The sequence below is a fragment of the Oncorhynchus masou genome, chromosome 1 (genome assembly GCF_036934945.1).
Source record: "Oncorhynchus masou masou isolate Uvic2021 chromosome 1, UVic_Omas_1.1, whole genome shotgun sequence".
NCBI classification, from domain to species: domain Eukaryota; kingdom Metazoa; phylum Chordata; class Actinopteri; order Salmoniformes; family Salmonidae; genus Oncorhynchus; species Oncorhynchus masou.
The window spans coordinates 66,580,130-66,724,308 of record NC_088212.1 but is presented as its reverse complement, the minus strand read 5'-3'; the positions used below and the strand labels follow the sequence as shown (position 1 = coordinate 66,724,308).

At 43.1% G+C, this 144,179-nt stretch overlaps 1 protein-coding gene across 1 annotated transcript; it reads right to left on the bottom strand.

Moving 5' to 3' along the window:
- Positions 1-40,088: 40,088 nt before the first annotated feature.
- LOC135548408 (polypeptide N-acetylgalactosaminyltransferase 18-like) lies at positions 40,089-121,939 on the bottom strand. Its single transcript, XM_064977994.1, has 11 exons — positions 121,308-121,939; positions 80,310-80,505; positions 79,394-79,560; positions 69,729-69,912; positions 67,133-67,330; positions 66,499-66,613; positions 59,264-59,449; positions 56,259-56,396; positions 54,154-54,249; positions 44,636-44,800; positions 40,089-40,792 (listed from the first exon to the last, which is right to left on the bottom strand). Exons 1-11 carry the CDS (start codon positions 121,543-121,545, stop codon positions 40,646-40,648), a joined length of 1,830 nt encoding a protein of 609 aa, XP_064834066.1. The 5' UTR covers positions 121,546-121,939; the 3' UTR covers positions 40,089-40,645.
- Between the last annotated feature and the right edge of the window lie 22,240 nt (positions 121,940-144,179).

Genomic DNA, 144,179 nt, shown 5'->3' with positions numbered 1-144,179 from the left:
TATTCTCTCAACCAGCTTCATGAGATAGTCTCCTGACAGTGGCGGTTCTAGCTTGCATGGCACCCTGGGCGACCCCCCCCCCCCCGCCCACATATAATTCTAAAATATATACAAAAATAAGACTCATAAATGTCAAAAAGAAATAACATAGACAAATACAAACAAATTGTAGTATATAAATACAAATACTTTTAAAAATATTATTACACTATTGATAACAGAAGACAAAAAAAAAATGCACACAAATAAAACTAAATTGCACAGATCCTAAATCACACAAATATACAAATAGAATAACACATGTATACAGAAGAGAAGAACCTGATTATTACACTATTGCACTTCAAACAAGAAACACACAACCTAAATTGCACAACTGCCATCTAAACCCTGACCTTTCTTGCCTTCCTTGATGCAAAGTCATCAATTACATCATCATAAGAAATCTGCCCAGCAGGGTCATGGTCTTCGATGGCAAGTCAGGCAAGTTCTTCAGTTCCTGTGAAAGCTCTCTGTCATCCAAGTCTGAGTGTTCTTTATAGTGCAGTGTCATACTAAAAGCCTAACATTGTTTTGTCACCTCCTCATTTGAGAGACATTGGAAGGTTGATAGCACTTCAAACTTCTCTCCCACATTTTCCAATGCGGACAATCTTTCCTGATGGGCTGTTTGTGCAGTCATAAAGCCTGCTGGCCTGTAGTTGCTGAGACCTTCTCTCTGAGAAGACTGACTGCAACATCCACATGCATACTGGGAGACGGCATCAGCTTGCTCACATGTTGGATCTGGCTCCAGATGTCATACCACATGACTGTACAGGTGCTGAAGCAGTATGATCCCACCTCCCCTGACAAGGACTGGGTCTCAATCTTTGTCACATGGTCTTTAGTCTGATCCTTCACCTCAATCAGTGCCTCTCTCACCCCTGCTGCCTGATCCCTCAGTGGCTCGACACTCTTAACTTTACATCTTCAAAGACATGTCCACATGTTTTTTCTGGATGGCCCATCGCTGTGTGGAACCTGAGAACAAGGTGTACAGTTTGTGTAAAATGCCAAAGTAACCTGTGGCATCGACAGAACTTTTAGCAGCATCAGCCACAACCAGGTTCAATGGGTGGACCTCACATGGCACAAATAGAGCTCTTGGATTCCTTCCCAGGAGTCTGGCTTGGACACCTTTGTTTTTGCCATTCATGTTGGCCCCGTTATCATAAGACTGTCCTCTGCAGCCCTCAAAATGAATTTTTCTAATCTTTTGAGAATCAGGGATGCCAAATGTTGGCCTGTTGACTCCTCTGCCTCCAGAAACCCCATCAAATGTTCCTTTATGTGGTGCTCCTTCTTCAGTGACACAATCCTAGTAAAACTGGCAGCTGTTTGGTGCGGCTGACATCTGAGGTGCAATCCAGAATGATAGAGAAGAATTTTGCCAGCTTGATGTCACTCACCATTATTGAAATGACCTGGATACTCAACAAATCAATGAGTTAATTCTGTATTTGGTGGCCAAGGTAGCTGGTGGTGTGACTTGAGGTCCCTTTTTGGACACGGTTAAGGTGCTCTTTCACGACTGAATCAAATTGTGCCACCAGTTAAACCTCTTTGAGGAAATGTCCATTTGATGGAGAGTAAAGTGTTTCTGTGTGTTCCCTTAGTGCAGATTTCTAATTGCCATAGACTGCACAATAGCAGTCAGACATGTCAACACCACTCTCCATCTTATCCTTTCAGCCTCAATAAGTGCCATCTCATGCTTATCAATTTTGTCCCATTTTTAATCCTCATTGCCAGTTCTTTTCATGTTTTCATGCAGTTTTGATGTCCTGTGAAGTCAGCAAAGAACTTGCATGTTTCCAGTCTGTCAGTCCTGAGCTTGCTAAATTAATTTTCTTCTTAGAAAATAGTTTGCAGCAGAAGCAGAAGAGGCTGTTGTTTCTTTCAGAATACACCAATCAGCTTCTAGGGATTTTTTCACCACTCACCAAGGTCTTCCTGAAATATGGGTGGTGGCAACTTCTTCCATCACTCTCATTCCTTGGGAAAACAAAGTTAGGTGGTACCTCACCTGGTCCTCTGCAAACTAGTTGTGTCTGAAGGCCAGTCAGCAGGGTCTGTAGACAGTGGTTCATCCTCAGCAGCAGGGTCTGTAGACAGTGGTTCATCCTCAGCAGCAGGGTCTGTAGACAGTGATTCATCCTCAGCAGCAGGGTCTGTAGACAGTGATTCATCCTCAGCAGCAGGGTCTGTAGACAGTGGTTCATCCTCAGCAGCAGGGTCTGTAGACAGTGGTTCATCCTCAGCAGCAGGGTCTGTAGACAGGGGTTCATCCTCAGCAGCAGGGTCTGTAGACAGGGGTTCATCCTCAGCAGCAGGGTCTGTAGACACTGGTTCATCCTCAGCAGCAGGGTCTGTAGACAGTGGTTCATCCTCAGCAGCAGGGTCTGTAGACAGTGATTCATCCTCAGCAGCAGGGTCTGTAGACAGTGGTTCATCCTCAGCAGCAGCGTCTGTAGACAGGGGTTCATCCTCAGCAGCAGGGTCTGTAGACAGTGATTCATCCTCAGCAGCAGGGTCTGTAGACAGGGGTTCATCCTCAGCAGCAGGGTCTGTAGACAGGGGTTCATCCTCAGCAGCAGGGTCAGTAGACAGTGATTCATCCTCAGCAGCAGGGTCTGTAGACTGGTTAATTCTCAGCAGCAGGGTCTGAAGACAGTGGTTCATCCTCAGCAGCAGGGTCTGTAGACTGGTTCATCCTCAGCAGCAGGGTCTGTAGACTGGTTCATCCTCAGCAGCAGGGTCTGTAGACTGGTTCAACCTCAGCAGCAGGGTCTGTAGACAGCGGTTCATCCTCAGCAGCAGGGTCTGTAGACACTGGTTCATCCTCAGCAGCAGGGTCTGTAGACAGTGGTTCATCCTCAGCAGCAGGGTCTGTAGACAGCGGTTCATCCTCAGCAGCAGGGTCTGTAGACAGTGATTCATCCTCAGCAGCAGGGTCTGTAGACAGTGATTCATCCTCAGCAGCAGGGTCTGTAGACAGTGGTTCATCCTCAGCAGCAGGGTCTGTAGACAGGGGTTCATCCTCAGCAGTAGGGTCTGTAGACAGTGACTCATCCTCAGCAGCAGGGTCTGTAGACAGGGGTTCATCCTCAGCAGCAGGGTCTGTAGACAGTGGTTCATCCTCAGCAGCAGGGTCTGTAGACAGTGGTTCATCCTCAGCAGCAGGGTCTGTAGACTGGTTCATTCTCAGCAGCAAGGTCTGTAGACAGTGGTTCATCCTCAGCAGCAGGGTCTGTAGACAGTGGTTCATCCTCAGCAGCAGGGTCTGTAGACAGGGGTTCATCCTCAGCAGCAGGGTCTGTAGACAGTGGTTCATCCTCAGCAGCAGGGTCTGTAGACTGGTTCATCCTCAGCAGCAGGGTCTGTAGACTGGTTCATCCTCAGCAGCAGGGTCTGTAGACAGTGGTTCATCCTCAGCTGCAGGGTCTGTAGACAGTGGTTCATCCTCAGCAGCAGGGTCTGTAGACAGTGGTTCATCCTCAGCAGCAGGGTCTGTAGACTGGTTCATCCTCAGCAGCAGGGTCTGCAGACAGTGATTCATCCTCAGCAGCAGGGTCTGCAGACAGTGATTCATCCTCAGCAGCAGGGTCTGTAGACAGTGGTTCATCCTCAGCAGCAGGGTCTGTAGACAGTGATTCATCCTCAGCAGCAGGGTTTGTAGACAGTGGTTCATCCTCAGCAGCAGCGTCTGTAGACAGGGGTTCATCCTCAGCAGCAGGGTCTGTAGACAGTGATTCATCCTCAGCAGCAGGGTCTGTAGACTGGTTAATTCTCAGCAGCAGGGTCTGTAGACAGTGGTTCATCCTCAGCAGCAGGGTCTGTAGACAGTGGTTCATCCTCAGCAGCAGGGTCTGTAGACAGTGGTTCATCCTCAGCAGCAGGGTCTGTAGACTGGTTCATCCTCAGCAGCAGGGTATGTAGACTGGTTCATCCTCAGCAGCAGGGTATGTAGACTGGTTCATCCTCAGCAGCAGGGTCTGTAGACAGGGGTTCATCCTCAGCAGCAGGGTCTGTAGACAGTGGTTCATCCTCAGCAGCAGGGTCTGTAGACAGTGGTTCATCCTCAGCAGCAGGGTCTGTAGACTGGTTCATTCTCAGCAGCAAGGTCTGTAGACAGTGGTTCATCCTCAGCAGCAGGGTCTGTAGACAGTGGTTCATCCTCAGCAGCAGGGTCTGTAGACAGGGGTTCATCCTCAGCAGCAGGGTCTGTAGACAGTGGTTCATCCTCAGCAGCAGGGTCTGTAGACTGGTTCATCCTCAGCAGCAGGGTCTGTAGACTGGTTCATCCTCAGCAGCAGGGTCTGTAGACAGTGGTTCATCCTCAGCTGCAGGGTCTGTAGACAGTGGTTCATCCTCAGCAGCAGGGTCTGTAGACAGTGGTTCATCCTCAGCAGCAGGGTCTGTAGACTGGTTCATCCTCAGCAGCAGGGTCTGCAGACAGTGATTCATCCTCAGCAGCAGGGTCTGCAGACAGTGATTCATCCTCAGCAGCAGGGTCTGTAGACAGTGGTTCATCCTCAGCAGCAGGGTCTGTAGACAGTGATTCATCCTCAGCAGCAGGGTTTGTAGACAGTGGTTCATCCTCAGCAGCAGCGTCTGTAGACAGGGGTTCATCCTCAGCAGCAGGGTCTGTAGACAGTGATTCATCCTCAGCAGCAGGGTCTGTAGACTGGTTAATTCTCAGCAGCAGGGTCTGTAGACAGTGGTTCATCCTCAGCAGCAGGGTCTGTAGACAGTGGTTCATCCTCAGCAGCAGGGTCTGTAGACAGTGGTTCATCCTCAGCAGCAGGGTCTGTAGACTGGTTCATCCTCAGCAGCAGGGTATGTAGACTGGTTCATCCTCAGCAGCAGGGTCTGTAGACAGCGGTTCATCCTCAGCAGCAGGGTCTGTAGACAGTGGTTCATCCTCAGCAGCCGGGTCTGTAGACTGGTTCATCCTCAGCAGCAGGGTCTGTAGACAGTGGTTCATCCTCAGCAGCAGGGTCTGTAGACCGTGGTTCATCCTCAGCAGCAGGGTCTGTAGACAGTGATTCATCCTCAGCAGCAGGGTCTGTAGACAGTGGTTCATCCTCAGCAGCAGGGTCTGTAGACAGTGGTTCATCCTCAGCAGTAGGGTCTGTAGACAGTGATTCATCCTCAGCAGCAGGGTCTGTAGACAGGGGTTCATCCTCAGCAGCAGGGTCTGTAGACAGTGGTTCATCCTCAGCAGCAGGGTCTGTAGACAGTGGTTCATCCTCAGCAGCAGGGTCTGTAGACTGGTTAATTCTCAGCAGCAAGGTCTGTAGACAGTGGTTCATCCTCAGCAGCAGGGTCTGTAGACAGTGGTTCATCCTCAGCAGCAGGGTCTGTAGACAGTGGTTCACCCTCAGCAGCAGGGTCTGTATACAGTGGTTCATCCTCAGCAGCAGGGTCTGTATACAGTGGTTCATCCTCAGCAGCAGGGTCTGTAGACAGGGGTTCATCCTCAACAGCAGGGTCTGTAGACAGTGGTTCATCCTCAGCAGCAGGGTCTGTAGACAGTGGTTCATCCTCAGCAGCAGGGTCTGTAGACAGTGGTTCATCCTCAGCAGCAGGGTCTGTAGACTGGTTAATTCTCAGCAGCAAGGTCTGTAGACAGTGGTTCATCCTCAGCAGCAGGGTCTGTAGACAGTGGTTCATCCTCAGCAGCAGGGTCTGTAGACAGTGGTTCACCCTCAGCAGCAGGGTCTGTATACAGTGGTTCATCCTCAGCAGCAGGGTCTGTATACAGTGGTTCATCCTCAGCAGCAGGGTCTGTAGACAGGGGTTCATCCTCAACAGCAGGGTCTGTAGACAGTGGTTCATCCTCAGCAGCAGGGTCTGTAGACAGTGGTTCATCCTCAGCAGCAGGGTCTGTAGACTGGTTCATCCTCAGCAGCAGGGTCTGTAGACAGTGGTTCATCCTCAGCAGCAGGGTCTGTAGACAGTGGTTCATCCTCAGCAGCAGGGTCTGTAGACAGTGATTCATCCTCAGCAGCAGGGTCTGTAGACAGTGGTTCATCCTCAGCAGCAGGGTCTGTACACAGGGGTTCATCCTCAGCAGTAGGGTCTGTAGACAGTGATTCATCCTCAGCAGCAGGGTCTGTAGACAGGGGTTCATCCTCAGCAGCAGGGTCTGTAGACAGTGGTTCATCCTCAGCAGCAGGGTCTGTAGACAGGGGTTCATCCTCAGCAGCAGGGTCTGTAGACTGGTTAATTCTCAGCAGCAGGGTCTGTAGACAGTGGTTCATCCTCAGCAGCAGGGTCTGTAGACAGTGGTTCATCCTCAGCAGCAGGGTCTGTAGACTGGTTCATCCTCAGCAGCAGGGTCTGTAGACTGGTTCATCCTCAGCAGCAGGGTCTGTAGACAGTGGTTCATCCTCAGCAGCAGGGTCTGTAGACAGTGATTCATCCTCAGCAGCAGGGTCTGTAGACAGTGGTTCATCCTCAGCAGCAGGGTCTGTAGACAGTGGTTCATCCTCAGCAGCAGGGTCTGTAGACAGTGATTCATCCTCAGCAGCAGGGTCTGTAGACAGGGGTTCATCCTCAGCAGCAGGGTCTGTAGACAGTGGTTCATCCTCAGCAGCAGGGTCTGTAGACAGTGGTTCATCCTCAGCAGCAGGGTCTGTAGACTGGTTCATCCTCAGCAGCAGGGTCTGTAGACAGTGGTTCATCCTCAGCAGCAGGGTCTGTAGACAGTGGTTCATCCTCAGCAGCAGGGTCTGTAGACTGGTTCATCCTCAGCAGCAGGGTCTGTAGACAGTGATTCATCCTCAGCAGCAGGGTCTGTAGACAGTGGTTCATCCTCAGCAGCAGGGTCTGTAGACAGTGGTTCATCCTCAGCAGCAGGGTCTGTATACAGTGGTTCATCCTCAGCAGCAGGGTCTGTAGACAGTGGTTCATCCTCAGCAGCAGGGTCTGTAGACAGTGATTCATCCTCAGCAGCAGGGTCTGTAGACAGTGGTTCATCCTCAGCAGCAGGGTCTGTAGACAGTGGTTCACCCTCAGCAGCAGGGTCTGTATACAGTGGTTCATCCTCAGCAGCAGGGTCTGTATACAGTGGTTCATCCTCAGCAGCAGGGTCTGTAGACAGGGTTCATCCTCAGCAGCAGGGTCTGTAGACAGTGGTTCATCCTCAGCAGCAGGGTCTGTAGACAGTGGTTCATCCTCAGCAGCAGGGTCTGTAGACTGGTTCATCCTCAGCAGCAGGGTCTGTAGACAGTGGTTCATCCTCAGCAGGAGGGTCTGTAGACTGGTTCATCCTCAGCAGCAGGGTCTGTAGACAGTGGTTCATCCTCAGCAGCAGGGTCTGTAGACAGTGGTTCATCCTCAGCAGCAGGGTCTGTAGACAGTGATTCATCCTCAGCAGCAGGGTCTGTAGACAGGGGTTCATCCTCAGCAGCAGGGTCTGTAGACAGTGGTTCATCCTCAGCAGCAGGGTCTGTAGACAGTGGTTCATCCTCAGCAGCAGGGTCTGTAGACTGGTTCATCCTCAGCAGCAGGGTCTGTAGACAGTGGTTCATCCTCAGCAGCAGGGTCTGTAGACAGGGGTTCATCCTCAGCAGCAGGGTCTGTAGACAGTGGTTCATCCTCAGCAGCAGGGTCTGTAGACTGGTTAATTCTCAGCAGCAGGGTCTGTAGACAGTGGTTCATCCTCAGCAGCAGGGTCTGTAGACAGTGATTCATCCTCAGCAGCAGGGTCTGTAGACAGTGGTTCATCCTCAGCGGCAGGGTCTGTAGACAGTGGTTCATCCTCAGCAGCAGGGTCTGTAGACAGTGGTTCATCCTCAGCAGCAGGGTCTGTAGACAGTGATTCATCCTCAGCAGCAGGGTCTGTAGACAGTGATTCATCCTCAGCAGCAGGGTCTGTAGACAGTGGTTCATCCTCAGCAGCAGGGTCTGTAGACAGTGGTTCATCCTCAGCAGCATTGTCTGTATACAGTGGTTCATCCTCAGCAGCAGGGTCTGTAGACAGTGGTTCATCCTCAGCAGCAGGGTCTGTAGACAGTGATTCATCCTCAGCAGCAGGGTCTGTAGACAGTGGTTCATCCTCAGCAGCAGGGTCTGTAGACATTGGTTCACACTCAGCAGCAGGGTCTGTATACAGTGGTTCATCCTCAGCAGCAGGGTCTGTATACAGTGGTTCATCCTCAGCAGCAGGGTCTGTAGACAGGGGTTCATCCTCAGCAGCAGGGTCTGTAGACAGTGGTTCATCCTCAGCAGCAGGGTCTGTAGACAGTGGTTCTTCCTCAGCAGCAGGGTCTGTAGACTGGTTCATCCTCAGCAGCAGGGTCTGTAGACAGTGGTTCATCCTCAGCAGGAGGGTCTGTAGACTGGTTCATCCTCAGCAGCAGGGTCTGTAGACAGTGGTTCATCCTCAGCAGCAGGGTCTGTAGACAGGGGTTCATCCTCAGCAGCAGGGTCTGTAGACAGTGGTTCATCCTCAGCAGCAGGGTCTGTAGACTGGTTAATTCTCAGCAGCAGGGTCTGTAAACAGTGGTTCATCCTCAGCAGCAGGGTCTGTAGACAGTGATTCATCCTCAGCAGCAGGGTCTGTAGACAGTGGTTCATCCTCAGCGGCAGGGTCTGTAGACAGTGGTTCATCCTCAGCGGCAGGGTCTGTAGACAGTGGTTCATCCTCAGCAGCAGGGTCTGTAGACAGTGGTTCATCCTCAGCAGCAGGGTCTGTACACAGTGATTCATCCTCAGCAGCAGGGTCTGCAGACAGTGGTTCATCCTCGGCAGCAGGGTCTGTAGACAGGGGTTCATCCTCAGCAGCAGGGTCTGTAGACAGTGATTCATCCTCAGCAGCAGGGTCTGTAGACAGTGGTTCATCCTCAGCAGCAGGGTCTGTAGACAGTGGTTCATCCTCAGCAGCAGGGTCTGTAGACAGTGATTCATCCTCAGCAGCAGGGTCTGTAGACATTGGTTCATCCTCAGCAGCAGGGTCTGTAGACAGTGGTTCATCCTCAGCAGCAGGGTCTGTAGACAGTGGTTCATCCTCAGCAGCAGGGTCTGTAGACAGTGATTCATCCTCAGCAGCAGGGTCTGTAGACAGTGGTTCATCCTCAGCAGCAGGGTCTGTAGACAGTGGTTCATCCTCAGCAGCAGGGTCTGTAGACAGTGATTCATCCTCAGCAGCAGGGTCTGTAGACAGGGGTTCATCCTCAGCAGCAGGGTCTGTAGACAATGGTTCATCCTCAGCAGCAGGGTCTGTAGACAGGGGTTCATCCTCAGCAGCAGGGTCTGTAGACAGTGGTTCATCCTCAGCAGCAGGGTCTGTAGACAGTGGTTCATCCTCGGCAGCAAGGTCTGTAGACAGTGATTCATCCTCAGCAGCAGGGTCTGTAGACATTGGTTCATCCTCAGCAGCAGGGTCTGTAGACAGGGGTTCATCCTCAGCAGCAGGGTCTGTAGACATTGGTTCATCCTCAGCAGCAGGGTCTGTAGACAGTGGTTCATCCTCAGCATCTGGATTTAGTGGGGATGCTGCTACAGGCATTTCTGATGGAGAGCACGCGGGCATTCGTTTACACACGTTATTCACAGCATTTATAGAGGGGGATTATCCCACGTACACACCCAGTAATAATAAAATCATCATTGTTACCTACAATATGGAAACTTAGAACTTTGCAAAAGGGAAATCATTTATTTTGTTTATGTTTATGTTATGTTACAAACACACCTGAAGAATCCTGCTGGGGAGAAGTGGAAGCAAATGGGTCTTCATCTTCATCCTCAGGCTCAGACAACATTTGTGAAGAGGCCTGTGTGGCTGAGGAGGTGATGGCTCCTCATCCTGAGGCTCCGAGATCATTTCTGAAGAGGCCTGTGTGGCTGAGGAGGTGATGGCTCCTCATCCTGAGGCTCCGAGATCATTTCTGAAGAGGCCTGTGTGGCTGAGGAGGTGATGGCTCCTCATCCTGAGGCTCCGAGATCATTTGTGGAGACACCTGTGTGGCTGAGGAGGTGATGGCTCCTCATCCTGAGGCTCCGAGATCATTTCTGAAGAGGCCTGTGTGGCTGAGGAGGTGATGGCTCCTCATCCTGAGGCTCCGAGATCATTTCTGAAGAGGCCTGTGTGGCTGAGGAGGTGATGGCTCCTCATCCTGAGGCTCCGAGATCATTTCTGAAGAGGCCTGTGTGGCTGAGGAGGTGATGGCTCCTCATCCTGAGGCTCCGAGATCATTTCTGAAGAGGCCTGTGTGGCTGAGGAGGTGATGGCTCCTCATCCTGAGGCTCCGAGATCATTTCTGAAGAGGCCTGTGTGGCTGAGGAGGTGATGGCTCCTCATCCTGAGGCTCCGAGATCATTTCTGAAGAGGCCTGTGTGGCTGAGGAGGTGATGGCTCCTCATCCTGAGGCTCCGAGATCATTTCTGAAGAGGCCTGTGTGGCTGAGGAGGTGATGGCTCCTCATCCTGAGGCTCCGAGATCATTTGTGGAGACACCTGTGTGGCTGAGGAGGTGATGGCTCCTCATCCTGAGGCTCCGAGATCATTTCTGAAGAGGCCTGTATTGCTGAGGAGGTAGATGGCGCCTCGTCCTGGTCAGTGCCAGAGGGTGCTCCAAAATATTTAATTAGTACCCCTGAATTTGCATTGAAATACAGTATATGAGTCTGACACTCTAAATACATTTGTTGCACAATTAAATATACATGTCATTATGCACAATTGATCAAACTTTCAGAATTGGAACCAAAGGAACCATACAACCCCCTGGACTAATTCTAGGCATAAGACACCCCAAAAGACTCAATATATCCCAAAAGATACAAAATATCAGCATAAGATAGACATATTTTAAGTTAGCCTACAGCATTGGAAATTCCCCTTACTGAGCTTAGGACCTAGACAATACAATCACAGAAAACCTTTATGATGTCACCTCAATGAAAGTTAACCAAATCAATAATGTGCTAGTTAGGTTGTAATCGTTTTGCTGCAGGCTACACACATCATCATGATGAAACTGTGTGAAATCATATCCAACGTTATGTACGCTAGTTGGACAGAAAATGAAATATTGTTGCCCTATGTGTAATAGCATAGCAAGCAACATAGCAACATAGGCTAACAAACACAACTGTTATATTAGCCTATTTCATGCATACCTTAATCTTTTGCGCGTTTCTCCTCTTCTTCTTTCCTCTTTTTCCTAAACTGGGCACCTGATGGCTTAGACCTTTTCTTATCCACTTGTGTTGATTTGGCACTCGAGCATCAATACATTACCGATCCCCCAACACTGTCAACCAGGAGTCAATACTAAACCAATTCACCTTGGTGGTGTGCAGACTGGTTTTATATTATTCTTAACAATTTCACACAAACTGGAAAAAAATGCAAACAATATGTCTGTGAAACTATATATTCACAGAATTCTGAATTAATTGTGGTTTATTTGGTAGCATTTCGTAGTGTGACTGATTTTACTAATTTCATTAGTACTGTACAAAGTTAGAGGTGAGCTATTTGATAGATTCCCCCGCTCCCCCTACCTCGGGCATCCAGTGGGGAGACCTGAGGTCAACCTACCCCCGCCCCCTTACCTATCTCGTACTTCTGAATGGGAGCTTCCCAGGCAGTACCCTGCCAAGCTCACAAACTAGAATCAGGGTGCCCACTCCGACCCACAGTCCCACACGGTGACATGATATAATTGACATGGCGTGCAAATGAGCTATAGAAAAGTGATCGCACAAATGTCACCATTCCAACAACAAAATGGTGTGACTGCCCATACCTAAATCAGCCACTGTCTCCTGGAATGCATTTCAATTAACAGGTGTGCCTTGGTAAAAGTTAAAGCGTTTGAGCCAATCATTTGTGTTGTGACAAGGAAAGGATGGTATAGAGAAGATAGCCCTATTTGGCAAAAGACCGAGTCCATTTTTTGTCAAGAACCGATCAAATAAGCAAAGAGAAACGACAGTCCATCATCACTTTAGGGCATGAAGGTCAGTCAATACGGAAAATGTCAAGAACTTTGAAGGTTTCTTCAAATGCAGTCACAAAAACCATCAAGAGCTATGATGAAACTGGCTCTCATGAGGACCGCCACAGGAAAGGAAGACCCAGAGTTACCTCTGCTGCAGAGGATAAGTTCATTAGAGTTACCAGCCTCAGAAATTGCTTCACGGAGTTCAAGTAACAGACACATCTTAACATCAACTGTTCAGAGGAGACTGCGTGAATCAGGCCTTCATGGTCGAATTGCTGCAAAGAAACCACTACTAAATGACATCAATAAGAAGAAGAATCTTGATGGAGCCAAGAAACACAAGCAACTGACATTAGACCGGTGGAAATTTGTCCTTTGGTCTGGAGTCTAAATTTGAGATTTTGGGTTCCAACCTCCGTGTCTTTGTGAGACGCAGAGTAGGTGAACGGATGATCTCCACATGTGTGGTTTCCACCGTGAAGCATGGAGGAGTAGGTGTGATGTGTGGGGAGGCTTTGCTAGTAAATTCAAGGCACACTTAACCAGCATGGCTACCACAACATTCTGCAACAATATGCCATTCCATCTGGTTTGTGCTGAGTGTGACTATATTTTGTTTTTCAACAGGACACTGACCCAACACACCTCCAGGCTGTGTAAAGGCTATTTGACCAAGAAGGAGAGTGATGGAGTGCTGCATCAGATAACCTGGCCTCCGCAATCACCCGACCTCAACCCACTTGAGATGGTTTGGGATGAGTTGGACCACAGAGTGAAGGAAAACAAGTGTTCAGCATATGTGGGAACTCCTTCATGACTGTTGGAAAAGCATTCCAGGTGAAGCTGGCTGAGAGAATTCCAAGTGTGTGCAAAGATGTCAAGGCAAAGGGTGGTTATTTTGAAGAATCTAAAATCTAAAATATTTTTTAATTTGTTTAACACTTTTTTGTTTACTACTGTCACGCCTTGGTCTTAGTATTTTGTGTTTTAGTTAATTAGTTGGTCAGGCCAGGGTGTGACATGGGTTTATGTTATTGTGTTGTCGTATTGGTTTTTTTGTAGGCATTGGGATTGTGGTTGATTAGGGGTGTGTTTAGTTTAGGTTTGGCTGCCTGAGGCGGTTCTCAATCAGAGTCAGGTGATTCTTGTTGTCTCTGATGGGGAACCATATTTAGGTAGCCTGGGTTTCACTGTGTATTTCGTGGGTGATTGTTCCTGTCTCTGTGTAGTTTCACCAGATAGGCTCGGTCACTTTGGATTTTCTTTTTTTCTTGTTTTGGAAGAGAAGAGAACGAGCGCCATTCTCCTTGCGGAGATGGTGCTAAATACATCAACACGTTCGGTCCCTGGGATTGGGCTGGCCAACACAATTCGTTTTGCTTGGAAGGACAAGGAGTTAGAGCCTTTAGGATGGGAATCTTTTGGAAGGATAATATTGATGGGGATTCTAAAGCTGACGTGAAGGACGTGTTTTGTTTCCAAGGCAACTCGTTGGAGGGAGCATACGACGTGGCGCTATATACAGAAGAAAAACACGATGATATCCTGAGAAGGGCAAGAGCAGTGGGAGGTGAGAGGCCGATGTGCCACTACGAAATAACAAGCCTGGCGAAGATTAACTTTAGGGTTGTAACTGTCAACATTTACAACCCTTACGTTAAGGACGAAGAGGTGAGGGAAAGTGCCAGAGGCGTCAATAAATAAGGGATGTTGGCCAATTAAGCAACATTTACATGTCCTTAAAAATAGCCTTTCTAATATTACACAATGATGTGTAGCATATGCTAAACTTAATAGCCAATATTTTTTGAGGGGGTGGGGGTTAAACTACTTTCCTACTGTTCATCTCACGGTTAAGCTGTCAGAGATTAGAGTACTAAATGTATCAGGGCATTGCATGCAAAGGCTTAGGTGTCCACCGAATGCACTCTATATAAAGAAAGAGAAGCTCAGCCTAACCCCAGAGAGATAGAGATATACAGGTGGCATGCTATGGCATTGACATGCACTTCTTTATGTCAGAGGACTACTGCGTCTGCTATACAGATATAGACGTACAGAGGGAGGGTAATTCTTACATTTTCGATTTGAATATTTTGTATGAATATGAGCATTATATTGTTAGATTATAGGAATCACTCTGGTAGGCCTGAAACAGCCTTCCTCACCTCAAGTTCAACTGTCATAGTCAACTGTTGCACTGCCTTCACATCATCGCATTGCTACTGTAGCTGTGCCACTAGAGATCCTGGGTTCGAGTCCAGGATCTGTCGCAGCCTGCTGCGACCGGGAGACCCATCGGGTCAGGCGAGGGTTTGGCCAGCATGGATGTTCTTGTCCCATTGCGCACTAGCAACTCCTGTGGCGGGCCGGGCGCAGTGCACGTTAGCACGGTAGTCAGGTGCACAGTGTTTCCTCTGACACATTGGTGCAGCTGGCTTCTGGGTTAAGCGGGCATTGTGTCAAGAAGCAGTGCGGCTTGGTTGGGTTGTGTTTCGGAGGACGCACGGCTCTCGACCTTCGCCTCTCCCGAGTCCATGCAGGAATTGCAGCGATGGGACAAGATTGTAACTACCAATTGGATATCACAAAGTTGGGGAGAAAAAGAGCAAAAAAAATATAAATAAAAAAAAATCATAGGCCTGCAATAGCTAAAGCTTAATAATAGCCAAACCATACCAAACCTTCACAAAAGTTTCTAAACTATATTTGGGTAATATCAAAAATAAGTCAGGCCATTGTTTATAGGGAAAATACGAGCAGAAGAGCAAATGTAAACCAGGGTAAAAGCACACTACCCTACCCAGTGCCCCCCAAAAACCACACAACCCTCCGCAAAGCAAAAACCTAAGTACATTTTACAACCCTCCCCAGTAAATTTGAATATGTCCCTTAGAATTACCTTTGACAGTGATTACAGCTGTGAGTCTTTCTTGGTTAGTCTCTAAGAGCTTTGCACACCTGGATTGTACAATATTTGCACATTGTTATTTAAAACATTTATCTATTTCAGTCAAATTGGTTGCTGATCATTGGTTGTTGAACATTCAATGTCATCCTGTTTAAAAAAAAATAAATGTTAACCTTTCTTTGGTAAGCAACTCCAGTGTATATTTGGCCTTGCATTTTAGATTATTCTTTAGGTCATTTTAGGTCAATTTGTCTCCTAGTGTCAGTTGGAAAGCAGACTGAACCAGGTTTTCCTCTATGATTTTGCCTGTGCTTAGCTCAATTCCATTTATTTTTATCCTAAAAGACTCCCTAGTCCTTGCCGATGACAAGCATACCCATAACATGATGCAGCCATCAACATGCTTGAAAATATTAGAGTGGTACTCAGTCATGTGTTGTGTTGGATTTGCCTCAAACATAATGCTTTGTATTCAGGACATAAAGTTAATTTCTTTGCCAACTTTTTTGCAGTTTTACTTAAGTGCCTTATTGCAAACAGGATGCATGTTTTGGAATAATTTTATTCTGTACAGGCTTTCTTCTTTTCACTCTGTCATTTAGGATAGTATTGTGGAGTAACTACAAGGTTGTTGATCCATCCTCAGTTTTTTCCTATCACAGCCATTAAACACTGTAACTGTTTTAAAGTCACCATTGGCCTCATGGTGAAATCCCTGAGCGGTATCCTTCCTCCCTGGTAAATTAGTCAGGAAGGACACCTGTATCTTTGTAGTGACTGGGTGTATTGATACACCATCCAAATTGTAATTAATAACTTCACCATGCTCAAAGGAATATTCAATGTCTGCTTTTTTTTCTTCCATCTACTGATCGGTGCCCTTCTTTGCAAGGCCTTGAAAGCGGTTGAATCTGTGTTTGAAATTCACTGCTTGACTGAGCCACCTTACAGATCATTGTTTGTATGGGGTGCAGAGATGAGGTTGTCAAAAATCATGTTAAACACTATTATTATGCAGTGAGTGAGTTCATGCAACTTATTATGTGACTTGTTAAGCACATTCTTACTCCTGAACGTATTTAGGCTTGTCATAACAAAGGGATTAATACATATTGACTCAAGACATTTCAGCTTTTCAAATCCACTTTGACATTATGTGTAGGCCAGTGACACAAAATCTCAATTGAATACATTTTTAATTCAGGCCGTAACAAAACAAAATGTGGAAAAAGTCCAAGTCTGTGAACACTTTCTGAAGGCACTCTATTTCAGTAAGGGACTAAACCACTCAGGCTGAACTAATCTTGATGGGGACAGAAATTTTCCAACAGCGATGAGATTTCAGGCCAAGAAAGGCTTTTGTTCATTGCTCTCTTTCACTTTTCCTCCCTTTCTCTCTCTCACTTCTGAGTTGATGGTCTCATCCTCCATGGTCGCTTCCCCCAATTACAGAATATTAATCTACCACACTGTACAGATAAGAATCCTCAATACTGCTGATACCAGAATATACTCTGAATTGAAATAGCTTGCATTTCATTTTGAGTAATTTGATAAATCAGCATGTAACTATTCCCATACCATTACCCAAGACCACTTTCATAGGTCGGTTGCCCTGCCCAGTAATTGACTACCACCTAATACATCTCAAAAAGGGTACAATTAGAATGATTCCATAATCATTCAATCATTTTCTTTAAAAATATATTTTCTCACAATGTGCCGTTTCAATTTACTGAGCCAGAGTTAATGCTGGAATCCTTAATTGTGAAACTGCCATGTCTGTTTGGGATATTACAACAATAAAGAAGTTATTGCAAACAACAAACACAGTTTTTTCCCTCTCAGACATCTATTACAAGTGCAATAGAACAGCAGAATATGTACAGAGTTTTTAAAACGAGCTGTTCACTTCCATTAGGATGCTCCTCACCTCTGTTTAGTCAACATAACAATAACAAGTGCGCCTGAAGCGACCAGTGCCACTGTTTCCCCTTTTGTGGATCCCAGCTTTAAATAGTTATATATATATATTCAGTACTGATCATGACACACAGAGATTTACAATGTTGGGCACGCATGTTTATCAAGGTTATCTGAATGAGCTGAAGTTTATTCATCGTAATTATCCAGAATCAGTAAGCACTAAGACTACGTTGTTTCCCAATCTCTCTTCTGCATGAATTCACACAGCATCTCAAAGACTTGGCAAGCAGAACTGTCTCTCAAAACAAACTTTCTAATAATGTATTACATTTCCTAATTAGTCTATTTTGATCCCCTTCTCGTCTCAAAGATCAGAGTTTGAATTAGTAGGCAGGAGGACCCTCCGACCTTGCTGTAAAGGCACCACCTCAGATTGCAATGTTTGCCAAATACTCAGAGGAAAACTAAGCAATTTAGCTCGATTTCTTTTCCTTTTTATCCTAAAAGACTCTCTAGTCCTTGCCGATGACGAGCATACCCATAAGCTCTTTCGGTTAAACCTGATGTCCTCTGCCGTTTAATGACTGAAGTAAACACATCTTCAGTAATAAACTTGAGTTAATTAAATTGACATTTCATATCTAATATCAGTAATGAATTAATAGAAAAAGAACACTGTTTGACCCTACTCTCACCTTTCTGGATAATAAAGAGATATACAAATAAATAATTTGATGCTTTCTTGTTAATTCCTCCATTCCTTTCAATCATTCCTCGCTCTAATTCAGCAAAGTGACTACATCACTACAGGCAACCTGACCTGCCTCACATCATAAAAGTGAAGTCAAATTCAAAAATTTCTACCCCACAATACCAAACAACGACTGTAACTTCCTGATGATTCAAGAAGTTACAAAAACATAAAAACTCAATCAAGGGAAAGTCTGGTAAGACTACTTTCAGTTTGACGGAATTCATCTCAGGTAGAGCTATAATGAAATATACATATCAGAAATGTTTACTCCCCATACTATTCCTTTAAGGCTATGACAGCTCCGTGTCAAATGATTTCCTGTCATAATTAATTGGTTGAGTCATCAAGGCCAAACACAGCTTGAGTAATGGATAATCAAAGAGATGAGGAGGCTCTGACAATCAAATCAAACCCACATCTTCAGATACTGAGACGGTTCCACTCCCTGCCTGCTGGAAAAGGCTCCTTTGATGTTCACTGTGGTTGGGCTGTGCCGATCCAATATCCGGGAATGAGAAGTAGAGGAGAAGTTGCTTAATTATTTCCTTTAGTACCATAACTCACTGTCGAGCCAGGAGAGCTGAAGTTCCAGTCAAACATCACTTTGTGAGAAAAACATTCTAATAAATCACAGGTGGTGTTAACACAGAAGGTATGAGACTGAGAACACAAAGGCAATTGGTCTGCTGAATGTTCAGTGTCAACCTTTTCTAAACAGAGGAAGTAAAAAAAGGTTTGGTCAAGTACCCCTCGCTCTGTGTGGTGTTCCGTTGTCTCTGTACTCTGAGACTGTGATTACAGCTCCTGTCAGGCTGGGCCGGTGATATTCTTGAACTACAATGTCTATTTATCTCTTGCTTTTCAAAGTAATAAGTAAAACAAGGTAAAACAACCATGCAGGCAGTGTGAAACAAACAATTGTTGCCAACAGGGGCGCAACTGGGGACGGGGGAGACATGACCCCCACCCACATTCTGAAATTGTATTTTTGTCACCCCCCAGTTTTATCATTGCACTATGATACAAAAAGCTGCATCGGTGTGCTTTAGGACCATGAGGACGCCGCAGATCGGTCGGGTTTCATCCCTCTTGACTGAAGTTCTGTCTGAAGTGAATGAACAAGCTAGCTAGCGAGCACAGCCAGTTCAGCTCCAGCCTCTAGCTATCTGTCAGGTAGGAGTATCTAACAGCTGTTGTGTGTATGGAAATGTTTTGTAGACTTTGTCTGTCCCATTTCAACAGAAGTAAATTTACTTGGCTCTTTTTTGCCAGTTGATATACCATTAGAGCTAGCCAAAAGTTGGCTAACATTAGCTATTATTTATGCCTCAATAACACTCGACCTGAATCAAACGATGAAACCAGCAGCCAAATTATTGAAGACCGATATTCAGATGGTTTTTGACAGCGCAATGTGAGTTTTTGGGGGGTCGGTATAGCAATGTAATGTTATTGATCTGTCAGTTTCCCTAGCTAATTCCCTACTTTTCACACTGACATGGTCTAAACAGCTCTATAGGGTTCACTGTCATGGTGCACAGTTAGTACACAACACTATGCTCATCATGTCTTAGCAGGATCAGATGATGACAGGTATTCCCAGCCGGGTCAGACAGCCAGTGAAGACCAGTCTATGGAGCAGAATTTTGCAGTATATTATAACAATCAGTGAATGGATACAAAGTTCCATCTTGAGTTAATGGGTAAGCTACAGTCTGGAATCTGGGAATAATGGTCATTTCAATTGTTGAACCATTGATTCTATTCCTGGATAATATAATGTATAAATGTACACCAAAGTAATTTTTGTCATGCCTCATTTGAGAAGGATCAGATGCTGACAGGGATCTTAGCAGGGTCAGGCAACCAGGGAAGACCAGTCTGTGACGGCGCTGAGGTTAACTTTTGCAGCTGCAACACTTTATTCTCTCTGTGCAGAAAACACGGGAGAAGACAGAAGCTTCAAAGATTGAAACTATTTTAAGGCAGTCTGACAAACCTCTAAAGTTTCTAAACTGTATCAAGGGTTGATAGAGACTTTTACCAAGAACACAAAACATGTCAAATAAAAATGTAAAGAAGACCTGGTAGAAGCTATTAATGATGATGAATGGATGCAGATATGTTAGAATGCCCAGTCATGTTCATATAATCCAGACATACATTACTGCAGTTTAAGACAATCCATAGAACACACTATATGCTAGTGAAACTGAATATCATGCACACAGAAATGTTATTCCTCTGCTGGAGGTGTAAAACAGAAAAGGGACATATTTGCATGTTATGCTCTTGTGAAGGCTGGCTGAATTCTGGCAAAGGGTATGCTGTTTTATCTCAACATATCTATAGATTCTCCCTTCTCCCTGTATCTGTTTGTTTGGAAATGTTGATACTGGAGACTGTCATTAGTAAAAACTGTGTAACCTAGCATTTATAGCGGCTAAGAAATGCATTGCCATTAATTGGAGGGTTGATTATCCTCTCACAATGTCACAATGGATGGCAGAAATGGCAACATTCATAAGGTCTGGATGCCTTATATGGAATACTGTACGACAAAAATAGTCTGCATTGAAAACATGCCCACGTTAGGTGAGATACCTATTTAGGCAATCCCTAGCTGCTGGGCTCCTCAGTCGTGGCCCTGGTGGTCTGTCATGCTGTTGGTTGTCACTCTGGCCTTGGCCTAACACACCTGAAACCAATAATGAATGTTTCACTCAAAAAGATCCTAAAGCTGAGTGGGGTGTGTTGGGTTGGGGTGCTGTGGTGTGGTGGACCCGTTAGGGTGGGGTAGCCTAGTGGTTAGAGCTTTGGACTAGTAACTGAAAGGTTGCAAGATTGACTCCCTGAGCTGACAAGGTAAAACATCTGTTGTTCTGTCCCTGAACAAGGCATAACCCACTATTCCTAGGCTGTCATCGAAAATAAGAATTTGTTATTAACTGACTTGCCTAGTTAAATAAAGATAAAATAAATCAATAAAAAGGGTGCAGGATGGAGCATAAAATTATCTCTACAGTACTATTAGGTCTATGGTATGAATTACAGTGCCCTCTGTAGTTATTGGGACAGTGAAGGATCGAAATCAAAGAATGACTATGATGTTAAAGTGCAGACTGTCAGCTTTCATTTGAGGGTATTTTCATTCATATCGGGTGAACTGTTTAGAAATGACAGCACTTTTTGTGCATAGTCACCCCATTTTAGGGTAGCAAAAGTATTGGGACAAATTCACTTGTATGTGTATTAAAGTTCATACCACGCAATGACTGCATCAAGCTTGTGACTCTACACGTGTTCTATGCATTTACTGTTTATTTTGTTTCAGATTATTTTGTGCCCAATATAAATTAATAGTAAATAATGTTTAGTGTCATTTTGGAGTCACTTTTATTGTAAATGAACACTTCTACATTAAAGTGGACGCTACCATGATTACGGATAATCCCGAAAGATTAATAATGATGAGTGAGAAAGTTTGAGACGCACAAATATCATACCCCTAAGACATGATAACCTCTCACAAAATCAATAGCAGAGGGATGGGGGGTGGGAGTTTATAATGTGAGTTTACAATGGGGCGGCAGGTAGCCTAGTAGCTAGAGCGTTGGGCCAGTAACCGAAAGTTTGCTTGATCGAATCCCAGAGCTGACAAGGTAAAAATCTGTCATTCTGCCCCTGAACAAGGCAGTTAACCCCTGTTCCTAGGCCGCCATTGTAAATAAGAATGTGTTCTAAAATAGCTTCCAAATAGTCACACCAAAATGACCCCAAAATGGTCATATTAAATTGTGTAGAAATGCAGGAAATTAGCTTTAGATGCCTAAAAAATTCTGGGGGAGGACCACCAGAACCCCCGGACAGGATATGTCCCCCCCGACTTCTAAAACCAAAGTTGCACCCCTGGTTGCCAATATTGTTTGTCATTGATCAGAAATGATTTGTATCACAGTGAGACATTCACAAGATGCTGCTATTCAGCATTGTATTGAGCCTCACAACAACTATAAAAGTCAATCAGAGCAGTTGCAACACAAAGAAAACACTCCCGTGGCCACATGCCCACTATTATCACTGCAACCCCTCTATTGACCACCATCTCTGTCCTGTCAGAGAGCTTTCATCCTCATGTGAACTCTACCCAGCCATTCTCCTCTCCCTCGTTATCTGACTGCCACGGAGGTGTGACTATCACTGATGACTGATTGTCTTTTGGGGGCGAGTTGTCCTTCAGTCACATAGCAGCATCTAATCTAGTCCCTTTCAAATCTGCACTAGCAGTCAAGTGCATGCATATGTTTATTACATTAGATTGTTTACGATAGGCTGATCCACAGCTATAACGAACTGTATTTCTGGGTAAAATCAAACTCTCACCTTTCCGACTGTCTCATCAAGGACAAAGTCATTTTTATATTGTGATAGCTACTGACATGTACTCATTCTTGGAATCAGAATGCTACTCTCCCCTCCAACTGTATGTGCTTTCTATGTCAAAAGAAGGTACATTTTACATTTACATTTAACATTTAAGTCATTTAGCAGACGCTCTTATCCAGAGCGACTTACAAATTGGATATATGGGAAGATGCTCTGTTCCATGTCTTTATTGGTGGGGGGTTTACAAGTTGTTACTTTTTAACAACTGATTCCATTGAGGAAAACATATAGACTTGATGTCGGAAGTTTACGTACACCTTTGCCAAATACATTTAAACTCAGTTTTTCACAATTTATGACATTTAATCCGAGTAAAAATTCCCTGTCTTAGGTCAGTTAGGATCACCACTTTATTTTTAGAATGTGAAATGTCAGAATAATAGTAGAGAGAATGATTTATTTCAGCTTTTATTTCTTTCATCACATTCCCAGTGTGTCAGAAAATTACATACACTCAATTAGTATTTGGTAGCATTGCCTTTAAATTGTTTAACTTCGGTCAAACATTTTGGGTAGCCTTCCACAAGCTTCCCACAAAAAATTGGGTGAATTTTGTCCCATTCTCCCTGACAGAGCTGGTGTAACTGAGTCAGGTTTGTAGGCCTCCTTGTTCGCACACACTTTTTCAGTTAAGCGCACAAATATTCTATGGGATTGAGGTCAGAGCTTTGTGATGGCCACTCCAATGCCTTGACCTCGTTGTCCTTAAGCCATTTTGCCACAACTTTGGAAGTATGCTTGGCATCATTGTCTATTTGGAAGACCAATTTGCGACCAAGCTTTAAAACTTCTTATGGCTTAGATCCCGTTAACTTTTTATGGCTGCAGGGGCAGTATTGAGTAGCTTGGATGAAAAGGTGCCCATTGTAAACGACTAGCTCCTCAGTCTCAGTTGCTAATATATGCATAGTAGTATTAGTATTGGATAGAAAACACTCTAAAGTTTCCAAAACTGTCAAAATATTGTCTGTGATTATAACATAACTGATATTGCAGGCGAAACCCTGAGGAAAATCAAAACAGAAAGTGGCTTCTATTTTGAAAACTCCATGTTCCATAGCCTCCCTGCTGGATTTAAAGGGATATGAACCCGATTTATTTTCCTATCTCTTCCTCAAGATGTCAACAGTTTCAGGCTTTTATTTTGAAAAATGAGCCAGAACGATAAAATTGCGTCAAGTGGTCACATGAGTTTTGCTCGCGCAACAGAATTTGGATAGGTATTGCTTTTCCCTCTCCTACTGTGAAAGACATTTGCGGTTGATATATTATCGATTATATATTTTAAGGATTGATTCTAAAAAACTTTTGACATGTTTCTGTAGACATTATGGAAACAAATTTTCGTCTGCGTTGTCATGACCGCTCTTTCCTGTGGATATCTGAACATAACGCGACAAACAAACGTAGGTATTTTGGATCTAAAAAATAATCTTTATGGAACAAAAGGAACATTTGTTGTGTAACTGGGAGTCTCGTGAGTGAAAACATCTGAAGATCATCAAAGGTAAACGATTAATTTGATTGCTTTTCTGATTTTCGTGACCGAGCTACCTGATGCTAAGTGTACTTAATGTTTATCTTGCGATCGATAAATTTACACAAATGCTTGGATTGCTTTCGCTGTAAAGCATAATTAACAAAAGGCTAATCTGTGTTTTCCTATATTGCACTTGTGATTTCAAGAATATAAATATTTATAGTAATATTTATTGTATGTAGCGCTATGCTATTCAGCGGTTGTTGATGACACTTATCCCGATATCGGGATTGCAGCCATAACAAGTTAAAGGGATTGATGTGACAACAGCCAGTGAAAGTGCAGGGCGCCAAATTCAAAATAACAGCTACCTCATAATTCAAATTCCTCAAATATAAGTATTTTACACCATTTTAAAGATAAATGTGTTGTTAATCCCACCACAGTGTCCGATTTCAAAAAGGCTTTACAGCGAAAGCACACCAAACAATTATGTTAGGTCTGCACCTTTGTCACAGAAAAACACAGCCATTTTTCCAGCCAAAGAGAGGAGTCACAAAAAGCGGAAATAGAGATAAAATGAATCACTAACCTTTGATGATCTTCATCAGATGACACTCATAGGACTTCATGTTACACAATACATGTATGTTTTGTTCGATAAAGTGCATATTTTTATCCAAAAATCTCAGTTTACATTGGCGCATTACGTTCATTAATGTTTTGCTTCCAAAACATGCAGTGATTTTGCAGAGAACCACATCAATTTACAGTCATCATAAACTTTAATATAAGATACAAGAGTTATGCACAGAATTAGAGATATACTTCTCCTTAATGCAACCGCTGTGTCAGATTTCAATTTCTTTTTACGGAAAACATAAACCATGCAATAATCTGAGTACGGCGCTCAGACAAGAAATCAAGCCATACAGATATCCGCCATGTTGGAGTCAACAGAAGTCAGAAATAGCGTTGTAAATATTCACTTACCTTTGATGATCTTCATCAGCATGCAATCCCAGGAATCCCAGTTCCACAATAAATGTTTGATTTGTTCGATAAAGTCCATCATTTATGTCCAAATATCTCCTTTTGTTAGCGCGTTCAGTTCACAAATCCAAACTCGCGCAGGCAGGTCCAGGCGAAAGTTCAGAAGAAAAGTCATATTACAGTTCGTAGAAACATGTCAAACGATGTATAGAATCAATCTTTAGGATGTTTTTATCATAGATTTTCAATGGTGTTCCAACCGGAGAATTCCTTTGTCTTCAGAAATGCAATGGAACGCAAGCTAACTCACGTGAACGCGCATGACCAGCTCATGACACTCTGCCAGACCACTGACTCATTCAGCTCCCATTCCCCCCCCCTTCACAGTAGAAGCATAAAACAAGGTTCTAAAGACTATTGACATCTAGTGGAAGCCGTAGGAAGTGCAATATGACCCCATAGACACTGTATATTCGATAGGCAATGAGTTGAAAAACTACAAATCTCAGATTTCCCTCATCCTGGTTGGATTTTTCTCAGGTTTTTGATGCTGCCACCCCCGTGCCTCACGGTTGGGATGGTGTTCTTCAGCTTGCAAGCCACCCCCTTTTTCTTCCAAACATAACGATACTCATTATGGCCAAACAGTTCTATTTTTGTTTCATCAGACCAGAGGACATTTCTCTAAAAAGTACGATCTTTGTCCTCATGTGCAATTGCAAACCATAGTCTGGCTTTTATATGTCGGTTTCGGAGCAGTGGCTTCTTCCTTGCTTAGCGGCCTTTCAGGTTATGTCGATATAGGACTTGTTTTACTGTGGATATAGATACCTTTGAACCTGTACCCTCCAGCATCTGGGATTGATTTGCACTTTTCAAACCAAAATACGTTCATCTCTTGGAGACAGAATACGTCTCCTTCCTGAGCGGTATGACAGCTGCGTGGTCCTATGGTGTTTATACTTGCGTACTATTGTTTGTACAAATGAACGTAGTAGCTTCAGTTATTTGGAAATTGCTCTCAAGGATGAACCAGACTTGTGGAGGTCTACAACTTTTCTTTCTGAGGTCTTGGCTGATTTCTTTTGATTTCCCATGATGTCAAGCAAAGAGGCACTGAGTTTGAAGGTAAGACCTTGAAATACATCCGCAGGTACACCTTCAATTGACTCAAATGATGTCAATTAGCCTATCAGAAGATTCTAAAGCCATGACATCATTTTCTGGAATTTTCCAAGCTGTTTAAAGGCACAGTCAATTTAGTGTATGTAAACCACTGACCCACTGGAATTGTGATACAGTGAATTATAAGTGAAATAATCTGTCTGTAAACAATTGTTGGGAAAACGTCTTGTGTCATGCACAAAGTAGATGTCCTAACCGACTTGCCAAAACTATAGTTTTTTTGCAAGAAATTTGGGGAGTGGTTGGAAAACGAGTTTTAATGACTCCAACCTAAGCGTATGTAAACTTCCGACTTCAACTGCAGGCTTCTTTATGGAAGATTATGTGCATAAAACAGAATGCAAATGAATTAGTATCCCCTCCAAGTAGATACCAGAACAATCAGAGCAATGGTTGCCAAGGGACCATAGATTGCTATCCAGCATAGCAGGCACCCAGGAGGCCAAGCTTGCTTGGTGCATCTAAACACTGGATACCAGTTTTCTGCGTTAGAGAGTTACATTGTATTTCAAATATTATTACGAGAAGCAGGAGTTCTTGGTTTTGGGTTTTTGTCATTGAATATTTGGAGAATCAGGATTGGGCGAAGACAGTGCTTAAACTGGTGCAGTGATTTTCAAGCCTGTGTGTGTCACGCCTTGGTCTTAGTATTTTGTGTTTTAGTTAATTAGTTGGTCAGGCCAGGGTGTGACATGGGTTTATGTTATTGTGTTGTCGTATTGGGGTTTTTGTAGGCATTGGGATTGTGGTTGATTAGGGGTGTGTTTAGTTTAGGTTTGGCTGCCTGAAGCGGTTCTCAATCAGAGTCAGGTGATTCTTGTTGTCTCTGATGGGGAACCGTATTTAGGTAGCCTGGGTTTCACTGTGTATTTCGTGGGTGATTGTTCCTGTCTCTGTGTAGTTTCACCAGATAGGCTATAATTAGGTTTCACGTTCCGTTTTGTTGTTATTTATTTATATCAGTTATTTCATGTACCGCGATTCATTCATTAAAAAACATGAGTAACCAACACGCTGCATTTCGTTCCGACTCTCTTTCGACAAACGAAGAACTCCGTTACAGAATCACCCACGACACACGGACCGAGCAGCGTGTTAACAGGCAGGAGCCACAGAAGAGGCAACAGAAGCAGCTTCAGTGGGAGAGGCTGCACCACTTGGAGAATTGGACATGGGAGGAAGAACTGGACGGAAAAGGACCTTGGGCTCAGCCTGGTGAATATCGCCGCCCCAAGGAGGAACTAGAGGCGGCTAAAGCGGAGACGCGCTGGTATGAGGAGGCAGCACGGCGACGTGGATGGAAGCCCGGGAATCAGCCCCAAAAATTTCTTGGGGGGGGCTTTCAGGGAGTATGGCTACGCCAGGTAGGAGACCTGCGCAAACTCCCTGTGCTTACCGGGGGGCTAGAGAGACCGGGCAGGCACCGTGTTATGCAGTGGTGCGCACGGTGTCCCCAGTGCGGGTACATAGCCAGGTGCGGTATATTTCAGCTCCGCGTATCGGCTGGGCTAAATTGAGCGTCGAGCCAAATGCCATGAAGCCGGCTCTATGGATCTGGTCCCCAGTGCGTCTCCTTGGACCGGCTTACATGGCACCAGCCTTGCGCTCGGTGTCTCCGGTTCGCCTACATAGCCCAGTGCGGGCTATTCCACCTCGCAGCACTGGCAGGGTGACCGAGAGTATTCAACCGGGTAAGGTTGGGCAGGCTCGGTGCTCAAGAGCTCCAGTGCGCCTGCACGGTCCGGTCTATCCAGTACCACCTCCACACCCCAGCCCTCGGTAGCAGCTCCCCGCACCAGGCTTCCTGTGCGTGTCCTCGGCCCAATACCACCAGTGCCAGCACCACGCATCAGGCCTACAGTGCGCTTCTCCTCTCCTGCGCTGTCGGAGCCTTTCTCCTCTCCTGCGCTGCCGGAACCTCCCGCCTGTTCAGCGCTTCTAGAGCCTTCCTCCTCTACAGCGCTGCTGGAGTCTCCTGTCTGTTCAGCGCTATCGGAGCCTTTCTCCTCTCCTGCGCTGCTGGAGCCTCCCGCCTGTTCAGCGCTTCTAGAGCCTTCCTCCTCTACAGCGCTGCCGGAGCCTCCTGCCTGTTCGTAGCAGCTAGAGCTGCCAGTCTGCATGGAGCTGCCAGTCTGCATGGAGCTGCCAGTCTGCATGGAGCTGCCAGTCTGCATGGAGCTGCCAGTCTGCAAGGAGCTGCCAGTCTGCATGGAGCAGCTAGAGCTGCCAGTCTGCATGGAGCAGCTAGAGCTGCCAGTCTGCATGGAGCAGCCAGAGCTGTCAGTCTGCTTGGAGCAGCCAGAGCTGCCAAGTCTGCAAGGAGATGCCAGTCTGCATGGAGCAGCCAGAGCTGTCAGTCTGCTTGGAGCAGCCAGAGCTGCCAGTCTGCATGGAGCTGCCAGTCTGCAAGGATCTGCCAGTCAGCCAGACTCTTCCAGATCTGCCAGTCAGCCAGACTCTTCCAGATCTGCCAGGCAGCCAGAATCTTCCAGATCTGCCAGGCAGCCAGAATCTTCCAGATCTGCCAGGCAGCCAGACTCTTCCAGATCTGCCAGTCAGCCAGACTCTTCCAGATCTGCCAGTCAGCCAGACTCTTCCAGATCTGCCAGTCAGCCAGACTCTTCCAGATCTGCCAGTCTGCTAGATCTGCCAGTCAGCCAGACTCTTCCAGATCTGCCAATCAACCAGACTCTTCCAGATCTGCCAGTCAGCCAGACTCTTCCAGATCCGCCAGTCAGCCAGACTCTTCCAGATCTGCCAGTCAGCCAGACTCTTCCAGATCCGCCAGTCAGCCAGACTCTTCCAGATCCGCCAGTCAGCCAGACTCTTCAAGATCTGCCAGTCAGCCAGACTCTTCCAGATCTGCCAGTCAACCAGACTCTTCCAGATCTGCCAGTCAACTAGACTCTTCCAGATCTGCCAGTCAACCAGAATCTTCCAGATCTGCTAGTCAACCAGACACTTCCAGATCTGCTAGTCAACCAGACTCTTCCAGATCTGCTAGTCAACCAGACTCTTCCAGATCCGCCAGTCAGCCAGGATCTGCCAGAACTGCCAGCCAGCCAGGATCTGCCGGATTCAACTGCCTGGCTGGGCTTCCTCTCAGTGCTGGGCTGCCCCTCAGTCCCGAGCTTCCCCTCAGTCCCGAGCTTCCCCTCAGTCCCGAGCTGCTTCAGTCCCGAGCTGCCCCTCAGTCCCGAGCTGCTCCTCAGTCACGAGCTGCTCCTCAGTTCAGTGGGGTTCTGGGTGAGGACTATTAGGCCATGGTTGGTGGCGAGGGTGGATTATCCCAGGACGCGAAGGGGAGGAACTATGACATTTATGGAGTGGGGTCCACGTCCCGAGCCGGAACCGCCACCATGGACAGACGCCCACCCGGACCCTCCCTATGGTTTTGAGGTGCGTCCGGGAGTCCGCACCTTAGGGGGGGGGTTCTGTCACGCCTTGGTCTTAGTATTTTGTGTTTTAGTTAATTAGTTGGTCAGGCCAGGGTGTGACATGGGTTTATGTTATTGTGTTGTCGTATTGGGGTTTTTGTAGGCATTGGGATTGTGGTTGATTAGGGGTGTGTTTAGTTTAGGTTTGGCTGCCTGAAGCGGTTCTCAATCAGAGTCAGGTGATTCTTGTTGTCTCTGATGGGGAACCGTATTTAGGTCGCCTGGGTTTCACTGTGTATTTCGTGGGTGATTGTTCCTGTCTCTGTATAGTTTCACCAGATAGGCTGTAATTAGGTTTCACGTTCCGTTTTGTTGTTATTTATTTATATCAGTTATTTCATGTACCGCGATTCATTCATTAAAAAACATGAGTAACCAACACGCTGCATTTCGGTCCGACTCTCTTTCGACAAACGAAGAACACCGTTACAGTGTGTGGATAATAAATGCTTCCCACTAAATGTCACAGCCACACAGCCAAGTCAAAGTTGGCTATATCGTAAAAATTCATGAAAACAAACATTTCCATTTTGACCATGATAAATACGGATGAAATTAGCGGAAGTAGGGGTTTGGCCGAGAGTTTGGGTTTGCGAGGGAGGAGACTTCGCTTCCTTCCTTAACACAAAGGTAATCCCAATTGTTAACGGCATTCCCCCCAGAAGTAAAACAGGAAATGACAAACTTTTGCGAGAGAATATTAGGTTAATTCTAATTCTCCTCTCATGTTTATATTTTCATGAACATGTTTCTCCCCCATGTTGCCTGAGTAATAAAGTTATCCCAATATTCCCTCATCTCACAATGCTGGGGTAACATAGACATCACTAGCTTAAATCCAATTATAATGAAGAATACACAGACTGTGTAATGGCAAATGTGTAAAAATAGTAATCTAGTGGCTAACTCCTGTCTCTAGTGGACATCAGCTGACATTTCAGGGATGGAATAAAGCAATTTCTGGGTAGATATGTTGAAATTCATATTCCCAATTCGATGTGGAAAACATTTGAGATTTTACCTAATTCCTTATCTAATGAAGTCAATTACAAATATGCACACTCTGATTCGGGCACCTTACTCACAGTCAGAGACATCTATAACACTTTAAACATGTATCCAGTTTGGTGAAGTACTATGTATGAGAAACAAGGCTTTAAGACAATTTTACCACCCCTCTTTCCTCTGGTTCAATTTGCTTTTCCCAGTTCCTATTGATTTTGTTTCCTCAAGATTGAGACTGATGGGCTCTAAAGTTACATTCAAATGAGATTCCAGAGGAGAAGTGTGGAAAGTTTTGCAGATTCATTCCCTGGGTGGCTTGTCTCTCACTTTCTTCTGAGCTCTGTGCAGTCACTGTATAATTAATTTTGCTCAGTGCGTTAGTCGCTAGGAAACAATTTACTGTGGCTTAGGCTTTTTTCAACAACAAATAAGTGACTTTTCTCTTGTCATTAAATATATGGTTTCAGATAGTATTTTGAGTGACGCCTGGATAATAAAATAATAATAAAAAAAACAATACATTGCAGTAGGGAACTAATGTTTTAAGCAAATGTGAATTGAAAAGGAAGCATATAATGACAAGGCTCATGCTGTTAAACTGAAGAAAAGTAGAGGAGTAGAGGAGTTAAGTGTTAAGAATTAAGAATTAAGTGTTAAAATACACTTTAGTCTACCCTAATATAGGACACTCTGTGCACTTAGTGATACTGTGTGTATGTACCTAACTCTACTCAAAAGAAAACCCCAGGCCTCCCGAGTGGCGCAGTGGTTAAGGGTGCTGTACTGCAGCCAGAGATTCTGGGATCGCGCCCAGGCTCTGTCGTAACCGGCCGCGACCGGGACGACTGTGGGGCGACACACAATTGGCCTAGCGTCGTCTGGGTTAGGGAGGGTCTGGCCAGTAGGGAAATCCTTGTCTCATTGTGCACCAGTGACTCCTGTGGTGGGCTGGGCGCAGTGTGCGCTAACCAAGGTTGCCAGGTGCACTGTGTTTCCTCCGACACATTGGTGCGGCTGGCTTTCGGGTTGGATGGCGCTGTGTTAAGAAGCAGTGCGGCTTGGTTGGGTTGTGTATCGGCGGACGCATGACTTTCAACCTTCGTCTCTCCCGAGGCCGTACGGGAGTTGTAGCGATGAGACAAGATAGCAGCTACTAAACAATTGGATACCATGAAATTGGGGAGAAAAAGGGCTAAAATGTAATTTAAAAAAAAAGAAAAATACAATTTAAAAAAAGAAAACCCCTGAGATGTGTCTGTTACAGTACCTTGATTATTACTCAACTCAAAACATTCCAAAAGTCACGCCCATATATCGCATATTAGAGTTCATTCAAGTACAACACACAGATTGTTTGACAGAATAAGACATTTTCAGATGTGGTGTTATGCTGTTGGAGTGGTATGTCACTGAGCTGTCAGCCCCCTGGCAGTGGCCTAATTCTCTGGGTGCTCCATTCCTGTAGACAGACAGGCGGTGTAGGAGGCAGACGCAGAGGGACCACCGTGTCTGTCTGCCTCTTCAAACAGCCACTTCATGCACACACACACACACACACACACACACACACACACTTTGTTTGTCAAGGCTGGTGATGCCTGTCACTATATCTATCTCAAAATACTAAAAAAGGCAAGGAAATAATCCTGGCCCATCCAAACGAGCTCTCTCATGAGATGTGGCAAGGGCACAATGTGCAGCTCAATACGTGGCTCAATGATCAATATGTTTGATATACTGCTGGAGCACTCAGAAAGTTGATAGTCTGACTTCATCAGGCTGTCACTGTGAGCACCACTCTGAATGACCTCACAGCACTTGGCCTGCACTTCATCCTTCCCTGACTGGCACTCCTTGTGTGGTCATTCCACAGTCCTAACTTCAAGGGCTTCCATTACTGTGTCTTAGCGCTGATATGAGCACATCGTCCCAAATTAATTACAGTAATGACTTCTTATTTTCTCCTCTCACTCTCGCTCTCCCCCGTCTTGTTCTTTCTGTCTCACACATTCTTTGTCTCTCTGGGTAGAGTGCTGGCATGGATCAATATTTTGTACTTGCACATTGGTGTGTGTGTGTGTGTGTGTGTGTGTGTGTGTGTGTGTGTGTGTGTGTGTGTGTGTGTGTGTGACCTTGCCCACTGTTGTGCAGTATCAAACACCCTCCTCTGCTTACAGTTTTCTCCTGACAGATATCATTAGCATATCAAACTATCTCAGCATCTGTCGCATCCCTTGTTCCGGCCAAGGAAACAACATCACAGCTGCTCAATGTGAATGCCTCTTGTTTCATGCTACTCAGGTCAAATGGTTTCAGTGGGGAAGGAGGAGTGAGAGGCATATTAAATCTATGCCTAGTGTTTGTATGGTTTGACCTAGAGACTCTAACTCTATTCTTCTACCCAACAAACTCAACACTAATATGATCAGCATGTCTGTAAATTAATGTTTATCCCTTAAATTATTGGTGTCTTTAACAGTATCAAACCATAAATCCTTTTCATGATCAATACAATTGCATTGTTAACCCTGAGTGCAGCAGTATATTTCCAATATATACTGTATGTTGAGTTTAGCGGAGGTAATAAAACACAATCTCACACACTGACAATCTCAATAGCTATTATATTGTATTGTATTTATTTGGCTAATTGTATTTATGGGTAACAATGGGCAACAAATAGTTTAAGACCTGAACCCTTTTTTGTCATATCAAAAGATATCATCTCCAGGCTTGTGGGCAATTTGCTCCCTGGGAAACTGCTAATCTGAAACAATGTGTCAGAGGGCAGGTTTGTCTGCAGGCAGCCTAATCAGTTCTGCAGCCAGGTTGCATTAGTGGGATGAGGAGGATAAAACCTGCACCGCAGAGGGTAATACTGCAGCATCTATGAGGCATGGAGCTTGTTATCACACATAGTTCTATCAGCATATTAATACAAAGGTAACGCTCCTTCCTCTATGCCCCAGTTTCCCCTATTGTGTTTTGTATCGCAGCCATCAGACAATCATCGAAAGTAAGGAGAAGGGATGAAAGAGAACCTGGGGTGATCACATGTGAAAATACACATATACAGTATACACTTACTCATACCACACACCTCCTGGCTCCTACTGAGGCATCTGTCTCTGTGGAAATGTTCATATTGTTTGACAATACAAACCACAATATGAATGTGATTAATGCTGTGGTGAGGTTTGGTCCTGTGTCTAGCATACAGAGTGAGCATGATTACTCAGGTTGCAATATCTGTCCAAGATGAAACCTAAATCAAATCATATCACACATACAGTACAAGGCAGACAATTTATATTGTGGGCCAAGTGTCTAACCTCTGTTTAAATCTTTTGGCGCCCGGTCTGGTCAGCCTCAGAAGGCCAGCCTAGTAGGAGGCCTCATTTAGTGTTGCCTTCTGTTTGTATCTATTCACCCCATGTCACTGTTATGTGATCCCTACTTGACACAAGCATGGGGATGTGCTGACAAATGTATTCCTGACATATCCCTGTTCATTTTCCAATTAAAGCAAACCTTAGCTCAGCTGTATGAAAACACTGCCCCAGTGATTGAGCTGACATGCCCCCCCCCCCCCACCACTGAGAACTGTCAGTCTTCTAATGGGGGGCTCGACCTCCCCTGTACTCTGAATGTATAAACTAATAGATTTATTCAAAGTTGCAGTGTATTGCTTTCAGTTATCATCTATCCATGATAAAGGCCTGTTTTTCATTCCCTCGTAAATTGCAGGTTGACGTCTTGTCCTGGAGGCAGAACTGAGCGATTTCCGCCAGATGGGCCAGCTGCTAAAATGTGCTTTTGTTCCTAATTTAAGGTTAGGGTTAGGCATTAGGGTTAGTAGAGTGGTTAAGGTTAGGGTTAGGTTTAAAATCAGATTTTATGACATTGTGGCTGTAGTGACCACTCTGCAGAACTGCTTCCAAAACAAGATTCATGATGAACGCTAAAAACGCTAACCTGTTCATAAACTAGGTTATGTCAAAGTGTCTCTAACTGTAAGGATTACAGCTCAAGTGAGAAGATTACTGATCATGCAAAAGCAGAGACGCAGATAAAGAAATAAATATTGTCATTGCATGAACTTTTACTTTAGAGGAAGATTAGTAGCCTACATAAAAGGTCAACCTTGCATATAAAGGAGAAGTTCATCTCTCATATGTAGATGATTTAATTACACTGACCGGTAAAGCGCACGGAAAACAAAGTTGAGCTGAGATGTTGATCAAAAAGTATATTAACTAAACTAGGAACGGCAGGGGAACAGAAAGCTTCTGGTCGTGCTTCTGTTTTTGCAGACTTCAAGGATGAGGTTCACATTAAAATCCTGACAATTCTAAATGACTCAGACATTTATAAATCATTGTGCAAACTAGGACTCTAAACCCAATATGTATCACCAGGAAGCACATTATGAGTTTCAATGCCATAAGCAATGTATTTTATGAAGCTGAGTCACAAGGTCATTCAGAAGTATTGATGGGTGTCCTACTGCAATATACAGAGGATTAGGGCTTATTGTATTGTGTGCACCGCCGAGAGAAGTTCACCACCAGGTGGTCATAAAATGGGTCTTTATCCCTGTAAAGTAAACACCATTGAAATATTGAACTGTAACTTGAAAGGTGCTGTTTGCCTAACAGGCAATCTATGATTAATTTTGAATATAAGTCAGCATATTTGATTGCACTTTTTAAGATCAAACATTTAGTACAGCACTAATATCTCAAGGTATTTTGCATGAAATATTCCTACACACTAATTGCAATTGATATTTGGTTGTGTTGAGAGGTTTTCTGAGCTGTGTGCATGTCTATTTATTTCAATAAAGATCCACTCACTCTTTATATTGCCTCCCAGGATAGTCTCTCCAAGTGATGAGCTCATGCTGAACAGAGAAACGCTGACTCTCCAAAAGGTTCTCTCTCCTCTCAGTATGTAATGAATTCATTTGCAGACTTGCTCCAAATCTGTCTGCTTCATGACGCCAAGATACCTGTGTAATTTTCAGCTTGATTTATTCACGCAGAGCTTAACAGAGGGTGTGGTTATATACAAGAGAAAAGTAATTTCACAACAGTCCACAGGAGGGTTTGGTGCAATTGGAGGGCTGGTATAATAACTATAGAAATGTATACAGTAAGACTTGGCAAAAGAACAAAAGCAAAACGCACTGGTATAAAAAGACGAGACAACTTTTATTTAGAGGATTGGAACTCTTTATTCAAACACCATTCCATTGGGCAATGGCACAATCCGTCACTGCAGGCGCCATCATACAACCAAATGTTCTTAGGCAGTAATTGAGGTGAACAGACATACTGTATATGCCTTGTGTTAATGTACACTGTCATCCAGCATACTGCTGTAATCCATAAGCATCAAGAAAGTGAGGCCCAGGAAATGAGCCTTATGATTTATCAAGGCTCCTTCTGCCTCTCTGTGAGGATCCAGAAGTTTGACAAATACAGAAAGCCGTACTATTCAGCTTCATTGCTCTATCTGGAGCAGAGAAGCGAACACCGACTGCTTCAATAACATGTATCGATCTACTGACAGTCCACCTGACATTTGCTTTGGAGGAGCTCTGAAGTTGCACTAGTGGATGTCCAATCGAAACGAGCACTGTGAAAACAGTGAGGAAATGGGAAAGGACTAAAAAAATACTTTCAGAGTAGTTTATGGATGAGTTGCATGGCTTGAATTCACTTCAGATATGGTTTGAGTTTGGTCTGAGATGTACAAGGGGCCTAACCTAAAAAAAGCTGATGGTACTGCATGCTATTGTGGTTGCCTTTTTAATACGTGAACCTCTGGAAAGCTATCCATCAGTGCACAGCACACCTCGTGAATGTTCTTTTTTCTCATGTCCCCTTTGTACCACACACAGACCACAATATATGTAAATATGTTTGTCAGTCAGTTCCTGTGCATAGTTCAAGGCATTCAAGGATAGTATTGAAATGCCAGAGAAGAATCTTGTATCAGCAGGACATGTAGATTTGTCGTGTTTGTATGTTCACCTCTGGTGTGACGTCTTGGGATCTGAAAATGTGACTTAAATTAAGCATCCTCAAAGAGACGGTGTGGATAAAATGCACTTTAGATTTGGAAAACAACAGGGACATTTTACTATGCAAGTCAGTTCAGAACAAATTCTTATTTTCAGAATAAAGTTTGACTGCTTGAACATGGGGTTATCTTGCCTTGTTCAGGGGCAGAATGACAGATTTGCACCTTGTCAGCTCGGGGATTCGATCTTGCAACCTTTTGGTTACTAGTCCAATGCTCTAACCACTAGGTTATGCTGCCGCCCCTATGTGTTGGATGTAGGTTCACACTAAACCAGTGTAAAGCTATCACTATAAATCGGTCTCTTTTACAGCTCAGCAGGCTTGAAATATATATGCAATATAGAGATGATAAATGACTTTACTTTGAGCAAGATTTAATTGAATTTTCAATTGAAAGTTGGCTCCCCATCGCCAGCCCCAGTTCCAATATGTCTCTCGTATCCCCTGGGCCCTCCTGCGGTGACTCTTCTGCTTCACTTAGCCACCTGTATCTTACCTGCAGGATCCACAACTGATAAACTCTCTCCTCCAGCGAGTCCTGTGGGACATTTATTCATTCTCAATTCAGACAAGGCGCCGACTCCCTCCATTTGCTACCCAAACCTTTTCTGATTCCCCCGATCACAGTGGGCTTGTTTTGTGCCAAGAATATATCTCTTCTCACACTTTTTTATTGCGTCTGTGTCAGAGGCAGCCGTAACTGCAAGTGTGCATGATTATCGCGGTGCGCTCTCTCATTGCCTTTCTCCCAAGAGGCAGAAACCTGAGTTATAAATGTGGGTAAGGGTAATGGGACCGTCTCACGCACACAGACCAAAGACACCACTGCTTTACTGGGTTAGGAATTCTAGATTTCTCAGAAAGCTCTGGTTTTCAGATGAAAAAAAAACAAAAAACAAGAAGCGATGCCATTCATAGAATCAAACCCAAATTTCAGATATTGGAAAAAATTTTCAGTTGTCAAAGCAAGATGGTCATTACTCAGTGACATATCCAGGAATGAAATCAGTATCTTTATGCAAAGTTTGTACAATGTCTGTAAAAAAATATACACTGCTCAAAAAAATAAAGGGAACACTTAAACAACACAATGTAACTCCAAGTCAATCACACGCAAGACACACCCAATAAAGGAGTGATAGGTGATAAGCAGGTGATAACCACTTCTCAGTTCCTATGCTTCCTGGCTGATGTTTTGGTCACTTTTGAATGCTGGCGGTGCATTCACTCTAGTGGTAGCATGCGACGGAGTCTACAACCCACACAAATGTCTCAGGTAGTGCAGCTCATCCAGGATGGCTCATCAATGCGAGCTGTGGCAAGAAGGTTTGCTGTGTCTGTCAGCGTAGTATCCAGAGCATGGAGGCGCTACCAGGAGACAGGCCAGTACATCAGGAGACCTGGAGGAGGACGTAGGAGGGCAACAACCCAGCAGCAGGACCGCTACCTCCGCCTTTGTGCAAGGAGGAGCAGGAGGAGCACTGCCAGAGCCCTGCAAAATTACCTCCAGCAGGCCACAAATGTGCATGTGTCTGCTCAAACGGCCAGAAACAGACTCCATGAGGGTGGTATGAGGGCCCGACGTCCACAGGTGGGGGTTGTGCTTACAGCCCAACACCGTGCAGGACGTTTGGCATTTGCCAGAGAATACCAAGATTTCCAAATTCGCCACTGGCGCCCTGTGCTCTTCACAGATAAAAGCAGGTTCACACTGAGCACATGTGACAGACGTGACAGTCTGGAGACGCCGTGGAGAACGTTCTGCGGCCTGCAACATCCTCCAGCATGACCGGTTTGGCGGTGGGTCAGTAATGGTGTGGGGTGGCATTTCTTTGGGGGGCCGCATAGCCCTCCATGTGCTCGCCAGAGGTACTCTGACTGCCATTAGGTACTGAGAAGAGATCCTCAGACCCCTCGTGAGACCATATGCTGGTACGGTTGGACCTGGATTCCTCCTAATGCAAGACAATGCTAGGCCTCATGTGGCTGGAGTGTGTCAGCAGTTCCTGCAAGGGGAAGGTATTGATGTTATGGACTGGCCCGCCCATTCCCCAGACCTGAATCCAATTGAGCACATCTGGGACATCATGTCTCACTCCATCCACCAACGCCACGTTGCACCACAGACTGTCCAGGAGTTGGCGAATGCTTTAGTCCAGGTCTGGGAGGAGATCCCTCAGGAGACCATTCGCCACCTCATCAGGAGCATGCCCAGGCGTTGTAGGGAGGTCATACAGGCATGTGGAGGCCACACACACTACTGAGCCTCATTTGGACTTGTTTTAAGGACATTACATCAAAGTTGGATCAGCCTGTAGTGTGGTTTTCCACTTTAATTTTGATTGTGACTCCAAATCCATACCTCCATGGGTTAATAATTAGATTTCCATTGATAATGTGTGTGATTTTGTTGTCAGCACATTCAACTATGTAAAGAAAAAAGTATTTAATAAGAATATCTCATTCAGATCTAGGATGTGTTATTTTTTTGAGCAGTGTATATAAAATGTGATACTATTTCTCATATGATGCACATGCTTTTTTAGGTATCTTAGAATCACTGTTACTGGGATCGATTGAACAAGTCCATGTTGTCATCATGTAATAAGTCACACTTACATTTCTCACGGTATGTGAATCCTAATGCTTTTACTGTCAGTCTAAAGAGGACATTTCAAAGCAAGTGCTCTCATCATTATGCTCATCTGAAAGGTTTTAAAGAAAGGTTTTAAAGGCCACCTACTCTATGCGTTAACAAGAAGAGCTCCGGTGTCATAAATAACTCAATGTCACACTGAGATTCAAAGATTTGAATATCTCACTGAACGTGAGATTTGTTTGAAGAGTTCACTGTATGTGGTTCTGCATTATTTTATGAATTTAGAGCAATACAACTACTGTGGCAAAATTTGAGTTGATGAATATGGTTTTCCACATGAGGTTTGTGCATATCAGCTCGCAACCTTTGGAAAATCAATTCCATTTTGAATTTGAGAACGCAAAAAAAATATTTTCCTGATTTAAATCTGTTGGCGAAGGAAGCTCTGATGAAAGTGGGTTTACATGTATATTTAATGGCACGCCTCCCCTGGCCCGGCATGAATGTGGATGTTAATGAGGACTGGCATGTTAAAAACGGAATGTGCCACTCCTCTCCTCCCCGGGTACACACAACAGTCAGAATAGAAAGGCTTCGACAGAAACAAGCCCTGATTCTAGACTGCTGTCTGCTTCTACTGATATCACTGTGAGAAACTGACAAGATGTAATTTCTCCAATATTCACCCTGTGTGTATAGTATGTATGTATGTATGTATGTATGTATGTGTGTGTATGTGTGTATGTATGTGTGTGTTCGCAAAATGCTTTTGATACATTATTGCACAAAACCATAAAAGAGTATACAGATGTAGGATGTTATTTTGAAAATAATCCTGCAGCAACAGGAAATGTGAATTATTATGTGGATCATTTTTCATTAGGGCAAATCAAGTGTGACATTTTAAAGTGGAAATGTGACACTGCAGAATACTTTTTAAACCTTGAATACACTACAAGTTCCTGCTGCTCAACAACAAAAGAGTGATCAAAGATCCTACATCTGTATGTGATCATTAATATAATTTGTGTAATCCGCATCCATTAAAAAAGTGAACATAATGATTCACTTCTGTATGTTGAGAGAGCTATAACCTTAAAGGCATGAGCGTAAGGGGAAAGACACACATTCATTTTGATTACAAGACATTTGCCTTGTGTCACATGGGACAGACGCACATACGGAACAGCTGGTGGCAGTTTACATGGAAAGGGCACTCAACATTGTACCATTGGAAAAAAAACACTGCAACACATTCATATAGCATCAGTACTTTTACTGGCATATATTATAAATATTTTGAATATTTACACTTAGAAAATAGTATATTATTTCCATATATATATATTTCAACATGTTGGCAATTCCCCAAAACTGTACAGCTTAATCGCATAATAAACTTATCCTACAAACCTGAGACACTAGAAGAAAAGAAAACAGCAGAGAACTTTTCGTAATGCTTGCTACACGGTAGCAGTTATTTACCAAGTACAACAATGAACATATAGAACCCAGTACAACCTTCAAGTCAACAGAAAACCAACTACACTCTTAACAAAATGTTTCATAACATTGTAGTATCTCATAATGCACAATATCAACCATCTATGGCTGATCCATAGGAGAAAGAAAATGTTTAACATTTATCATGTGATGTCAACTGGTGAACAAAAGACATCATGGTCCTCCAATGCCTGTCATTAACCATACACCATTCTCCTTTATCCACAATAGACAGTCCATAGGAGCAACAGAATAAGCACCCCACCCAGTCCAGTGTGCTGCAGTATATCCAGTGTTCTCTCAGAGGAGCCCATCATAGGGCACTGCCAGGCAGTGTGTTTGTGATGGACCATTTCTGTCCCGTGCATTTTTGAAGGGCCAGCTGGTACCCAAACTCGTTGTCATTGCTGGCCACCAGCTCAAGGCATCGCTTCGATTTCCTGTTCTGAATGGAACCTCCCTGAAAGGAAAAACAGGTAGATCAAATTACAGTGGGATGCGACAGCATCATTGGAGTGCATGTTGTTGATTGCTGTGTCACCTTAACCCCACAGTGCTATGAATTAATGGACGGGGTTGATGTGTATAGCTTAACAAGCACCCGCAGCTCTGTTTTGTACGGATTTCCCTTTGGCGCCAGCACTGGGGCCTTCCCAGATAGCATCAGCATGCTCATGAAGCAAGAACAACACTATCTGCCATTATACTCAGTAGCACTCAGTAGGAATGCCAAGATTATGTGATAACAGAAGAAGACAGCATTAGATGAGAAGAAAACATTTTCACACATCACCTGAGGAAAAAAAACCTTACACTTTTACACCTTCACTCAATCTTTGTCACCTAAGGAATCGTGTGCTTCGAAGTGTCTCTCCATCTCCTCTCTCTTTGCCATCTGTTAGAGCAGAGTCTCTCTCACATGTATTGAGGCCTTAAAGCTTTGGGTTGGACTCAACTGTTGGGACCAGTGCGATGGGAGTAACTGCACAGATCAGATAAATTCCCTATCTATGTGTAGCTTCAGGGCCTGGGATCAGAAAATCTCCCGTCACCTCTCAGTCAGGAAGAAGGATGACTCAAACTGGAAAGGCAACCGTTTTAAAATGGGCTTTCGTTTTGGTTCAAGATTAGATGCTCTAATAAGAAAGAGGCTAGGGCATGTTAAGGTTCAGAAATTTAGACCAATACACATCCTTAAGATTTGCACTTACCAATTAATAATTAAGAGGACATTTTATGAGGGATTAATATTTATACGCGGAGTCAACAACCACCTCTAAGCGATCTCATTGTCAACTTGTCATTAATGTTTTGTTGCACATACAGCATATTGAGGATTTGGTCAGGTTAATTTGAAAGTGAATTAATCAAAATGACAGAGTCTAGTTGATGTCACTCTGATTCAGGATATGATAGGTTTTCATTAGAATAGAATACTGTCTGTTTAGTTAAGAGTGCTTGTCAGGTCTTGCATGCCTAAAAGCTATGGAATTAAACAATTATCTGCTTGAGTGCATTCTGTCAAATACATGGGGGACGGATACAGTTTACATATTCACTAATAGTCTTTCATCAGTAATCAACATCTCCACATGTAGTACTGGTTATCAGATGTACAGTAGCATGAAATATAACATGGTGGATTCCATATGTTCAACCAAATGAAAAAAACATTAGCCATTAGATACACCTCATTGGCCACATGGTGCATATAGCCTGGAATGAGTCCAAGGAAAAACAACATTACCTGCAAATAAGATATGACAAAGAAAACAAATTGAGCTACACAATGCAGTAGAACCAAAAAGTCCCATATGAAAAATGTTGTGCATGTACATTTTTCTTATCATTGCTGCTGTATTTATTTCAGCTCATCAATTGTTAAGACTGTGTTTAGACATCTGAAGTTCTTACAAAATATAAAACAATAATAAATTCATTTTTCATTCTGTCATTATCATACTTTGCCAGAGGCACTTCCTGAAATATTTACGAGGTGTCTACCAAACTGCTAAAACACGTATTTATTTACAGAAAATATTCATAATTTCATCCTGATTCTACTCATATTTGCAAGATTACCATCTTGCAGCAGGAAGCCTGCCAAGTTACCCCAGGGCTTCGGCATAATGTTCTTGACCTGATGTTTTGGCTATACATGGCTAAATAGCAAATATTTTCTGAGGCAGTTGAATTCCAGTGAGTCACTGAACACTTCAGAACAATTTCACACAACAAATATCAGCATTACTCAGCCTTTCTCTATCTGGGAAGTCAACATCAAAAGATTTTAAACACCAATAACCATTATGACCTTCAGGGTGCTTAAAAAGCCTGCGTTCTCTCCGGGAGAGGCTGCATTACAATACAAGGCCGGAGGTTGAATTCTATACTGGCAGAGGACCAGTCCTGTTTGCTCCCTGTGCTTGATCCCGTGGGCTGCTGCAAAACCAACATATTGATTTGCTATAGAGAGTGAACCAGCGAGTCAGAATGATAATGGCCCTGGGTTCACAAGCAGGGGTGAAAGGTTAACCAACTCTCCTGTGTTCTTTCATCTAATTGATTATTTTTGAGTGAACAGTTTGGGAGTCTGTGTGTGCATGCGTTTGTGTGATGCATAAGGAGGACGTATTTACACTGGGTAGGCCAACATGAGAGGCAGAATATACACCATGTAGTAGAGAAGCACAAAGGATAGTAGAAAACAGAAGCACTTGTCATCGAGTCAGTGAAAGCACTGAGGATGAACAGAAAGCTAATTAGATGTGTTTAATCAGTGTGTTAAGACTGTCTCCCAAGCAGGGCCCTTTACACCTAAACCCTCTGTCTCCATACTTCTTCAGCCCACGCTGCAGCCACCTTAACTGCTGACAAAATCTTTACAAATACAAAAACACCCACTTCTTTTCTTATGCTTCCCAAGATACATCACAATTATTTCACTTGTTGAATTTCCACTATAAGCCTCTAAAGCGAAGAAAAGTCACACAATTGTCAGGCACATTCAACCACAGAAAGAGGCATTGATTGCTGCTCTTCTCCTCCTCTCCATCTCGTAGAATTTAAGCGTGGTAAGCTAGTATGGGAACATTCCTCCTCGCTACAGCACCGTACAACCCTATGCTTGAGTTGTATCGAATGCATCCTACTTCCTTGAGGTAAAACACATTTCACACTATGTCTAGCAGAAATGTGATCGATAATGCATGGTGTCTGACTCCATTCCTTCTTGAATTATACAATGCTAAACCAAGAAACCACCTACAGAAGAGTCAAGTAGATATGTGACACGTGAGACGAAGCATTTAAATCATTTTACGTCGCAGAGCTACCTATACGTCAGTGAAACCAGGTCGGTACATTCTAACGAAGAATTTGACAGTGCCATCAACAATGATCTCTCCAACATAATCAAAGAAAAATTGCATTAAGATGTAAAACTGTGCTGAGTAGCATTTCAATGAAAACCTTTGAACGGAACATACAACAGGATTTCCTTCTCAGTGAGTTCACAAGATATCACACTAATGTCAAAACTATAGGCGCAAATAGGTTGAATCCAATATTGACAATACCTTGACTTTTAGGCATTCAACCAATCCAGGCATTTGACATACAGTACATACTACTGTATAGTATGCTTTCAATGTCTCACTCCTTATAATTTTTTGGGGGGATAAGGTACAGAACCTACAAGTTTGTAACTTGTGTGGGCATCCACCCAAAATAAATAAGTGATCCACCAATGGAGAGAAAAAACATCTTTATCTGTAAACACAATTTCCAGAAGTTGAATTCAAGGTTAGCACCCCACTACTGAGTGGATATTTTGAGTGCATACATTATGACGACACTGAACATGATCAGAACGGTTTTAATTGCACCTTCAAAACTTCAGTACTCTTCAGGCCATGTTGATGTGGCCCTCATTACAGGCCACTGTGCTCAGTGAGTCAGTCCAATAATGAAGACAGAGAGAGTCATTATGATGTATTTACTGTTCACGTCTAAATGGTTTGGAGGAATGTGGAGAGGTCTATGGACCGTAAAACTCTTCTTCCTGTGACCAACCCAACCACACAGACCAACCCAACCACACTGAGCACAGAGCCATGGACTTCTGTGAATATTACACCCTAAAATGTACCCAAGATATCTACCTCCACTTGTGCCACATTTACTAATGATCCAACTCCCTTGCAACAAAGTATTAATTTAGATCATTGACCTGCCATTTTTGATCACTTGCTGGTCTATATTCAGTGAGCAGTCTGTTGGTCAGGTCTGTATGGTTTCTTACCTGAGTAAATAGCCAGTGGAGCTTCATGCGCTTGGCTGTGGCGTAGCTACACTCGATGAGGCGCGGTCGGCTGTTCACATCCACCAGGCACTTGTTGTCATCATCATCGATGGTGGGACTGAGCACCCCTACATGTAACTGCTGAGTGCTGGTGTAGTACACATTCTGGAATGACAAAAGAGACAGCACATACATAAGCTACTGAGAGCTGGAAGGCATTCAAGCATTTCACAAAATGTTGATTTGTTTTAGGCTTTTCACTCGGACTTACATCACCCATATGGCATGTCTATTCATGCAGCTAACCTCACTGGATTGGAGCACAGGGCAGGAAATCGCACAGTGTGGGAAATGGCTTATTGTTTATGGAGAGGAGCGCTCTCCATCAACAGTTCAAATCGACCAGCTAGCCCAAACACTTCTAATTACACTCTCTGATGCGGTCTTCCAGACCGTATTTTCCAACGGCACTTGAGTGCCCATATTTAGCCAACAGGCCGTAAAACACCAGTGGCAGGAAAAAGCATCTGTTTGAACTGAGCGGAGCAGCAGAGTTAGTTGTGTGTGCTACAGATGGCAGCTACATCTGTGCTCTGACTCCATCGCAGTTCATATGAGGGATGAGGAGGCTTGTCTGCACATGTGGGGTAGCAAGACATGTTGGGTAGCTAGAACCCTGGGAGAGGCGGGGGAATGTAACAGCTGGAGGGGAGGGAGGACATCACAGCTGGATAGGGGTGGGGATGAAGGTGGTAGGTAGCACAGGGTTACATGAGGAGGGGTTTACAGTTGTCATAAACACACTGTATGCCACCTTGAGAACTATCCCATCAATCTTACAGGTAGAATACATCTCTATAGAATGTCATGGCTGCCAAAGTTTTCGTATTTATTTTTGGGTAATACCAATTACCCCACCACCGACATTCTTTTAAAAAGCATACTCGGTCGTAGAATAAAAAATAAAAAGTGTTACCTCTTCCTAAGTCCGAGGGTGGTTTAAACCTTCCAGACTCAGGATGGTTATCAACCTGCCACCCAAGGCTTTTACTTGCCACATATAGTTAAATGCACTAAAGAGGAACAATGTGTACATATTGAAGATGCACATGCTCACCCCCAGAATCTTTTCACATGTCTATTGTCAAAGGATAAAGCTAAGAACATTAACAACACTATAATGATATGGAAGAAAATTAAACATTTTACAAGAACCAATATTACTCTCTAGAAACACAACCTTATGGAACAATTCTTGGATAGCTTTTCAGAATTCATCGAAAAATAGGCCCACATGGAAAACTAAAGGCAGAGAAACCGTAAATGACTTGGTAACATGAAATACATTTATTTTCATGACAGAATTTAAAAGTAATTTTGCACTGACAAATGTAGATAGTTTCAAATAATTCACCGCTTTATTGTCTACATTTTGATGCAAAACAGATCTTCGTTAGGTCAAACAGATTGAGTGCTGACAACCCTATCATCCAATACATTTGCATACGCAGGATCTGTAGTACACAGAGTGACTATGACAAATAAGCCGACTGTCTGGATGAGCTTTTCAGACAGCAGGGTTACCCAGAGGAATGGCTGCATGGTGCAAGGGATGATTAAAAAAGGACCCAGAATGACATCCTCACACCCAAACCACCCTGCCCCCCTTGACCAACGAGTTCAGAGTTTCCTTCAATACTCCCCACTTGGCAAACAGTTTGACCAGATCATAATAAAAACACTGGCACATCTTGAGCCCTGATTCACAACTTGAAAATAGGCTTTTTCGAACCCCCGCGGGTAGTCTTTCGACCCCTCCTCAACATCAGTCAAATGGTGGTGACGTCTGATCTTCCACCGGTGCCATGTAGCACCTTCCTAGACAATGTGCTGGACGGTAATTACAGATGTGGCCGATGTACCCAGTGTAACTTTACGAACAATGCAGAATGTTCAATCATATATCATGGCCAAGGCCATTAAGATTAAAGGCAACATTACGTGTTCCACCAAAAATGTGAAACAGGGATAGCAGAACACAACAGTAATATCAGGACTCTTGATCAGAGAAACACTGTGGCTGTGGATTTCATGGAGTGCTCTCTGCGATACATTGGTATCGAACATGTTAAAACTCTTAGGGGGGAGGGGGGGGGGATTGTGATAATCTATTACTATGAAGAGAATTGTATTGGATTCACTATTTGTCGGCCATGTCTCCTTGAGGTCTGAACCAAGAGTTATGTATTAGACCATTACTTAAATGAATATGTCACGTTGATTTGTTCTGGCATATTGGTCTCAACTTGGTCATTTTGTACATAGATTTTCTTGTAACTACTGATATTTAATTATTAGAGGTACACAAGTTGTTTTTGAAATAGGTCACTAATTATATCTATGGCCACTGCTCGTTCCGCGTGTAATGGTTAAACGCGCTGGTAACAGTTTCCAACGTAATCTCATTACTGTTGCCTAGGTTTGAACTTACATTTACATTTTACATTTAAGTCATTTAGCAGACGCTCTAACTTGGACCCTTTTGTATGTATATACTACTTTATGTACAGTACCTGTGTGATTAATTATGATGGACTATGCGCAAAAGTGAATTGAAATGGTTTCCACACCAACCTTGCATCATGTGCGTAAAGGTCATGTGAGGTGAAATGTGTATATTTTTGGATGTGAGCACTCAGTCTGTTTGACCTGACAAAGATCAGTTTTGGATCGAAACAGTCGAAGCGGTGAATTGGGAGCAGAAAGTGTGCGGGCCTTCAGGGTTTTTACTGGACGATTACTTTATCATCACTCATCTTCAAAAAATGTATACTGTCAACGTCGAAGTCAATCAATCTGCCATCTTTGACACAATGGAAAAAAAACAACGCATTTATTATTGAAATAGCATGGGTGACCAAGAAAAACGAATTGGTACAATTTAAAGCCATTTGGCAAACAATAATGCAGGTACTAGGGATGGAGGTATGGGCATGCGGATCTCGATAGAAAAGATGGCGCCATTGTTTGTGTGCGCCTGTAAGTTGATGATCGTATGTATAAGTTCGTAAAAAAAAAGTTTTTAAAAAGGGAAAATAACAAAAAAATGAAAACTATCATTCAGTCCCTCACCATCAGTGTGAGGTAAAGCAGGAAGAAAACGGCATCAGTAGTGGTGTGAAATGAAAACGGATTCTAAAAGGAGTAACAGCACTGTAACCCGACAACTATTCAACAGAGACATCTGAACAGATTTCTAACATTAATGAGTTCTTAAATTAGCCTGCTCTCGGGATGTGAAATTTGGTGTCATGTTTTCTCTGAAGTTATTTGTTAAGAAAAGTGTGCAAGGCATCTTGGAAAGATCAGCTCTGACTGTCTTTCTTGTAAGAGATCACAGGAGATTCCTCCAGAGTTTTCATTTGCAAACCAGCGTAAACATCAATACAGGTGCAATGAGTGTGAATGGTTTAACATGGAGATGTTGAAATAGGCAAGGATAATATTGGATGCAACTTTTAGCTTCACTTTCAAGGATTAGACCACTTTTTACTACACATCTGGCTAAAAGATTACTGTAGCTCTGTTGGCATAAATTTTATAGATAACGTTGACACCTTTTGGAAACAGAATATACTCTACAGGAATGACGGAGTCCATCCAAATCATCTTGGTGCTTGGACCCTGTCCTCCCATTTCAAGGCTGCGTTGAGACAATGATTTATCAGTGACCCAAGCCCTGCTTAAATAATCCCTACCATTGTGTTGCTGAGATGTCATAGTGCTGCTGCAAATGTACAGTTTCCCAAGAGAATTATCAGTCATAATGTAAGTAACCTAATTTATGTTCCTCTAACTCCCCTGAATGTCTCTGTCAATCGGACAGCAATTGTCAGCAGTAATCATGCGCTTCTGAAAATGGACTTATACTGTTAGCACTGATACGGTTTGCTCTAGTAGGAAGCCCACTGAGTAGTTCACCTGCACTATCAGCTCACATATAAATATCACTGTCATGTCTATCTCTGATAAACCTCCCAGTAAAGCAATAAAAACAATAACGCAACACAGAAAAGTGTTGAATAGCCCACATTACCATACTGTATGTAGCCAAAGAAACAAGGTTGATGAAATCAATACCTTGCTAGTAACAGATAACATTAATATACTGGCTCTCTCTGAAACTCACTTAGCTAATGTATGAAAGACTTTTAGAGAATGGCGTTGGAGGGGATGGCTGCCGTTTTACAGGCCATTAACCAACTGTGTTATTTTTTTTCACATTGTTTGAAACTTTCGTACATAATGTTGCTGCTACCATCTCTTATGACCAAAAAGAGCTTCAGATTATAAGAACAGCAATTACACAAACTGGACGAAGATTTTTTCTTTAATGAGTCCGAAGTGAAAGATACACTGTTTCTCCGAGACCAGGCCCAAATCCCAGTAATTTGCGTGATGAAAAGACGGAGGTACAAGGGGCGGTAAACGGGATGCCTTATGCGAATTTGTTAGTGAGTGGATAACCCACCTGTACCATCTGTTCTATTGGCCAAAGTGCAATCACTGGAGAATAAATTGGATGAGCTCCGTTCGAGACTATCCTACCAACGGGACATTGAAAACTGCAATATCTCATGTTTCACAGAGTCGAGGCTGAACGACAACAGGGATAATAATATACAGTTGGCTGGGTTTTCTGTGCATCGACAGGACAGAGCAACTACGTCCGGTAAGACTAGGGTTGGTGGTGTGTGTCTACTTGTCAATAACAGCTGGTGCACTGTGTTTAATATTATGGAAGTCTCGAGGTTTTGCTCGCCTGAGGTAGGGTACCTCATGATACCAAGAGAGTTTATCGATATTTTCCTAGCCGTCTATTTACCGCCACAAACTGATGCTGGTACTAAGACCGCACTCAAAGAGCTGTATAAGGCCATAGGCAAACAGAAAAATGCTCATTCAGAAGTGGCACTCCTAGTGGCTGGGACTTAAATGCAGGCAAACTTAAATCCGTTTTACCTAATATATAGAGGAAAAAAAACTGGAGTAAAGGTGGTCTTTTTTTCACCTCTACACACACAGACGCATACAAAACTCTCCCACACCCTTCATTTGTTAAAATCTGACCATAATTCTATCCTCCTGATTCCTGCTTACAAACTATTAGCAGGAAGTACCAGTGTCTTGCTCAATACAAAAGTGGATGCCACACTAAAGGACTGTTTTGCTGTGACAGACTGGAATAAGTTCCGGGATTCATCCAATGGCATTGAGGAGTACACCACCTCAGTCAACGGCTTCACCAATAAGTGTATCGATGACGTCATTCCCACAGTGACCATACATACAGTTGAAGTCGGAAGTTTACATACACCTTAGCCAAATACATTTAAACTCCGTTTTTCACAATTCCAGACATTTAATCCTAGTAAAATGTCCCTGTCTTAGGTCAGTCAGGACCAACACTTTATTTTAAGAATGTGAAATGTCAGAAAAATAGTACAGAGAATTATTTCTTTCATCACATTCCCAGTGGGTCAGAATTTTACATACATTCAATCAGTTGCATTGCCTTTAAATTGTTTAACTTAGGTCAAACGTTTCGGGTAGCCTTCCAAAAGCTTCCCACAATAAGTTGGATGAATTTTGGCCCATTCCTCCTGACAGAGCTGGTGTAACAGTCAGGTTTGTAGGCCTTCTTGCTCGCACACACCTTTTCAGTTCTGTCCACAAATATTCTATAGGATCGAGGTCAGGGCTTTGGGATGGCCACTCCAATAGCTTAACTTTGATAATCTTCAGCCATTTTGCCACAACTTTGGTAGTATAATTGGGGTCATTGTCCATTTGGAAGACCCATTCGCGACCAAGTTTTAACTTCCTCCCTGTCTCAATATATCCACAATTTCCCTCCTAATGATGCCATCTATTTTGTGAAGTGCACCAGTCCCTCCTGCAGCGAAGCAACCCCACAACATGATGCTGCCACCCCCCGTGCTTCACGGTTGGGATGGTGTTCTTCGGCTTGCAAGAATCCCCTATTTTCCTCCAAACATAACGATGGTCATTATGGCCAAAATGTTCTATTATTTTTGTTTCATCAGACCAGAGGACATTTTTCCAAAAAAGTGTGATCTTTGCCCCCATGTGCAGTTGCAAACTGCAGTCTGGCTTTTTTAATGGCGGTTTTGGAGCTGAGGCTTCTTCCTTGCTGAGTGGCCTTTCAGGTTATGTCGATATAGGACTCGTTTTACTGTGGATATAGATACTTCTGTACCTGTTTCCTCCAGCATCTTCACAAGGACCTTTGCTGTTGTTCTGGGATTGATTTGCACTTTTCGCACCCAAGTACGTTAATCTCTAGGAGACAGAACGCGTCTCCTTCCTGAGCGGTATGATGGCTGCATGGTCCCATGGTGTTTATACTTGTGTACTATTGTTTGTACAGATGAATGTGGTAGCTTCAGGCATTTGGAAATTGCTCCCAATGATGAACCAGACATGTGGAGGTCTACAATTTTATTTCTGAGGTCTTGGCTGATTTCTTTTGATCTTCCCATTATGTCAAGCAAAGAGGCACTGAGTTTGAAGGTAGGCCATGAAATACATCCACAAGTATACCTCCAATGGACTCAAATGATATCAATTAGCCTTTCAGAAGCTTCTAAAGCCATGAAATAATTTGCTGGAATTTTCCAAGCTGTTTAAAAGGCACAGTCAACTCAGTGTATGTACACTTCTGACCCACTGGAATTGTGATACAGTGAATTATAAGTGAAATAATCTGTCTGTAAACAATTGTTGGAAAGATTACTTGCACAAAGTAGACTTGCCTAACCGACTTGCCAAAACAATAGTTTGTTAACAAGACATTTGTGGAGTGGTCTAAAAACTAGTTTTAATGACTCCAACCTAAGTGTAGTGGTGTAATAATGTGCTGTATGATGTACTGTTTTTGTGTGATGCAAATGCTTTAATCTCGTTTGGATCCCATTGGCTCATGGCAAAAACTTTACCTTATTCAAAGAATTTGTTTTGTTGTTGTCCGTTTTAGTCAGTTACAAAACTACATTTAAGAAAAAGTACACCATGTCTAAAGATTACTTTTAAATATTGCCTGCTCCCTAGTGTTCTCACTACTTAGAAAAAGTACTCGCTACTTCTCAAGCCCCTTTTAAATGACGGTGCTAGCAGCCACTAGTGCTAGCTAGCTACTGTAGCTGGCTATCGACCGAAACATTAAGCTAGCCAAGAACAACACCACAAACAAATAGACTATACAGCTACAAGTAGTGAGTGGAATTAACAAGCAGACTGTACTTAACAAGTTAAATATCTTACCTGTGATTAAATGTTTTTTACACACATTGCTACGTGTAGCCTACTTGGACACCGCGTCCCTACATTTTCCACTCTCCCACACCGAATACCCTGAAGCCACAGGGCTCTTCTTGCAGGCTCCATTTCCCTACGTGGGAGAATTACGAACCGTAAATTGTGATTTTTGACCTGGCTACATATAAATTGAGCAATACAGCAGCTTTTCAGCATGTTTTGTTATTCATGTATAACAGAAAATAAATAAAAATAGATTACGAAGTTGCCTCTCTTACAATGGGGGTCAATAGAAAATAATGTGGTCGAGGGAAATTCCTTATTATTACGTGAATACCAACTGGGGATCATTAGAAAATACAAATTCTAGTCTGGTTAAGGATCACATAATCTCAGGGCATTGTTCTTAGCCCCTGGCTAGCTAACCACAGGCTAGTCTGGCCCTGGGCTAACTTAGCATGTGTTCACACAAGCATTTGTTAACCCTGGGCTAAGCTTGAGCACCGGGCTAAGGATTCACACTTGTATTCCAAAGCCCTGGGCTAACGGACAAACACAACATGCAACCAACATATCTATGACACGCGACCAATGTTATAAGCAATAAGACATTTATTAGCACATGATTTCCTCTTGCTTCTCGTTGATCATTTGATTTCCAACAGTGATGGTTTGTATAAACCTTGCCGTCTGCCTGTCTAACCTCGGAAACAATGTTTTAATTTTGAAATTCGATCTTGCCCCTGTAGGTCTACACAGAGAATGCTGTGCATGAACAAAAATCAATAACTTTTCTGATCCAGGCCAAATTATGCAACAATATTATTATCATGGATATATCAAATTAAATGTCATACAAAACATGTAAAAAGGCGAAGAAAATTAAGCATATGCTGCCTTTCCAGCTGTAGAGTTTGTAGCTTTAGTTGGCTATGTGAGAAGACAGCCTGCATAGCAACCATTCCTTAGGCATAGCAACCAAATATATATATATATATATATATATATATATATATATATATATATATATATATATATATATATATATATATATATATATATATATATATATATATATATATATATATATATATACATACATACACATTTTTCCCTCAGATGGAAGTTTGAAATATTATGAATTTACTAAATGATGTATAGAATGCATCAGAGGCATCATCACAAGAATATGTAAATTAAGTGACAGTGCAGGCATTGTTCTTGACCTTGTTTCATACTGCCTATTTTGGCTGGCTATTCTGGGGCTAGCCCCGAAAAGTCGATGCTAACCCTGCTCCGGAACAGGACCAGCTCCAGTTGGCCTGGGCTAAGGTTGGTGCTAGCCGACTTTAGTATGTGCAAGTATAAAACACTCACCCTGGCCTAAAAACTCCCTAAACCCAGGGCTAAAATCTCACCTTCTGCAAACTTGAGAGAAGTCAATTCAGAAACAATAGAACCAAAGCTCTAATAAGAAATGACTGCTGTGCATATTTATGGCATAAAAATATACAACTAGGTTGTCGTTGTAGAAAGTTATGAGTTTCAATTTTTGTTTTAACATTTACATAGTCCATGGTTTCTCAGTTTTCACAACATTATGGAAATTGTTAGAGGTGAGATAGTGCAGAGACAGCAGTTGTGCTGAAATAGGGCTGTATCATTCTGCCAGCCTGACCCAGATAGAAACATTGTCAGGGGATGCTCTCCATCTCAACAGCACTGTAGTGGCTTCCTGGAATTAACTGCTAATGCCTGTCTGGAGACCGGGATAGTATACCTTTTATAAACACTTTTGGATTATTTATTTATACTCTCTCTCTCTCTCAGATTGAATGAAGTTCAGATATAAAGCCCATGGTGGATGTGGGGGCCCTTAGCAGTGTGGTGAAAGGTAAGTGGAGTCCTGCTGGTCAGCTGGTAGATCACAGGTGCTGCCCTTACTAAGCCATAAAAGAGACCAGACACATGTTTCATACAATAATAGCTCTTTAAAAAAGGGACCAATCGTACTGTAGCAGAGTCGTGGACTGAATTTCACTGATAAGCCTTATGCAAGATAAGAAAGGGTCAAAAGGAGGGATAAAAAAGGCGGGCTATACACATGTGGAAGATTTGACACAGAGACAGATGTGATGATGTAATGATGTGGGCTGAAGAGGGCTCGAGGGGGATCTAACCTGAGGTGTCATCCCATGACAGAGATACAGGATGGGGACGTTGTCGGTGTCCGGCCCCTGGTCCAGACACAGGTCACTCTTCAGAGAGTTCTTCAGCTGAGGGAGGAAATGATCACAAAGGGAGTCATAATTTGATATGTCACTCAATCGGCTAGTTCAGGGAGAAGTTAGCTGTGTGACAGAGAATCGATGACACCTTGAAACGATTCAAATATTCCTGCCATCACAGCTCCCTATTCAATCAAACCAGAGAGCAGGTTTCCGGTATAACTTCAAAACACATGGAGGGAACTATTTTCTGTTCTTTGCAGAACAACATGACATAGAACATAAATGGAACTTGTAATCCAAACATGAAGCCTTGTGTTTGCACAGTTATTTCAATATGTAGCAGTATTTATTTTACAGATACAGTCAACAGGTTTTTGTGAGGCTAGGAGAGGTACTCTGGAGGCAGGGATTGGTGGCTGGGCGGATTAAGATGCGTTTGCCTTGCTCTCCGTGAGGACAGGATTAGGTACGGATATGACATTACAAGGACACAGTCAGAGACTGTGCCTGTCAACTCCCCACTGGCACAGGATATGTCTCATTCTGTCAGCTGATCATTAAAACGCCAGGCAGCACCTGGGATACTCGTCAGGGACTGAACATGATGGAATAAAGTGACAGACAACATCTAACCATTCCACGAAATGAAAAAACTATAACGTGCAAGGTTCATGCATGAGTGAATAAAACCTGGGGCTGCTTGTCAGTGTGGGGTGTTGCATGACCTTTGACCTCAAATGCTGTGCTGAACATAGTCTGCATTCTAGATAATGAATTCTCTGACAAAAATGATTGACAAGTTCATAAAATGCACCTAGCAAATGCAGAGTAATGAGGACATTCTATTTTTGAACCCACTTACTACTTGAATAAATTTTAATAAGGCTGACCTATTTTCCTCTCTGTGTCTTACTACCTTTCATAATAATATGGAAATACAGAGAAAGAAACCAACCATGAAATGAAGACCGTACTCCAATGAGACTACTTTTTGGGTGTGTCACTGTAGATTCAGGCATATTGCACTAATGCACTGTGGCTCCACAGAAATAAAGCTGTTTGTGTTGAACATGAATTGCTAATATATATATACTGCCAGCGTGCCCTCATGGCCAGAATACAAATTCAGAAACATTTGTCTAGCATTGCTGAGAATTCCACACAGGCAGATCTCTGTGAGAGGAGGTGACAAAACAAGCTCTGCTCACCAGCCCCACCACTGCACAACAATATGTGCATACTCAATGGTATAACCTTTGGGTGGTGGAACATTCTTGATACACACAGGAAACCTTTGAGCGTCAAAACCCAGCAGTGTTGCAGTTCTTGACACAAGCCGGTGAACATGGCACCTACTACCATACCCCGTTCAAAGGTACTTAAATATTTTGTCTTGCCCATTCATCCTCTGAATGGCATGCATACACAATCCATCTCAAGGCTTAAAAATCTTTATTTTACCTGTCTCATCCTGTTCATCTGCACTGATTGAAGTGGATTTAACACGTGACATCAATAATCACCTGGTCAGTCTATGTCATGGAAAGAGCAGGTGTTCTTAAATGTTTTGTATATTCAGTGTATGTGCATACTATACAATGGTTTGTCTCTTACTGTATGCATGTGGAAACAATAGACTCTACTCTATGTGCATACACAATGGAGAGATTCCTCTGAGTAGACTGGAAAAATAAAGCTTTAGCACTTGGGCAGGTCTGTGTACTGTATAATCTCCAGCAAGTCTTCTGTCTTCTCCCAGAGTCTGAGTTCCTGCACCTTTTCCACATCATGCCCACATTGCCCAAGCTTAAGTGTGCCAACCCTGGCAGTACACGCAAAGACTGAGGCTATGGTAGGCATGTCCACGTGTTTTAGAGCCAAGCTGCCACAGAAATGCATCTCTCTGTGAAATGAATGTATTCCTAACTGCAGTCATCCAAATCATAACTCAATGGATTATGATTATTTGTTCAGGCATGGACCGCATGGTTTTTTCTGTGGAGGCTTTACTTGACATAGCATCTCAATTTTTTTGCAGAGGGCATGTTGCTTACCACTCCATATGCAGTGGTGTCTGTGTACATCCTCATCTCTGGGTAGATGTTGACCAGGTACCATCGAAACGTCTTACACTGGAGCCTCTTCCTAAGGGCCTTCCTCTCAGAGATATCTCCAATGTCTATTCCTGAGTCCTACACACACAAACACAGAGATAAACAGTTTGACCTTGATTGCTGTAAAGATACAAATTCATAAAGATATCATGCATAGGAAAGATTATATGTGCCAAGCTTTTAGGTGAAAAGAGGAATCACATTCCCAGTTTCACTGATTTCAGAGAGGCAATGTGACATAACTCCTGCGAGCCTTTCATGTTCCTTGTATATAGAACCGCAGGACTCAGTGACTGACATCATTTAACATCATCTGCCATTTCCTCTGAGTCCTCACGCTACAACAGCCACTGGCCCAGCCTTCCTTCTGTAGCAAGCTGCCGCTCCTGTCCACTCTACCCCAATTATCTTAATTGCTGCCTCACTGACAAACTTAAAAGCTGAAGCAGACCTGATAGATCCAACATCAACTGCAATTGAGGAAACTTGCATCCTTCTGAGATACAATAAACGGACTAACGAGAGTCTAATAGACAAAACAGCAACAGCTGTGACTTGAAATGGAATAGGTTTCTAATACGTTTGGACATAATAAATTCATGAGGTTAATCCCGAGGCCAAATGTCCCTCCAAGCTTGTTGAGTAGAATAGCAGAACTCAGTGTATCGATATCAATTTAGAGTTTTGCCTGCTGATGCTCATCTATTTGAAAGGAGTTTTTACATAATTGTGAGTATTGAGTACAAATAGGAAAACTATAAAGCATCTAATCAACTCAGCCTTTGTTCAAAGAAACACCAGGCATCTCTGCTAATATTTATATATAGTTGTGTGTGTGTGTGTGTGTGTGTGTGTGGGACACACACACACACACACACACACGAAGTCGGAAGTCTACATACACCTAGGTGGCAGTCATTAAAACTTGTTTTTCAACCACTCCACAAATGTCTTGTTAACAAACTATAGTTATGGCAAGTTGGTTAGGACATCTACTTTGTGCATGACACAAGTCATTTTTCCAACAATTGTTTACAGACAGATTATTTCACTTATAATTCACTGTATCACAATTCCAGTGGGTCAGAAGCTTACATACAGTAAATTGACTGTGCCTATAAGTTAAACAGCTTGGAAAATTCCCGAAAATGATGTCATGGCTTTAGAAGCTTCTGATAGGCTAATTGACATCATTTGAGTCAATTGAAGTTGTACCTGTGAATGCATTTCAAGGCCTACCTTCAAACTCAGTGCCTCTTTGCTTGACATCATGGGAAAATCAAAAGAAATCAGCGAAGACCTCAGAATTTTTTTTGTAGAAGTCTGGTTCATCCTTGGTTGCAATTTCCAAATGCCTGAAGCTACCACGTTCATCTGTACAAACAACAGTACGCAAATACAAACACCATGGGACCACACAGCAGTCATACTGCTCAGGAAGGAGATACGTTCTGTCTCCTAGAGAAGAACGTATTTTGGTGCAAAAAGTGCAAATCACTCCCAGAACAGCAGCAAAGGACCTTGTGAAGTTGCTGGCGGAAATGGATACAAAAGTATCTATATCCACAGTAAAACGAGTCCTATATCGACATAGCCTGAAAGGCCACTCAGCAAGAAAGAAGGCACTGCTTCAAAACCGCCATAAAACTGCACATGGGGACAAATATTGTACTTTTTGGAGAAATGTCCTCTGGTCTGACAAAACAAAAATAATACTGTTTGGCCATAATGACCATTGTCGGAGGACAAATGGAGGCTTGCAAGCCGAAGAACACCATCCCAAACCTGAAGCAAGGGGGTGGCAGCATCATGTTGTGGAGGTGCTTTTGCTGCAGGACGGACTGGTGCACTTCACAAAATAGATGGCATTATGAGGTAGGGTAAATTATGTGGCTATATTGAAGCAACATCTCAAGACATCAGTCAGGAAGTTAAAGCTTGGTCACAAATGGGTCTTTCAAATGGACAATGACCCAAAGCATACTTCCAAAGTTGTGGCAAAATGGCTTAAGGACAACAAAGTCAAGGTATTAGAGTGGCCATCACAAAGCCCTGACCTCAATCCTATAGAAAATGTGTGGGCAGAACTGAAAAAGCATGCGAGAGCAAGGAGGCCTACAAACCTGACTCAGTTACACCAGCTCTGTCAGCAGGAATGGGTCAAAATTTAACTCATTGTGGGAAGCTTGTGGATGGCTACCCAAAACGTTTGACCCAAGTTAAACAATTTAAAGGCCATGCTACTAATTGAGTGTATGTAAACTTCTGACCCACTGGGAATGTGATGAAAGAAATAAAAGGTTAAATAAATAACTACTATTATTCCGACATTTCACATTCTCAAAATAAAGTGGTGATCCTAACTGACCTAAGAAAGGGAATTTTTACTAGGATTAAATGTCAGGAATTGGGAAACTGAGTTTAAATGTTTTTGGCTAAGGTTTATGTTAACTTCAACTTTATATACACACACGCCATATAAAATTGGGATCTACAAAAATAACTTTTGTAACAGTACTTTTCACAATACAGGTGTAGAATCTTCATTTGAGCCTGTTTGCTACAGCAGAAAAATAATCCTGCTGCAACAGAACATTTTAATTATGTAGATTATAATTAATGCACATTTCTTTTAGGGGCTGACACATTTTTCATAAGGGAAAATTAAGTCTGACATTTCAAAGTGGAATTTATAAACGTCAGAAGCCTTTTTAAACCTCAAATACTCTACAAGTTTCAAATGTCCTGCATTGTAGGAACGTTCTCCTGCAACAGGGTGATCAAATGAAGATCCTAAACCTGTACACTAACATATTACACTATACATCACTCTTTATTTACAAATCCCCACTAGCGAGACAACATTCCCACCCTGACCTATTTCCCACCCTCCATTAGACATGGTTCAGTAGCCCTGGTTCAGTTAGCAGCTGACAAACACTCACCTCCTGAGGGATGTTCCAGGCCATATACACATGGCTCTTAAACTCGTCCATCCAGACCTCCGCAACCCTCAGGGCGTTCCGTCTCACGTGAGACGTCAGGTCCTCAGTGTAGGGCTTGTGGGCACGCTCTATATGGGCAATACGGGCACAGGGCAGGACTTCCACACTGCCCCCACACTGCCACACCTGGTATTACACATAAAGACAGAGCAAAGCTTGGTTAATTATGTTGCCGGGCAGGAAAAGACCCAGAGCAGACCTAGAGCTCCAGAGGGTGCTCCAGTAGAAAGACAGATCATAAGCCTCTTACTCTGAGGCTGACAGGGCTCCATGTGCTCCACCTCTCCACTTGATTCAAAAAGCCTGTCAAATGCATCCAGGAAGAGGAGAACCTGGAGACTCCTTCATCCAGATAGTACTGTGAGGTGTTGAGGGTGCCAGAAGCCTCATCAAAAAGGAGCACCATGTCTTCACTGACATCTGACATGCTGTGTCTGACTTAGTGGTCTAACAGTTTTAATTGCTGATATGTGATGACATTTGGAGTCCCAGTGCCTTATGCTTAACGTCATGATTAATGGCTGCTAGGAGTGCGAGAGAGACAGCAAGAGCGAGGGGAAGAGAATGCGAGAGAGAGTGTTTGCGAATGAGAAAAAGGGAGAGGGAGAATTCAGTATGTCAGTAACAACATTCCTACAATATGGCCATATCTCCTGTTCTTTCCTAGACGTAGTGTAATGCTGTGATTCACTGTGTTGTGATACAACTTTCTGCTCTTTGTCCCCTGTGGCTCTGTGCTTTGCCTGTTTTTATCTCTGGCCCTGAAGAGCTCATAGCCTCTCGTCTCCTCTCGACTCCCTCCACAGCACAGCACTAACTGACATCTAACCGGGCTTCAACGGGATAACATTCCATCCTGAGAATTCCTGCACACCAACATTCATTCCACATCTCCTCTTATCAGGTCCTATGTGCAAACATGTACTTCAAAGCTCTGATGTTGTTCCAGAGTTCTGATAGATTTTCTGGAAAGGTAATGCTCATTCCATAATGTTATCATTTCCTACATTGCTGCCCACAGCACTGCATGAACTGGCATGGAGAGTAGATCGGCTCCCGCTGTCTGCGAGGAGTTTACCTTCCTATGTCTACTTATAGCACTCAGGGACAGCCACAGAAATCTCTAAGTCGTCTATCAGGAGATACGAAACAGGACACACACACACACACACACACACACACACACACACACACAGAGAAACAAGTGCACACAGAACACACAGTTACAGACCACTACAGTCAGACTACAGTGTTATAGGAGTTATACATCTCAATGACGCAAGTCATGTAATTGATGATGTCTGTGACTGCTGTGCTGTGATCTATTTCCAAGGACGAGGCACTCTGTCACTTTCTCTCACAGAGGCGTTCAGTCTTGCTTTCCAGAGTCACCTCCTCGCCTCTGTTTGCTGTGCTCATTTCTCCATGGCAAACTAACCAACTGGCAATGTCAACACCCACAGTCCCATTGCCCCATCTGGAGATTCTACTAAACAAAGTGAAGGTGCAAAACAGGCATCTGTGAAAAAGTCACGTACATGTATGTGGATAATATAATAATATATCCCATTTAGCAGACGCTTTTGTCCAAAGCGACTTACAAGTCGGCTGGGGCCACTACTTTTACATATGGGTGGCCCCAGCAGGAATCGAACCCACGACGCTTGGCGTTGCAAGCGCCGTGCTCTACCGACTGAGCCACACAGGACCTTTTCCCGACCTGAGTGAACTGGTGTAAATACACTACAGACAGAACACTTCATCCCTCTTTGATTGGAGAGGTGCAGTAAAGGTCCTCAAAAACTGCTCTCATCATCATTATCATCCTCTGATCTCTCAGCCCTTACGGCATTGTGCAGAGTATGGACACGCCAGATACAGAGAGATGATGACCTCAGACAGACAGATTACAGACACATGACCTCAGGTGAACCTTCAGGAAAACCATTTCACAACCCACTCATTCGCTCTCCTACATGTCAAGATTGCATTTCATGATACAGGAGCTGTGTATACTGTGTATACACAGAGGGTGTGTTATGACAGTTTTCCAGCCATTGGCTTATTGCGTCAACATTGTGAATAGGATGTTGAACGGAGCAGTTCACAACATACAGCGTGTGAGTGCCTTTGGAATCTATGGAATATTTCCTGCCTACAATAACTAATATAGTAAAACAGTCCAAAGCCTATGGGAACTTAACTTTTTGTTTTTACCTGATGTTCAGTAAATTACACATAGGCTACATTAATATTCATTCTGTGCAGTATGTGTTGATGTTCCTAAATGTGCAGGTGTTATTAAAGAATATGTATGCAAAGCCATACATTCTCAATGGGGTTGAATGGCGGGAACCCGGTTACCGGTGAATTATAATAAATAATTCATGTGAACAGCATGAAATGGAACTGTTAAATGATATGCAATGTCTAAACCTGCTTTCTCTACGGCCTCTGCATGGTAAATCAACACTCAGGGTGTGGACAGACAGGTCTACACGCATTGTGAGACACGCTATCATTTCAACACAACTTTTTTTCTTATGACAGGAAGGCCTACAGTTGCTGCTGCATAGTCTATGCTACAGCAATATAGAAACTGAATGCGTGTCTAATTTATACATCTCCACCAGGCTTCAAATCGCATCCAAAATATAGTAGCTAATTCTGTTAGATATATATATATATATATACACACACACATATATTTAATATATCTACAGTGCATCAGGAAAGTATTCAGACCCTTTGACTATTTACACATTTTGTTTAAGACAACCTTATTCTAAAATTGATAAACACAGGTTTTCCTCATTAATCTACCCACAATACCCCATAACGACAAAGTAAAAACAGGTTTTAGATTTTTTTTGCAAAGTAATAATAAAAACAACAAATACCCTAATTTACATAAGTATTCAGACCCTTTGCTATGAGACTTGAAATTGACCTCACATGCATGCTGTTTCCATTGATCATCCTTGAGATGCTTCTACAACTTGATTGGAGTCCACTGTAGTAAATTCAATTGATTGGACATGATTTGGAAAGGCACACGCCTGTCTGTATAAGGTCCCCCAGTTGAAAAGCCAAGGCATGAGGTCGAAGGAATTGTCCGTAAAGCTCCGAGACAGGATTGTGTCGAGGCACAGATCTGGGAAGGGCACCAAAAAATGTCTGCAGCATTGAAGGTCCCCAAGAACACAGTGGCCTCCATCCTTTTTAAATGGAAGAAGTTTGGAACCCCTAAGGGTCTTTCTAGAGCTGGCCACATGGCCAAACTGAGCAATTGGGGGAGAAGGGCCTTGGTCAGGGAGGGGACCAAGAACCCGATGGTCACGCTGACAGAGCTCCAGAATATCTCTGTTGGGAGAACCTTCAATAAGGACAACCATCTCCGCAGCACTCCACCAATCAGGTCTTTATGGAAGAATGGCCAGACGGAAGCCACATGACAGCCCGCTTGGAGTTTGCGAAAAGGGACCTAAAGAATCCCAGACCATGAGAAACAAGATTCCCTGGTCTGATGAAACCAAGATTGAACTCTTTGGCCTGAATACCAAGTGTCACATCTGGAGGAAACTTGGCACCATCCCTACGGTGAAGCATGGTGGTGGTAGCATTATGCTGTGGGGATGTTTTTCAGCAGCAGGGACTGGGAGACTAGTCGGGATCAAGGGAAAGATGAATGGAGTCAAAGTACAGATAGATCCTTGATGAAAACCTGCTCCAGAGCGAAGGTTCAGCTTCCAACAGGACAACAACCCTAAGCACACAGCCAAGACAACACAGGAGTGGCTTCAGGACAAGTCTCTGAATGTCCTTGAGTGGCCCAGCCAGAGCCCGGACTTGAACATCTCTGAAGAGACCTGAAAATAGCTGTGCAGTGACACTCCCCATCCAACCTGACAGAGCTTGAAAGGATCTGCAGAGAATAATAGGAGAAACTCCCCAAATACAGGTGTGCCAAGCTTGAAGCGTCATACCCAAGACGACTCGAGGCTGTAATCCCTGCCTAGGTGCATAAAGGGTCTGAATACTTATGAAAATGTGATATTTCAGTTTTATAATTTTTTTAAATTAGCAAACATTTCTAAAAATCTTTTTTTGCATTATGGAGTACTGTGTGTAGATTGATGAGGATTTAAAAAATTATTTTTTTTAGAAAAAAGCTGTAACCTAACAAAACGTGGAAAAAAATCAAGGGGTCTGAATACTTTCCGAAGATGTCATAGCCTACATCTTTGGGTAATACATTCAATGCAGTATTAGCCTTATATTTAGCTAATTAATGATGGGTCATGCATAATAAGCTTCTAACTTATAGTGTCCGTCTCTTGCGCGATACACACGTACCTGTGCTCGCTGGTCTCTCCTTAAAAAATGCTCCTTAGCTCTTGGAGTTCCATGCAGTAAAATCTAGACTAGAATAGTTTGCTGGATTAGCTTTTCTTATACCAATAGACTATTCAAAGAGGGACAAAAGCTCGTTTGCTGAATGTTAAATATAGCAGTCAGAAGAGTGAACACAATATGGCGGAAGTCAGAAGTCTTGCTTGTTTGTAGGTGACAAACATACTTTTTTTTTTTTTTTTTTTCCACCATAATTTGCAAATAAATTAATAAAAAATCCTATAATGTTATTTTCTGGATTTTTTTTCTCATTTTGTCTGTCATAGTTGAAGTGTACCTATGATGAAAATTACAGGCCTCATCTTTTTAAGTGGGAGAACTTGCACAATTGGTGGCTGACTAAATACTTTTTTGCCCCACTGTACAATTGATCATAAATACAGTGTAGACATTGTTATTGTTGTAAATGACTAGTGTAGCTGGAAACAGCAGATCATTTATGGAATATCTACATAAACATACATAGGACCATTATCAGCAACCATCACTCCCGTGTTCCAATGGCACGTTGTGTTAGCTTATCCAAGTTTATCATTTTAAAAGGCTAATTGATCATTAAAAAACCCTTTTGCAATTATGTTAGCACAGCTGAAAACTGTTGCTCTAATTAAAGAAGCAATAAAATTGCCCTTCTTTAGACAAGTTGAGTATCTGGAGCATCAGCATTTGTGCAGTGACAAAGAACTTTCTTCTGAAACTTGTCAGTCTATTCTTGTTCAGAGAAATGATGGCTATTCCATGCGAGAAATTGCCAAGAAACTGAACGGCACACTCATTTGTTTTTTTTTGGGGCATGGGCTCATTAAATGTCTTTAATGTAGGGCTCATAAAATTGATTTAATGGCTCAGGCTTGAATTCTCTGATCAAAGCTCTAATCAAATCCAGACATAGGCCAATTTATATACTTTATAATGCTTTTGAATGACACCCGGTTTTGACGGGAAAATCCAGGTTACCTGGGTGAAAAGTGATTTATGCTCAGGATTGAACATATGTAAAATATCAGTAAAATTTTAAACCCTAATTCTCACCATCTAGCACAACAAAGTACATTTCTGCTTTATTACCAAATTAAATTTGAGGGATTAACCTTCAGAAAAATAATTTAGATTTGGACGCCGTCTACAGCTGGGTTTTTCATCAGAAAGGACAGAAACATGTTGTACCCTTGAGCTCCTCTATTTCCATTCCCTAGCAACACATTCTGCAAGCTAAAGCAGCACACAGGGGACGATTACGTTAAGACTGACACATACAGTAAATAAATGAACACCATTCATTGTAAATGCCATTCATATGACATTTCATGATCCTTGTATATTTTCTTCCAGTGACAGAATGTGAACATGGTGCAGCTGTCATCCTGATACACACAGGACATCCCCCTACAGATTAAGCCCAAGCCTAGACCAGAGAGGTCACCTGCGCTGTGCAGCAGTGTTGGCCTTGTGTGTGAGTATCTCTGTGAATGTCCCTTGGCGCTGTTCTGCTGTCAGCCCGAATGTGTGTAGGCAGGTGGTCTGCAGGCAGGACCAATATGGTGCACGAGGCCGGCCCTGATGGAGCTCAGTGCGCTTGCTGATCTGGGATCAGTTCCAGGGAATCTATGGGCTCCAGTCCTGCAGCTCTCAATTCACTGCATCTCCTTCTGTCAGACCAATGCCTCCCATCAGTCCACACATCCAGGACACAGACAAGGGCTGCAAGCTACGCCACATTAACCCTCCATCCAAGGACCAGGGGTCACTTCCTATAGGACTCAGTCCAGATACACACCCCAGCCATTAAAACAGCACGGGGTTCAAGCAGCACATCTGGAGGCACAGATTTCCTTTGTCTTTATTTTTAGAGGTATTTACCTGAAATTATTCATCAACTGTTTGTACATAGCAGTATGCAGGACACTGATGTATTATGTAAGTGATAAAAATCACCAACATTTTCAGCAGAAAGCAATCAGCAGGGCCATTATCAAGCCCCAAATCTTAAAAGCATGTAATTTTTTGGAGGAAAATGACTTGTGGGACTAATCTCCCTCCTCTTTCCTGTCATTACAGAGGATGGATATTTCCCCACTTTGGCATCAACTCTCTCTCTCTCTCTCTCTCTACTGTCATCTAAAAGGTACAGCTGGAAGAAGACTGTTTGTCCCGTCTCTGGGTGTTATTGTTGGAGTTGATTGCCGTTTTCGTGGCTGTATGTGTACAGTGAGTATAGCAGGGTTATTATTAGACCTCCCTGGGGAAGTCGTGCCTCCTCTGGCCCATCTGCTCATTGTACTGCTGAGATCACGCCGAGTCTGCCTCGGAGACAGAGCTGAGGCAGGGGAATGGACCATCACTCACACGTACAGGGAATATACTTGACTGGAGGTTTGCTCGACAGTCTGGAAATATGACGTAAGATTAACACAAAGAAATATAACTGGCACAACCCAAAGCAGGCTTTGAAGTGTATAAAAGGTGTTGATTTAAATCTGACATTTTTCTTTGCTAGGGAATAAGGGGGCCTTTAAAGACTGAAATAGAAAACAATGTAAATGAGTTTGGGGTGGTATAACTCCTCCTAGTCCTCTTACTATACATTGTTAATGTGTTCTAATTACAGACCGCACAACGCTTTGAGCCAGAGGACACTTTACATAAAAAGGTAGGGCTGCCAAAAACAGTGTGGATTATTATTGTTGTTAATTCTCCAGGATCAGAGCCATTACCTAAATGAACAATGCCCTGTGCCTGCTGGATGTGGCGTTATTACTCACCCTGACGCCCAGCTCCACGTTCTCGCCCCCATACACCTCCATCCCCTCGTCAAGCAGGCCAATCTCCTCAAAGTACAGCCTGTCCACCACGAAGCAGCCAATCAGAGAAGGGCTCCTACACCATCACACATGGAATAGATACAACATGTATTTACATGTGTTAGTCGACCTACTGGATACTTTGCTGAACTAAAAAAAAAATAATAACTTGGAGGCATGAACAAATTAAATCAATCAATGTATATTTCAATGTGTTATATCCTGTTGTTGTCCTACAAGAGGAAATACGTGTTTTTACGCTTTCATGTGTCATCCTCTCGGTATCTTGTACTTAAATACTGTATTCTTTCATTTGTACAAATTGTTACCCCAAATAAAAATGTATATATCAAAATAATACTGTGTTCCCATTACTTACAGTATATTCTCATACACCTGGATACTTAATTGGCATGTATACTGTATGTATGCATTTGCCTTGTAAATCAGAAAACACATGCATGTTTTAACAGGTGTTATGAAACAACGCAACCATCGCAGTCTGCCTGCATACAGTCTGCCTGCATACAGAAGAGCTGAAAGAATCTATATTAATAAGTTAATAATATTTAATATTAATAATATTTCTACCTACCTAATTGGAGCACTGTTGTTGGCCTGGTGCCACCAGGACTTGGGTGGGTTGAGGTAGCGGCACCAGAGCTCCCAATCGAAGCCCTGAGCAGACAGTGGGTACTCTTCAATCTCAAACGTGTCGTATTTGATGTTATCAAACGACGGAGAGATTATGCGTGTTCTGTCCTCCTGAATTCTCATGAGAACAGGCTCAGCCCTTCAAACACATAGTAGAATGCAATTAAGTTTGAGTACATGAGAAGCTCAATTACCTACCCTACACATGCAAATGAGGACCATGTGCAATAAATAAAAACTCTGCAATTAACTTTCTGTAACAACCCGTAAAAAAGATCCAGGGTCCATTGTAACTAAGGGTCCAAAAATGTAAAATATAAAAATTTGTATTATTTTACTAGCACTGACTTTACTGATAACTACTTTAGAGGAAAAATGTATTTGCGATGACTGTAATATGTGGTTGTCTCACCCAGCTAGCGTAAGATGAATGCACTAATTATAAGTCGCTCTGGATAGGAGCGTGTGCTAAATTACTAAAATGTATATATGTAAAGTTTAAGCCACTGGGGAAAAAAAATGTGAGAATAGAGCATAGATGTGTTAATGATTCACTTCTCCAAATGAGCACAAAAAAACGATGCAAACAGTATACAATAGTTGTGCAATCATGCTCAGTAAAGGCTTGGATTAGCTACATACCAATAGTTACAAGTAGAGACAGGGTGGCAGGTAGCCTAGCGGTTATAGCATTGGGCCAGTAAACCAAAGGTTGCTGGTTCCAATAGTTGAGCCAAGAAAGTGAACAATCTGTTGATGTGCATTTGAGCAAGTCATTTATCCCTAGTTTGCTCCAGGGATGCTGTACTACTGTGGCTGGCCCTGTAAAACAACACATTTTACTGCACCCATCTAGTGTGTGACACTAAAAACAGATTAGTTTGTAGAAGCTGATTTGGAAAATGAATCGATTGTATTCTGAACAAACCATGTGCGTAGGCACACCTGCCAAATATTCAGACTGAAACAAGTGCACATCTACGTAAAAGCATTCCTGAGGGATGCCATTTGTGCTATGTAGGTTTAATACCGAATCAGCACAGATTAAAAACAGAAATATTTTGGATGCTGTTCAAACAGCCCTGACAGATTTGGGTCAGGCTGTTGAGACCACAATTCAACGGTATGAGAACTCTTGTCAGAGCAATGATCGTTGTACCCCAGGGAGGTATGTGTAGGGCCTACAGTAGGCCTCACACACTTCTTGCCACACTGTCATCATAGACATGTCATGCCACCACACTGGCAACTCTTAGCTATACCTCAGGAGGCAAAAGTAAAATGAAATGCATGCTCTTCAACCGATCGCTGCCCGCACCCGCCTGCCCGACTAGCATCACTACTCTGGACGGTTCCAGCTTAGAATATGTGGACAACTATAAATACCTAGGTGTCTGGCTAGACTGTAAACTCTCCTTCCAGACTCACATTAAGCATCTCCAATCCAAAATGAAATCTAGAATCAGCTTCCTATTTCGCAACAAAGCCGCCTCCACACACGGTGCCAAACATACCCTCATAAAACTGACCATCCTACCGATCCTTGACTTCGGCCATGTCATTTACAAAATAGCCTCCAACACTCTACTCAGCAAATTGGATGCAGTCTATCACAGTGCCATACGTTTTGTCACCAAAGCCCCATATACTACCCACCACTGCGACCTGTATGCTCTCGTTGGCTGGTCCTCGTTACATAGTCGTCGCCAAACCCACTGGCTTCAGGTCATCTATAAGACTTTGCTAGGTAAAGCTCTGCCTTATCTCAGCTCACTGGTCACCATAGCAACACCCACCCGTAGCACGCGCTCCAGCAGGTATATTTCACTGGTCATCCCCAAAGCCAACACCTGCTTTGGCCGCCTTCCCTTACAGTTCTCTGCTGCCAATGACTGGAACGAATTGCAAAAAATAATAATAATACAAAAAAATATTTCAAAAAAAAAGAAAAAAAGAAAAGAAAAAAATCACTGAAGTTGGAGACATATCTCCCTAACTAACTTTACGTGTCACAGCAGCTCACCGATCGCTGCAGCTGTACACAGCCCATCTGTAAATAGCCCAACCAACCACCTACCTACCTCATATTTGTTTCTGCTCTTTTGCCCACCAGTATTTCTTCTTGCACATCCTAATCTGCACAGACATCACTCCAGTGTAAATTGCTAAATTGTAAATATTTCAGCACTATTGGCCTATTTATTACCTTACTTCATTTCCATACACTGTATACAGATTTTTCTATTTTGTTATTGACTGTACGACTGTTTATCCCATGTGTAACTCTGTTGTTTTTGTTGCACTGGTTTGCTTCGTCTTGGTCTGGTCGCAGTTGCAAATGAGAACTTTTTCTCAACTGGCCTACCTGCTTAAATAAAGGTGATTATTTTTATTTTTGTATATAAAAGAAAATATTAGATCAAATGTGGCTTTGAGCATGGCCATAGAGTGCTGTAGCTGAGAACCCATATGCTTCACAAATCAGTGTAAGGAAGTGTGTTAATGTACTGTGTGTGTGTGTATGTCATGTGACTCACCAGCCTATGTTGAACTCCACGTGGGCGTCGAACAGGGCCACAACCGGAGCGGTGGCCGCCCTCCACCCACTCACCCTGGAGCGGATCAGACCCTCCTGTTTCTCATGGCGCACCACCTTGATGAAGCCGGGACGCTGGCTGTTGGTCTCAGACACAAAGTCCTGTAGCTTCTCCTTCAGCTCATCTAAAAAGGAGACACACAGACACAAGGCATGAATGCACGCAAACACACATGATTAGGCACACACACACGCAAACACACATATGCACACAAACCTTGAGTTTCCTCAATCTCTGCTGAGGTAAGTAAGAAAGGCTACTGGTGATACATAGCCTACACCATACCCAATAGACTCCATCTTATCCATCTTGGGGTATTTAAGGGTAGGGGGAGGCAGCCAAAAGCACTCATGCTCCACTGCTTTGATCACTAGACCAAAGAACTTGCCTCCAGTTGTAGGGCTCCATAGGGCTCGCTGTGCATGAGGGGATATTGCAATCCTGAAGAATCAAACCGCAATTCTATCAAAAGAGTGAAAGTAAAAGCAGGAATTGGGCACAGTTGGTGCTTTTGGCCTCAGTACAGTATTTAACTTTTCGACAAACCAAGAAGTCACTACATCATCAGTTCAACATTAGGCTTGAGTCACACAAACTGTAGGTTTATGGAAATGAATGGGCCTAAATAAAGATGGTGGCAGTGCCACGGCTTGGAAAGTGTTGCTATAGAGGTCAACCAAAGACTGTTTTTCTCTAACCCCTTACACTTATGGGCATTGGCCTATAGGGCTAAATTAAAATGTTTCTTACAGAAGAAACATTGAAAGCATACTGTATGCATAACCATGGTAGCAATTAAAAGGGAACAATTTGGAGATTATGGGGAAATTAGTGTTAGCCACTAAAGGTGAGGACACAACAGTTCACCTGACACAAGACTCAATCCAAACATTACACTGTTGATTTTATTTACTGGACTTTTTGCCGCATTTGTTAATAACAAAATCTGTAAATAGTCTGGATACATTCAGTAATATGATAAGAATATTCATAGGAAATTTGGGGTAGATGCAACATAATTACAAGGGTTTGAGTAAGAGGTCTATCTGGGGTCTCAAAATGGCCACACACACACACACACACACACACACCTCTCCAAAGTCTGCACAGTTCCTAAGTTATTTCAATGCACTTTTATGACTCAAAGAAGAGTCTTCAACTACAAGGTGCTTTTTATTGCTCTCCTAGATGTGCTGTTGAGGAACGAGAGCAAGCACACTTGTAGTTGTTTTGTTTGGAACACAGACCTGCATCCCCGCCATCACACAAATAGTGCTGTTGTTTACTCAATTCAAAAACAATCCATTACAAATCAGAAGCTGAGTTAGGGTGGGCATAATTTAAAAGCTTGTTCTATTGCCAGCATGACTAGCTAAATTATAAAATATGATCTTACAGTGTTAGGCTTTCACAAGGCAATTCAGAGAAGCAGATTGTCATTTGTGTGCGCATAGACTGGAGTCATAAGTGCATGACTCCATTCTGTGTAGTCTCTGGAAAAAAATGTATTCACAATACAACAAACATAGGCTCATTCTGTTTAGGACAGCCCAGTGTATAATACCATGGCATCTTGCAACTGATCATAAACCACTGTATATTACATGAGTTTTATGATATGGAAATGTGAAGTGCACATTTGGCTTGCTTGTATGACATCAAAGCAGTATTTATTATAATCCTCAATCTCATCTTTCAAAATACATTGAGTCCTCGTCATATGCACACAACATTTCCATCACTCAAACAAAAAAAGTTACAAAGAAGTTGCCCAATTAGCAGGAGTGGTGGAGGCAACTTGACCCTTTTCACACCATGACAGATTCTCTAGAGGTTGAGAGAATACCCTTGGCTATACTGTTTTTAATAATGTGAACTTGCAAACATTCTACATCTACCTTCAGAGGGAGCGCACAACGCTCACCCGACAGTTGCCCCTCTTGAAGCAAGGCAGTGTGAACAGAATTTCTTTGTTCAGCCCAACACTCCTAGAGCAATACTTCTGAAACAGCTAAAATGTATAGACATTTTCCTAATATTTGAGATTGATTTTATTGAGTTTTTTCTAACACCTGGATATGTTTATTTTTGAACCATTCCATTGTAGATTTTGCTTTATGTTTTGGATCATTGTCTTGTTGGAAGACAAATCTCCGTCCCAGTCTCAGGTCTTTTGCAGACTCCATCAGGTTTTCTTCCAGAATGGTCCTGTATTTGGCTCCATCCATCTTCCCATCAATTTTAACCATCTTCCCTGTCCCTGCTGAAGAAAAGCAGGCCCAAACCATGATGCTGCCACCACCATGTTTGACAGTGGGGATGGTGTGTTCAGGGTGATGAGCTGTGGTGCTTTTAGGCCAAACATAACGTTTTGCATTGTTGCCAAAAAGTTCAATTTTGCTTTCATCTGACCAGAGCACCTTCTTCCACATGTTTGGTGTGTCTCCCAGGTGGCTTGTGGCAAACTTTAAACAACACTTTTTATGGATATCTTTAAGAAATGGCTTTCTTCTTGCCACTCTTCCATAAAGGCCAGATTTGTGCAATATACGACTGATTGTTGTCCTATGGACAGAGTCTCCCACCTCAGCTGTAGATCTCTGCAGTTCATCCAGAGTGATCATGGGCCTCTTGGCTGCATCTCTGATTAGTCTTCTCCTTGTATGAGCTGAAAGTTTAGAGGGACGGCCAGGTCTTGGTAGATTTGCAGTGGTCTGATACTCCTTCCATTTCAATATTATCGCTTGCACAGTGCTCCTTGGGATGTTTAAAGCTTGGGAAATTTTTTTGTATCCAAATCCGGCTTTAAACTTCTTCACAACAGTATCTCAGACCTGCCTCGTGTGTTCCTTGTTCTTCAAGATGCTCTCTGTGCTTTTAACGGACCTCTGAGACTATCACAGTGCAGGTGCATTTATACGGAGACTTAATTACCCACAGGTGGATTGTATTGATCATCATTAGTCATTTAGGTCAACATTGGATCATTCAGAGATCCTCACTGAACTTCTGGAGAGAGTTTGCTGCACTGACAGTAAAGGTGCGGAATAATTTTGCACACCCAATTGTTCAGTTTTTGATTTGTTAAAAAAGTTTGAAATATCCAATAAATGTCGTTCCACTTCATGATTGTGTCCCACTTGTTGTTGATTCTTCACAAATAAATACAGTTTTATATCTTTATGTTTGAAACCTGAAATGTGGCAAAAGGTCGCAAAGTTCAAGGGGGCCGAATACTTTCGCAAGGCACTGTAGGAGCTCTCCTGTAGCATGAGGCAGCTTGATGTACAAGTAAACCCCTTGGACAGGACACTAGTCTATAGCAGGGCCTTACACCCAATCTACTTAATGGTGAGTGTCAAGCAGAGACACATTTTTTATTTAACTAGGCAAGTCAGTTAAGAACAAATTCTTATTTACAATGACAGCCTACCCCGGCCAAACCCGGACGATGGTGGGCCAATCATGTGCCGCACTATCGGACTCCCAATCAGGGCCGGATGTGATACAGCCTTGATTCGAACCCGGGACTATAGTGACGCCATCCATCCAGCCATCCATCCATCCATCGACAATTATGACTGAAAACGTGAGTATACTATATAAGCAAATTCACTGGGGAGTTGCGATGAGCTGTTTTATATGGACCCCATACCCACCACCCCAAAAAAGAAATGCATAGATATGCCTCATGATTTTCCAACTCTTGCGCAATTAATCTGCGCTTCATGCTTATCAACTACAGCCTAGAACAACACCAGCTGCAGATAGCCTAAATCTGGGCTGGTCAGGGGAAACGAAGCGGTAACGTCATATATATATATATATTTCAGGGGAATCATTGTAAATGAAACTGGGTCAGCAGTACAACAACTCAAAATGATCAGTACAAATTAAATACAAATAAAACCAAATTACAGAATCAACATTACAGCTTCAAACACAACAAATAAAATGATTTACATTCAATCCAAACAGCAATTCAACATTAAAGTCCTAAACTGCCCTGTGTCACACCCTGTTCTGTCCCACCTGTCTTTGTGCTCATCTCCACCCCCCTCCAGGTGTCACCAATCTTCCCCAGTGTATTTATACCTGTGTTCGCTGTCTGTTGCCAGTTTTGTGAAACCTACCAGCGTTTTCCCTCTTGCGCCTGGCTGTTCTCGTTCCTCTTTTCTAGTTTTTCCATGTTTTGATCATTTTGCCTACCCTGACCCTGCCTGCCATTCTGTACCTTGCCACACAACACTGGATTATTGACCCCTGCCTGCTGTGACCCTGAGACTGCCTGCCATTCTGGACCTTTTGCACCCTATCTGGATTACTGACCTCTGCCTGCCCTTGACCGGTCGTTTTGCAAGCCCCCTGTACTAGTAATATATTTTTGTTACTTCGACACTGTCTGCATCTGGGCCTTACCTGAAACGTGATACCATAGAGCCATTTTCCCACATGTAGACCAAATTATTTGCAAGATATTGATACAAATGAAGCCTGACTTAAGGTAGACCTACTGTACTTTTATATTCGTATGAGAGGGGGGGTAGTAGTCCTAAACTTTCACTTTTGATAGGCTAAAGTTACTTGATAAAGACATACTTTTACCAACTGTGCTTATGTCTTGAAGCTAAAATGCAATGTGTAGGGAAAGGGGATACCTAGTCAGCTGCACAACTGAATCGGAGAGGTGCAAGGGGGAGAGGGAGGGGGGGGGGGGAGTTGCCTTAACCAATGTCCACATCATCGGTGCCCGGGGGAGCTGTTTTTGCTGGGGGGTTAACTGCTTTGCTTTTTCCACCTTACCGGCTCGAGTTGAACCGGCAGCCTTTCGGTTACTGGCCCAACTTGACTGCACATGCTTGTGAACTGTTGCCTTATTCAAGAGTATAATGTGGTTTGGTTCCATTTTTCAAATGTGTAATCTTATTAATCAACATGTCAAGCCAAGACTCCAACTGAAGGAAACACAAGGTCAACCACCTGATATCAACTGACGTCAGCGGACAGATAGTTCCAGTGACCACGCAGGTGAAACAACTGAGGTACCACTGACTTAACCTGAAACATTACAATTCACTCTACAGGACAGGAAATCTTTACATTCAGAGTAATCACACATTGGGGAATAGCAGCCAATGAAATGCCAGCCAATCCAAAGGTTTCAGTCAATTACAAAGAATATTAAATACACTTTAATGAGCTGTGTTGTGTAAACTTCCAGAAAAATGCTGACAGTATGAAGATACTCTTCCAACGTGCCCTTGTTCAAGTCTCAGCGTTCTGCTGCATAATTATAAAGTCGAAAGATGTGGTAAATGACTCTGCACACCCCCACCAGGCACCTGCTTGGTTGCATCTGACGTGCTATCAGTCATCTCTCACAATGTACACCAGATGGTATGACTACAGGCCAGGAACAGAGGGACCCCTAAGCACTACAACTACTGTGCTGTGTATGGCTGGCAGCCATAATCCAATAATCACACATTTCACCATACTAAAACAGTCCACCTGGGAGTAATGACTTACTGTAAACACTAATGGATCCACAGAGAAAGGGACAGAAGGCCTCCCTGCCTACATTTTCTGGGTGGTTCCCTTTTCAGTCAGTACACTCATTACAACACAACGCTATGGGGATTGCGCTCCACCGAGATCGACTGAAGAACCTTTGAGAAAGCATTTGTAGCGTTCCAGCAAACTGGGAACATTCGGATGATAACATCCCAAAAGCATTAATTCAAAATGTTTTTGATGAAATATCCTTGGAATGTTCTCCTAACATTCACTAAAACATCGAACAACCACCACATATTCTCATTAGGTTTCCCGGTTATCCAGGTACTATTAGAATCTCACTGAATAAAAAAAGCACATGAGATCTCTACTAGACCTAAGATACATTTTTCAGCAAATATAATACATGAAACAGAATTTGAAAAAAAAGTACATGACTGAATTAGATTATTTTATAATACAATGGTACATTTAATTCTGATAACCACTCCAGCACCATGCAGTCCCAGTTCAGGTCAAGTAGATCGTGTTCTGAGAGAACCTTGTTTGCTGCCTTGAAGCACAACACCTTGCCCTTGAAATAGTTATTTTTGGCTGAGCGCACTAGCGTTTTGTTTATCCTTGAGCAAAATTTGTCCCTCATCGATCTTTAGGGAAAGTTCAATAGCCCAACTGGACGTGCTGTGAATGGTGGGGCTGTTCTATTTCAGAAAATGAGCGTTGGTTACAAGCTGCTAGATGTTTCACAAATTGCGTTAATGCTTTCAGAGTGGCACATATCAGTTCAGTGATGGAATGGGGAGTAGCTAAACGGCATTCTCTGTTCAGATCATTCCCTTTATCTGTCTCTTCAGGAAAGCAATTGGCACCTTAAGGGCACGTGCTGATGACGTTTCATCAGCCGCCTTAATTATTAATTGTATAAAACAAATGACTTAAGAGATTCAGATGTGTGTGAATTGAGAAAAAGAATGATGAAGTGTAATGGTTTCTAATGAATCATAATAAAGCACATGGAGTTAGACGTTCATTACACTGGGAACGGCTGATGACCAAGAATATCAATCTTTTATGACTGATACCCCAACTGAAGCTCCCTATGAAATCCTCATGTTTGAATGGAATGGGCACAGTCCTACAGTTAGTCATCAAGTGCAAATTGTTTTTCACATAGATTCAAAGTTCCTTTGATAAATATTCTGTTTTGTAAATTTGTGGAAAAAGCTAATGAATACAACTGCAGAATCATGGACATTATAGGTTGCTATAAAAGCAAATGCACAGTACAGATGTAGGATCTTAATTTGATCACCCTGTTGCAGGATACCTTTCCTTTAAAAGTGTTGAGGTTTAAAAGTCTTCTGAAGTTTGTAATTTCCACTTAGAAAAATCAAGTCTGAAATTTCGCTTACGAAAAATGTATTAACTCCTACAAAATATAAATTAATTACAATACACATCATAATTCACATTTCCTGTAGCTGCAGGATTATTTTCTTGCTGTAGCAAACTGGCTCAAATTAAGATCCTATGTCTGTATAAGAAGCATAATGAATAGGTGATGATATACAGTGAGCTCCAAAAGTATTGGGACTGACTGTTGTTGCTTTGGCTCTGTACTCTAGCACTTTGGATTTGAAATGATAAAATGACCGTGAGGTTCAAGTGCAGACTGTCAGCTTGTGTAGTAAGCTGATGACAATACCCTCAAATTAACCCGCAAATTAAAGCCGACACTTTAACCTTATAGTCATTGTATTATTTAAAATCCAAAGTGCTGGAGTACAGAGCCAAAACAACAACAACAAATTTGTCACTCTCCCAATACTTTTGGAACTCACTGTTAAGCCATTTCCTATATTCAAGTTGTGTCTTTCTAAATTGGGCACCGTTGAGGAGTTTATAATCCAGGGGGGATGGATCCAATCCTTGTTGTTGAGTCAAAGTTTCTGTATGTACTGTAGCTAAAAGCTGGGAGTTGGCGAGACACAGAGGCTGCCATCCATCACTCAAAATGAGCCTGGGTTGGAAACTCTGTCAGGGCTGTGAATGTAATACATGAACAAATCCTCGTCACTCCGCCCAGACCGACAGAGCTAGGGAAAGAGAAAAGAAAGCGCGAGAGAGAGAGAGAGAGAGAGTGTGAAAGAGAGAGAGGACTGATGTATGGAGTCTGAGAGAAGATGAGGAACCAGAGAACGACAGAGAGAGTAGATGGACATAGATGGATCCTCCTTCATGCTTCTTGCCCTGTGATATAAGGCCTTTCTCCCTGCAATGGAGAGTAGCTGGATAACAAGGCATGACACCCTCAATATTCTACTCTGTCTGTTAGGATGTACCTAAGGGGTTCTCATTGCCTGTTCGTAATGATAATCATTTAGAAACTCACTCTGTGATACAACCCTGTCAGATGACCTCATGCTAATTTGAATAGAGAAATACACAAGATCACAGGTTCAACTAAGGACTGACAACATTCCAAGCAATATAAGTTCTGCGGTTTACAATTATCCTTAAATACAGTAGTGTGTTGCTCAATGTTGAAACACTGAGGAGTCATTGGCAGCCAATCCAAATCCTTCCTCCAATCAGTCAGATGATTGGACACCTGTCAGAGTCCCTGTGGCATGGAGACATGTCTTCCTCAGGCAGGGTACATCATCCAATCAGCCAGGCAAATTGGCCCTTCTTCCCCTCAACGGTCACAGTGTCTCCTGCATGCTAATGCTGAGTGGAGGTGGAGGTGAACTCGCTCTGCAGACAGAGATTCCCATTATGATGCTCCTGGTGCTGGAGGACCGCAGCTAGATGGTGACCCCCTGAAACGGCCTCGGCAGCACCATGGGTCAACAGACTGACAACGTTTAGTAGAGATAAGATTAGAAATCATGACGATAATGATAAGGGTAAATCTATCAGAGTGAATCTGACAGAATGCCCTGGCAAACAGGTTGCAATGCCATTAGTAAAATGTCACAGCGTGACTAGCTTTCCTGAGGGACCTCAGGGGCGGCTCTCTGCCTCCCAATTACGTGATAAAATCAAAGACTCCATGGGACACGGTAATCCACTTGAGCTGAGAGAGGATGGCAACAACCTTTGGAATTTCACCTCACTTAGGGGGGAAACAGATGGCATCTCCATACAGGGGCACTCAGCCTATCCCCCATACCCAGGTAATAATGGACTGTCCCAGGAGGCTGTCAACTCGCAGAGGCAATACAGTGTGCCTCAGGTACCTATGGATTAGCAGAAGGGTGCAGGAGGTTGAGTGCACAGCAGGATAGAGAGGAGAAAAGAGACGAGGGAGAAAAGGAAAGAGAAAGAGGGATATCTTTATATTAGTTCTTATCCCAGCAGGGATAGTATGAGGTTCTTCTGGCTGACCCAACCCACTGACCCACCCAACAGCATTCTTTCCAATCAGCAGTCTGCACCAACTGATAGCTGGCATTATTGACTTTTAGTGATGTCGTCCTGCACAAACTCTACAACAGCAGGAGGTTTGCCTACATCTCACAGCTGGCTTCATCTTTAATCAGCCTTCCCCTCCACACCAGTCACAGGCCGCTCATCGATACGGCTGCACTGTTTAAAAGACTGCTTGTGGTGAGACTCCATATGATCAGCTGGTGTTTTAAACCAGGCAGTTTGAGACAGAGCTCAGAACCAGTGGACTCACACAGCTGGGAGGCCATAATACAATTCAAAATACTTAATTACCTCTGGATGGTAATCTACCATCAGGCAGATCTCCCTGCTTTTCCTGCTAATTAGTATTCTTTCACCTATCCTTTAAATCCAGTGAGCACAGCCCATAATTAAGGACATTAAAGAGCTAGATTAGAGATAGTCTACAGGAAACAAAGGGGTAATTACTAAAACTAGAAGATTCCCACAGAAACTGGAGACCAACAGAGCCAAGGCCCAGAGCGAAAGAAAAGTACCACTGCTCAAGTTCTCAAAGGAAAAGGCAAACAATCAAACAAAATATGGGCAAGTTACAGCTGCTTCAGACAAAACCACTTTGTTGCAATACACTTTCATCATGGGTCATTTCAGTTCTATAGTCTAATGATGCTCACCGTTGTCACTGTTGTCGTCAACCAGGATGATCTCTTTGAGGAGGTGGGAGGGGGTCCTGTGCATGGCAGAGTGGATGGAACGCAGGATGACGGACAAGGCCTCGTTCACAAAGATAAACACAATGCTAACTTGAGGGAGGTTAGATGGATACGTGATGTTTTTACACCTGGGGAGAAAACAGACCTATTGTGAGCAGAGTGTGGAAAGAAGGGACCTGATTTAGAGAAGTGGACATTCATAGCAATAACATTCTAGCTATATTAAAAAGATTTGTCTGTTTCTCAGACACTTCGGCAATTTGTAGTCTCAATGTTGAGGTGGCTGTTATGTTAATGTCCCTGGCAGACCTCCAAACGCAACAGCAGATGTGACAGCAACAATACAATGTGTTTTTCAGTTTGATCCAGATAAAAGCATCTGTGAAGCAAACAATGGGATAAGATGACACTTTTCACAATGTAACTTTATAGTGTGAGAACCACAGATAGACAGAGGGGGAGCGAGGGTCTTTTATGCTCCTACTGGGTAGACAAGAGTTGGTAATCATGGGAGATAAAATTGCACCTCGCTGTTTTGAAGTAACACTTTCCTCCCCTGTTGCCTGTCAAAACAGTGAAGGCTTGAGTCAAATGCAAAGGCATATTCTCAACATGAAAACCCACTAGGCAGCTTTTTTTATGCTCTCTACACAGTCAAACAAGTGGAGTCTCTAATGCGTGCTCTTCCGTATAGTCTGTATCCAAAACGATCACAACTAGTGTGTTATAGTAAGACCATAGTGAAATCAGACAGTCTGGATATGAAGGTCCTGTTAGCCCCTGGGCTACTGGTATGACTTGGATGGGGGACAGCAGAAGTTTAAGTGGGTGATATTCTCAGTGGTTCTCTGTGCTCTATTCAGTTAGCTCAGCGTACCCATCAGGTCTGAGGTCTGGGATGGCTCTGTCCAGGGAGAGGCGGTCGCTGAGGTAGCCGTTGTATCCGTAGTACTGGAACATCTTCAGGGCCACCCTGCGGCTGTCAGCGCTCAGCTCCTGACCCCAGTGGGCAAACAGGGACGAGTCAGAAAACGATTTGTCTCCTAGAACATCCTCTCCTTTCAGGGGGGTTTCTGTGGGAGCCAGAGAGAGAGAAAAATATATATAAATATTTGTATAAGCCAGCCACACATAGTCCCTGCCTGTTACTGAGGGTGAGAGGAACGCTTCAATAACAAGGTCAATGTAACTGCCCTTAGAACACTTAGAGCTCTTACATTAATAAATGAATTGATGTTACACTGCTTATGTCCACACAGCTATCACACCTTAGAAAGCAGTAACAATACTCATATCAATATACAGTTCGAATGTTGAGTAAATAATTGTATAGTATTACATTCGTATACAATGATAGAAAATAGACTGTATCCATTTATACAGCTTTTCAAGATAGATTTCCATGGTCACTGAGAAAGATGTAGTCAAGCATTGTGATGAGAGCCATCGCAGAACGCAGCCACGGGCTAGTGGTTTGTAAAAACCAAGACACATTTAACCAAGTCGACAAAAATGAAGGCTTCAGTGAGCGTGATAAAGTGAAACATTAAAGCTGTCAAACAGACTCGGTGTTGGTACGTGTGATTACAGTGTTTACTCCTGGAATCCAATTGAATTTAAATAGATCCTGCGTCTTCCTCTATGACTCTCACAGCCACACAGCGAGTGCCCCAGGGCTGTCATTTAATGCACTCATTCCTTTAAATCCCAGTGTGGAGGGATTCTACACTCTTAGAGTGAGGACAGAAGCATACATCTGAAAGCTCGGTAAAGCTGCAGTGTGATTTGAATGTGACATTGTTGTACAGCTCGATTACATTTATGATCGCTGTGGAAGACAAGGAAAAAAGAAGAAGACTCAATACCATTTGTGCAAATCTTTAATGTCGCGTCATCATAAATTACTTTAAAGGGGATCAGTGGAAAAGGTTGTTACGGTGGTTCAGTGTAGTGTGTCTATCTAGGAGCTTTCAATGGATCCAGAATGATCCTAGAGAAAACTGCAGAAAATCAAGCTGAAGAGCTGTAGGTTTTCAATCTGCTCATTTTGTTTTGGCGGCTGTGATGACCTTAAGCCTACAAGGTCTCCCATTTCTTGTCAAATACACATTTCACATGGTGTCCACAGTGGGGCTCAAGTTTAGCAGGAGGACAGTCTTTGTTTAAGGGGTTTAGCTAATACCTTGTAACACAGGGGAGGTAGGAATGTCACTGAGTAGTCATTGGTTTCTATACACAAAACAAGGCAGAGTGTGCACGGCCATTGTAACAGTAAGGGAGAGCAGCTCCAGAGGCACCGGTCAGGACACTGAGACTGAGGGGTCAGGGAGGTCCCTGGGCGGAATGAAAACCTGGTCTGTTAGATGTCGGCATGTGATAGGATGCACTACATGAAGAAAAACAAGGTAATTCATATGCAAATGTAACTATTATACAGTGTTTTCTTTCTTCAGAAACCTGGGTAACAACATACTGTAAGAAAGAAATGAGATAACCTGAAACCAAACAAAATGTCAAGGGGCCAATGAATCTAGATAGCCTCCAGCTATTTCCAGATGAACTCAGCAGGCTAAAATAATTGCTTTGACATGATTACATTTCCCCTAACATGAGGTCATTTTGTAAGAAAAAAAAATGGGGTGAGAATTAGACTTGAAACAACACTATGAGAATCTGTTTGATGACTGCATGACAATGAACCATTACCCTTTCACAGAAACCCACTGTTACTGGTTAAAACTAAAATTAAGCTTGACAGTGGGGGGGGGGACACTTCCATTTATTTTCCAGGTATCAAACCAAGAATAGATAAACATTAACAAGTAATGCTAAAGTTATACATCCAACAAATTCAGAAGGAAATATGTGTTTTTAATGAATTATCGGAAACTCAAAATAAACATAGCAGATGGTTGATTATTGTTTAACTCAGATTGAATGGTATACTTCCAGAGACAGAACACAGTACCTCCAATGGTCTGTCTATCTGTAGGTAAAGGTCTCTATCAGGAACACAGTGCTGCCTTATAAAATCAGTGCAGCATCTCTGCCCTTGCTAGCCTGCTATAGTGAAAGTATAGCATTTAATCGTATTACTTGAGACAGTGTGCAGAGCGGCATTGGACTTTCCTATGAAACAAACAACCTAGTTATTGGCTGCGTTTCAAACTCATAAAAGACACACCCCTCCTCCACTTACCCTGGCCTTATGCCCTTGGTGGAATCCCCGTGGCCATCTTTGCTGTCAGTCCAAACAATTAGCCAAGCAAGGGAAGTTGGCAACATATCATGTTGATGACACTGCTCGCGTTGCGTGTGCGAGCATTGCAAAATAAAATGTACACATACATGTTATTCAAATTATTGCACCCACACTGTTCGTGCGCCCCAGCGAGCATCTGCGTGGCCAGGCGCTAAAACAGAAATTGGTTCTATTTTTGATGCCCAACGCCTGCAGGTCCAGCCTCTCCCATATCCTCATTGGTTTTTAGGAGCATATACCCACGTGCCATCTCCTCATTGGTTTTCAGGAGAATATACCCACGTGGGTGATTGAAAGATTAACTTAGGAAAATACTCCAGTAGGTTGTAGTAATGCTGTAAAGTTGGTTGCCAACCCCCATATAAAGTCCAAAGAAGAAAAAGAAGCCTGAAGGAAGGAAGAGAAATGACAAAAAACTAATTTGGTTTACCGTTTTATCTGTGGATTAATTGTCAGAGAAGAGGACCTTGTGCATTTTAGCTAAAATAACACAATATTTCTATGCCAGGACAAATTAGCTAGCTAGCTAAATTGCCATAAATGTTTAATGCTTTTTGACCTTACCCAAAATCATATAATATAATATATAATATAACCATGTGTATGTGACAAATAAAATTTGATTTGATCATATAATTGGTTCAGAGTTTGTTTTGATATTTCAACCTGCGTGCCCTGATCCCTTCTGGTGTGGGTGAACAAAATCAACGTGCGTGCGATGGTGCACACACATGTCCGGTTTGGTCAGCATGTAAGCCCCTCAGCCCTAGTTTGAGATCAAGTGTGCGAGTGTACAATTCTGTTCACTCCAGGGCCAGAAACAGCCCATAATTCAATTTGCAATAATTGTACATTTGCTAAGTCTACCAAAACTTTTTTTTATTAAACAATCAACATACAAGTGTTAAGTAAAAAAATAAATTAAAAAAAGTTAGAAATCGCTACTAATGTACGATGGCAAAAAAACTTTGTAAAGGTAATGTTTATTTTTGGTTGCATGTTAGCTAGCGCATACAACTTTCCCTGCCATCAACAGTAATACATTGTAATTTTCGATTTACTTGATATCGTCGGATAGTGTTCGATGTCTGCGGATGCGTTGGCTTCTAGCCAAGATATGAAATGTAATCATAATTGACTGTAGCGCATACAAAGCACACACACACCAGCTACCGGTGGCTCCATTATGACTGAAAACACAACTGTGGGACGAACAAGTGACGAATTTCCAGGCGGTCCATTTAAAATTCATTAATTCTTCCCTCGCCCCTTCTGTCATTGGGTTATATACTACCGGTAAAAAGTTTTAGAACACCTACTCATTCAAGGGTTTTCCTTTATTTTTTTTAAACTATTTTCTACATTGTAGAATAATCGTGAAGACATCAAAATTATGAAATAACACATATGGAATCCTGTAGTAACCAAGTGTTAAACAAATAAAAATATATTTTAGATTCTTCAAGTAGCAACCCTTTGCCTTGATGACAGCTTTGCACACTTGGCATTATGTGCTGTTTCATAGTTTTGATGTCTTCACTACTTCTACAATGTAAAAAAATAGTACAAATAAATAAATAAAAAACCCTTGAATGAGTAGGTGTCCAAACTTTTGACCGGTAGTGTAAATATAAAGTTGACACACAGGCCAAGTTCCCATAGTCATTCATCCCTATGGGAAAGATCCGAGAACAGTAATGATGTGCGACCAAAGGTTGTGGTGCTGCACAAATCAGGAAATAGCTACAAGAAAACGGTTGAAAATGTCCACTATCAGGGCAATAATTAAGACGTTTAAAGCAATTGGAGATGTTAACAATCGGCCTGGAAGAGGACGTGTGTATATATTGACCCCACCCACAGTGAGGAGGATGGTTTGAGTTGCCAAAAAAATCTAAAAGGATCACAGCTGGAGAATTGCAGAAGTTAGTTGGGTCTTGGGGTCAGAAGGTCTCCAAAACTACAATCGGACTCTACCTACATAACCACAAGTTGTTTGGGAGGGTTGCCATAAAAAGCCTTTGCTGTCAAACAAACCCAAGCGCCTACAGTTTACCAAACGTTACCGGAACTTTCAATGGGCCCGGTTCTATGGTCAAATGAGACTAAAATAGAGCTTTTTGGAAATATTTCAAAAGTGAGAAAAATATTTGTTTTATGATAAGAATGTTTTGTCTTTCAATTATTTGACCAATTAAAAAGGATAGATTTTTTGTGAATATTTTGAATGAAAAGACCAAGAGGATAAAAAAAGGTTTTGCTATTATTTACCAAGAGTGCCAATATTAGTGGAGGGCACTATAATGCCTGGAGCTGTGTACCGTAAGTTAAACATGCAGCATTGAACATTTTGCTTGCTTTGATGAACAAGGGAATGCATCCATTCTTGATGGGAGAAGAACACTGTGATTAGGCTCAGACAGGGATGAAGTTCTAAAAGTCTGCCAATCCCAGCAAACATGCCTCCAGGCTCATTCATGTGACCACTTGTGTTGGTGATTAATTAGGCCTTCTGAGACGCTCTCCTCAGGAGTGATGCCTAGAGCCCCGGCTGGGTAAGGGGGTTGATGTTTTGCAGACAGGGTAACCTAGGCAACTTGCACTGGCTTAGTCTGGGCAGTGTGTCATCCCAAAGGCTCTTTTGTTGGGACAAGAACTCAGAAACCCCTAAAACATGTAGGCAGCCTCATGCCCATTGGACACATTAGAGGAACTCAACTACTGCATGCTCAGTGCGCTCTGACAAAAAAAAAGGTACAGTAATTCAGTGATGATCGCCTTGAAGACAAAAGATAGTGTTACTGAGTTTGACACTATGAACCAAGTCTGTGTAATGAGTTATAAATGAATGCATTCATATATTTCTAAACACTTATTGCTAGTCATGTTATCCCACTTTTTTTTACCCCTTTTTCTCCAATTTCGTGGTGTCCAATTGTTTAGTAGCTACTATCTTGTCTCATCGCTACAACTCCCGTACAGGCTCGGGAGAGACGAAGGTTGAAAGTCATGCGTCCTCCGATAAACAACCCAACCAAGCCGCACTGCTTCTTAACACAGCGCGCATCCAACCCGGAAGCCAGCCACACCAATGTGTCGGGGGAAACACCGTGCACCTGGCAACCTTGGTTAGTGCGCACTGCGCCCGGCCCGCCAGAGTCGCCGCTGGTGCGGGATGAGACAAGGATCCTGCCAAACCCGGACAACGCTAGGAAAATTGTGCATCGACCCACGGATCTCCCGGTGGCGGCCCCCACTTTCTGCTGACACATACAAGTCCCAATCACAGTTGAACAACTCATAGCACTCTGGCATCAAAACAAGACTTTAAAAAATGTGGAAGGCAGAAGAAATGTATATCTCAAAAACATGACACGAAGCAGATAAACTGATGTTTCAGTAGGAGAAGAAGAGGGAGAGTAGAAGGAAAGGAGGATGCATGTCAATACATGTCTAGCTATGGAATGCTGCGTTTTGATAGCATGTCGCACGATTTGCTAGCAACAACATTGAGGTACCAAGCGCATTCACACCGAGATGAGTAACACAAATGAGGAAAAAGTTGGTGGTTGTATTCAAAAGTTATTAAAAGCATGAATTTAAGCACACAGTGGAAGGACCACAGTTGTACAGGACAAACATAGGTACAAGTAAGCGTTTTCAGAATTTACATTTTAACAAGTATCGACTGATGGTGGCTCAATGTTGTTGACAGCAAATCGCGACCAGTTGTCAAACCCAACCCCGTCTCATTATAAGAGAACAGAGTTGAGCGTTCCTCAGCTAATACTGAGCAGTTCCATTTAAGTAGCCTACAACTGCAACTCCTGTCATAGGAAGAGAAACACCCTGCCGGTCTCTCGCTCCTGGCTTGTTTCTCTGTGGGTGAGAGTGTGTGTCTGTGTGTATGCGGTGGGTTCTGAAGGGCTCAGGAAGGGGGACCCAGCGGGGTTTTGCTTTAAACTGTGATGGCTCTGGTCCAGACACAGAGAGCAGCAACATAGACCCAGACCTTATCAGCAACAGCCCAGCCTGGTGAAGTGAGTCAGTCAGTGCGCTCCATTGTGTGTACATCGGGACAAGTCAGTTAGGGCCATGTGCTTACTGTGGCACATCCACAGAGGAGGAAGGCTGAGAGAAAACATGAGGGAAACAGGACACACAAAGTGCCTTTATTCCTGGTTCAGGAAGGCAAACAGCACAATATAGCAAAGGGATTATGGCAACGAGAGGAAGGTTTACAAAAGGAGGTCCACCGCAGAGGGAGACAAAGTTAGATACAGTGAACAGGTCTGTACGCTGCAGCAAAATGTGTTCCCTATGCTAACCTCCATGATAGAACACACAGAATCAACCCAGGGCGAACCGTACGGAGGGAGGATTTCTGCTGTATTATGGGAAAACAGGGATTTCAGAACAATAAGAGCTCCGCTCTTGCCTGCCGATCACTGTTCCCCTCAGTTGTTCAGTGAGATAAATGTCTTGTCTGGGGTATAATAGGCAATTAAGACTCAACAGCACTCATCTGTGCTGCTGTACCATGAGGCACCATATCAAACACTATCAGATGATATACATGATGATGGATTAAAGCTGCTCTCAAGCAGAGTGAGGGGAGGTCAGCAGAGACAGAGGGAAGAAAACACACTGAAGGTTTACATGAACCCTTTACAACCCAATTAAATAATTATTATATTTTAAAAGCTATCATATCAAGCCATCATTTTCAATTACATTTTCCCCACAAAACACTAACAGTATCCTATCTGATGAAATCACTATGATAAGAGTACTCTGAAGATGATGAAAAAGAGATAAAGTGAAGAAATCACATTACAACTCCCGGTGGCCTCGCATGGGGAACATATTTCAACCAGGAACCGTTTGTCTTTGACACCTTCAACGTGAGGCCCTGCACACAATGTAACTCACTGAGGCGAAGTTGTGTTGACAAAAACACTGTAAATCTTTACCTGTCGAGAAAAAAAAGAAGAAGGAAAATGTACACCCTCAGTACACACATTAGGCCCTCAAATTGCCCTTGTGTGTAACTTTATTACCCAGAAATCTGTCCGGTATGACGCATCACTGTGATAAACTCGCTCTCACTACACTAGAACTTAATAGGAATACGACTTTTGGATTATGATAAACGTTTTTCGCACATCAGATTTCAACAATAGCCGATGCCATAATTGGAGGATGTCTTCTCTCGAATGATCCATTAGTCATGTTTCTGCGATATTCCAACCTCGAGAAATTTGTAATTTAATGGAGGGCTTAGCGCATTTTCCCTATTTGTCTGCCTCTTTCGTCCAGGGTGCATTTTATTTCACCTTTATTTAACCAGGTAGGCAAGTTGAGAACAAGTTCTCATTTACAATTGCGACCTGGCCAAGATAAAGCAAAGCAGTTTGACACATACAACGACACAGGGTTACACATGGAGTAAAACAAACATACAGTCAATAATACAGTATAAACAAGTCTATATACGATGTGAGCAAATGAGGTGAGATAAGGGAGGTAAAGGCAAAAAAAGGTAAATACAATACAGCAAGTAAAACACTGGAATGGTAGATTTGCAATGGAAGAATGTGCACAGTAGAAATAAAAATAATGGGGTGCAAAGGAGCAAAATAAATAAATTAAATACAGTAGGGAAAGAGGTAGTTGTTTGGGCTAAAATATAGGTGGGCTATGTACAGGTGCAGTAATCTGTGAGCTGCTCTGATAGTTGGTGCTTAAAGCTAGTGAGGGAGATAAGTGTTTCCAGTTTCAGTGCTTTTTGTAGTTCGTTCCAGTCATTGGCAGCAGAGAACTGGAAGGAGAGGTGGCCAAAGAAAGAATTGGTTTTGGGGGTGACTAAAGAGATATACCTGCTGGAGCGTGTGCTACAGGTGGGAGATGCTATGGTGACCAGCGAGCTGAGATAAGGGGGGACTTTACCTAGCAGGGTCTTGTAGATGACATGGAGCCAGTGGGTTTGGCGACGAGTATGAAGCGAGGGCCAGCCAACGAGAGCGTACAGGTCGCAATGGTGGGTAGTATATGGGGCTTTGGTGACAAAACGGATTGCACTGTGATAGACTGCATCAGCATGTAATATCTATTCAGATAGCAGCCGATAAGACAGCTAATGGCTAGCAGGCCGCAGATGGGCGCCCAGGCAACGTCGCGACGGAGGAACCAGGCGGATAACTCTCTCGGGTAGACAACGTCGGCAGTTCAGCCGTGAAGTCCCGGCGGGGCTCCCGCGCAGGCAGCAAAACGGGTCCAGACAGGTGACCGCAGCCCAGGAGCGATTGATGGAACTCCTCAGCTGGCTAGCTCCGGAACAACCGATGCTCGCTCCGGAATCGACGAAAACTACAACTAGCTGCCGATTAGCTTCTGGATTAGCTTCTGGCCAGTTTCCGGCCAGCTCCTGACCCAGTTTGTGATTAGCTTCTGGATTAGCTCCTGGATTAGCTCCTGGCTAGCTCCTGGCTAGCTCCTGGCTAGCTTCTTGGATGATTACAGACTTGAGGTAAATAATACTTTTTTATACTTTTTTTATAAATATAAATTGGTGAGGCGGGTTGTAGGAGAGTGTTTTGAGGATGAGTTTATGGAAAATTTAAATAAAAAAAATCATGACTCACATCAACACCATCATCCCAGAAAACCTAGTTCCACTCCATTCACATACCGCCCCAACAGATCCACAGATGATACAATTTCAATCACACTCCTCCACACTGCCCTTTCCCACCTGGACAAAAGGAACACCTACAGCTCAGTGTTCAACACCATAGTGCCCACAATGCTCATCATTAAGCGAAGGACCTTGGGACTAAACACTTCCCTCTGCAACTGGATCCTGGACTTCTCAGGTGGTAAGGGTAAGTAACAACACATCTGCCACGCTGATCCTAAACACTGGAGGTGCTTGCTCAGTCCCCTCATGTACTCCCTGCTCACCCACGACTGCATGGCCAAGCACAACTCCAGCACCTTTTCCCCCTCAGCAGACTGAAAATGTTTGGCGTGGGAACTCAGATCGTCCAAAAGTTATACAGTTGTACAATCGAGAGCATCCTTCCCCAACTGCTCGGCATCAGACTGTAAGGCGCTACATCGACTGTTCTCTCTGCTAGCACACGGCAGGCGGTACCAGAGCGCCAAGTCGAGGTCCAAAAGGCTGCATAACAGCTTCTACTCCCATGCCATAAAAAACTGCTGAATAATTAAATGGCCACGCAGACTATTTACATTGACACCCCCCCTCCTTTGTTTTTACACTGCTGCTACTCACTGTTTATTATCTATGCATAGTCACTTTATCCCTACCAACATGGATGAATTCTCTTGACTAACCTGTACCCCCACACTTTGACTCGGGACCAGTGCCCCCTGTATAGTGCCAGTGCCTCGTTATTGTATCGTGTTACTTTTCCTTTTTCCTTTAGTTTATTTTGTAAATATTTTCTTAACTCTTTCTTGAACTGCATTGTTGGTTAAGGGCTTGTAATTAAGCATTTCACAGTAAGGTCTACACCTGATGTATTCAGTGCATGTGACAAATAAAATGTGATTTGATTTGTGGATTTTGTAGTCAACTTAAGCTACAACAGATTCCCAAAACCATTTTCCATGTTGCTACCAACCTTATTGTAATACCAAAATCAAACATTTGTGTACATATTAAATGTTAAATAACTCTCTCAATTAAAAGGAATTTGTGTTATTTTGTGGATTTTTCATTTAATGTGTGTTTGGCTGTGCAGGTGTTCAGGTGAGCTGGGGTGTTGAAAAGACACTAGTGTGCTACTGAAACAAGAGGGGCACCTGGCCCATTGAACAGCGTCAGCATACCGTGTGGACAGAGATGGAATACTTTGGCTTATGCACACTGCCAGGAATTATTACCCCCCCAAAAAAACTTGGACCAGAACACAAACCTTCGACATGCTTAAATAAAGAACCAATGGTGCTGCTATTTTAATGTACTGCATAATCATGCCTTGACATGGAAAACTCTAGTATGTGTGGGATAAGGAGGTGGAGTACTGTTGTTATTCCCTGTGTGTAGAAAGCCACTATTTCTACTGCTCATCATTATTCATGCTACAAGGTTACATAACTCCAATCCAGCAATCAACCCCCCCCCCCCCCAACAGTCAAAGCCCTTTACCACTCACATCTTCACAGAACAAGACTTCTCCTGTGAAAATAAATGCACAATTAGCTTACACTCCAACTCCACACGGCTCAGCTCAGTGCCGTGACATACTGTATCACTTCTCTCTCAACGACTGTAGTTTGGTTGGTGCCAGAGACCGCTAGCTTGAAAGCACATTTTGCAGCAAATAGCCAATTAACGTGCTCACAGGTTGGGAGGCTGTGTACTCTGTCATACTGGGCCTCAGTGGAGACTGATGAAGTTCTCTGACTGGGTCTGTTAAAAAGGGGCACTCTCTCATTAGAACACATCAGCAGCTGACACATCTCCCTGACATTGTTCTTTCTCTGGGAGTAGGGGAGGAAGAATCAAATCAAAGTTTTTCACGTGCGCCGAATAAAACAGGTGTAGACATTAGTGAAATGCTTACTTACAGGCTCTAACCAACAGTGCAAAAAAAGGTATTAGGTGAATAATATGTAAAGAAATAAAAACAGTAAAAAGACAGTGAAAAATAACAGTAACGAGGCTACATGCAGTAACGAGGATATAAAAGTAACGAGGCTACATGCAGTAACGAGGATATAAAAGTAGCGAGGCTACATGCAGTAACGAGGATATAAAAGTAGTGAGGCTACATACAGGCACCGTTTAGTTGGGCTGATTGAGGTAGTATGTTTATGTAGATATGGTTAAAGTGACTATGCATATATGATAAACAGAGAGGAACGGTAGAGTAAATAAAGGGGTTGGCGGGTGGTGGATGGCGGGACACAATGCAGATAGCCAATGTGTGGGGGCACTGGTTGGTCGGGCCAATTGAGGTAGTATGTACAGTGGGGCAAAAAAGTATTTAGTCAGCCACCAATTGTGCAAGTTCTCCCACTTAAAAAGATGAGGCCTGTAATTTTCATCATAGGTACACTTCAACTATGACAGACAAAATGACAAAAACAAATCCAGAAAAATCACATTGTAGGATTTTTTTATTAAATGATTTGCAAATTACGGTGGAAAATAAATATTTGGTCACCTACAAACAAGCAAGATTTCTGGCTCTCACAGACCTGTAACTTCTTCTTTAAGAGGCTCCTCTGTCCTCCACTCGTTATCTGTATTAAATGGCACCTGTTTGAACGTGTTATTAGTATAAAAGACACCTGTCCACAACCTCAAACAGTCACACTCCAAACTCCACTATGGCCAAGACCAAAGAGCTGTCAAAGGACACCAGAAACAAAATTGTAGACCTGCAACCAGGCTGGGAAGACTGAATCTGCAATAGGTAAGCAGCTTGGTTTGAAGAAATCAACTGTGGGAGCAATTATTAGGAAATGGAAGACATACAAGACCACTGATAATCTCCCTCGATCTGGGGCTCCACGCAAGATCTCACCCCGTGGGGTCAAAATGACCACAAGAACGGTGAGCAAAAATCCCAGAACCACACGGGGGGACCTAGTGTATGACCTGCAGAGAGCTGGGACCAAAGTAACAAAGCCTACCATCAGTAACACACTACGCCGCCAGGGACTCAAATCCTGCAGTGCCAGACGTGTCCCCCTGCTTAAATCATTACATGTCCAGGCCCGTCTGAAGTTTGCTAGAGAGCATTTGGATGATCCAGAAGAAGATTGGGAGAATGTCATATGGTCAGATGAAACCAAAATATAACTTTTTGGTAACTCAACTCGTCGTGTTTGGAGGACAAAGAATGCCATACCAACTGTGAAGCATGGGGGTGGAAACATCATGCTTTGGGGCTGTTTTTCTGCAAAGGGACCAGGACGACTGATCCGTGTAAAGGAAAGAATGAATGGGGCCATTGAGTAAAAACCTCCTTCCATCAGCAATGGCATTGAAGATGAAACGTGGCTGGGTCTTTCAGCATGACAATGATCCCAAACACACCACCTGGGAAACAAAGGAGTGGCTTCGTAAGAAGAGTCGCTATTAGATTACCTGTTCAGGAGTCTTATGGCTTGGGGGTAAAAACTGTTGCGAAGCCTTTTTGTCCTAGACTTGGCACTCCGGTACCGCTTGCCATGCGGTAGTAGAGAGAACAGTCTATGACTGGGATGGCTGGGGTCTTTGACAATTTGGTCAAATTGGTGTAGTGGTCCTGGGAGGCAGGAAGCTTAGCCCCAGTGATGTACTGGGCCGTACGCACTACCCTATGTAGTGCCATGCGGTCGGAGGCCGAGCAATTGCTGTACCAGGCAGTGATGCAATCAATGTTGCAGGTTTAGAAACTTTTGAGGAACTCAAATCAACTCAATCTTTTTTGTTTCCTGAGGGGGAATAGGTTTTGTCGTGCCCTCTTCATGACTGTCTTGCTGTGTTTGGACCATTCTAGTTTGTTGGTGATGTGGACACCAAGGAACTTGAAGCTCTCAACCTGCTCCACTACAGCCCCGTTGATTAGAATGCAGGCATGCTCGGTACTCCTTTTCCTGTACATTGAGGGATAGGTTGTTATTCTGGCACCACCTGGCCAGGTCTCTGACCTCCTCCCTATAGGCGGTCTCGTCGTTGTCGGTTATCAGGCCTACCACTAGTGTCGTTTGCAAACTTGGTGTTGGAGTCGTGCCTGGCCATGCAGTTGTGGGTGAACGGAATACAGGAGGGGACTGAGCACGCACCCCTGGGGGGTTCCAGTGTTGAAGATCAGCGTAGCAGATGTGTTGCTACCTACCTGCAGTGTGGAGTGCAATAGAGATTGCATCAAATATGTATCTGTTTGGGTGGTATGCAAATTGGAGTGGGTCTAGGGTTTCTGGGATAATGGTGTTTATGTGAGCCATTACCAGCCTTTCAAAGCACTTCATAGCTATGAACGTGAGTGCTACGGGTCTGTACTCTTTTAGGCAGATTGCCTTTGTGTTCTTGGGCACAGGGACTATGGTGGTCTGCTTGAAACATGTTGGCATTACAGACTCAATCAGGGACATCAGACCATGCCCGGAGCACACGTCCTGGTAATCCGTCTGGCCTGCCGCCTTGTGTATGTTGACCTGTTCTAAAAGGTCTGACTCACGTCGGCTACTGAGAGTGATCACACAGTCGTCTGGAACTGCGGATGCTCTCATGCATGGCTCAGTGTTGCTTACCTCGAAGCGAGCATAGAAGTGATTTAGCTCATCTGGTAGGCTTGTGTCACTGGGTTGCTCGAGGCTGTGCTTCCCTTTGTAGTCTGTAATAGTTTGCAGGCCCTGTCTCATAAGACAAGCGTCGGAGCATGTGTAGTACGATTCAATCTTGGCCCTGTATTGACGCTTTGCCTGTTTGATGGTTCGTCGCAGGGCATAACAGGATTTCTTATAAACTTCCGCACCTTAAAAGCGGCAGCTCTACCCTTTAGCTCAGTGCGAATGTTGCCATGGCTTCTGGTTGGAGTATGTACGTACAGACACTGTGGGGATGACGTCCTCGATGCACTTATTGATAAAACCAGTGACTGATGTGGTGTGTTCTCCTCAATGCCATTGGAAGAATTCCGGAACATGTTCCAGTCTGTGATAGCAAAACAGTCATGTAGTTTATCATCTGCTTCATCTGACCACTTTTTCATAGACAGAGTCACAGGTGCTTCCCGATTTAAATTTTTGATTGTAAGCAGGAATCAGAAGGATAGAATTGTGGTCAGATTTGCCAAATGGAGGGTGAGGGAGAGCTTTGTACGCCTCTCCGTGTAAGGAGTACAGGTGATCTAGAATGTTTTTCCCTCTGGTTGGACATTTAACAGGTTGATGGAAATTAGGTATAACTGATTTAAGTTTCCCTGCATTAAAGTCTCCGGCCACTAGGAGCGCCGCCTCTGGGTGAGTGGTTTCCTGTTTGCTTATTTCCTTATACAGCTGAATAAGTGCGATCTTCGTGCAAGCATCTGTCTGTGGTGGTAAATAAACAGCCACGAAAAGTATAGCTGAAAACTCTCTAGTAAGTAGTGTGGTCCGCAATTAATCAAAGTACTCTACCTCAAGTGAGCAAAATCTAGAGAGACTTCGTGCACCAGCTGTTTACAAATATGCACAGACCCCCCCCCCCCATCCATCTTACCGGAGTGTGATGTTCCATCTTGCTGGTGCAGCGTACATCGCGCTCTAGCTGAATATCCATGTCATCATTTAGCCACAATTCCGTGAAAACATGGGATATTACAGTTTTTGATGTCCCGTTGGTATGATATGCTCCCCACAAACTATTGTTTACCCTGCTCCTTCTTACTTTCTGCTCATTAAAGTAATACAACCACAGGACCCTTCAGAAAGGCACTCACATTTCCATCCCTGACATCCCTTAGGAAACCAATGGGTGGTTCACGGATGATAGATATGACCTATTCGAACAATTCCAGGCTACCAAATGAAAAATAATGTAAAAATAAACAAGAGAACATCAGAAGGGGACATTTCTCTCCCCAAAGCAAAGTACATGTTAAAAAAAACAGCACAAAAACATTGTTTTGTTTCTTATGTTTGTGTACATTTTTCAGTCTCTTCAATGAAGTAGACAGCAGTCTTTGAGAGACTAGATGTTAGATGTGTCACTCTATTAAACCAGTCAGTGGAGTTGCATCTCCTGTTGCCTCCTATCATGTTGATCTGACTCCCACTACACTTGGCGCCTGTGGATTAGTGCTCACTCTCTGAAGGGGGGAGATTTTTAAAAGAGATTCTGTTTTTGCTTTGTGAGTCTCATCTGCACAGCGCTCTGAGCATAATTTCTCATGAAGGGTTTCTATTTTCAGTGTAGGGTATGGCCTCTGCTCAGAAACAAACTCACCACCGCAGGAAACAAATCAAAACATTTCACAGCAACACATTACAGTGGCTGAACAACAGTGGTTGCCAAAGGCATGCAAAGACAGTCAGGAATCAATATGAAAATACTGTGCATCTTCTTACTGAAGTACAGGCATCTTTACAGTACATGTCTCAAGTACCATTGATGATTGCCTCGTCTGTTTGCGATGGTAGAGCAGCCACTTAAGCAAAGATTTTTACAGTAAAAACCCTTGATCAATGTTTGTATAGAAATCAACAACGGGTGATATTTTTTCAAACAAAGAAATGCATTTCAGATCGATACGTGTTTATTCTAGGACAAAGACCAGGAAATACAGCGACAGATGCATTCTTCAGGAAATAATCAGTCAACTATTTCACCATTTGACCAGTCTTAAATTGATACAAAACCTTCATACACCCTCAGAAATATTCAGCAGTTTCAGAGGGCCGGTCTCAAGTTTAGAACCCCAAAATCTATGTCTAATCTTGTTTTCTGAGAGACGAGGAGTTGAGTATGGTACAAACTACTACCTACGAAATATAAAAGAGAACATTTAAAAGAAGTACATTGAAAATGTAAATGAAATATGGATAGTGTGGGATAATGTGTGTGGGCGTTGTTAAAAATCTGTTGCACTGGTGCTATTTATATCTCCTTGAGTCATTCATTTGATTAAATGTCACATGGTCACAGATGGAGAGCACTGAGCATGCTTTAGTGAGTGTAAATTAGCATGGAGGTGTGGTTACACTTTAAACTCTCATTTCCTTTGGCTACGCCACAAAACTGCAAACCTAGAGGGGTATCAAGAAACACTGCTAACTTTATGGGACAGGCATATCCCCCAAAAGTCTAATTTCTTATGTAAATTATCCTGTGTCTCATTTGCTCAGATCTATACTAGCCTATTGGGAATCATCTAACGGATTTTAATGTCCTCAGTTGCCAGACAGTCTGACTCACAGCGCATCACTCAGCTAACAAGTTTGGCAGGGCTAGAGCAAATACACCAATGACATACAATAAGCTCAAGGGACGCACTGAATATTCCTCAATGAAAGACCTATAAAAAGTCAACATGGCTCACATTTACTTTGTATCAAATTAAGTTCTAGTATGTGCACCTTAATGTTTGACTACATTGATTTCCAGTAAGCTATTACTTGCCTTGATTGCTCACCACCTAAACCTCATCGAAAATGTTTCTCCTCTGCCACAAATTAAGTATTGTAATGGAAATCAAAACACTTTTTCAAAATTGAGAACATAAATCTGAATGTCACAACTTTTAATCAAAGTTTCAATAATAGCCAATTAATCAAAGTAATATAATGCTGGGAGGATAAAGACACCCAATAACAAAGCATACTTGAATGTTTTTAATGCACGAGAGAGCAAGCGAGAGCGAGAGATGCGCCTCCCCAAACCTTTTGAATATTTTCCAATATGGTAATAAGACTCTGAAGCTGGAAAGAGGCAGAAAATGACTTTCATGCCCATAACATTTCTCCTTCCCTTAACTTTTAGATTGGATCACAAGATTCAGGAAATAAATACTTGGCTGAGCCAAATGAAATGAGATCAAGGCAGCTAAAGCTGCCAAGATCTGTCTGATGATAAACAGAGAGTTATGTGGTCAAAATCTATAAGTACAGAATTATGGTGCTTGATCCATTACAGAACATGAATATCCACTAACTTTGATCAAAGCCCTGCAGGTTAATAAGTTAGATATTTATATCAGAGATAATACTGAGATAAGATAATACAAATATTTTGCAAAGGATCCTGCTTAAGAAAAGTTAATCTAAGAGCAAGACAACTTTTTGCGAGAGTGACATTGTTCAAATAACGGGTCTGCATGTCTGCTATGATATCTAAACTAGAGGTCGATTGATTGATTTTTCAATACCGATACCGATGCCGATTATTGGAGGACCAAAAAAAGCTGATACCGATTAAAATCGGACGATTGTTATATATTTATTTGTAAAAATGACAATTACAACAATACTTTATGAACACTTAACATAAATAAAATTATGAAACATCTTCAATTTGGTTTAAATAATGCAAAAATACAGTGTTGGAGAAGTAAGTAAAAGTGCAATACAGTTGAAGTCAGAAATTCACATACACCTTAGCCAAATACATTTAAACTCAGTTTTTCACAATTCCTGACATTTAATCCTAGTAAACACTCCTTGTCTTAAGTCAGTTAGGAGCACCACTTTATTTTAAGAATGTGAAAGAGAGAACGATTCATTTCAGCTTTTATTTCTTTCATCACATTCCCAGTGGGTCAGAAGTTTACATACACTGAATTAGTACTTGGTGGCATTGCCTTTAAATTGTTTAACTTGGGTCAAACGTCTTGGGTAGCCTTCCACAATAAGTTGGGTGAATTTTGGCCCATTCCTCGTGAAGGAGCTGGTGTAACTGAGTCAGGTTTGTAGGCCTCCTTGCTCGTACACACTTTTTCAGTTCTGCCCACAAGTTCTCTATAGGATGGAGGTCAGGGCTTTGTGATGGCCACTCCAATACCTTGACCTTTGTTGTCGTTAAGCCATTTTGCCACAACTTTGGAAGTATGCTTGGCATTATTGTCGATTTGGAAGACCCATTTGCGACCAAGCTTTCACTTCCTGATGTCTTGAGATGTTGCTTCAATATATCCACATAATTTCCCTATCTCATGATGCCATCTATTTTGTGAAGTGCACCAGTCCCTCCTGCAGCAAAGCACCCCCACAGCATGATGCTGCCACCCCCGTGCTTCACAGTTGGGATGGTGTTCTTCAGCTTGCAAGCCTCCCCTTTTTCCTCCAAACATAGCAATGGTCATTATGGCCAAACAGTTATGTTTTTGTTCCATCAGACCAGAGGACATTTCTCCAAAAAGTACGATCTTGTCCCAATGTGCAGTTGCAAACCGTAGTCTGGCTATTTTATGGCGGTTTTGGGGCAGTGGCTTCTTCCTTGCTGAGCGGCCTTTCAGGTTATGTCGATATAGGACTTGTTTTACTGTGGATATAGATACTTTTGTACCAGTTTCCTCCAGCATCTTCACAAGGTCCTTTGCTGTTGTTCTGGGATTGATTTGCACCCAAGTACGTTCATCTCTAGGAGACAGAACGCGTCTCCTTCCTGAGCTCCTTTATGATGGCTGCGTGGTCCCATGGCGTTTATATTTGCGTACTATTGTTTGTACAGATGAACATGGTACCTTCAGGCATTTGGAAATTGCTCCCAAGGATGAACCAGACATGTGGAGGTCTACAATATTTTTCTGAGGTCTTGGCTGATTTCTTTTGATTTTCCCATTATGTCAAGCAAAGAGGCACTGAGTTTGAAGGAAGGCCTTGAAATACATCCACAGGTACACTCATATGATGTCAATTAGCCTATCAGAAGATTCTAAAGCCATGACGTCAATTTCTGGAATTTTCCAAGATGTTTAAAGGCACAGTCAACTCAGTGTATGTAAACTTCTGACCCACTGGAATTGTGATACAGTGAATTGTAAGTGAAATAATCTGTCTGTAAACAATTGTTGGAAAAATGACTTGTGTCATGCAAAGTATATGTCCTAAACGACTTGCCAAAACTATAGTTTGTTAACAATAAATATGTGGAGTGATTGAAAAATGAGTTAATGACTCCAACCAAAGTTATGTAAACTTCCGACTTCAACTGTATGTGCCATGTAAAAAAGCTAAAGTAAGTTCTCTGCTCAGAACATGAGAACATATGAAAGCTGGTGGTTCCATTTAACATGGGTCTTCAATATTCCCAGTTAATAAGTTTTAGGTTGTAGTTATAAGAGGACTATTCCTCTATACCATTTGTATTTCATAGACCTTTGACAATTGGATGTTCTTATAGGCACTTTAGTATTGCCAACCTAATCTCGAGAGTTGAGAAACTTGAAGTCATAATCTGCGCTGTGCTTCAAGCATTGCGAAAAGCTGCGGGCAAAAGAAGAAAAGTGCTGTTTGAATGAATGCTACTGCTGCCTACCACCGCTCAGTCAGACTGCTCTATCAAATCAGACTTAATTATAACATAATGAACACACAGAAATACAAGCCTTAGTAAAATCCAGAAACTATGTTAATGACCTATCATTTCAAAAAACATAACGTTTATTCTTTCAGTGAAATACGGAACTGTTCAGTATTTTATTGAATGGGTGGCATCCATAAGTCTAAATAGTGCTGTTCCATTGCACAACCTAGTTAATATTGCCTGCAAACATTAATTTATTTTAACTAAATATGCAGGTTTAAAAATATATACTTGTGTATTGATTTTAAGAAAGGCATTGATGTTTATGGTTAGATACACATTGGTGCAACGACAGTGCTTTTTTCGCGAATGCGCTTGTTAAATCATCACCCCGTTTGGCGAAGTAGGCTGTGATTCGTTGAGAAATGAACAGGCACCATAATGTTTATTTGCAATGCAGGACAAGCTAGTTAAACTAGTAATATCATCAACCATGTGTAGTTAACATAATCACTAGTTAAGATTGATTGTTTTTTTATATAAAAGACACGTTTAATGCTAGCTAGGCTCCTTGCTGCAGTCACGTAACAGGTGGTCAGCCTGCCATGCAGTCTCCTTGTTGAGTGCAATGTAATCGGCCATAATCGGTGTCCAACAATGTTGATTACCAATTGTTATGAAAACTTGAAATTGGCCCTAATTAAAATCGGCCATTCCGACCTCTAAACCATATCTAAATCTTAATTATTGTATCAAGCAAATGAGACAACATAATATTTTATAAAGAAAACTTTGAACAGAAAGAAAAAAAACACATCTCTAGAATTCAAGTCATGCTCCACCATGACCTATTCCTTTACCTGTACCAATCCATGAAGACACCAGTAGATAAAGTAAAAAGGAACTGGAGAAGACTCATTTAGACACCAGTAGGTAAAGTAAAAAGGAACTGGAGAAGACTCATTTAGACACCAGTAGGTAAAGTGTAAAGGAACTGGAGAAGACTCATTTAGACACCAGTAGGTAAAGTAAAAAGGAACTGGAGAAGACTCATTTAGACACCAGTAGGTAAAGTGTAAATGAACTTGAGACAACTGAAGGTTTCTATCTGCTGTGTTAAAATATTTCATTAACAGACTGCTGTCTTTAAAACAGCCATTCTACAGATGTCACACCAACCACTTGTGATGTGCTCCTGGGCTGGAGTCATCTCACTGCAACTAAAAACAGACTTCACTGGCCTATATACTAGAACACTAGGTCCACATGGATTTGGATTGCAGGCCCAATCACTGGGATCTCACATCATCATAACAGCAGTTATTTGAGCTGGTGTTGGTTTTCAATTAATTATTCAAGTTGGGAGAGCTCAGATTTTTACTGAGGGAATGTTGATGGGAATCTGGTACAGGTCAGTCCAGACTGAGCCTTTTGCAATTACTTCACATCAGACGAACTGCAGCTCTCTTGGTGCTTAGCTTTTGGCTAGGAACATACGTTCCTAGATGGCAGAGGCTAGGATCACACGTACACCACCCTGCTTCACCAAAGCAGAGTTGATGGAAGTACAGTGTGTGATTTGTCTGGCATTATATTCTGCTAATCCAGCTCTACTGAACCAGCCTCCTCTGTTCTGCTGCCGGTGTGAACAGGTTTGCTGAATCAAGGAGAGATGGGATGGGTGGAATGATAGCCTGAGGTAGTAGTGTTGTTGTTGTTGTTTAATAGCAGAGCCTCCTTAACTGAACCAGCAGGCTGAATGTGTCACCAGCCACTGAAGGTGGAAAACAAGCCCCAGAAGTCTCCCATAAGGGTGCACCCATAAGGGTGCATGCAGTCTGAAAATAAACAGCTTTCTCTTGAGTCCTGTCTCCACCTCCTCCCACTCTCTCTGAGGGAGTAATATGGGCACAAGGAGAGCAGAATTTAAATGGTTACCCCTCTCCAACTGAACCTGCCCGCTCCCCTCTACCACAGAGCCACTAACTTCTTGGTGACAGGGGGCAGTATTGAGTAGCTTGGATGAATAAGTTGCCCAGAGTAAACTGCCTGCTACTCTGTCCCAGTTGCTAATATATGCATATTATTAGTATTATTGGATAGAAAACAATCAAGTGAATATTTATAATGCTATTTATGACTAATGTTGACTACCCAATATGGCGGATATCTTTTTGGCTGCTTGTCTGAACGCTGTACTCAGATTATTGCATGGTTTGCTTTTTTCTGTAAAGTTTTTTGTTTTTAATCTGACAGCGGTTGCATTAAGGAGAAGTATATTTCTAATTCCATGTATAATAACACTTGTATTTTCATCAACATTTATAATTAGTATTTCTGTAAATAGATGTGGCCCTCTGCACAATCACCGCATGTTTTAGAACAACTGAACGTAATGCGCCAATGTAAAATGAGATTTTTTTATATAAATATGCATTTTATCGAACAAAACATACATGTATTGTGTAACATGAAGTCCTATGAGTGTCATCTGATGAAGATCAAAGGTTAGTGATTAATTTGATCTCTATTTGTGCTTTTTGTGACTCCTCTCTTAGGCTGGAAAAATGGCTGTGTTTTTCTGTGAGTTGGTGGTGACCTAACATAATCATTTGTGGTGCTTTCGCTGTAAAGCATTTTTGAAATCAGACACTGTGGCTGGATTAATGAGAATTGTATCTTTAAAATGGTGTAAAATACTTGTATGCTTGAGGAATTTTAACTGAGATGTTTGTTGTTTTGAATTTGGCGCCCTGCACTTTCACTGGCTGTTGGCGAGGTGGGACGCTACCGTCCCACATATTCCAAAGAGGTTAATGAACTTTCTGGTGACTATGGAAACCCTGTGACAGGACCAATGGACACAATGGACACAGCACTTCCACTTCCCCCAAATGAAAAGGCCCGTCTTTCTCAATGAGGCCCAGATCCCCTCCTCTTCCAGAAGCTATTAGCTCTCTAACCAGAAGGAGCAGGACTGGAGGAGATCGAAGGAGGCTGGAGGAGACTGGGGAAGGTTGGAGCAGGAAGGAAGTGGCTGAAGCAGGAAGAAAGAGGGAGGAAGCTAGGGGTGACTGGATGAGACTGTCCTTTAAACAGGGCCTGACTGACTGGGGGGGGGGGCTCTGTGCTGCTGAGTGTGCTCAGTCTGTGTGCTGCAGAGACAGACATCCAGCAGGGAGCTTTAGGCTCCTCTCAGGGGGAGAAGTGCTTGGCTGAATCTGCATTGTCTCTACCAGACAAACAACGTTACGCTTTGTTTGCCTGAGGTAGAAGGCTACTCAATGAGGCTACAAAGATGCGCATTCAGATGTCTTGTATTTTTTTTTTCATGGATGTTTTTCCTCTCTAAATATTTATGGAAAGGTAAAAGCGTTCTCATTTGTGATAATTACCATTTCACCAACCTTGCTACAGCAGACAACTTTTTTTTCATCTCAAAGCTGGAGGGTTTGACCTATCTCCTTAGCAAAGTTTCTCTCAGACACATCAGTCTCTCTCAGACACATCAAACAACACATTCTTTAAAGTGAATCACAACAGTGAATGGCAGCTGCATGGACCACCAGTTAATGCCGCGTTCATGTGCTAGTCGGAAGTAAGGAAATGTTCTATTTGCTAACTGGTTGGACGCGTTATGACTAGCACATGAACGCGGCATTAGATTATGGGAGTGCTGAAGAGTTTGTGAACAATTATGAAAACAACAAACTTATATTCATACACAGCCTACTACGTCTCAAGATAGATAACCATGGAAGAAAAGACATTTCAATTGTTGACATCACCTACGGTTTACATTTTAATTAATTGAAGAAACTTTCGATAGTATGTAGTCCCTGGAAGTCTCTGCATTTGGAGAATAAAGCATTCTACATCACACACGTCTATGCTGTTTCTGTCTCCTGGCATAGAAAACACTAGAGCCATCATTCTTCAAACTATTTACAGAAGGAAATGTTACCTTCAAAATCATTAAAATGGAGTAAAACTCCCATGTGAGGTGAACTTGATGAATTGAAATTGACTAGGGGATGTGAAATTGGCAGTAACACTGATACTCGGATGCAATAAGATTAAGTTTAAACTGTAGCTCTAATTCAAAGAAAATTGCAGTCTCCTGGCATATGCAGCACAGTGAGAGGAAGAAATGCTTAGATGTTCAATAATTCTGTAATCAGAGTAAAGCACATCCATGCTAACCTTACTGTTGGAGGGGTTTATGACAATAAACCCAGCTATCATTTTACAACATGTTCTATCACGACTGGGGTTGCAAATTCTGAACCAAACAATTTCCCTAACTTAAAATTCTAAAAAGTGCTATGAGACATTTAATTGACTCGAAACTGTCTGCAGTGAGGGGAGAAAAAATTAAACAGTCCACTCCTTATCACCACCCTGCAGATGCCCCACTAAAGCACATGAGAGGGAAGGTTTTCGCTGTGCTGCTCCGCTAACCCCTTAGGTCAGACAGAGTGGTTGGCCGCTGACGGCTGCCATTGCCCTCTGTGCCAGACTGACAAAGCGCTGCCTGGTGGCTATATTCCTCCTATCACGTTTTGTCAGAATATCTGTTTTCCAAAGCTTCAAACTGGGTTTTTATGAAAGGCAGCTCAGAAGTATCCATTTAGAGCTTTCAGAAGTAACACACAATGCCCTGTAGCCTTTCAAATCAAGACCATTCTCTTTTCTGTTCTTCTCAAGCTGCTGGTGGCTGGACAATATTCTCCAACCATAGCATGAAGACATTCAACGCTGTGACAGAAGAATGAATATCTGGTTACTAAATAGGCATTATTTGCATTGTGCTCTGTGCAGCATGCCTGCTGTAGAGTTATTACTAGAGATAGCGAAAAAATGTATACAGTTAAGGATTAAAGCACATCAGGATATTATTTTACAATATATTGTATCATATCAGTTTGAATATGTCGCAATATTATTTTTGCACTAGTTGGCTGTACCTGCACCAAAACTCCAGTATTTTCCTTCATAGCTTGTTCTCCATCTCATTTTTAAAGTAGGGAGCTAATTTGTTTTTAGCACTTTCATTTCCATGGCTCACGCTTGTCCCTCTGTAGCAGATGTAACTGACAAATTGTTATTTTATTACAGAGCAGTGCAGTACTATCCTTTCTACAAATTCTCGTCAGAGTTGATAAACCTGTAATACGAGAATACAATACACTGTTGTGGAACTAACTTTAGAATGTAATACCTGCATCAGGTTTGTTGTTAACATTCCTCTAACCTTCTCCACGTCGTGCTATTTGTCTTCACATAGATATTTATCTGAATAATTGCGGTTTAGGGAATTTATTAAATAACTGATGGAGAGTGGGAGTAGCTAATGAGGCTGAACCTGAGGTCTGAGGGGTCATGTCATGTGTGCGCAAAGTACTAGCAGATGCACATCATACACTTCAGGCTATCCTCTTTGATGAACTACCACTACCATTTAAAGGGGCCTTTTGTGGGTCCAACAGAACCAGACTGCAGCGAGCCAACACTACCACTGTTGGAATGCTCAGCCTGAGTTCATTAGAGTTCCGCACACAATTCAGTGGAGGCGGTCAGATGCAAACACAAACAGCATTTTAAGCATCTTTGGGGAGAATGTGTAATGACTCATTCCTTCCAGTATCACCACCTTAAAACATATTGGATCTATTTTTACACTTTGCATTTGCATTCTAAAGGCAGCAGTAAATATTTGATGGCTTGCACTTGTGCAGTGAGGAGGCGGAACAGAGAGGCAGAGGAGAGAGGCTGGCAGAGCAGAGCAGAGCACTCCAGGCATAAACTCCTCTTCTGACCAAAGTTTCTGGCTCCACTTCAACCTCTGACTGGCGTAGGATACTTTTCTATCGAGGCTGATGGCCTTGATGAGCATAGCAGAGATTCTAAATCAATAGAAAGAACAGCAGCTCAAAACTAATGCCAGCAGAAGCAGGTTTCATAAGGATGTATAATATAGAAACCACATATGCTAAAGATATCTGTAATGAGGTTTACAGATCCATACCTCTCAAATGTGCAAAACCTCATGCTGATTGAGAAACACATGTGTGATGCCTGTGTGCCAAACGCATTTGTTGGAACATGTAAAATGTCAAACTATTTCAGGAGTAGAGACGACATGTTTCAGAACACCACTCATCTCGCTGGGCATTCCTTGAGGTATGGCCTGCAGTGACATAGTGACAGCTCTAAAAAGGTGGATAGGACTTAACCAGTGTTGACAAGTTGAAGATACCTTTTCAGACAACATTTAAAACTCCTGAATATTGTGTATGATAAATACCCCCACATGGTTTCTGCCTGATGCACCTGCTGTAGTCAATGTGACACTGATGCAATTCAGGTGCAAGCTCTGAGCTTCAAAGGGCCTGATAACTTCACCTAGCATCACGTCCTACAGTAACAGAGTCGTCTCTGTATTGGTTCCCTGTGAAAACAGACGTATAAAGGGCTCTCCTCCTCCAGCCCTGTGGTCTGTGCTCTTCAACATGAGGCATCTGACACCAACACGCCAAGTGTAAGAGTTTACTGAAACAGCAGAGGAACAGGCTGCTATCTGTCCTCACATCTGACGTACGTGAATGCCAATGTCACAGGGGCTTTCAATTTCAACTGGAGAGAAGAGGAAGAGTGAGTTGAACTTGAAGGCTAAATAGATTATCATTCTCTTAAAATAAGAATTTAAGGCTACTTTCTTTCATGCTAATGTCACAACTTAAAGTTAAAATAATTAGGGTTTATCTTTGATGTAAGGGGAATGAAGTAATCAAAACAGGATGGTATAATGAGAGTGGTTGATATTCTTTGAAGCAATTTTATCTCAATTCAAAAGGTTACAAGACGCATGGTAATGCCAGAGGCGAAACATACCGACACAGGTGGCAAAGTTAACACAGTGGGAAAGTTTACACATCATTGCGTCTTCTTTCTGACCAGAGCAGATTAGGAGCTTGCCTTGAAGCCTACCTGAACCGTTCCTGGGAAACTGCTTTAAAAGTCTTTAAAAACACAAATATTAAACCTAATCCAATGTTTTGTTTCAAGACAACAGTCTCTTGAGTGAGCTACGCTGAATTTGAGTGTCTGTTAGCTTCTACAGCTCTGTTCTTCCTTACGAGATGAGTCAGTCGATGAGACAGAGATGACTAAACCGCTGCCCTCCGCCCATTGGCCAGAATGGAGAGGTTTGATAGTGCAGAGGCATGGATGATTTCCCCCTCATAATAGCATCTGTTCAAAGTTAGTCTTTTGAGTCGTCTGTGGTTTACAACAAAAAACAATAACAGCAGGTGCACTCAATGGGCTTCAACCAAACCATGCACTTTGCTCTGGCTTCAAAACAAATCATCAGGATCGGTCACTTAGAAATGTCCTTGTTTTTGAAAGAAAAGCACATTTTGTCCATTAAAATAACATCAAATTAATCAGAAATACAGTGTAGATGTTGTAAATGACTATTGTAGTAAAATGGCGTCGGAAGAAATGGTAGCAGTTTTACAGGCGCCCAATCAATTGTGCTATTATGTTTTGTTTTCATGTTATTTATAACTTAATTTGTACATAAGGTTTCTGCAACCGTATCTTATGGCAAAAAAGAGCTTCTGGATTTCAGGACAGCGATCACTCACCTCGGATTAGACAAAGAGTTTTTCTTCAACAAGCAAGAGGCACAGGACAGGGCCAACATCCCCGTTATTTGCAAGAGGCAGAAACGCAGGAACAGGGGACACAGAGTGGGATGCCTCGAGTGGACCCACAGAAGGTGAGTAGGAAAGCTGCCGTTACCATCAATATTACTCGCCAACATGCAATCATTGTACAATAAATTAGATGAGGTACGATTACGAATATCCTACCAACGGGACGTAAAAAACTGTAACATCCTATGTTTCACAGAATCGTGGCTGAATTACGACATGAATATTCAGCTAGTGGAATATACGCTGCACCGGCAAGATAGAACAGCACACTCGAGGCGGGGCGGTCCTTGCATATTTTTAAATAACAGCTGGTGCACGAAATCTGAGGAAGTTTCTAGATTTTGCTCGCCTGAAGTATATTGATATAAATTGCAGCCCACAATACCTGCCGAGAGAGTTTTCAGCTATACTTTTAGTGGCTGTTTATTTACCACCACAGACAGATGCTGGCACTAAGGCCTCAGTCAGCAAATGAAGGAAATAAGCAAACAGGAAACCACTCACCCAGAAGCGGCGCTCCTAGTGGCCGGAGACTTTAATGCAGGGAAACTTAAATCAGTTATACCAAATTTCTATCGGCATGTTAAATGTGCAACCAGAGGGAAGAACATTTAAGATCACATGTACTCCATACACAGACGCGTACAAAGCTCTCCCTCCATTTGGTAAATCCGGCCACAACTCAGTCCCCCTGATTCCTGCTTACAATTAAAAATTAAATCAGGAAGCACCTGTGACTCGGTCTATACAAAAAGTGGTCAGACGAAGCAGATGATAAACTACAGGACTGTTTTGCTATCACATACTGGAACATGTTCCGGGATTCTTCCAATGGCATTGAGGAGTAAACCACATCAGTCACTGACTTTATCAATAAGTGCATCGAGGACGTCATCCCCACAGTGACTGTACATACATACCCCAACCAGAAGCCATGGATTACAGGCAACATTTGCACAGAACTAAAAGGGCAGAGCTGCCACTAACCCGGAAGCTTAGAAGAAGTCCTGCTATGCCCTGCGATGAACCATCAAACAGGCAAAGCGTCAAAACAGGGCTAAGATTGAATCATACCACACCGACTCCGATGCTCATCTTATGTGGCAGGGCTTGCAAACTCTAAACGGAAGCACAACCGCGAGCTGCCCAGTGACACGAGCCTACCAAACTAGCTAAATCACTTCTATGCTTGCTTCGAGGCAAGCAACACAGACACGCGTGAGAGTATCAGCTGTTCCAGACGACTGTGATCACGCTCTCAGTAGCAGACGTGAGTAAGACCTTTAAAAAACAGGTCAACATACACAAGGCTGCGGGGCCACACGGATTACCAGGACGTGTGCTCCGGGCATGTGCTGACCAACTGGCAGGAGTGTTCACTGACATTTTCAACATTGGGGTGGCAGGGTAGCCTAGTGGTTAGAACATTGGACTAGTAACCGAAAGGTTGCAAGTTCAAACCCCCGAGCTGACAAGGTACAAATCTGTCGTTCTGCCACTGAACAGGGAGTTAACCCACTGTTCCTAGGCCGTCATTGAAAATAAGAATTTGTTCTTAACTGACTTGCCTAGTTAAATAAAGGTAAAATAAAAAAAATAAAAAAAATTAAAAAATATCCCTGATTGAGTCTGTAATACCAACATGTTTCAAGCAGACCACCATAGTCCCTGTGCCCAAGAACACAAAGGCAATCCGCCTAAATGATTACAGACCCATAGCACTCACGTCCGTAGCAATGAAGTGCTTTGAAAGGCTGGCTCATAAACACCATTATCCCAGAAACCCTAGACCCACTCCAATTTGCATACCGCCCAAACAGATCCACAGATGATGCCATCTCTATTGAGCTCCACACTGCCCTTTCCCACGTGAACAAAATGAACATCTGTGAGAATACCATTCATTGCACGCTGAGCTGTAGTCAACACCATATTGCCCTCAAAGTTCATCACTAAGCTAAGGATCCTGGGACTAAACACCTCCCTCTGCAACTGGATCCTGGACTTCCTGACGGGTCACCCCCAGGTGGTGAGGTTAGGTAGCAACACATCTGCCACGCTGATCCTCAACACTGGAGCCCCATAGGAGTGCGTGCTCAGTCCCCTCCTGTACTCCCTGTTCACCCACGACTCCAACACCATCAATAAGTTTGCAGATGACACAACAGTGATAGGCTGATCACCGACAGCCTATAGGGAGGAGGTCAGAGACCTGACCGGGTGGTGCCAGAATAACTACCTATCCCTCAACGTAACGAAGACTAAGGAGATGATTGTGGACTACAGGAAAAGGAGGACCAAGCACGCCCTCATTCTCATCAACGGGGCTGTCGTGGAGCAGGTTGAGAGCTTCAAGATTCTTGGTGTTCACATCACCAACAAACTAACTTGAATGGTCCAAACTACCAAGACAGTCGTGAAGAGGGCACGACCAAGCCTATTCCCCCTCAGAAAAATAAAAAGATTTGTCATGGGTCCTCAGATCCTCAAACGGTTCTACAGCTGCAACGTCGAGAGCATCCTGACTGGTTGCATCACTGCTTGGTACGGCAATTGATCGGCCTCCGACCGCAAGGCACTACATAGGGTAGTGCGTATGGCCCAGTACATTACTGGGGCAAAGCTACCTGCCATCCAGGACCTCTACACCAGGCGGTGTCATAGGAAGGCCCTAAAAATCGTCAAAGACCCCAGCCATAGACTGTTCTCTCTACTACCGCATGGCAAGCAGTACCAGAGTGCCATGTCTAGGACAAAAAAAGCTTCTCAACAGTTTTTACCCCCAAGCCATAAGACTCCTGAACAGGTAATCAAATAGCTACCCGGACAATTTGCATTGTGTGCCCTGCCCAACCTCTCTTTTACCCTGCTGCTTCTCTCGGTTTTATCATATATGCAGTCACTTTAACTATACATTCATGTACATACTACCTCAATTGGCCCGACCAAGCAGTGCTCCTGCACATTGGCTAACTGGGCTATTTGCATTGTGTCCCACCACCCACCAACCCCTCTTTACGCTACTGCTACTCTCTGTTCATCATATATGCATAGTCACTTTAACAATATGTACATACTACCCCAAATCAGCCTGACGAACCGGTGTCTGTATGTAGCCTCACTGTTTTTCACAGACTTTTTACTGTAGTTTTTATTTCTATACTTACCTATTGTTCACCTAATACCTCTTTTGCACTATTGGTTAGAGCCTGTAAGTAAGCATTTCACTGTAAGGTGTTGTATTCCGCGCACGTGACAAATAAACTTTGGTACGGCAGATTTTTTATGGAATATCTACATAGGCCCAATATCAGCAACCACCTCTCCTGTGTTCCAATGGCACGTTGTGTTAGCTAATCCATGTTTCATTTTCAAAAGGCTAATTGTTCATTAGAAAACCCTTTTGCAATTATGTTAGCACAGATGAAAACTGTGGTTCTGATTAAAGAAGCAATAAAACTGTCCTGGAGCATCAGGATTTATGGGTTCGATTACAGGCTCAAAATGGCCAGAAACAAAGACCTTTCTTCTGAAATTCGTCAGTCTATTCTTGTTCTGAGAAATTAAGGCTATTCCATGCGAGAAATTGCCAAGAAACTGAAGATCTTGTACAATGCTGTGTACTACTCCCCTCACAGAACAGTGCAAACCGGCTCTAACCAGAATAGAAAGAGGAGTGGGAGGCCCCGGTGCACAACTGAGCAAGAGGACAAGTACATTAGAGTGTCTAGTTTGAGAAACAGACGCCTCACAAGACCTCAACTGGCAGCTTCATTAAACAGTACCCACAAAACACCAGTCTGAACGTCAACAGTGAAGAGGTGAATCTGGGATGCTGGCCTTCTAGGCAGAGTTGAAAAGAAAAAGCCATATCTCAGACTGGCCAATAAAATGAAAAGATTAAGATGGGCAAAAGAACAGACACTGGACAGAGGAACTCTGCCTAGAAGGCCAGCATCCCGGAGTCGGACCTGATCACGTGAAGGGCATTGGTTAATAAGAATTTAGATATCCGAGAGAGCCATGTGAGTGAGAAGCGCTTTGGAGTGCCACAAGCCAGGGGGAGGGAATTATAATTGTTATATTCAGCCCAAGGGCACAACGGCCAATGCAAAAGGCATGGATTTTTTAGGTGGCATTATGGCCACACAAGGGGGATGCCATTGGGAAATTCATTTTTTTATTTCACCTTTATTTAACCAGGTAGGCCAGTTTACAACTGCGACCTGGCCAAGATAAAGCAAAGCAGTGCAACAAAAATACCACAGAGTTACAAACAAACAAACATACAGTCAATAGCACAATAGAAAAATCTATGCACAGTGTGTGCAAATTTTATTTTACCATTATTTAACTAGGCAAGTCAGTTAATTACAAATTCTTATTTTCAATGACGGCCTAGGAACAGTGCCTTGTTCAGGGGCAGAACGACAGAGTTTTACCTTGTCAGCTCGGGGACTCGATCTTGCAACCTTCCAGTTACTAGTTCAACGCTCTAACCACTAGGCTACCTGCCAAAATGTAGAAGAGTAGGGAGGTAAGGCAATAAATAGTAATAAATAATTACAATTTAGCATTAATACTGGAGTGATAGATGTGCAGATGATGATGTGGAAGTAGATACTGGGGTGCAAAAGAGCAAGAGGATAAGTAACAATATCAGGATGAGGTAGTTGGGTGTGCCATTTACAGATTGGCTGTGTACAGGCACGGTAAACTGATCGGTAAACTGCTCTGACAGCTGATGCTTAAAGTTAGAGGGGGAGATATAAGATTCCAGCTTCAGCAATTTTTGCAATTCGTTCCAGTCATTGGCAGCAGAGAACTGGAAGGAAAGGCGACCAAAGGAAACGTTGGCTTTGGGGATGACCAGTGAAATATACCTGCTGGAACACGTCCTACGGGTGGATGTTGCTATGCTGACCAGTGTGCTGAGATAAGGCACGGGGCTTTACCTAGCAAAGACTTAGACGACCTGGAGCCAGTGGGTTTGGCAACTAGAGCATACAGGTCACAGTGGTGGGTAGTATATGGGGCTTTGGTGACAAAACGAATGGCACTGTGATAGACTGCATCCAATTTGCTGAGTAGACTGTGGGAGGCTATTTTGTAAATTACGTCGCCGAAGTCCAGGATTGGTAGGATAGTCAGTTTTACGAGGGTATGTTTGGCAGCATGAGTGAAGGAGGCTTTGTTGTGAAATAGGAAGCCGATTCTAGATTTAATTTTGGATTGGAGATGCTTAATGCGAGTCTGGAAGGAGAGTTTACAGTCAAGCCAAACACCTAGGTATTTATAGTTGTCCACATATTCTAAGTCAGAACCATCCAGAGTAGTGATGCTATTCGGGCAGGTGCGTGTGTGACAGGTTAAAGGAAATATTCATAGCCTGTTATACATTAAAAAGTATAAGTAAATTCATAGTATGTGGGGATCTTAAAACATCTAAGGTTAAAAAGATGCATTCAGTATTAGTTGATAGAGATTGATAACATTCATATAATTGTGTTAAAGTTCAAATCTGTCAAAGTGTACGAATTGTGAGAGTAATGTGTAAACGTTATATTGATTACTTTATTTTGTAGTGCCTAAAAGTGTTAATCTGTGATCTACGAAATGCTCTTAATCTATGAGCCGGAGATCGATTGCTCTGGTCTCCACCCATATTCCTTGGGAAAATCGCGGTCTTTTCTCATTTCACTAAACGTTGAATTGAGAATACAACACCGTATCACTCTCGTGATTATTTCTCCCCTGTTTTCAGGGGCGTAACACGTGCAGCAATCGGTTGAAGAGCATGCACTTAGTTTTACTTGCATTTAAAAGCAGTTGGAGGCCACGGAAGGAGTGTTGTATGGCATTGAAGCTTGTTTGGAGGTTTGTTAGCACAGTGTCCAAAGAAGGGCCAGATGTATACAGACTGGTGTCGTCTGTGTAGAGGTGGATCAGAGACTCACCAGCAGCAAGAGTGACATCATTGACATATACAGAGAAAAGAGTCGGCCCGAGAATTGACACCTGTGGCACCCCCATAGAGACTGCCAGAGGTCCGGACAACAGGCCCTACAATTTGACACTGAACTCTGAGAAGTAGTTGGTGAAGCCAAGGCTAAGAATGCGGTGATTGACAGAGTCGAAAGCCTTGGCCAAGACGTTGAAGACGGCTGCACAGTACTGTCTTTTATTGATGGCGGTAATGATATCATTCAGGACCTTGAGCGTGGCTGAGGTGCACCCATGAGCAGCTCGGAAACCAGATTGCATAGTGGAGAAGGTACGGTGGGATTCGAAATGGTCGGTGATCTGCCTTTCTAAAATCTTCAAAAGCCAAGTTAACAGGGCAGGATTGCTACAGGATGCAAATTTCTGTTTGATAAAGCTAGCCTTTGCTTTCCTAACTGACTGAGTATACACACACACACACACACACACACACACACACACACACAGTGGGGAGAACAAGTATTTGATAACCTGCAAAATCGGCAGTGTTTCCTACTTACAAAGCATGTAGAGGCCTGTAATTTTTATCATAGGTACACTTCAACTGTGAGACGGAATCTAAAACAAAAATCCAGAAAATTACATTGTATGGTTTAAGTAATTAATTTGCATTTTAAAGAAAAACTAACAGGTCTGTGAGAGCCAGAATTCTTACTGGTTGGTAGGTGATCAATAAAATGCTGTTCTAGCTCTACATTTTTTGAACGGGGCATGCTTATTTAAGATGGTGAGGAAAGCACATTTAAAAAGAGCAACCAGGCATCCTCTACTGATGGGATGAGGTCAATATCCTTCCAGGATACCCGGGGCTAGGTCGATGAGAAAGGCCTGCTCGCTGAAGTGTTTTAGGGAGTGGTTGACGCATGCAGGCAATGAGATAGTGATCGCTAAGATCCTGGTTGAAGACAGCAGAGGTGTATTAAGAGGGCAAGTTGGTCAGGATGATATCTAAGAGGGTGCCCATAGTTACGGATTTAGGGTTGTACCTGGTAGGTTCCTTGATAATTTTGGGCATCTAGCTTGATTGTAGGATGGCCGAGGTGTTAAGTATGTCCCAGTTTATGTCACCTAACAGTACAAACTCTGAAGATAGACCCGTGGGGAGCAATCAATTCACATATGGTGTCCAGGGTACAGCTGGGGGCTGAAAGGGGCCTATAACAAGCGGCAACGGTGAGAGACTTGTTTCTGGAAAGGTGGATTTTTAAAAAGTAGAAGCTCGAATTGTTTGGCCACAGACCTGGATAGTATGACAGAACTCTGCAGGCTCTCTCTGCAGTAGATTGCAACTCAGCCCCCTTTGGCAGTACTATCTTGTCGGAAAATGTTATAGGGATGGGCTGGAGGCTCTACAGTGAAATAAGACAATCACTAACCAAAACAGGGGACGTCGCAATGGAAGAGCCTGTTGAAACCAACTCGGACGGTTACGTTGGTGGACCAGTCATGATGGATTGGGCTCCGTGTCGGCAGCAACGGGTCCAGGCAAATTGGCAAAAGAGGTATTATAGCCCAAGAATTGGCTGATGGACCTCTTCGGCTAGCCGGGAAATGGGCCTAGCTTGAGGCTAGCTCCAGGCTAACTGGTGCTTGCTTAGGGACAGAGACATCAGCCAGGAGTAGCCACTCGGATAGGAGCTAGCTAGCTGCGATGATCCGGTGTAAAGGTCCAGAGCTTGCAGTAGGAATCTGGAGCGGTAGTAGAGAAAAAGCAATCCAATATGCTCGGAGTTGATATCACGTTGTGCAGACTGGCAGGAATTGACCGGACTGAAGCTGGCTGATGTCCGAGTTAACGGTGATTACCGCTAGCAGTGGCTAACTGACTACTAGCTAGTTAGCTGGCTAGCTTCTGATGGGGGTTCCGGTTCTAAAGTATAAAAAAAATAGCAGATCCGTACCACATTGGGTGAGGGGGTTGCAGGAGAGTATGTTCAGTCCATAGATGGAAATTGAGATTAAAAATATTTACGAAATGTATATGAAGAAATGATATATACACGGGACAAGACAAAACACTGCTATTGGAACAATGGGCTGTTGAGAATATCATTGAGAATATTATCAAATGCTTGTCAAATTGTGAATGAGTGATTGACGAAGTTTGTGCAGCCTGCAGAACAAACAAATCAGAGCTCATGCCTAAATCTAAACATATAGCCCAATGTTTATATCACAACTAAAGTTACATAAATAACTCGATATTAATCATATATCAGGACCTGTTTCTTTGTTAACACAGAATAGCATGCACTTCTTTGGAAATCGTTTGGAGAAAATATCCTTTCATTTTTATTCAGCTATGTTCAATTGTATTCGCCATACTATAACATAATGTGGAATCTCAGCAACTCTTGTCTGCTAAATGAACTAGTGTAGCCCACAGCCATATGGCATATGGCTAATATATGGACAACTCAGAATGCTGTACTGTTCTTCTGAAAGACTACATTTTCTTCATATCATGTTTCTTTAGACCAGGCTAAAATTAACCATGGATTTATTGTGATGGTGGAGGCTATATTAACTGGATTAATTAAACTTTTTAAAATGTAGATGTTCCAAAGGTTGCATCAGCGGCTTGTAGGCTATGCGTGGAAGCCAGGAGATGCTAAACGTGTTTATGTTCATTAACAGTCAATTGCCGTGAGACCGGCAGTTATTTGCTTGACAATCACCGACTGACAAAATGTCATGACCCCCACAGCCCTACTTGGAACATGTTCAATATAAATGATAGTAATGTTTAGTCTATTATTAGTAGTAATAATGTGCACTATAAGCAAACACAACAGCATGAATGAGGCATGTCTTTAATGCGCACAGGGCAGATTGTGATTATATGGATTGGTAATAACTATTATGAATAACAGGACGTGTTGCAGCCCAGTGGACAAAAGTGGCCAGATGCTAATTGCTATAGAGATTTTAATAAACATCTGAAAATAAACCTGTGTGGGTGTTGCCTTCAGGTGTTTTGTGAGGAATACTGAAAAACAATTAGATAACAGGAGAATTTAGCGGCACTAAGTAATTAAGTTCCAGGGTAAAAATTATCAAATGAGACATGGTGATAATTGAGGCTGATTTTCAACATCCTGTGGGTATGAGATGCCTTAGTAGCACTCTCTTGCAATACATCAGCACAAATGCCTGTCTGCAGTGGAGCGCTAATTTCTGTCAGGATCAGGGAATGTTCAACTCTGGCTGATTGGGCCGATACTCACAGCTACTCACAGGTTCCTCATTCCCTCTAATTAACCAGCAATTAGGTCCCATTGCCGCCAATTAGAATCCCCTGCTCAAGATATGGGAGCAAAAAAGTGGCTTCTCTGTAATTGGCTGCTTCATACACTCAATAGTTAGTATAAGTTAGAAAGCCTCTCCACTCAGTACACTCCGTAATAAGAACACTGATGCAGGAGGGAGTTGTTTCACTCACTGACTGTTCAACAACGACATGTGTAGTACATCCTGGTATGTTTCCTGCTCTATGAGAAAACATTCCTACTTATAAATTAATACAACAAAGAGGAATAGGGTATTAGAAAACTAGAAAGACTGTAGAACTCCAGAAATAATACGTTATTTTTTGCTCAAACCAAAATGTTGCTTTCTTACTCAGAGGCATGAATTATATAGGATGGCAGATGAATATGGGTAGACAATCTTGCATGTAAAAACAAAGCACTCCAATTTGTCTAAGTTACTGTCACCTTCACTCAGCTTCCTCGTTTCGCCACATGGAGATGAGCCTTCCCTAAAAAGCCTGTCTGGTGGAACACAAGCTGTCTTTGTGCCCATGTGTGCACTTAGCAAATAGACCGGGCAGATATGAGGGACTGAGACAAATTGCTTTGGATGATGGTGGGGTATAGAGGAGAGGAAGAGTCTGCATTGGTACCATCTTAATCAAGGTAAAGCCAGAGAGGGCTGTCAAACGCTTTTGTTTCAGTGAGACACTTCTAAACGCTGTCCTGAATTATCTGGACGTTGCTTTCTAGATATTATAGCAGATACGGAGTAAACCGTAAAAATAACCCCTTCCTTACACTTCTCCAGCAATGAGACATGAATCTACCTCAGAATCACAGTAGTGACTAACAACAATTACATGAAGATACTATTTTATCATTTAATTCAAATAAACAAGGAACAGTAGCCTTGAAGAAGTGCCATAGATATTTTCCTGTTTAGAGTAAATTGTCAGGGGAAACTCTGAACTGAAATACTTGCAAGGGAGGTTACAATTTCTAATTTATTCAGATTTTCTTCGATGCTTTTGCCCTCTGGATTCATGGTATTTAATTGTTTTCATTAGCAATCGTCCCCCTGTGCATTTGTTTAACTGTAATTCAATAATCGTTCCATTACCGGTAAAGGAAATCAACATGCTGGAGACTCCCTTTCCCCTCCCTATCCACACTGTCACACTTCAGCACACTTTCACTGACACCACATTCACTTAGGATTGGTAGATCTTTGTCATTCCGGTAAGTTTACAATCCCAAAACAACTACATACATTGAGGCTGTGCTCTGTAAAGAACAGACACGCTGTAGAGAAATGACAACATTTCTACTTGATTATCGTGGCACTAATGTTACCCTGACACCCACATTCTACCAATCCACAACCTGCTAAGGGAGTTGTGGGAGTTGCTAAGAGGAAATCTGAGAGAGAAAAAAAGGAAGTATGGGAGAATAAGATACTGTATCTCCACTTCCCTTTGAGGGAAAAGGGTTACAGCATATCTGCATTCTGCTCTGAAATGAGGATATTCATTGGTCTCTGAAGAGTAGGCTACATAAAGACTGTCAGTGAAAGGAAGCAGGGTACTTAACTAAATATCTAAAAGTAACCTGGCATCACCAATGATTTGATTAATATTTTGGGCAGCTTCCCAACCGTCAGCAGATGAGCGGAACACGACCGGTTCAGCCCTAATGTTAGATCAAGAGAACCACTTGTTTGCAATCCATATTTAACCTATATTCAGCAAGTTAAGCATTATGTATTATTATGACACTTGGTCAACGCCTGCAGCCTCTTGCAGTCGTTATGTGTCATTCAATATTTCATTGAAAGGATATAGGGGCAAACTGACTTGGCATGGCAGATTATGTGGAGTGATATTTTAGTGGAAGCAACAAGGCAGATAAGTGCTCTGTAGCCAAAACCATGCAAAAAGATAATACCATCGGATATACATTTCTTGTTCCATTATACAACATGTATTACTGGCCCTCCAGCAAGGAGCGTATAACACACACACTCTCCCACTCCTCTTCTCAAGAGTAAACACTCATTATGATTTAGAGGGCTTTTCAATTGATTTGACGGGTTGATTTGATTGAGGCATCATCTCCCTCTGAATCAGCACCATATAATTAGTTATCCCCAGGGGTAATATACAGCCCCTGAAGTTAAATCAACCAGAGGACCACTGCCTTCTCAGAAAAACAATCACCATTAAATAGACCCATACTCTGTCTTTTCTTTCCTAATGTTCAGAGGGGAGATCTATAGTAATAAAAAAAGTCTCCGAGGCACAGCTGTCCTTTATGGAAGAAAACTCCTTTGGAGTTCTGTCATGTCTAAATTCATATTCACTTTTTGATGACTCAAGAAGACCTCTCAGGTGAATTCGCAGTTACCTGTGTAGAGGAGCACTCGGAGTGGCTCAAAATGTGAGCGCTGGTATGCTCATAAAAAGACAGGTAAACACACTGCAGGAGGAAAGACACTTCACACTTACAAGACAAACACCATCATTCAGAGCGGTTGATGCCTGAATGATGCCCAGTGTTATACAGTGCAAGACACATTTCTATGTCTCTGTACAAGAACACTCCGTCCATATTTGGTTGTCACATACTAAATGGTTTAGAACGACAGTCATTTGTTCAGGGTAAACAAGTGTCATGGCAGTGCATTTATTAATAGAGGACTATGTACGTTGTTGTCCGTTTAGTACAGCAGCACCCTCACACACATGCATTAACAGTATGAAGCCTTTTGGGAGTATGAGGAAAGCCATAGAGTGCAGTAACAGCACTTATGGTGGGCGTGTGTGGACTTGTCAGCTACGCGAACTAGAAATGTTTTCATTCTTGGCACTTACATTGGCAAGATAAACAGAACTCTAGATGTGTTCTGAGTAGTAGTCTTCCTAGTTTACTATTCTACAAAATGAATCCAAATATGTTATGCCTGCCCAAGCAGTGTCTTCAAACCTCTCTCAAACCTGAGGCCCACCTCTAATAGGCTGATTGATGATGCATGTTGATTTGGAATGCATGTACAGTTGAGTTACAGTGCATGTTTTATCAGTCCACCCTCCATCCATACAGTATAGTGCTATAGACAGAGGGCATTCTGTCCTTCCAGCCATGTTCTGTGCCACATTGAATTGATCTTTACAATCTGACCTAATGCGACATTTCCCCTTTTGAGTAACACAAATAGTCAAAACATTTCCTGAGGAGATAGGACAGTTCGGCAGACACTCTTACACAGAAAACGTAGAGAGCGCTGTTCAACAGGCTGCTCTCTGTCAGTGCCAAACAGTGAAATGTAGTCTTGGCACCACAAAGAATGTTTACTCAACTGACCAGCCAGGCTTGACTATGTACGGTGCCTCACAGCTCAGTGAAGTCCACCTCTGCCCGTGACCTAGGGATGGGTGCCTCCCTGTCTGTCTGTAACTCATACTCTACCTGTCCTCTCTTCAAATCAGAGCCTGGGTAACATTATTCTCAAGTTGACAATAGTAAAGCTCAAATCATGACACAGAAAGGGAGGGAGAGAATTACAGTAGGAGTATGGAGTAATGCTGTAGCGAGGGGCAAAGCCTGAAGGAATTTGAGAAGGGAATTCCAGACATTCCCTAGAACACAAGAGTAATCCAAAGTCAAAAGGATATTCAATATGGTCTACAAAAAAAAAAGTTATATCAGATTCCCATTAGATTAACTGAATTAATGGCACCATTCTGTTGCATTTGAGCTTGTGAGATAATACTATAAAGTACAGTATAAAAAAATTGTCTGTGGAAATTCACTTGTTGCAAGTTCAACAGTGTCTCCAACGCTATGTCTGGGGAAGACAGACCAACATCTGTTTGGGTACAGTTTATACTGTGTGTGCCGTATTACATTGACATAACATCCTTCAAAATGTAGTCCCAGTACATTTGACATTGAGTTTATAGCTCAAAATAGATGACATTGTAGCAGATAAGAACAGTATATGCTGGGCTAGTTCACATTCTACACTACAAACTGTAGACAGTCTTGAGACAGTCTGAGAGAATTAGACCGTTTTCTACTATTGGCCTAACAGGAAAACAAACTTCAAGAGTTTCATAATAAACCTGATGAGCAGATGCAAAAAAATAGACAATTATGCCAAAATGTATAAGGAGACAGACTTGGGATTTGAAAAAGGTTAAGCTTCAGCATGTGAGAGACAGCAAACTGAACAATAAGGTTGAGTACAACTGCAGCTATACATTTATTATATGTATATTTCACATGGTGGGAGAAGCTATTATGGTCACCAACACTGTTCAAATTATAATGCATAGACTACTAGGAATTTTGCCCCCAGAGTATCAACGGCCTTTGCAATGATCTCATTGTCCTTTTCCCTTTCTGTCACATGGTCCAGACAGGCAGACCATTCGAAGTAAGGAGATGACAAATGGCGGTCACATTATTCATAAAGGACAATGTTATGGTCATCTTGTGTTATAAATCAACAATGTCATTATTTGCTGCGTTTGGAGATATCGAACTATGTGAACGAGCCTATATCATGAATAAATCACAAACCATGCATTCAATGCAATTAAACATATGCAGCTCAGAATCTATCAAATGCCAATTAAATGATACTTGCTCACTGTAGTGGTTACTTTACCTTGTATGTGCTGGTTGACCACATTCTCAAGTCGATCAAGTCTTTCTATGATCCGTAGGGTTTCCCCCTTCTTGTCGCCTTCTAACTTTTTCTCTGGGACAGGCATAGGGACTTTGATGTATACATTCGCGATATAATTAGTGACCCATCCAACATAGAGGAGACACACGATGTTGGTCATGCCACTCAAGATCACGCATGTAGACACCAAAGTTTTGGTTCTCCTGGTGCAAGCCATCCCGACATCCCTCCATACAGCCAACGAAATTCAGTATACCAGAGGACAAGTGCGACTGTCGCCCACCAAAATCATAGAATGTGCTATGCGCGTCACTTGAGAGCAACCTGGATAAATTACAACAACTCCACAACGTTGCAATTCGTTCTGCAAACGCGGGCAACGGAGCCAATAACGGCACTGTGTCTTCACACGCAGAAGGCTATGATTTAATCCAAATAGGTAGGTCAAAGATTTAAAAAATATCTCAGTTGTTGGAAAGTAAAGTTGATTGCCTTGGTGACGAACGTTCCCTATTTCGTTTAATTTGCAAATCCAAACCAGTCGTGATTTCACCGACCGACAGAAGGCGTGTGGAACATACGTTCAACCGCTGTCCAATGAGATACGATAGTGAAATTGTGTAATCGGCTACTGTGCATTCATTTCCACAATTATTAATTTAGATTAGAATGTGGGAGGGTTTTATTGTGAACGTTTTCAATTGTGCTAATAATTAATAGATAGTAATTGCTCGTTTACAATGTCGCAGCAATTATTAACTGTAATTGTTTCAATATTTTCATATTTGACATAAAGGTAGGCTACTGTACAGTCCAAGAAGTCATACAATGATTCAAGTTTGACTTTACTATTTTCCAATCAAGGAAAAGATTAAACCTAGGCTACAATTTATATAGCGAAATGTGACGTTTACATTCTTGTCAAATGCTTATTTATTGTCACATGTATTATTGTCATCTACAACCTGTCACATTCTAAGAGTAGGCCTAGTAAACGTATCCTAGAGATGACAGCATATTAAATACTGCCACCTTTACTGACAATCAGACTGACTGGCTTGGAGAAAGCACTCCTCATGTTGAAAAGTGGAATCAGTTGGAATGTCATGAACTTGTGATAAAAGTATCCCCATATTGCTTATGGTAATTGTTGACACCAAATGGTTTCTGTATCCAAATAAATGATTGACCTATTTTTTTATAGTGTCTCTCCCTGCAAATTGAACATTCAACTTTGTTTCCAATGGATGAAGCACTGAGCATGAGAGATCACTAGCAATACTTAATTAAGCCACAAGATAGAGACACTGGGACCTAAATGACAAGGTGTATTATAATTGTTTGTTCACACTACTTCATCAGTTCGACAGGAGAGGTTCATGTTGGAAAATGAACACGTTTATCTCATAACAGTGTCCTGCTTGTTGCTTGTAGATTAAGTCTATTCTCTATCCAAAGGGAGGAACACTGGACAACCCAATTACTACATTTCGATTGATCATCACAGGTACGCTATGTGAGGACACAGTGGAGTACACAAACAGACAGCCAAACAAAACAATAAGGTGCTGAAACACATTCCCATTTTCAACCTCATCGTCATCATTATTATTATAATCAAAGTTGCTTAGAATACACATTATCCTTGCATGCACAGCAACATACTTAATTGCACAATGGCACAGAAATCAATATTTGCTGTGTGCATTTAGGTGTCCCTGAGTGAGAAGCCTACTTGAAACAGGCTACAACTGTTTGGGTAGGGACCATGGTGAAAGCATTTGGCCCAGTCCTTCCATCAGTGGTCTTAGAACTGACCCCATCATGCACAATGGATCCTTCTGGAGGGAACTCAGTGTGCCCAGTTGCTCCTGCTGTGTGCATATCAGACAGGGCCTGATCCCTCTCCCCCTGTATTCCTCTGGAACATGAAAGCATGAGAGAAATTTCACCCCTGCAGGCCTGAAAACGGTAATAAGCACTGAAACATCTCAACAGCCACTCAATGGGGGGCATCATGGAAGATGGATATACAATATTATATTGTAAGGTTGAGAAGGCTATTGATCTCTGATGCCAGCGTGAGTTCAGTGGGACATTGAGACTTTGACTTTATGCCTCGTAGGGATGCAAATGTGCTGGTGCAAGCCATTATTTCCTAACCCTCTAACGAGTGATTCAGTGCTTGAACGATATGGTGTCATTATTTTGTAAAGTAATGGATTCACAGTAAAGCAAAGATAACATATTCAGCACCACAACGATTTATTGACGCATGGTTTTGCATTGTCTTTTTCTATAGACACTGCATTCTGAAAGTATTCAGACCCCTTGACTTTTTCCACATTTTGTTACGCTACAGTCTTATTCTAAAATGGATTCAATAAATATGAATCTACACACAGTACCCTATAATGTAAAAGCGAAACAGGTTTTTAGAAATGTTTGCTAATTTATTACAAATAAAAAACAGAAATACCTTATTTACATAAGTATTCAGACCCTTTGCTATGAGACTTGAAATTGAGCTCAGGCGCTTTCTGTTTCCTGTTTCCATTGATCATCCTTGAGATGTTTCTACAACTTGATTAGAGTATACCTGTGGTAAATTCAATTGATTGGACATGATTTGGAAAGACACACATCTGTCTATATAAACTCCCACAGTGGAAAGTGCATGTCAGAGCAAAAACCAAGCCACGAGGTTGAAGGAATTGTGCTAGAGCTCCGAGACCGTATTGTTTCTAGGCCCAAATCTGGTACAAAAACAATTAGGCAGAATTTAATGTTCCCAAGAACACAGTGGCCCCCATCCTTCTTAAATGGAAGAAGTTTGGAACCACCAAGACTCTTCCTAGAGCTGGCCGCCCAGCCAAACTGAGCAATCGGGGGAGAAGGGACTTGGTCAGGGAGGTGACCAAGAACCCGATGGTCACTCTGAAAGAGCTCCAGAGTTCCTCTGTGGAGATGGGAGAACCTTCCAGAACGACCGCCATCTCTGCAGCACTCCACCAATCAGGCCTTTATGTTGGAGTGGCCAGACGGAAGCCACTCCTCAGTAAAAAGCACATGACAGCCCGCTTGGGGTTTGCCAAAAGGGACCTAAAGACTCTCAGACCATGAGAAACAAGATTCTCTGGTCTGATGAAACCAATATTTAACTCTTTGGCCTGAATGCCAAGCGTCATGCCTGGAGGAAACCTGGCACCATCCCTACGTTGAAGCATGGTGGTGTCAGCATCATGCTGTGGGGATGTTTTTCAGCGGCAGGGACTGGGAGACTCGTCAGGATCGAGGAAAAGATGTACGGAGCAAAGTACAGAGAGATCGTTGATAAAAAACCTGCTCCAGAGAACCCAAAGCATTCAGACTGGGGGCAAAGGTTCACCTTCCAACAGGACAACGACCCTAAGCACACAGCCAAGACAACACAGGAGTAGCTTCGGGACAAGTCTCTGAATGTCCTTGAGTGGCCCAGCCAGAACCTGGACTTGAACCCGAATGACATGCCCCACTGTACACTCATTTCCTTTCTGGGCCTCCCTTTTGTTGTTACGCCGTTAATGGAATTCAAATCGTCTAGTCGTATGAAACTTTAATTTGGAAAATTGGTATTTGCATCTGCTCAGAGTGCAGGCCCTTTGTGAATGGCTTCAGTGGCAGTTTTGTAAGTGCCAAGCACACTACAGCTGTGGGAGAGAATGGAGACTCAATTAAGGGGCACAGCAGAAAGCCAGGCTTATTCCGCAGAACCTAGTCAGAGTGGAGAGGTTTTTGTAAAAATCTCAGTCCAAAGCATCATGCTGTAATTCTCATATCTGCTGGAATATAATGTTCTTGGTGCAGTGGCGCCAATGGATTTTCTGTTGTGTACCTGTTGGAACAAAATGTCCCCAAAATCCATTCTGATTCCCTCTTCATGCTGGCTGCTTTTAGAGATGACAGATCTCTGTGTAATGCCTCAACTGTTCCTCTGATACGAGCAGCTTCCAAACCCCCTTTTCCTGTCGCCAATCAAGAGAAACTAATTTATACCTTTTTACAGGTCAGCCCACTCTATATGTTGTATTCATAAATCCTGCTGGCCCCATGGTCCTCTTGTGAGGTTTGTTGCAGTGTGACCAGAATATGACTTTTGTGTAGCTCCCTATTGCTAAAGCACCAAGTTTCTCAGACTCCTCTCCCTCGGGATTCCTAATGGGCATAAATGTCAGTATCAAAGTCTGGTATCAGCATCCAACCAAGAACTACATTTCTCAATATGATCTGAAGGAAAGCTAGAGGGTCAATGGCACTCAGTGTCTTAGCCATCACAAGCACCAGTCAAAGATTGCAGCAGGGCCAGACTCACAATAGATGTGATGAAAGAGAGGCAGGGAATGTTGCCCCAGCAGGCCAGTTGTGTTTTCAACACCGGATTAAAGGCGAATAATTATGACAGTTCTTTGCCCCTGACAGATGTCTGCATTGCTTAAGGAGTTTGACCAGCATATTTATGCCACAGCAGGGAGGTGGCAGTTGCCCTCTCAACCTTCGTTGTGGGACACTCACAGTCCATGCCTCTTCAGAACAGAATGAATTACTGGCCGCCTGTGTGGCTGGCCTTGATTACAAACTTGATTAGAGAGAGGATGCCACAAGTAGAGAGCACCAAGCAGCCTCAGCATCTCTGGGAATTAAAAAGCTTTAACAATTGCGTTGATGGGGAATTTGTAAGGATCAGTAGGGGAAGACATTATGCAAACACAATTAGAAGATGTACCATCTGCTTATCATTTGATATCAAATGTATTTGTTTATAATCCCATTAGAATCACATCACATTTGAACATAGAGGGCATTGTTATTTAAATATATTTGATCAACAAGATTTTTATTTTATTTTTTATTTCACCTTTATTTAACCAGCTAGGCTAGTTGAGAACAAGTTCTCATTTACAACTGCGACCTGGCCAAGATAAAGCAAAGCAGTTTGACACATACAACAACACAGAGGTACATATGGAATAAACAAACATACAGTCAATAATACAGTACAAAAAGTCTATAGACAGTGTCTGCAAATGAGGTAGGATAATGGAGGTAGTAAGGCAATAATTAGGCCATGGTGGTAAAGTAATTACAATATAGCAATTAAACACTGGAATGGTAGATGTGCAGAAGATGAATGTGCAAGTAGAGATACTGGGGTGCAAAGGAGCAAGATAAATAAATAAAGGTTGGATGGGCTATTTACAGATGGGCTATGTACAGGTGCAGTGATCTGTGAGCTGCTCTGACAGCTGGTGCGTAAAGCTAGTATGGGAGATATAAGTCTCCAGCTTCAGTGATTTTTGCAGTTCGTTCCAGTCATTGGCAGCAGAAAACTGGAAGGAAAGGCGGCCAAAGGAAGAATTGGCTTTGGGGGTGACCAGTGAGATATACCTGCTGGAGCTCGTGCTACGGGTGGGTGCTGCTATGGTGACCAGTGTGCTTAGATAAGGTGGGGCTTTACCTAACAGAGAGTTGTAGATGTCCCAGAGCCAGTGGGTTTGGCGGCGAGTATGAAGCGAGGGCAAGCCAACGAGAGTGTACATGTCGCAGTGGTGGGTAGTATATGTGGCTTTGGTGACAAAACGGATGGCACTGTGATAGACTGCATCCAATTTGAAGGCTATTTTGTAAATGCCATCACCAAAGTCGAGGATCGGTAGGATGGTCAGTTTTACGAGGGTATGTTTGGCAGCATGAGTGAAGGATGCTTTGTTGCGAAATAGGAACCTGATTCTAGATTTATTTTTGGATTGGAGATGCTTAAAGTGAGTCTGGAAGGAGAGTTTACGGTCTAATCAGACACCTAGGTATTTGTAGTTGTCCACATATTCTAAGTCAGAACCATCCTGAGTAGTGATGCTGGATGGGTGGGCAGGTGTGGGCAGCGATCGGTTGAATAGCATGCATTTCGTTTTACTTGCATTTAAAGGCAGTTGGAGGCCACGGAAGGAGAGTTGTAAGGCAAGATGGGATCCATTTGTTTTGGATCCCAGTGTCAGCCCTGAGGTGACATGACAAACAACCACTGGTCTCCTCTGCTGCTCCATCTCATCAGCTTCACACTCATGCGAGAATGAGTCAGGCCCTTATACAGTATGATCGGTGTGGTCCATTCCTCCCAGCTAACAGGCATACAGCCCACTGCATCTGTGATTTACTACAGTGTGGAGGCAGAGGCTTGTAGGGCTACCTGGGTGTGATGTAAAATGGCAGTGCTTATTTTCATCTGGCTCTGATTATTTAAACTTATATCAGAATGAATATCAACCCACCACTCCAGCCCAGCCTCCATTCCTTTCATTTAACCTTGCCATATCTATCTACATTACAGTATGTGTCTTGGAAATCAGTCTTCAGACTATCCTAAAAAAAACATAGACTTGGATTTTTCCAAGTCATTTGAAGTGTTTTTTAAACTAAGTTCTAACCCTGCACAGTTCATAACAAGGTACAGAGCCTCCCTTAAGCTCTTCTGCTTCAAGTTATGGCATTAGCGTTTTAATCAAAGCGTATAGAAAGCAGATGGCAACTCTCCTTGGGTTTAGACCACCATATTATTAATATGATATTCTCTGTCTTTAATCACTCTGATTACAGACATGGCTGACAGATGGCCCTTAGGTTTTGAGGCCATCAAATCATGAAGTGCTAATGTCTAAATAGTTTTATGCTTATTCTAGCCCATGCTGCTTATTCCAGCTCATGATGCAAATATACTCCATCCTCTTTAACCCAATACATCTAGTCCTGACAGTGCATACAGTAGATGCCTGTATTTCCCAACATAGGATTATCTCACATGTTGTGGTCAAAGTATCTTCAAACAATCTCTGACTACAGGTATAATAATGGCTGAGGATGCCAACCTTGGAAACCTTGCTTCCGCAGTGACATAGCAGTGTGTTGTCATTAAGCTTGGGGCCCATGCGCCTGTCATCTTACATTTATGTCTAAATTGTATATATATATATATTTTTATAAATCATTTTGACAGTAACCCTCCTTTTTAATTTTCACATGTAAACTAAAAAGGAGGGTGCACAAATACGCCGCCAAAAAAAAAGCTTTATCTGATCAAGCTCGTGCCAAATTTTCACATCAGCAAAGCTACCCCCTCGTCCTCGTTTGATGAAACACCATCACAACTGGAAGCTAGTAGGCCTAGTCATGCAGCAGCTAACACTAGCAGCCTCCCAATCTCAACAGAGACCCGAACTTTGCGGGGTTCAGAGAAACTGCCCTAAGCCAGTAGAGACAGGGTCCATTAATCAACATACCTTACACTGGAGCGGGTGCTGTATATTTACAGTCTGACCTTTACATTACAGAGAGAACAATGATTCACTGTGAACAGATGTAGAAAGTTTTATGTCTATTGTCTAAGTACCAAGGACGCAATCTGAACTAAAGCCTGCAAACACGGATGTGACTCAACCCATGGTGTTTCTAGCTAGAAATTAATTTCCTCTTTGCGAAAACTTGCTCGAGAGGAATATTACAAAACTAAAAAGTCTTGCCAGACACAGAACAATACTTAACTAAACTATGCTTGTCAAACTACATTATGCAGTGGTGAAAAGTACTTAAGTACAAACACTTTAAAGTACTACTTACAGTAAGTCGTTTTTTTTGGGTACGGTGCATTCAGAAAGTAAACTTTAGATTTTTTTCCATATATTACAGCCTTATTCTAAAATGGATGTTGTTGTTTTTTTACCTCATCAATGTACACAAAATACCCCATAATAACAAAGCAAAAACCGATTTAGACTTTTTTAAAACTTTTTTTGTTGTTGTTGAAATATCACATTTGCATAAGTATTCAGACCCTTTACTCAGTGCTTTGTTGAAGCACCTTTGGCAGCGATTACAGCCTTGCGTCTTATTGGGTGTGACGCTACAAGCTTGGCACGCTGGTATTTGGGGAGTTTCTCCCAGTCCTCTCTGCAGATCCTCTCAAGCTCTGTCAGGTTGCATGTTGAGCATCGCTGCCCAGCTATTTTCAGGTCTCTCCAGAGATGTCGATTGGGTTCAAGTCCGGGCTCTGACTGGGCCACTCAAGGACATTCAGAGACTTGTCTCGAAGCCACTCCTGTCTTGACTTGGCTGTGTGCTTAGGGTCATTATACTGTTTGCTCTGCTCATCTTTCCCTTGTCTCGCAGTCCCTGCCGCTGAAAAACATCCCCACAGCATGATGCTGCCACCACCATGCTTCACCGTAGGGATGGTGCCAGGTTTCCTCCAGATGTGGCGCTTGGCATTCAGGCCAAAGAGTTCAATCTTGGTTTCATTAGACCAGATAATCTTGTTACTCATCATCCTTTAGATGCTTTTTGGCAAACTCCAAGCGGGTTGTCATGTTTGCTTTACTGAGGAGTTGCTTCCGTCTGGCCACTCTACCATAAAGACCTGATTGGTGGAGTGCTGCAGAGATGGTTGTCCTTCTGGAAGGTTCTCCTATCTCCACAGAGGAACTCTGGAGCTCTGTCAAAGTGGCCATCAGGTCCTTGGTCACCTCACTGACCAAGGCCCTTCTCCCCCGATTGCTCAGTTTGACCTGGTCGGCTAGCTTGAGTCTTGATGGTTCCAAACTTCTTCCATTTGAGAATGATGGAGGACACTGTGTTCTTGGGGACCTTCAATGCTGCAGAATGTTTTTCTACCCTTCCCCAGATCTGTGCATCGACACAATCCTGTCTCTGAGCTCTACGGACAATTCCTTTGACCTCATGGCTTGGTTTTTGCTCTGACATGCACTTTCATCTGTGGGACCTTACATAGACAGGTGTTTACCTTTACAAATCATGTCCAATCAATTGAATTTACCACAGTTGGACTCCAATCAAGTTGCAGAAACATCTCAGGGATGATAAATGGAAATTCTCGAAAGGTTTTGAATACTTATGTAAATTAGGTATTTATGTTTTTTATATTTTATACATTTTATACATTTGCTGAAACTTCTAAAACCCTTTTCACTTTGCCATTATCAGCTTTTGTGTGTAGATTGACGAGTAAAACAATTAATTTAATATATTTGATAAAAAGCTGTAATGTAACAAAATGTGGAAAAAGTGAAGGGGTCTGAATACTTTCCAAATGCACTGTATATGTACTTTACATTACTATTTATATTTTTGGCAATTTTTACTTTTACTCCACTAAATTCCAACAGAAAATAATGTACTTTTTACTCCATACATTTATCCTGACACCCAAAAGTGCTCATTACATTTTGAAAGCTTAACAGGTTAGAAATATTGTCCAGTTCACACACTGATCAAAATAACCTCCCTGGTCATCCCTGCTGCCTGTGATCTGGCAGACTAACTGAACACAAATGCTTCGTTTGTAACATAGTGTTGGTGTGCCCCTGGCTATCTGTAAAACAAATGGTGCCTTCTGGTTTGCTTAAGATAAGGAATTTGAAATTATTTATACTTTTGATACTAAAGTATATTTTGGCAATTATATTTACTACAGAGGTGGAGAGAGAGAGAGAAACACAGCTGCATGTGAGTTCTCACATTTTTCAACATGTTTTTTTTACAAAAAGATAGAGTTAGATAAACATGGATTTTTCGGCAGGGACATACAGGATACTGCCCTCCACAGCATAACATTCATTCCAGATCAAAACTCCAAATGTATTACCTAATTTTGGGAAAAATGATCTGAAAGGATTAATACACCATGTTTTTTTAATTTTACATTTATTTAACTCGGCAAGTCAGTTAAGAACAAATTCGTATTTTCAATGACGGCCTAGGAACAGTGGGTTAACTGCCTGTTCAGGTGCAGAATAACAGTATAGTACCTTGTCAGCTCAGGGGTTTGAACTTGAAACCTTCCGGTTGCTAGTCCAACACTCTAACCACTAGGCTACCCTGCCGCCCCAACCTGGAAATGAGACAGACCAGACAGACTAGATACAACTTCAATTAGCACTGAGGTGTGAAGTGAGAGGTGTCGAAGCCTATGAGCCCAACACATGGCAGGCTACCCCACCCAAATCCAGAGGCCTTGAAGCCCCCTCCTGCTGTTTAGTCCATCCACTGGCATTTTCTACAAGAAATCTGCCTCCAGAAATAAAAGCTTGGGCGTGACACCTACTCCCGTTGCCTGCTGCACTCCTGCTTGGATTCCACCTGGTGATCTGTCACCTTCTGCTCTGGTTGTCTCCCCCTGTCTGGTACAGGTACATCCCCCCCCCCCCCCTGAACTGACTCTGAACTCACAATAGCTAGCCCCAAGTCGTTATCTTTTTTTTCTTCTGCATTTTGCTTTTTGCTATTTTCCTCATGACTACTGCATGCTTTGTTGACTATGAACTTTCTTGTTTGCCCAACTGTGGGACAGACTATGTTTGTTCCCACACTCTGGATTCTGACTCTCTATTGGTTACACTGACTTTTGGCCTCCCATCCTATTCTAACCACCTCTCGCTGGCTTTGTAATCATGTTACCTGATGAAATTGTTGTATAATATGATCTTGTTGCCATCAAATGCACATTCAAATGTCATAAATCAACACTGCAGAGCTCTCCCTGTCCTTTGCTGTGCTTTGATTGTATTATTGTTGATGATATCTGGAAATGTGCATGTACACATACATCCTGGCCCATCTACTGTTACTAGCCCCAATTTTCAAATAGCTCTTTGTTGACTGTTGATGGGTGTTATCGTCCTCCATCAGCACCGGCCTGTACCCTACCTGCCCTAAGCTCTCTCCTGGCCCCTTACACTAAGTCTGAGTGTGCCCTGCTAGGTGACCTAAACTGGAACATGCTTAAACCATCTGACCAAGTCCTAAAGCAATGGGACTCGCTAAATCTTTCTCAGATTATTACCAATCCCACAAAGTATGACTTCAAACACCCAGAAAGGGCTACTCTCCTGGATGCTATCCTCACAAATAATACTGATAGGTATCAGTCTGGTGTTTTCTGTAATGGCCTTAGTGATCACTGTTTTACAGCCTTTGTTCGTAATTGCTGCACAGTGAAATTACCTTGCCTGATTTGTCATATACGCTTGCTAAAATGTTTTAATGAGCAAGCCTTCCTTCATGGCCTGGCCTCTGTAAATTGGTATAGAATCAAATCAAATCAAATGTATTTATATTGCGCCTCGTACATCAGCTGATATCTCAAAGTGCTGTACAGAAACCCAGCCCAAAACCCCAAACAGCAAGCAATGCAGGTGTAGAAGCACGGTGGCTAGGAAAAACTCCCTGAAAGGCCAAAACCTAGGAAGAAACCTAGAGAGGAACCAGGCTATGAGGGGTGGCCAGTCCTCTTCTGGCTGTGCTGGGTGGAGATTATAACAGAACATGGCCAAGATGTTCAAATGTTCATAAATGACCAGCATGGTCCAATAACAATAAGGCAGAACAGTTGAAACTGGAGCAGCAGCACGGCCAGGTGGACTGGGGACAGCAAGGACTCATCATGTCAGGTAGTCCTGAGGCATGGTCCTAGGGCTCAGGTCCTCCGAGAGAGAGAAAGAAAGAGAGAATTAGAAAGAGCACACTTAAATTCACACAGGACACCGAATAGGACAGGAGAAGTACTCCCAGATATAACAAACTGACCCTAGCCCCCCGACACATAAACTACTGCAAATCAAATCAAATCAAATTTTATTTGTCACATACACATGGTTAGCAGATGTTAATGCGAGTGTAGCGAAATGCTTGTGCTTCTAGTTCCGACAATGCAGTAATAACCAACAAGTAATCTAACTAACAATTCCTAATCTACTGTCTTATACACAGTGTAAGGGGATAAAGAATATGTACATAAGGATATATGAATGAGTGATGGTACAGAGCAGCATAGGCAAGATACAGTAGATGGTATCGAGTACAGTATATACATGTGAGATGAGTATGTAAACAAAGTGGCATAGTTAAAGTGGCTAGTGATACATGTATTACATAAGGATGCAGTCGATGATATAGAGTACAGTATATAGGTATGCATATGAGATGAATAATGTAGGGTAAGTAACATTATATAAGGTAGCATTGTTTAAAGTGGCTAGTGATATATTTACAACATTTCCCATCAATTCCCATTATTAAAGTGGCTGGAGTTGAGTCAGTGTCAGTGTGTAGGCAGCAGCCACTCAATGTTAGTGGTGGCTGTTTAACAGTCTGATGGCCTTGAGATAGAAGCTGTTTTTCAGTCTCTCGGTCCCAGCTTTGATGCACCTGTACTGACCGCACCTGTACTGCAGCATAAATACTGGAGACTGAGACAGGAGGGGTCAGGAGACACTATGGCCCCATCCGAGGACACCCCCGGACAGGGCCAAACAGGAAGGATATAACCCCACCCACTTTGCCAAAGCACAGCCCCCACACCACTAGAGGGATATCTTCAACCACCAACTTACCATCCTGAGACAAGGCTGAGTATAGACCCACAAAGATCTCCGCCACGGTACAACCCAATGGGGGTGGCGCCAACTCAGAATAGAATCAGCTTGATCCCTTTTGTCGAAGATGCTTGGACCTTCTTTTTAGATATTTTCAGTGATATTGTTAAGAAAATGAGAGTTTAACACAGGTTCAGCCCCTGGTTCGACCGTGATCTTGCAGAGTTACTCCACCTCAAGAATTGCATTTGGTGAAAGGCTTGGCACATGCATACTCAGGCTGACTGCCTCTCGTTCAGGAAAATTAGAAAAAAAGTGCATTCAGGCTATCCGGAATGCCAAAGTTAGTTACTTTAAAGAGCAGTTCTCTCTCTGTGGGTCTAACCCCAAGAAGTTCTGGAAAATGGTTAAAGACATGGAGAATAAACCCTCCTCCTCACAGCTGCCCATGTCCCTTAAAGTTGATGATGTTGTTGTTACTGACAAGAAGCACATGGCTGAGCTTTTAATCACCACTTCATTAAGTGAGGATTCCTATTTGACTCAGCCGTGCCTCATTGCCCGTCCAACATTTCCTCATCTCCCACCAATTATAATGCCACTAGCCCCGATGCTCCTCCCTCTTTTTCCCCTGCCCCACTACAAAGTCACTGAGTCCGAAGTGCTAAAGGAGCTCCTTTAACTTGACCCCCAAAAAACATCTGGGTCAGATGATTTAGAGCCTTTCTTCTTTAAGGTTGCTACCCCTATAATCGCCATGCCTATCTCTGATGTTTTTAACCTGTCTCTCCTCTCTGGGGAGGTTCCCATTGCTTGGAAGGCAGCTATGGTTCATACTTTATTTATTTAAAGCGGAGATCAAGCTGATCCTAACTGTTACAGGCCTATTTCTATTTTGCACTGTTTATGAAAAGTGTTGGAAAAAATTGTCAATAATCAACTGACTGGCGTTCTTGATGTCTATAGTATTCTCTCTGGTATGCAATCTGGTTTCCGCTCAGGTTATGGATGTGTCACTGCAACCTTAAAGGTCCTCAATGATGTCACCATTGCCCTTGATTCTAAGCAATGTTCTGCTGCTTTTTTTATTGACTTGGCCAAATATTTTGATACGTTAGACCCTTCCATTCTTGTGGGCCGGCAAAGGAGTATTTGTTACGAAAAACTAGGAGTGGTGGGTGGAATCAGGCGCAGAGAGCAGGGTTCAGTCGTTCGTCAAATTTATTCACCGGCACAACAAAAACGGTCACAGCCAACACACAGGGCGTGTACAAGTTATCAGTTCAAACAGGACAAAAATAGTCTGGAGAATAAAGACACGAACAAAATAACACCATCCAAACAGAGTAACAAGAAACAAGCCCGCACAAATACCCAGCGGGCCTAGTGCCCTTAAATAGCCTACAAACAAACCCTAACACAAAACAGGTGTACCCAATTACCCAATAACCAAAACAAACGGAAAGGGAATCGATGGCAGCTAATAGGCCGGCGACGACGACCGCCGAGCACCGCCCGAAGAGGAAGAGGCACCATCTTCGGCGAGGTTCGTGACAGTATTGGTGTCTCTGAGGGGTCTTTGGCCTTGTTTGCTAACTACCTCTCTCAAAGAGTGCAGTGTATAATATCAGAACATCTGCTGTCTCAGCCACTGCCTGTCACCAAGTGTGTACCCTAAGGCTCGATCCTAGGCCCCACGCTCTTCTCAATTTACATCAACAACATAGCTCAGGCAGTAGGATGCTCTCTCATCCATTTTTATGCAGATGATACAGTCTTATACTCACCTGTCCCCTCCCCGGATTTTGTGTTAAACGCTCTACAACAAAGCTTTCTTAGTGTCCAACATTCTCTGCCCTTAACCTTGTTCTGAACACCTCCAAAACAAAGGACATGTGGTTTGGTAAGAAGAATGCCCCTCTCCAGACAGGTGTGATTACTACCTCCGAGGGTTTATAGCTTGAGGTAGTCACCTCATACAAGTACTTGGGAGTATGGCTAGATGGTACACTGTCCTTCTCTCAGCACATATCAAATCTGCAGGCTAAAGTTAAATCTCGACTTGTTAAATCCCGAATAGCAGCACTGTAGAAACTATTACACTCGACGGAACGACTTGATTAGTGTAGTGTCAACATCGCAGCCACTACCAGCTAGCCTACTCCAGCAGTACTGTTTCATTTCAATCATTTTAGTCAATAAGATTCTTGCTACGTAAGCTTAACTTTCTGAACATTCGAGACGTGTAGTCCACTTGTCATTCCAATCTCCTTTGCATTAGCGTAGCCTCTTCTGTACCCTGTTAACTATGTGTCTATCTATCCCTGTTCTCTCCTCTCTGCACAGACCATACAAACGCTCCACACCGCGTGGCCGCGGCCACCCTAATCTGGTGGTCCCAGCGCGCACGACCCACGTGGAGTTCCTGGTCTCCGGTAGCCTCTGGAACTGCCGATCTGCGGCCAACAAGGCAGAGTTCATCTCAGCCTATGCCTCCCTCCAGTCCCTCGACTTCCTGGCACTGACGGAAACATGGATCACCACAGATAACACTGCTACTCCTACTGCTCTCTCTTCGTCCACCCACGTGTTCTCGCACACCCCGAGAGCTTCTGGTCAGCGGGGTGGTGGCACCGGGATCCTCATCTCTCCCAAGTGGTCATTCTCTCTCTCTCCCCTTACCCATCTATCTATCGCCTCCTTTGAATTCCATGCTGTCACAGTTACCAGCCCTTTCAAGCTTAACATTCTTATCATTTATCGCCCTCCAGGTTCCCTCGGAGAGTTCATCAATGAGCTTGATGCCTTGATAAGCTCCTTTCCTGAGGACGGCTCACCTCTCACAGTCCTGGGCGACTTTAACCTCCCCACGTCTACCTTTGACTCATTCCTCTCTGCCTCCTTCTTTCCACTCCTCTCCTCTTTTGACCTCACCCTCTCACCTTCCCCCTACTCACAAGGCAGGCAATACGCTCGACCTCATCTTTACTAGATGCTGTTCTTCCACTAACCTCACTGCAACTCCCCTCCAAGTCTCCGACCACTACCTTGTATCCTTTTCCCTCTCGCTCTCATCCAACACTTCCCACACTGCCCCTACTGGTTGGTATCGCGCCGTCCCAACCTTCGCTCTCTCTCCCCCGCTACTCTTTCCTCTTCCATCCTTTCATCTCTTCCCTCTGCTCATACCTTCTCCAACCTTTCTCCTGACTCTGCCTCCTCAACCCTCCTCTCTTCCCTTTCTGCATCCTTTGACTCTCTATGTCCCCTATCCTCCAGGCCGGCTCGGTCCTCCCCTCCCGCTCCGTGGCTCGATGACTCATTGCGAGCTCACAGAACAGAGCTCCGGGCAGCCGAGCGGAAATGGAGGAAAACCCGCCTCCCTGCGGACCTGGCATCCTTTCACTCCCTCCTCTCTACATTTTCCTCCTCTGTCTCTGCTGCTAAAGCCACTTTCTACCACTCTAAATTCCAAGCATCTGCCTCTAACCCTAGGAAGCTCTTTGCCACCTTCTCCTCCCTTCTGAATCCTCCTCCCCCTCCCCCCTCCTCCCTCTCTGCAGATGACTTCGTCAACCATTTTGAAAAGAAGGTCGACGACATCCGATCCTCGTTTGCTAAGTCAAACGACACCGCTGGTTCTGCTCACACTGCCCTACCCTGTGCTCTGACCTCTTTCTCCCCTCTCTCTCCAGATGAAATCTCGCTTCTTGTGACGGCCGGCCGCCCAACAACCTGCCCGCTCGACCCTATCCCCTCCTCTCTCCTCCAGACCATTTCCGGGGACCTTCTCCCTTACCTCACCTCGCTCATCAACTCATCCCTGACCGCTGGCTACGTCCCTTCCGTCTTCAAGAGAGCGAGAGTTGCACCCTTCTGAAGAAACCTACACTCGATCCCTCCGATGTCAACAACTACAGACCAGTATCCCTTCTTTCTTTTCTCTCCAAAACTCTTGAACGTGCCGTCCTTGGCCAGCTCTCCCTCTATCTCTCTCAGAATGACCTTCTTGATCCAAATCAGTCAGGTTTCAAGACTAGTCATTCAACTGAGACTGCTCTTCTCTGCATCACGGAGGCGCTCCGCACTGCTAAAGCTAACTCTCTCTCCTCTGCTCTCATCCTTCTAGACCTATCGGCTGCCTTCGATACTGTGAACCATCAGATCCTCCTCTCCACCCTCTCCGAGTTGGGCATCTCCGCGCGGCCCACGCTTGGATTGCGTCCTACCTGACAGGTCGCTCCTACCAGGTGGCGTGGCGAGAATCTGTCTCCTCGCCACGCGCTCTCACCACTGGTGTCCCCCAGGGCTCTGTTCTAGGCCCTCTCCTATTCTCGCTATACACCAAGTCACTTGGCTCTGTCATAACCTCACATGGTCTCTCCTATCATTGCTATGCAGACGACACACAATTAATCTTCTCCTTTCCCCCTTCTGATGACCAGGTGGCGAATCGCATCTCTGCATGTCTGGCAGACATATCAGTGTGGATGACGGATCACCACCTCAAGCTGAACCTCGGCAAGACGGAGCTGCTCTTCCTCCCGGGGAAGGACTGCCCGTTCCATGATCTCGCCATCACGGTTGACAACTCCACTGTGTCCTCCTCCCAGAGCGCTAAGAACCTTGGCGTGATCCTGGACAACACCCTGTCGTTCTCAACCAACATCATGGCGGTGGCCCGTTCCTGTAGGTTCATGCTCTACAACATCCGCAGAGTACGACCCTGCCTCACCCAGGAAGCGGCGCAGGTCCTAATCCAGGCACTTGTCATCTCCCGTCTGGATTACTGCAACTCGCTGTTGGCTGGGCTCCCTGCCTGTGCCATTAAACCCCTACAACTCATCCAGAACGCCGCAGCCCGTCTGGTGTTCAACCTTCCCAAGTTCTCTCACGTCACCCCGCTCCTCCGCTCTCTCCACTGGCTTCCAGTTGAAGCTCGCATCCGCTACAAGACCATGGTGCTTGCCTACGGAGCTGTGAGGGGAACGGCACCGCAGTACCTCCAGGCTCTGATCAGGCCCTACACCCAAGCAAGGGCACTGCGTTCATCCTCCTCTGGCCTGCTCGCCTCCCTGCCATTGAGGAAGTACAGTTCCCGCTCAGCCCAGTCAAAACTGTTCGCTGCTCTGGCCCCCAATGGTGGAACAAACTCCCTCACGACGCCAGGACAGCGGAGTCAATCACCACCTTCCGGAGACACCTGAAACCCCACCTCTTCAAGGAATACCTAGGATAGGATAAAGTAATCCTTCTCACCCCCCCCCTTAATGACTTAGATGCACTATTGTAAAGTGGCTGTTCCACTGGATGTCAGAAGGTGAATTCACCAATTTGTAAGTCGCTCTGGATAAGAGCGTCTGCTAAATGACTTAAATGTAAATGTAATGTAAATGTTTCCTCTATCATAATCGCTCCTCTTTCACCCCAGCTGCCAAACTAACCCTGATTCAGATGAACATCCTACCCATGCTAGATTACGGAGACGTAATTTATAGATTGGCCGGTATGGGTGCTCTCAAGTGGCTAGATGTTCTTTACCATTCAGCCATCAGATTTGCCACCAATGCTCCTTATAGGACACATCACTGCACTCTATACTTTTCTGTAAACTGGTCATCTCTGTATACCAGTTGCAAGACCCACTGGTTGATGCTTGTTTTTAAAACCTTCTTAGGTCTCACTCCCCCCTATCTGAGATATCTACTGCAGCCCTTATCCTCCACATACAACACCCGTTCTGCCAGTCATATTCTGTTAAAGGTCCCCAAATCACACACATCCCTGGATCGCTTGTCTTTTCAGTTCGCGACAGCTAGCGACTGGAACGAGCTGCAACAAACACCCAACTGGACAGTTTTATCTCAATCTCTTCATTCAAAGACTCAATCATCGGACACTCTTACTGACAGTTTTGGCTGCTTTGCGTGATGTATTGTTGTCTCTACCTTCTTGCCCTTTGTGCTGTTGTCTGTACCCAATAATGTTTGTACCCTGTTTTGTGCTTCTACCAGGTTGTGCTGCTGCCATGTTGTGTTGCTACCATGTTGTTGTCATGTTGTGTTGCTACCATGCTGGGTTGTCATGTGTTGCTGCCATGCTATGTTGTTGTCTTAGGTCTCTCTTTATGTATTATTGTGTTGTCTCTCTTGTCATAATGTGTGCTTTGTCCTGTATTTGCATTTAATTTAGTTTTAATCCTAGCGCCCGTCCCCACAGGAGGCCTAGTTAAATAAAGGTTGCTAGCTGTGCCACCAGCGACTCTGGGCTCGAGCAGGCTAAAGTTAGGGAGGTCCATGGGGCGATGCACAATTGGCCTAGCGTCGTCCGGGTTAGGGAGGCTTTGGCCGGTAGGGAAATCTTTGTCTCATCGCGAGCTAGCGACTCCTGTGGTGGGCCGGACGCAGTGCACACTGACCAGGTCGCTAGGTGCACTGTGTTTCCTCCGACACATTGGTGCGGCTGGCTTCCGGGTTGGGTGCGTGCTGTGTTAAGAAGCAGTGCGGCTTGGTTGGGTTGTGTTTCGGAGACGCGTGGCTCTCAACCGTCGTCTCTCCCGAGCCTGTACGGGAGATGTAGCGCTGAGACAAGATAGTAACTACTAACAATTGGATACCACTAAATTGGGGAGGAAAAGGGGGTAAAATTCTCCCCCCCAAAATTTACAAAATAAAAAAATACTTAAGTATATTTAAAACCAAATATTTTTAGACTTTTACACATGTAGTATTTTACTGGGTCTCACTTTTACATGAGTCATTTTCTATTAGGTTATCTTTACTTTTGTTCAAGTTTTACAATTGGGTACTTTTTACACTATTGACAATACGATACTTGATCCTACAGATGTGAACAGTGCTGATGTACTTGTATTCCTCTGGCTGCTGGTCTGCAGCCACTCTCCTTCATCTGAGCCCCAGAGAACACTCATACCTCGTTATCATGTCAGCAAATGTTCAGTGATGGCCAATCTCCATGATCAATACTTTGATGGGACTCATACAGGTTAATTATGGGGTTATGGCATCCTCTATTGTGATGGAAGCTCTGGGGTCCCATGAGTCCCTTTAGTAATCAACCGATTGATTCTTAGCTAGGGAATGTGGTGGTGGGGTGATGATTCATAGAATAATTCATGGGACTAATCCTCTTTCTGCATGCATGAACAATCCACACAGTTTATAGGCCACAGGCACAGATTAAATAAATAAACTCAAGGAGCTTGAGTCATTTTTCTAAATGTCTCCACATTGTGCATATTAATTATTAAGAGTGGACTAGGGTTTTATATCAAGGTTTTAAAGATTTGAAATGGATCCTCTTAATAGTAAACACAAACACACAGCTCCACGTTAATGAGCTCACAGCTTATTACAGCGTGAAAAACTTAAAGGCAACAGGAAGGAGGCAGGTGCTATGTGTACCTTTTGTGCGTCTGCAGGGATTCCGGCGCTGCGTTTGGCATACCTAACTAATTCACTTTATACAGTATCTTCCCTAACACCTTTAAAGAGATCTGCGTAGGGTGTTTGAATAGCTAAGCAGTTTTATTGGTCTTCGTGGTAGGTCTTTGGGGATGGACTCCAATTTCCCCTTTGGACAGTATAGCTCATTGTGTGTGTGTGTGTGTGTGTGTGTGTGTGTGTGTGTGTGTGTGTGTGTGTGTGTGTGTGTGTGTGTGTGTGTGTGTGTGTGTGTGTGTGTGTTTTGGAAGTCTGGCATACTTCTAAACTGCTGTTGCAATGTTTAGAGATATGTTTTTCTTATTCAAAATTCACATGCAAGTCATACGTCTATAATAATATCAGAAGCAGAGCTCTGAGTTTTACGTCATCTTGTTCTAAGCTGTAAATGGACCCAGAGGAGAATGTCTGTTTGTTTTTCATTACTATCTGTGCCCCATTCTGTTGAGCTGTTGGATGGGTGGTCACAGATGAGATTAAGGTGGAACAGGGATATTACATTTCCTGCCCTTGGCCAGTCTCTTCTGACTTCACTGGCTTCAGATAAGTTCACAATAAATGAGCCCAGAGAATGGAGGGAAACAGAGGCCTTCAGACAGGAGGAACAGACACTTTAGGTCACCAACGAGGGGAGTTAGCAGGGGACATGTTTTAATTTTCTCATCATGCTGCATGCTGGGAAAGCTCAGTGGGGCCAGATGTGAGCCTTTAAAAAAAGAATTGCTTCAGATTGTGGAAAATAATCAGGAAACAAGGAGAAACAACAGGCAGGAAAATTAATATGTGAAGAGAATCATCTGTGATGTCACAGGGGATTTGAAGGTAATAGCATTAACGGGCATAGTTGGGTCCCCTGGAACAAAAGTCTGGGGCCTTTCTCTCTGCAGGCAGTCAGGACTCAAATAAGGATAACTTATCACTGAGCTCGAGTAATTGAGACAATGCTACAGCAAAGGACATTGAATCATAATGGTATCTTTTATTTCATTCATTTCAGTCCCTAATCCAAGAGTTGAAAGAGTTGAAAATTTTTGAAGCCCTCTCAGTTGCTGAAATAAAAATATAGGACAGAGAGAGAGAGAGAGAGAGAGAGAGAGAGAGAGAGAGAGAGAGAGAGAGAGAGAGAGAGAGAGAGAGAGAGAGAGAGAGAGAGAGAGAGAGAGAGAGAGAGAGAGAGAGAGAGAGAGAGAGAGAGAGAGAGAGAGAGAGAGAGAGAGAGAGAGAAAACACTAGCTACCAGTCTGTAGACATGATGCCAGGATAAACCTGACAGGATTACCCTTAAAAATACCCTGTGTAGTGAAGAAAACCAGTCTTTGCTTGAATGACGTAGAAAGGGAAATCATTTTGACTTGAGAAACATTGTTCTTGAATGACAGTATGAGACGTAAGTTACATCCATGAGATTAGAAAATAGGAGAAAGCTTCACTTGCTGAGGGCATATGTTTAGTTGGAATATGATTGTTTTCTTCCCTTCTCAGTCATCACCCAAGCAATGTTAAATACATCATATGGGTCTCTTGTAATAGAATCAAAATAAGACTAAAGTTTTGGCAAATAAACTGCAATTTATCTCTGAGGCGTTGTAGTACTGAATGTCGCTTTGCATCATGTAGGAACAAACGCACACTTATGCTGCGTTCGTCCCACATAGATATATAAAGATGCTTGTCAGGTTAATCTGTGCTGGATGTGTGATGTATTTGTTTGAACCATAATGTGTTTTTTTTATGTGGAGGAAAAACAACCAATTGATAAGCCTTGTCAAGTACAGCTTTGGGTTAATCAATTATTCTAATCCAATCCAATGAACTCTCCTCCTGATCAACAGACTTCGAGTAACCGGCCAACAATGCATGGAGACAGCTGCATGTCAGTTCTATGCTACTGGAATGTTATGTGTAGATAGTGCTGTGCTTATAGATTGTGGTTCTTGCTGATACTGCAGGTCTTTACCGTTTAAGGCCCTTTATGAGATAATGCAACATTTGCATTCACAAAAATTGTACAAATTCTGCTCCGCTCTCTCCCAGTAACCGGAAAGTAGCAATAATAACATGATAACAGTAGTGGACTAACACCTGGGAGAAAATCCCTTTGCCCCTCTTTTTCAGTTGGAGTTGCAGGCGGAGGCAGCAATTCCGCTCCATTTCTCTGGTGTATACAGTAAGAAGAGCACTGAGGAGAGGACACAATCTACTCTTGAATGTACTATTGCCTCTCACATTTTCACTCACATGTCAGGGTGAGCGGTGAGTCACATATCAGCAGTGCAAGGAGCAGCCAGACATCATGTGGTCAGAGTAGATCAGCGTCTAATTACTGACCTCCCATGATTCTCAGTGCCTGATCTCTCAACAGACTCCTATCGGCCTCATCTGAGGAAATTTCCATTGTCGAGAGGATCCTCTTCAGGAGATCATGTCAGTAATAATGACTGCATGGGGGTTTTCTATAGCGCATAGACATTTAGACAGGAAAGGAACACTGTTGCCTCTGTTCTAATGCATCGCCATCTCTGCAAGGGGGAAAGGACATTTTTACCAAATATTGTACACTAGGCCTATTTGAGAGTGATCTTCCAAGCCCCTGGTCACTTTTGCCCTATTTCACTCCTAAATCGTACCTCAGTCATTTCTAGGCACCCAGGGGTCAGTGTAAATGTAACATTGTTCTAATACCCGACTGTCATTGCTGCATCCACCGTGACTCAGATCCTTCTCAGCGGAACTTGTTTTTATTTCTCCCTAGACCTATAAAACTAATGACATACAGTGCCTTGCGAAAGTATTTGGCCCCCTTGAACTTTGCGACCTTTTGCCACATTTCAGGCTTCAAACATAAAGATGTAAAACTGTATTTTTTTGTGAAGAATCAACAAGTGGGACACAATCATGAGGTGGAACGACATTTATTGGATATTTCAAACTTTTTTAACAAATCAAAAACTGGAAAATTGGGCGTGCAAAAT

Coding starts and splice junctions, on each gene's coding strand:
- LOC135548408 (XM_064977994.1), bottom strand. CDS start 121,545: ATGGCTTGCACCAGGAGAACCAAAACTTTGGTGTCTACATGCGTGATC. Junction 69,913..79,393: donor TGACGACAACAGTGACAACG/GTGAGCATCATT, acceptor TCTCCTTTTTAG/ATGAGCTGAAGGAGAAGCTA. Junction 54,250..56,258: donor ACACCACTGCATATGGAGTG/GTAAGCAACATG, acceptor TTCCTCCCTCAG/CTGAAGAACTCTCTGAAGAG.